General features: G+C 36.5%; 4 protein-coding genes and 2 pseudogenes across 7 annotated transcripts; 5 read left to right on the top strand and 1 right to left on the bottom strand.

Moving 5' to 3' along the window:
* Window positions 1–19,206: 19,206 nt before the first annotated feature.
* Window positions 19,207–38,435, top strand: SPTY2D1 (SPT2 chromatin protein domain containing 1). Of its 3 annotated transcripts, XM_016164949.2 has the most exons (7): window positions 19,591–19,836; window positions 28,407–28,521; window positions 29,282–30,349; window positions 30,380–30,808; window positions 32,364–32,532; window positions 33,735–33,812; window positions 34,901–38,435. In XM_016164949.2, the coding sequence occupies exons 1-7, from the start codon at window positions 19,777–19,779 to the stop codon at window positions 34,992–34,994; spliced, it is 2,013 nt and encodes a 670-aa protein (XP_016020435.2). In that variant the 5' UTR covers window positions 19,591–19,776; the 3' UTR covers window positions 34,995–38,435. The 3 variants fall into 3 exon arrangements, with proteins under 3 accessions (XP_016020436.2, XP_016020435.2, XP_016020433.2); XM_016164950.2 differs by lacking the exon at window positions 19,591–19,836 and adding an exon at window positions 19,207–19,321 and having other exon boundaries at window positions 29,282–30,808; XM_016164947.2 differs by having other exon boundaries at window positions 29,282–30,808.
* A 38-nt stretch (window positions 38,436–38,473) lies between these two features.
* On the bottom strand, window positions 38,474–45,395 carry SPTY2D1OS (SPTY2D1 opposite strand). The gene is given in 3 exon segments (XM_036221671.1): window positions 38,474–40,172; window positions 42,665–42,753; window positions 43,184–45,395. Coding segments are annotated over 3 exon segments (255 nt in total). The 5' UTR covers window positions 43,253–45,395; the 3' UTR covers window positions 38,474–40,075.
* Window positions 45,396–45,497: 102 nt separating this feature from the next.
* UEVLD (UEV and lactate/malate dehyrogenase domains) lies at window positions 45,498–86,099 on the top strand. 2 transcript variants are annotated; one of them, XM_016134331.2, is made up of 12 exons: window positions 45,498–45,641; window positions 51,949–52,033; window positions 54,656–54,721; window positions 59,703–59,866; window positions 63,176–63,311; window positions 64,033–64,151; window positions 67,118–67,220; window positions 74,678–74,848; window positions 75,826–75,999; window positions 81,434–81,497; window positions 82,992–83,115; window positions 83,932–84,168. In XM_016134331.2, the coding sequence occupies exons 1-12, from the start codon at window positions 45,600–45,602 to the stop codon at window positions 84,097–84,099; spliced, it is 1,416 nt and encodes a 471-aa protein (XP_015989817.2). In that variant the 5' UTR covers window positions 45,498–45,599; the 3' UTR covers window positions 84,100–84,168. The 2 variants fall into 2 exon arrangements, with proteins under 2 accessions (XP_015989817.2, XP_015989818.2); XM_016134332.2 differs by having other exon boundaries at window positions 45,641–45,772; window positions 83,932–86,099.
* On the top strand, window positions 70,627–70,745 carry LOC118603350 (annotated as a pseudogene).
* Window positions 81,034–81,152, top strand: LOC118603578 (annotated as a pseudogene).
* A 1,147-nt stretch (window positions 86,100–87,246) lies between the features above and the next one.
* On the top strand, window positions 87,247–119,344 carry TSG101 (tumor susceptibility 101). Its single transcript, XM_016134336.2, has 10 exons — window positions 87,247–87,425; window positions 93,118–93,202; window positions 95,108–95,173; window positions 97,316–97,479; window positions 101,455–101,581; window positions 104,878–104,944; window positions 108,270–108,361; window positions 116,027–116,229; window positions 117,541–117,780; window positions 119,010–119,344. Exons 1-10 carry the CDS (start codon window positions 87,384–87,386, stop codon window positions 119,097–119,099), a joined length of 1,176 nt encoding a protein of 391 aa, XP_015989822.1. The 5' UTR covers window positions 87,247–87,383; the 3' UTR covers window positions 119,100–119,344.
* Window positions 119,345–129,697: the final 10,353 nt, after the last annotated feature.

The raw sequence follows: 129,697 nt of genomic DNA, 5'->3' as shown, positions 1-129,697 counted from the left end.
GATAGTATTGTTAATTTATAAAAGAGCTCTATTTCATTGGCTTAAACAAACAAGCACTTATGTAAGAATTCTCAAAAAATACAACAAACTAATCCAAATGCTTTTCAGAATCGGGTGACCTGGGAAAATATTTGCTATTAAAGCTGGTTTGAGTTTGGTTTGGTTAAATAGGCATTTCTTTAGAGTTATTAACATTAAGTATAATACTTTTACTTACTCTACCTAGATTTATTAGTCAAATCAGTTCATGTTATCTCTGTTGCAAAATTTGTTAACAAGAAAAATAACTTGATGTGATGAAATTTTCAAAAGTAATCTAAACATAATGATTAAGAACAAATAAATTAAATAAATGTAAAATAAAAAATTATTTTTGGGTGAACTCTTTAGCAATAATTATATTGTAAATGTACTTAAAAGTGGTTTCCTAAAACTTTTTTGATAACTTGAAATCTTAGAACTTTGCTAAGTTAAATGACAAGTCAAGTTAAATTCATTGAACGTCTAAATTATCTCCAAATAAGATAAAATAATTAAATACTAATTACTTAATATAGATTTATCTACTTCGTGCTCTTATTGTAGAGAAACGATAAAGATATTTGGGTCTATTAGTAAACATGTTTTGTGCCACATTAAAAAATTGTACTCTGAGGAAATATATATTTCTAGAAATTATGAAATGTGTTTATAAATATATCGATCTAAAAGAATACTAGTGTAGCAGACAGTTCACAATTGCTTACTTCTCAGTTTCACTAGAAATTGAGGTTTTTAAAGGTTAAGAGTTCTAATATATGTAATTAAAGCTACAAAGAAATAATTCTGTCTATCAGAAAAATAGGTTATGTTTGGCTTTAATTGATTAACTATATTTGTAAATTTTTTAGCCATCAAGTCCATGGCCATTTTTCTTAGTTTTTTTTTTTTTTAATTAAGACTTGATCATTTTTTTTATTCACACCTCTATGTTATCTTCTTTAATAAAGGCAATTATTTGTAAAAAGAAAATAAAACAAAAACAAAAAAACAGTATGAAGTATGGAGATGTATTTTCATTAAGGGAAATGGAGTATTTTGCACTCATTATTTCTAAATGGTTAAGAGAACAAGAGACAAACTAAAAGGGACCCAGAAAGTTGTAGAAAGCTTATGAAAAGGAATCTTAAGAGAGGAGATTTTACGTGTGATCAAGGTAGATAAGATCGAATGAATGGATTAGAAATTTTTTCCAAATTAAGCTTTAATGCCAATAGTGTACTAAAACTTCTGGAATGTGAAACTTCTCAGAAAGTTTTAGAAAAGAGAAGTGTGGGGATTCAAAACAGGCCTCCTGAAAATGTGCCACTTAGCATGTGGATTATTTTGAGCTGAAGGCAATCAAGACCTTGCAGGCTCATGAGAAACTTTTACCTCTCCCTTGAAGAATTTATATTAGAAGCCTTGTACATACTAAGAGTTATTACCAGAAATAACCTTTTATGACCTATCTATAGGGCAGGGCAGACTATTAATTTCTAAACATCTGCTCTCTTTATCATCCTGCAAAGATCCTTGAAGCCCCCAAGGTACCTCACCTCATCCTTAGCTCAGAATGCCATATATACTTCATTTTAACTTTCTGTCCCTGAACCTCCCATGTATGTGGGGTTCCCATGTATATGAATATATTAAATTTGGTTATTTTCTCTTGTTTATCTGTGTCACATCTATTGGATTATTAAACGAGCCAAAAGAACCTGAGGGTAGAAGAACGTTTCTTCCTCCTCCACAATGGAAAAGGGGAAGGGCTGCTGGTTTCAGGAAATTTCAGTCTAGGAGGCTTTCTGGAGATGGAGATTTCAAATACATCTAAAAGATAGGCCAGTGGTCTTTGATTTGGAGGGAAGTAGCTGTGTGTCAGGCTTTGGGAACTGGGGATGGGGTTGAGGGTAACCAGCCCTAATTAGCCCTAATTAACAGCTCTCAAAGAATTTTAAACACTCTGGGATGGTGACACTGCAGCCCTAGTTCTGGACCTCCGCCTTGTGCTAGCTGAGGAGAAACCCTCAGGCTGAGGTCTCCTACAAGCCCCTCCTACAACAGGCCTCTAACTTTTTCTTTTGGGCCCTGCCCACCTTTCCTTAAAGCCTATGCTGACATCTTCTTCTAGTGATGGCATTGACAACCAGAGATTTAGAGCCAGAGCAATAGGAATGAGTCAAGGCTTGAGATTGAGGGTCACCTACAAAATTCCCCTGTCCCTCTAGCCCCCTCCTGCATAGAGTTCCAGTGGCCAATGAACTCTGCTTGCTCTGTTTTCTTTCCAGTCTGACTGGAAAGAAAATTGAGTTGACAGTTAGAAATACTGTCTTTAGTACTAGTCCCCCCTTTTCTGTGACTTACTAGATGACTGTATGACTTATATAACTAACTGGGCACATCACTCTCCATCTTTAGTGTCTCAGTTTCCTCATCAGTAAACTTGAGGAATTGGGCAAATAATACATACAAATGTGTTAGTTTTCCAGCTAAACCCTTTAATGACACCTAAGGAATAGTTCTCAAACAGAGAGTGGCCAAACAGGGCATTTTTCATTTCTCTGGACCATAGTTTCCCTATCTATAAAAATGAGAGGGTTTTTCAAAAAGCAGAGAATATCAAAATTACTTGGGAAGCTTTTTAAAAACATAAGGACCCTTGTCCCACCCAGAACCACTAATTAAGCAGCACAGATTTTAATAAGCTTGGACACACAAATACCTAAATATATAAAACATAAGACATAAAACTGTCATTCACAGGGCTTGATTTAATGTTCAATTACCCAATAGGCAATAATCATATACATAGGCCACTTGCACAGTAGAGGCATCTGCCCTCCATGCTGGTTATTCTCTGTTTGCCTTCCCACCACCCAGATTCATTCTTGGCCCTTCTCCACCCTGCCCTTGGAGTCTGACCTCTATGACCTGTATCACCAGGGCTCGCTTGCCCTCTGCTTCTGATCGGGTTCAGCTAATGAGAGTCTGAGGCAGAGCTGAAGGTTGGAGGAGAGCATGGTTGTGATTCCCCTACCACCACCCTGATGAACCAGGCTGAGGTTCTGACAGTGGCTGTGCTCCTGTGGCTCCAGGCTCCCAACCAGACCTCAGGCTTAGGTGTGGCAACAGCTTCCCGATGTTGCTAGTCTTTAGGTGCCTCTTCAGCCCCAACTGGTTTCCTCACTCTTACCCATGTCTCTGCCAATGGTTATTACATTCTCTTCAGTTGTATTCTTGAGTGGGCCAGCACCCTGACTTATATAGTCACCAATAAAGCAGCGACACTGCCTCTTCCCAAAAAGAAAAAGTTTACCTAATTTCATTCCTATGGATAAAATTTCTTGTATGTCTCAAAAATAAGATTTTATGCTTTGGTTTTTTTAGGTTGAATTGCATCTTACGGGGCAGAAAGTGGTGTAGAGCTCCCTGAAATTAGTCAATTTCTTCTTCTCTCAACTCAAAACAACTTGTCAGCATGGCTTTTTTTCACACGGCTTTGTAATTTTCTCTTTACTTATTTATCTCCCCTATAAGAATATGAGACAATACAATCATTTATTCATTCATCAAACAAATGTTTACTGTGCACCAAGTATGTGCTAGCCACTATGTTAGGTGCTGGGGTTTAAAACATTCAGTAAGATATATATAGGCTCTATACTCATGGAGTACACAGTTCACTTTAGGCAGGCAGATAAACCATTATGATGATGATGATGATTGATGGTGATATAATGTGGCAATTGAAATAATTGAGGTAAGAAGGTGTGTCTCGGATGACATCAGAATTACTCACTCTACCTGAAGGCGTTAAGAAATCTAGGACTCATCTATAAGGATGAGTTGATCTCCACTGAGTAGACACCAAGGAAATGATGTTCTAGGCAGAGGGAATTATGTGTGTACATAGATACACAAGAGACACACTGAATTCAGAGAAATGCTTATACTGAGATGAACTGAGGGGTAAAGAAGGTGAACCTAGGAGTAAGCATGTAGCAGATCATGTATTTGAAAGCCATAACCATGCTGAAAGCTCTGTGGATATGATTAAACAGTGAGGGGTACTAAGGGAGTAGAGAAGAGTAAACAGGTCAGACCCTGGGGTACATGACATTTAAGGGAAAAAAAGAAGTGGGGAGACCAGGAAGCTAAGCAAATAGGCTGAGAGTGTATCTGGCACATCCAGTACACTGACAGGGAAACAGGTAGAGCCAAAGAGGTATATGCTCACACAGATGACCTGTGGTCTTTGTGGTTTGGTTCACTCCTTCTAGAACAGGTGACAAATGGTGGTTCTGCTTCACTATTGAGGTAAGTCAGAAGATTTGAAGACAGAGGACAATGACACATCTTCATTCCTACCTGTGTGCATCATCAGCTCATGGTCTGTGTGAGGTTTTATTTCCCCAACCCCAACCCAGGGTATTTATTCTTCTCTGCTTATAGGAGTCGACCTCAGGATATAGAATCCCAGGATCACCCATTCTCTTAAGACATTCACTTCAGAATGTCTCTGTCATGCTGGAGCCACTTGGACTAGGTGTTTGAGCCCTGAAGTGGCCAGTGTAGCCCATGATACAGGTTCTGCTTCTGGGGGCCTTTAAGAAAAGGACAAAGATTTTAGCAGAATTCATCTTTCTAAACCCTCAGTTAGGGCTAAATTTTAATGCCGTCTTAAGAGAATATGTGGGTCAGTGTCCTTAAGGACATTCCAAAGTCTTTGGTTGGTTTCTGGACTTGGAACCAGACACACCTGGATTTTTACTCCTCTGTTGATGAAGATTTCATTAGATCTTGAAGCATAAGTGGATTTCTCTAACTATAAAGCTGCCAAACCAAGGGTCCCCTACTGGGATTTGATACCAGGGATGCCCCATGAGGGATCCCTGATTTGGGCAGGTTATGTGAGATTAGATGACCTCTAATACCCAAGCTTCTAGAGCCCTGGGCTCTGTGAAGTCCAAATGTTTAAGCGTGTGTGTGCATTGGGGTCATCCAAGTTCAGTCACCTCATGAACCCTAGTCACCCTTCAACTCCTGTCTCCATCTAGACCCTAAGATCTGAGTTGTGCTTTTGGGTTGCTCCTTCCTCAGTATTGGGAACTTAGTATGAGGAAGTAGAAATAAGAAAGGAGAAGTATCTAGAGGTTGAGCAGGAGGATGGCTTTTGAGGGCAAAAAATACCAAGAAGATCCCACTCATCGTGCACCAGGACCCTGAAGAAGTAATTTTGTCCTCAACATCAGCACCTGAGGACCAGTCTTGGGATAATAGGCCAGAGCAGACTCTCCTATCTCTTCCTTTCAGAGACTTCATCTTCCCAGACAGATGATCTCTCCTGCCCAGATCCTTCCTCTTAGTTACTTCACTTAGTACAATCATTCATCCGCAAACTGATATTTATTATCCACTTACAATGAGCGAGGCTGTATCTAGGACACCAATATGAATAAAGCAGTCCTTCTCTGTTCTTATGGAGCTTGTGATCCAGTGCAAGAGGCCAAGGCAATAACCTGGGCCTCAGCTCTCCACCTCCACCTCATCCCCCTCTCCTCACATTTCCCATGACCAGAAAATTGACTAGGACAGAGAGGGCTGGCTGGGCCTGGCCAAGCCTGGCTGGAATTTCCAGGAGAGTCCCTCCAAGTGGACAGGAAGTGGAGTAAAGCCAATGAGGCTGAGGCACGCTGTCCAGGGGTCAGGAGAGTTATTTGTATTAACCTCAGCTCTCTCCAAACCCTTCCTTATTCCAGCCTGGCTTCTTGCCTCCCATCCTAAGAAGTGTAGGCTTCAGGAGAGCATAACACTCATGTATTACAATAGGGTTTAAATTGCCAAAGAAAAAGAGCTGGGATTGTGATCGTGCTCCTCTCCCTGCACCCAGCCCTGATGGCTTCTACCCTGGCTGGGCTTGGAAGAGGAGAAAAGGAAGGCAAAAAAGTCAAGTGGGGATGCTGAGCAGTACCCCTATCCTTGAAAAATTGGCCCATTCTTCTCCATTACACACACCCTCAGACACACACACACACACACACACACACACACACATACTCTACAAGTGTGTGAACCTTCACTGTACAGGGCAGTGTTAGAAGTGATCTCTACTTGCCACTGAGAGAGCCAAGGAAACAGGCTCACACTGTAAAAGGGGAAATTGCGTTTAAATCAGTAGTAACCACATTTCAGAATTTCCAGAACTAATCTAATTTTTAAAAATTGGACCCTAAACTAGGGTTATCTATATTTTTATTTTGCCAAGACATTTAAAAAAGGAAAAACAATCAACTGCCATCATCATCATTTTGTAAAAGACATTTTAATCCTAAAAATAAAATAATCTCAGAATTGAGGCCAATCCTTTAAATAGACTTAAGCTTAGTGAAAAGAGTGGTATTACTTTTATTTTTCCTGTTTCTTCTAGGCCTGGTGAAACCATCAACAGGGACTAGCACCAGTTTTCTGGTGGACATTTAGGAACTGTGAAAAATAAGGCACACAGAGAGAGGCACTGGCTGTGGCAGGGTTGGGGAGGTGGCCTAGTGTCATGGAAACAGCTTGAGGCCAGCAGTTTCTGGTTAGAGTCCCAACACCACCTATTTCTCCTGAGTGAATGAATCTTCCTGAGCCTCAGTTTTCTTTGAAGTGGGGAAACCACTAGTTCCCTGGCAGAGTTTTTGTGCAAATTCAATGAGAAAAGCATAAAAAGGCACCTAAATATAAGTTACCTGATGATTAATAAATGAACAATAAATAGTGTCTTATTTTCCTTTGAGGAAACAAATTCAGAGTGGGCACTTATCTGCCTGAAATGACTTAGGCACAGTCTTTTCTGAAGATAAATGGGACTTTTCAACAATCACAAACTTCAGAATGCGTCAGAATCACTTGGGAAGCTTATTAAACACACAGGTGACTGAACTTCACTTGGGAGGTTCTGCTTCCGTCAGTACCTTTAGGGTAGTGTCCCAGCACCTGTATTTTTACAAGCTCCCCAAGTGATGCATTTGCATGCAGATGTTTGAGGATCTCTGTACCCTAGTACACATTCAGCCATTCATTCAATAAGCATGCGGCACAAGCTGGGCAGAGGCAAAGGAGAAAACAACATATTTTTTGGAAGGTCAATGCCTAGCCCAGGACCTGGCACATGGAGAGCACATATTAGTTACAAGATGATAGCTTTCAAGGAGGTGCATTCTCTTGAGTGTATAGGTGTATAAACCACTAAAAAGCCACAAGGACTTGTGATGAAGTAGGCAGATGTCAGAACAGGCTTCCTAGGAGAAGGGGCATCTGACAGCTTAAAGGACTGTTGGATTTACCAGCCAGAGTAGTGGATATGTACAAAGACATAAAGGTGTGACAGCATGACTATGTATGTCGGGAGCATAGGGTACCAGGGAAAGGAGTAGAAAGCGAAGCAGCAAGAGGTGTGTATTTGGATACTAGATTGTCATGGACCTCCTCTGTTAGGGACTTTCAAATTTATGAGTCATGGAGATTTGTAAATATAGGATAAACAAACAGATTTTCATTAGAGAAAGCTAATTTTAGCAGCAACCTGTGTGGAGAATGGGATGGCACAATCGATACTGGAGGCAAGGAGAACAATAAGGCAGCTGTTGCAATTGTCCATGAGAAGGTTAAAAAAAATCCACAGAGAGGATCTCTTTGTAGTTCCTTCTGATATGGGGATTCTATCATATGAGTGGTCTTTTACCAAGCTTAGGGGAAAAAAATTGTTTATAAGGCTATCAAAAAGAACCTTTTTCAACTGTGAAAATAACACATTCATTATGAAAATTTTGGAAAACAATAGAAAAGCATAAATACTGTAATAGGAATCCCTATAATGCCATAGTCCAGAGATAATCACAGTGAAATGTTTTGATATTTTTCCTTCCAATTGTTTTACAGGCATATTGCAAATTTTAGAATATAAATTCACCATGATTTATTTAATTTGCCCAGATCGTTGAATATATAAATTATTTCCCTATAATAATGCTGTAATGAACATACTCTACATAAATTTTTGCCCACATCTTTGATTATTTGCTTGGGAAAAAATTCTTAAATGTAGGGTAATTAAACCAAAAGGAATTATATTTATGATTTACAAATTGCTCTCTAGATAAATTGCCACATTACCCTCCAAAAAGAATCTCTGCTTTGGTAATAGCTATGAAGAACAGTTATTCTGGTAAATAAACATGTAAACTCTTCACTTAAGCATGATGTTAAGATAATGTTTCTGTTTTGGTTAATTTTCTAGAGGTTCTACTTCCTATATTAATAAAAATGCATGTTTTCTTGTGTTCGCTATATGCTGGATATTGTGCTGGGTGCTCTACCTATATTTTCTTTTTTAATTCTCACAATACCTTTGTGATACAGGTACTATTATTGTCTTCATTTTACAGATGAGGAACTTGAGGCTCAGCAAGGCTAAGGAATTTGTCCTAGGTCATGTATGAGAATTATAATCCCCCAAAATTATTTAATATGTCTTGACTAGAAATTATATCTGAAGCCAGAAGCCACAAGCTCGAGTTCCCCCATTTAATGAGAAATCTTGAAAATAATTAGATGGCTGTTGACACAGGTGCTTGGAGATAAATTGTTCAGCTGACCCTACATCTCCTCTAGATAATGAAAAGAATAGAGAATATTTACATGATAGTTACCATCAAATTTATGTTAAATCTATATTTATTTATACCCTGTCATTATAAAGTTGAGTTTCTAAGTGCGTTTACTAAGAATGACAAAGGACTTGCCTGTAATATGACAGGTTGGTTTTTATGGCTCCAAGGATTGCTGACTAACCTTGAGGCTATAAATGTTTTTTTTTTTATAGGAAACTGCTTTTGTTGAAATATTTGTTATAAGAAACTGGGTTGTTTACTCAAGGTTATATACTATGTTTATCATGAGAGATTGAATGCAACTTGTGATAATCAGCTTTCTATGACTTTCCTGACTTGATTAAGTGACTTTACTCATAAAGGCGACTAGCACGTGTCTGTTGGACAGCACCACAACCATTGCCTTCGATGTTTGCCCTCACGGTGCCTGTATCAATTTGTTCTTTCATAGATGTCATCTCAATTTATAATTATGATCACAATTAATTAGATTATTTGATTTTTTTTCTCCACCTATAGATCAAAAGCCCCCTAAGAGATGAGACCATGCCCATTTCTGGTCATCGTTATATCACCAGTGTTTAACACAGAGTTCGGCACATAGTAGATGCTCAATAAATATTTATTGAAAAGTGAGTGGATGTCTGGCCATACATGCCATACAACCTATAGGGGTCCCACTGAGGAAGGAGAGCTAGAAATGGAGAAGAGGGAGAAATGGAAGGACTAGGTGTTGAAGCCATAAATTCAGGGGTTGACAAAAATGAAGGTGATTGTATGGGATAGCAATTGTTCTCAAACTGTATTCCTGCAGGCCTTCAATGATTCCTTAGTGCTCTGTGAGCTGGCCTGAAAGTAGATTTGTACCACTAAAATAATCCTAGACCTGTTCTCAGTTTTAATTTTCTCAATCTTAAATTTTTATTTCATGCATTTTCCTTAACTCTTTAACACCTGCTGTCCATTATTTATACAAAGAACTAGCATATGGTGGTATATTATGTAACATATAGTCAGTTAAAAATTAATAGATTAGGTGAGGAGAGGACAAAGAGACAAAATGGGGTCAAATACAAGGAGACTAGGCTTTGGGTGGTGAGCACACAATAGAGTATTCAGACATCGTATTATAAGGCTGTATACCTGAAATTTATATAAAGTTATTAATCGTTACCCCAATATATTTAATTTTAAAAAGAAGGGGAACGAAACCTCCCCCCAAATTAATATATGGGCACTTCATAAAGTCTACAAATAACAGCATGATGACCTGTTTGAAAATACCTGGGAAAAAAGGTTGCAGATGGCAGGATTTATTTTGAGGTGGCAGGGGCTGAGAGACCCCACACTAAAGCTTCCTAAGACACTTTTGAACTGTGTTGGGGTGGGCAGTTCCCAAATATAATGTTGTCCCAATAATATCTGCAACTGACTGGAGGAGAAGAGTCCGCTCTTTTGGTGACTACATTGTCCTGCCAGCTTGGGCTGAGCTTGTACTTAATTAAATACAAAATATTTTCTTCTATCCTTGACTTTGCAGCTTTTTGGATCTAAATTGAGGACTTGGCATTTTTCCTAATCTCTGTTGGACTCCTGCCTGTGAAAGCTTTATGGATCCAAATTCTAGCAATAAATTCCATAGATCATGTCCATCCCCTCTGCTATGGACTGAATTGTATCCCTCTCCAAATTCACAGATTAGAGCCCTAACCCCTCAAGATGATGGAGCCTTTGGGACGTAATTAGGGTTAGATGAGGTCATGAGAGTGAGGCTCTCATGATGGGATTAGCGGGATTAGTGCTGTTAAGAGAAGATACACTAGAGAGGGATCTTTCTCCTTCCCTGTCTCACCCTCTCTCCACCATGCTGAGGACACAGCTAGAAGACAGTAGTCTACAAACCAGGAAGAAAGTTCCTCTAGCTTCCAGAACTGTGAAAAAATGAATGTCTATTACTTAAGCTACCTGGTCTACCGTATTTTGTTACAGATGCCTGATTAAGACACTTTCAATCTCATTATCTCATGAGTCCATTATTCTCAACTCTTCCTTTCTTTGCCATCTAATTACATCGCCAGATTACATAATTACTCACCTTCAGATACCCTTGCATTTGCTCTACAAGCTGCCCTAGGTCCCACCTGGTTTCTTTCTCCCAACCTCCAGCAAAATTGAACATATCCTCCTCTGGGGTGCTTCATCTTCCATAAATCAAGATAGAAGAAGCAGAGAGAGCCACTAACATTTAACAAGTAAATTAAAAACACAGGCTCTGTAGTCAGCAAGTTAGGGTTCAAGTCCCAATTCTACCATGTGTTAATTATTCAATCTTAAGCAAGTAATTCAATCTACCTATATCTCAATTAGCTCATCTATAAAACAAGGTGATTACATAAGTTAATATATCTATAGGACTTGGAACAATGTCTAGCACATAACAAAGACTCAATAATTGTTACCAGGCACAGTGCTAAGTGCTTTATATGCCATATTTTATGTAATCTGTATATCAACCCTGTGAAATAGGGATTACCCTCTCCTTTTACAAATAAGCAGCACCTCCAGTCACTCTATCATTTTGCCCTATTTTATTGTCTTTATAGTCCCTTTTACCATGCCCATATGACAGTATTTATTAGTCTTTCTGTTTATTGTCTGTCTCCTCAACAACCCTCCACACCTGCAAGAATGAAACCTCCTGGAGATAAGGGACTTTGTCTTGCTCACCATGGAATTCCAATGCCTAATAAGTTCTCAATAAATATTTTTAAATAAATATATGATTCAATGAATGAATGGATGAATGAATGAATGAAAATAAGGAGCTCGGATACGGAGAGGCAGAGTTTTTAGGCCAAAGTCACACAGCAAGTAAGTGACAGAGCCCAGATTTGACATCCAGTTTAGATGATTCTAAAATTCTGTACTTTCTCTACTACTGCCTTCCAAAGCAGCAGAGATGAGTACAGTTTGGAAAAATGGGTTTAGGAGCAGGGTGTTAGATAACATGCAGCTCCCTAAACCAAACTTCCCCTCTCTCCTCCCACTGGTCAAGTCACATACACATCCCAGCTGGTTAAGTCGACACTGGTATTCAAGATACCTTCAAAACTTGCCACCCTGCTCCACCTCGCATCTATGGGTGAAATGTATGGGAACTGCGCATGATTTCACAAAGTAAAAAAAAAGGCATCCTGGGAATCAAAGGTTTTTCCATGTGTTCTGGACAGACCTTACCCAGCTTGCAGCTGCTGGATGACTCACTCCATTGCTCAGGGGCTGAACCCGTTTCCACTTTGCCCATCTTGTATTTGGACACATTTCTTTCTACCTCTTAGTCTGATTCTGACATTCTTTACTTTTTCAGACTTCTTTTTTATTTTAAATTTCTAAAGGTAATACTTGCATGTGGCTAAAAAAAAATGAACAAATAAAACCTTTACAGTTCACAGTAAGTTTCTCTTCACCCTGTACCCCATGCCGCCTCCCCCAAGGAGAACCACTGTGGTTGGTTTCTTGGGTATCCTTTCAGAAATGTTCTATGAATTTATAAATGTGTCTCATCCCCTCTGTTACACACAACTTAGACAAAACCCTTTACACTGGGCTGCACTTTGCTTTGCTCACTTGGCACAATATCCTAGAATTCTTTCCTCATCGATGTATATAAATCCGCAGCACTCTTTAAATTGCTGCATAGTGTTCCGTTATCTGGATATGTTATCATTTATTTAATCAGTTCCCTTTGGGTGGATGTTTAACTGTGTATTGATTTTTTGGCTGGTTCAGCAATGAACATCTTCATGTTTCCACATATGTGTGAGAGTAAATCTGTTTGACAAATCCTTGAGAGTTAAGTCATTGGTTAAAGGTCACATGCATTTCTAATTTTGACATTAATCCAAAATCAATGTGCCAGTCTCCACTCACATAGCATTTCCTCACTTTTATAACCCTGAGTATCACTAACCTTTCTGATATTTTTATTTTTGCCAGTTTGAGAGGTGGAACATATTTAAATTTAAGTTTATTCATTTAATTATGAATGAAATTGAGCTTCTTTCTATGTTTATTAGTCATGTATAAACTGTGTTTTTTCTGTGAGCTGCCTGTTCCTTCTTTTGTGATTTGATTTGAAATTCTCCATGCCAAAACCCCTTCCCTGGCCTGCTCTCCTCTACCTACCCTCAGCCCCATCCCATGTCCCGCTCAGTCTTCTACTGCCGCCTAGTGACAGGGGTTGGATTTATCACAGGCCCTCACTGCCGCTCTAACTGCCTGCTCCTCCCTGGAGTTAAACTCCCTGCTAGAATCATGCTATTCGTTCTAGGTACCTGGTTTAGCAAATAAAAATGCAGGACCTCCAGTAAAATATGAATTTCAGATATACAACAAATAACTTTTTAGTTGGTACATGGTTGTACTAAAAAAAATCAGTCATGGTTTACTGAAAACCAAATGTAAATGGATGTTGTATAATTTATCTGGCAACCCTATTCCAAGGCTACCTACTAAGGCAGGTCTCCACCCTCACCATGCCTCACCTTCTCTATTCTAGGCAAGTTCTACTGTACCACTTTCCACCCCAGCAGTTTTCAAAATGGTGGCCACAGGTGATAATGAATCATTGTGGTTATGATTTTGCCACTGCTTTTGAATCCTGGTTCCAACCATTTACAAAGCATGAAATCTTGTGAAAGTAACATCTTCTCTGGCCCATGTGTTTCTTCATCGGGAGAATAAGATTAATATAGTATTTTCCTCATTGGGTTTTTTTCATGATTTCTAACATAAAACTACCATTTATTGAGCACTAAGCACTTTACATGTGTCAGTTCCTGTTATAATTATTAGAGTAAAAAGGACAGTACATATAAAAATATTATTTAGACATATGAAACTTAAACACTGGGGAGACATCAACAAGAGTTGAGTGTTACCATTGGGATGGCACCCTGGGGTGTATGAAGAGGAGTGGTATGAAAGACTCTCTTTTTAAAAAATAAGTTTACTATTTAACTTTTACAACTGAATACATGCATGCATTACTTGGTTAAATTTTTGTTTCTTAAGATTTTTCAGCACAGAAGCATGATGGCTCAGAGTTCTGATTGAATCTTTCTCTGATCTTTATTCCGTTCTCTTCAGTGTGTCAGATTGTCTTGTAATAAAAATGTAGCTGCAGCCATTCCAGGCCTCATACTCACATCTATCCATCTAGAGCAGTCTTCTTTCTCTACTATTATTCTAAAGGCCTGGACCAAGAGAATGACAGGGCCTGATTGCAAGCCCACATTATGACTTTTATGGGCCATAGACAGTTTTGCGCCTTTCTCCACAAAAAAATAATAATAATAATTAAAAATTACATTTTATGACTGTACCAGTGGTAAAGATGAATATACTAATACTACATATTGTATTAGTCTGTTGAGGTAGCCATAACAAAATACCACAGACTGTGTGGCTTAAACAATAGAAATTTATTTTCTCACAGTTCTGCAGGCTAGAAGTCAAACATCAAGATGATGGCAAGGTTGACACCTGGTGAGGCCTCCCTTCCTGGCTTGAAGATGGCCTCCTCCTAGCTGTGTCCTCGTGTGGCCTTTCTTCTGTGTGGATATGGAGAGAGAGAGCTCTTTGGTGTATCTTCCTCTCCTTGTAAGGACACTGTGAGACAAAAATTTTAACTTACACTGCTAAAATTTTTTTTTTTAAAGAAAGGGTTTATTAGGCCATTGGTACAAGAAAAAAAAAAAAAAAGACCAGGTCCTGAGACATGAAGTCTAAACCACCAGCAGCAGCACCAATTGGAAAAGGTAAGTATGTTCATCATCCTGGAGTTGAGGAGAGTTTTTATGTATCGAGTTGTGGGGAGAAAGATATAAATCATTCTGAAAGAATGTACATTAGCTGTAGACAAAGGGGGTGGGAGAAGATGAAAGTGGGTTAGTTCTAGGATAGCCACAGAGTCCTAATGAAAAGGAAGAAATGTCTGCTTCTGTGGAATAGCTGTGGGCAACGAATTGGAAAGTTCGGGGGTTAATGCAAAAATGGAGGTTCCTGGGGTCCGATGGTGCCTGGCTCTCCTCTCTTGGATAATCTCAGAAATTGCCATTCCATTCTTGTATGTCTGTTAGAATTTATCCAAAATTCTAACAGACATACAAGAATGGAAGCAGTCTTTTGTCAGCTGGCTCTGCAGTTATTAACTTCCTTCTCTTCCTTCCACCCTTTGGACTGCTGTAATTTAATTTAGGGCATCTCAGAATGTTTTCCTTGTAAACACCCGTCATATGGGATTAGGGCTCCACTCTTGAGACTTCTTTTAACCTTAATTACCTCCCCAACGGCCCTACCTTCAAATGCAGTTACATTGGAGATTAGGGTTTTGACATGGGAATTTGGAGGACGGGCACAATTCAATCCATAATATGTATTAAAGCATCTTCTTTAACCTTAAACTTCTTTTTTTAAATTTTGATTTTAGAAGAAATTAAGGCATTTTCATATGCCCTTAAAAAGATTGTGGGTCCTGGGCACTGTGGCTACTGTGCCTGAGGAATACTCATTCCTGCTTGATTGTTTTACAATCAGATCCATGGGGAAAGGGGAGGTAGTTTTAATCATTTGGAAAACCTGTGTGAGGTTATATTGATTAGATCATGGAGCTCACTAGATCTGGGAGTAGGGTCTATCCCACCCAGATGGAATTTCTGCTATACAATGAGAGGGAGAGTGGGATGGATATCAGTGAAATAATCAAAATATCCATTGCAGATGTGAACAATTTACAGCAGAAAAAATAGAACAAGGAATTATAATTAGCATATGAAATGTGGCTAGTAATTGATGCTGGGGAGTAATAGGATAGGAAAAATAAGACAATAAGATATTTTTCACCCATGAAATTGGCAAAAATTTAAGTTTGATAATACCCAGAGCTGACGTAATGAGAAAAGGGTGGTTTCATATATTGCTGGTGGGAATCTAAATTGGTATACCCTTTTGGGAGGACAATTAAGTAGCGACTATCACATTTTTAATTGTGAATACCCTTTATTCCAGCAATCCAATTTCTAGGTATCTAAATATCTAACATAAGAAAACATGAGGATTGTTTGAACAAAAAAGCATGTACAAGGATATTCATTGCAGCATTGTTCATAAGAGTAAAAATTTGTAAGAAGCCTTATAGTTCATTAACAGTAGAGTGGTCAAATAAACTATGCTACAAACATACATGAATATTATGCAGCAGCTATAAAAATAAAGTAGATCAATATGTACTGACATGAAAAGAGCTCCAAGACATATTTTAAGCTGAAAAAAAAATCTATATACACATACACATACATAGAATAGCTCATTTCTGTAAACAAACCAATTTAGGTTTCCATATATATTCTAAATTTGTATTGTACAAGTATTGTATGGTATTCTATGTAGATATATATATTATACTTTTATATGTGTATATTACACATAAATCATACATTAGATGTAACTGTATGTATAAAAAAGCTCAGAAGAGCTTACAGCAATCTGACATGGTAGTTTTCCTTTAGTTAGTAAAGTTAAGTGGGGCCGATGGGAGCTTTTGTGTTATTTCTATTGCTTGCAATCTTTTAACATCAAGCATGTATTCAAATACTGTACAATACATACATTAAAAAATAACCAAAAAAGTAACTTGCCTAAGAACAAATAACCCTTCCATGGCAGAACTAAGATTAAAGCCTAGACCTGGGGTTACCAAAGACCTAGTTCATTCCATTACCCCTGTTCACACAACCTCTCCGAGTTTGCCTTTCTCCCAATAGCCCCTACCCTACAACTCCTTGCTGCATGTCTCTCATCTTCTCTCCATCATCAAATGTCTTCAAACACCATAGTGACCCATCTTTCCTCCCACTTGATTAACCCCAAGTCACTATGTTCTCTCAGCATTATGTTGCTGAAACTCAGAAAAGGCCTGCCAGCAGGTTGGGGTTGCTTAATTGCTGGAGGAACTCTGAGTGCTGAGACAGCTAAACACTCAGGCCTGCTCTGCCCAGGCCTCTGCCTCTCACTAATGATAACAAAAGCTCCACTGCGACAGCTCTGACACTCCGGAGAGTCCATTCCAGACAGAGATCTCTGATAGAGTATTTCATGTCTGTACAATGACTTCCCAGAGAGGAGTAAATAAGACTTTCCTTGAAACTATTTAAAGATCAAAGAAATTCATGCATGTGAGTGCACATTATAAGAAGAGAGTGCCACCAAACCATTGGCTGGCATCATCTCTTCTAAAACCTGAAAAAAAAAATTGATTTCTTTTGGAAAGCCAGTACGTGCACAATGAAAAACAGTCAAATAGCACCAGAGAATGCAGTGAAAAATAACCCCATCCTTTCAGAGATAATCTTTGTATATATAAGCATATATGTGTATATATACATCTATATTCACTTTTTTTTTATCCCAGTAGTAGCACACATTATTCTACAACTTGCTTTTTTCACTTAACAATATATCTCAGAGATCATTCCACATGTGTATATAGAGCCCTACCTCATTCTTTGTAATGGCTGCATAATTTTCCACTCTAAGGCTGTTCCAAAGTGTGTTTAATTAGTCTCCTACTAATGGACATTCTGATTGTTTTCACACCATACCACAATGAATAACTTTGCTCAATTGTCTTTTCACACATGTGTGAATATTCTGGTAGAACATATTCCTGGGAAGGGAATTTCTGTCAGAATAGTTGGTTTTTAGACTTTTGACTGATAAGGCCAGTACATTGTAGTAGAGCATACCCTGGAGCCAAGTGCTGACTCAGTCACTTATTAGTTGGGTGAACTTGGATAAATCCCTTAACCACTCTGTGCCACAATTTCCCCATCTCTGATAGTACCTCCCTCATAGGGTTGTTGGAAAAATTCAATGAGAAGATATACAAAAACTTCTTAGAGTCTGGCATGCAGTAAACAGAGCATAAGGCTTTATTATATAGATTTATTATCTTGTCAAATTGCCTTCAAAGAGGTTAAAGTAATTTATAGTCCTACTATAATATCTCATTTCCTTGACTCTCACCAACACTGCATATTTCCAACTTTATGAACTTTGTCAATCTGATGGGTGAAAGGGGTATTTTACAGTGATTTTAATTTTTCATATAATAAATTCAATTGATGAATTCAGTGACATTCTCAGTCCTATTCCTACTGAACCTCCTTGCAGCATTTGCCATTTGAAGCCTAGATTAGGGTGTCCCCTTGTCCTTGGAAAGTCTCTTTTGCCTCCTTGACTACTGCAGTGTACTTCTTTGGTCCTCCTAATTCTCTGACTCGTCTTTTACTGGTTCTTCTCCCTCCTCCCATCCTTCCTTGGCTCTCAAGACCTTCTCAACATGGCTTCACCTACTTTTCTGACACTATTTTTATCCTTATTTCTGACCTTATTTTCTTCTAAATACATCCTCTATTTGTTCTCTGAACTCTTTTATATGCTTTCTTGCCTCTGTTTTCACTGAAATTCCATCACTTCTAGGGTTAACAGATAAAATACAGGATAGCTATTAAATATAAATTTTAGAAAAACAATTGTTTTTAGTGTTTTTATTATATGAAAACCAAAATTTAGCTGGGCATCTTATTTTATTTGCTAAGTCTGGCAACCCTACCCCTAGTACTTAGTACCCCTAATGCAGTTAATAATTTCTGTCTTATATTATTGTTACTTGTGTTCATACAAGAATGAAAGCCTTGACCAGGCAAGGGCTGGGCGTTTCCCTACTTTGTAAAGGAGGTACCGCAAAAGTGATCTGTATGGTATGCTGGGTTCCCCCAAAGGAAATAGGAAAGTTGAGAAATCCACTTCTGCCATCGAACAAACTTAATATTGGTCTGTTGTTTTGGCAGCATTAAATGTAGAAATGTAGTCAGGATCATAACTCAGCATTAAACTTCAGTTGAAAGAATAAAATTGAGTAGCTTTGCCTAATATTTTCAGAACGGCTTTATTGATAACTTACATACCGTAAAACTCACCTCTTTTAAGTGTACAATGCTTTTTAGTAAATTTACAGCATAACTGTCACCACAATCCAGTTTTGGAGCTTTTACATCACACTGAAGAGATTCCTACAGTCTGTTTGCAATCAGTCCCAGCCTGTTACCACTCCTAGCTCCCAATCCACCTAATGAGTGTATTTTAGATCCCAGTTGTCTTAAAAGGAACCCAGGACTGCACTCCCAATGAATACAAATACGAGGCACGTGTGCAGGTTTTATCAGTGTGCCAACTATGTCCAGCCTAGGTCCGTTTGTGAGGAATTCATTCATCCACTGAGCAAAACACCGTTAGCTGCCCTATGTGTTTATTATCTAAATGGGGCAAAAGCAGTAAGCAGCTGCTTCTACACGTGGTATGCGTGCATCTGCGTTAGAAGTGAGCACAACCATGTGCCAGGGCGTGATGACTAATGTGTATCCAAGACAGAGGACCAGTTGGTGTCGTGTGCGGCTGCGCAGCTTCGCCAGCGCCTAGAAACCAGTAACTGAAACTCCCTGCTCGAGACCTGTCAGTTCTGCTGTTGAGGCGCCGCCGTCTCGGACCTTAGCGTCCACCTGTGACACCCAGCGAACCCAGGCCTGGTAGGTTAATTCCAAACCCCTAGTTTCCCCCACCCCATAGCTCATAAGGAGTACCAACATCGCCAGGCCACGCTCCAGAACCTGCAGGGGAGGGGCCCTCTCCCCTAGTCACACCCCGCGGTTCGTTAGGCTGCTGCTCCTTGGTCGGTGAAGGGCTTAGTCCCGTCCCTTCGAGGCAACGTCAGCAGCCACGTACCACGTTTCTACGTGTCTCGAGCCTAAAAGCGGAAGTTACGCCAGGGACTCGCGAGCCGAGCGATGGACCTGAAAGAATATAGGCCGCTTGAGGAAAGGGGGTGGGAAGACGGCATTGGAAGGCGCCGGAAGTGGTCTTTCTGAGGCGGGGTGGGAAAGGGGTTGGCCAGCCAGTTCACTTGGCTACAGCTGGCCCTCCGGTTAGGGCGCACTTTTGCTCCTCTCCGAGAGCCTGGCCCAGCCTCTCCGCTTCGATCAATATGGATTTCAGGGAAATTCTCATGATAGCTTCCAAAGGACAAGGAGTCAACAACGTACCGGTAAGCAGCTGCTGGGGCATCTCTATAGGAGATCCTAATCTGCAAGTTCAGAATGTGTATCGGGTGGAACTTCCACGCATCCGCCTCTCGGCTCGGAGAGAGGAAAGACCTGAACACCTTTATTTCCTTTTCGTGGGCATGTACTTCTGGGAACTCGGCTCGAAGAGAGAGGCTTGAGATGCGAGGCGGGAGCCTTCCTGCGGGTGGGTTTTGCCAGCTCAGTTACCCCTGCAACAAGGACTTTGCGGTTTGCGTGTTTTAGAGTTGTGTGAGAGCTGGGAAGTGGAGTCGTGCCTGGCACACAGTGGAATCTAGCGCTAGTAGTTTCTGGCTTCGACAGAAACTTCTGCCCAAAGCTTGGGGGGAAAGCATGTATGTTCCGAGTTCAGGGCTTTTAGAAACTTGATAGCCTTTTGGCTGATTTCCCTGGGATTTTCGGGTCAAACATATAATGATTTCCCCAACAAGTTCTCTTGATATATGACCCCACTCACTTAGGGAACGAGGTGATTAAATCATCGTCTCCCAAGGATCATCTTTTGTATTGGGGTGAGAAATTGAGCGGATTCCACGAAATCTTTGACGAACAGCATGGGTGAGCTAGCTTCAGCTTTCGCTGACTTGTGGCCTTCTAGATTTGTCTTTGTTTGAAATCTAGGTCCCGTTTGCTTAGTAATGTATGCCAATTCGCTGATATTCGCTGATATTCGCGGAGCGGTGTAAGACTTAAAATTCTGAAGTGGTGGAGAGCGCCTGGTTTGTGAGGCTCTACCTGTTTTGCATAAACTAATCATTTCTGGATCCTCAGATGGTACCCACAGCACAGCTGTAAACCGATAAATTGCGTTGTGATACCTGCGGTTTGAGCACTGAGATGTAGAACTCAGCTCTCTGTTAAAGTCATTCAACTGGAATTCAGTGAGCTCTCACTGTGCTCTGCATTTCTTACAATTTTGTATATTGCAGTTATTTTTTTCTCTTTCGGTTTTTTCTGTCTTCTGATACTGACCCCTTTTATCCTTTTGAAAACATTGACCTAAAGATAGTAAAATAACTGGTAAATAAAACTGATATCTATTAGCTTATTATCTATCTATCCATTTCCATCTGAAGTTCTTTTAATAGTCATCCTGTAAGCCATGAGTCATGGGCTCTGCAGGTTGGAGTTCTGGGCTTAAATCTTTTGAAACCTGGAACAACAGAATTACTTCCTGCGTCTTTAAATTTCCTAAACAAGTCAATATTGGATTTGGTAATATTAGATCTTCGTATTAGGCCCATATTTCATTCTAGATCTTCCTGAGTTTTAGTGGAGGTCAAAATAGATGTTAACACTAGCTTTAATGCCCAGGAATATTCTGCAAAAGAATCAGAACCAAGTTAGTCATTTCTATTCTAAAAACCAATAAATAGCTGCTGGGACAGAAGCAGATATTCCTAGATCAGAAGCAGATTTCAAAATAGTGTGTATTTTAGAATATATACATAATCTATTGATTTATCCGTGATTGGAAAAACAAAGATTGAAAGCAGAAAGGAAAACAGGTAATATGGTGAGGTCATTTAAAATATAATAGGTGAATACAGACATATATGTTATGAAAGCATGCTTTTCCCTACCCACTCCCCACCCCCCAAAAGCTAATAAGCCTAGAGGTTTGATTTTGTTACCAGCATTATAATCTTTATCTTTTTACATCAGGTGAAAGTACGTCACCAAAGAAACTGTCAAGGAATACAGCAAGACCGTAGTTAAATTTAATTCATGATCTTGCTTTAACTTGATTCATCAAATAGTTCTAAGTTATATTCTTTATCAGCTCAAAGTAAAGCCTTTTAGAGTACACTGTCAGTGCAAACAATCTATACAAAGCACAGGAAAAATGTTTTCTTTCTGCAGGATTCCTCTGCCCTTTAGGTGGACTGGGGAAAGAGACACATTCTTAAAAATATATATATTTTAAAAAATTTTCGTACACTTGCAAAACATAGAATGTTAACACGTATCTATATATTCACACCCCATATTTAACATATATTAATTTACTATATTCATATTTTTTAAAAGAAATAAAATCAAGAAATCAAGCCTAAATGATAAGGCTGAAGACTTTCCCAGCCCTCATTTCTTTTTTTTTTTAATTATGAAGTATAACATCTGGAACAATGTAATACAGATTATTATAAAACAAGTATCCTTGTGTAAACCACCATTCCAAGTCAAGAAACAACATTTCAAACTACATAAACACACCCTGCTTTACACAAATTTTATTGATTGATTGATGGTTTGAGAACCACAGAGGCTTTGCAGTAATTAACAGTTATAGTTTCATCCTCTCTAATGCATGGTTCATTTTTCTCTGTTAGCCATCTTCTCCCCAATCTTCCATTTGGATCCTATCAGAGCTGATGTTCATATTTCAATATTAAGAATTTCAAGTCAGACCTTTGTTACAGAAAGGAAATACCACTAGCGTTGATTAGACTAAAATCCAAGGGAAGCTAAAATCTAAAACACTCTTTGCAGGGCTTTATTTTAAGAGATGTCTATTGTACCTGGCTTGAGAAGCAATGAACATTTCCCCACTGGGGACATCTTTCTTTTATGTTGTTTCTTTTTAAGATAATTATTTTTTATAATGTTTTAGTTAAAACAAAGAAAGGATTGCATCATGCCTAGAAATATTAGGCACAGCTATCATTTCCCAGTGGAAAACTTAATACAGAATAACAGCTGATCAAGGTGATGCAACCCCAGTCATTGTCATTAGCTCTGTATATATTTAAAGGAGAAAGTTATTTTTGGTAACCTTGCACTTAAGATTTTTCTCCCTGCCTTCCTCTAGCAAAAATGAAGTGGTTATCTTGTTTTGATAGAAGAGTAGAGCTCAGAATATGGATTTTTCTAGGTTTCAAATAGTTATCATTGATGGCTTGTAGTGTATGAGATAAATTACATGGTTTTTCTCATAGGCTGTGAAAATCATTCCCGATAAGATACTGTAGCTCTGGTGTGACGCTCAAAAAAGTAAAAGAAGCCTTCTTGTGGTATCAGATATATAAGGACTTAGGGGCCTTTAGTCCCTTAAGAAGAATATAGGTACTGAAAATGGAGCCCAGGGACTTTAACTGAGATGGCAATTTCAGATGTCTTCAGGGACCGGATAAATAATGTAAATTCTTGAAGTAGAATTTAAAATATATAATAAGCCACCCTGAACAAACCCGATGTCTGATCTCGGAAGCTAAGCAGGGTCGGGCCTGGTTAGTACTTGGATGGGAGACCACCTAGGAAGACTAGGTGCTGTGGACGTAAAAAATAAAAAATAAAGGATTGTAAGCTGACAAGGTCCTTGCAGTCTTTGAGGTCAACCAAAGGTTACCTCGCCTAAAAGCATTTAAAAAATAAAAATAAAATAAATTAAATATATAATAAAATGAAGTAGATATAAAATGATAGGTGCCAAACTCCGTATATTCAAAAGAAGCCTACTGTTTGTTACAGTACTTATATCTCCTTTTAAAAAACAGTATGGGTCAATAAAAAATTTCTGCAGGTAGTCACTTTGTAACCTTTGATCATTAATCAATTATAACTGGATTGCTTCCCAGTGTTGGAGCTGACTTTTCCAGTGCCTGGTGCAGCTTTAGATTTCTAGCCTAGAGCAGCACTTCTCAATCAGTGTTTTAGGGAAAGGGTCTTTTGATCACTACTGCCCCCACAGAAATTCGGTTATTTCTCTTCCCCATGGTTACCTAATCTCTTTCTGGATAATGATAGCAACAGCAGTTAACATCTATAGTGCTTACTCAGTGCCAGGCACTGTTCTAAGCATTTTATATAAATTAATCCCAATAATGACCATATAAGAAAAGTTGTTTTACAAATGAGGAAAGTGAGGCCTAGAGTGAAGAAACTTGACCAGAGTCACACAGCTAATAAATGGCAGAGCAGAGAAAGTCATACAGACAGACTGGCTCCAGAGTACTTGCTCTTAATCATGACACTTTGTTGAATGAGGAAAATGTATTGGATATGGGATGTTGAGGAAGGTTGTCATCTGTACAGCCTGAACCACTGAACCCATCCAGCTCCCTATCTCTAACTCTAGCATAATATAGACTTAAGCAGTAACCCTATTGTTTTTTTGATGACACTTCTCAGAGTACGATAAAGTCTGTTGGGAGAGAACTTTAAAGGCCAAACCAACAGCATTTGAAACTAGTGGAGAGAGAGAGATTTTTGGCCTGTTAGGGAGAGTGCCAGCATGGTAAATAGAAGTAGAGTCTGAAGCTAGATAAGATAGAAAGTTCAGTGGTGGACCTGTTTGAGGTAATGGCACTGTCCAGAAGGCAGGTGGAAATTAGGGAATGGCATTTAACATTGAGGTTAGAACTGGAGATGAAAATGTTGGAATTAAATTAGAAATGAGGCATGTAGTAGGAACATTTTTGGACCTCAGTCAGACCTAGATTATAATTCAGCCTCTGCTACAAACTGAGTGACAGCCAGTAAATACACAGTTGTCCTTTGGGGACCATTTCTAACACAGAGGTTGGCCTAGAGGCTCTGAATAACTGTCTGATATTACATTTTATAATCAGGTATATTTTTATAAACACAATACTAGTAAATTTTACATTTAACCCAATAGAAATACTGAATAGCAAGCTTTTTGGCGGTTTTATTTTCACCCTCTTGGCTAACTAGCTAATAAGCAAGCCTAATGTAAAGCATTGGTTTTCCAGGCCTGCATTCATTGCCTGATTATGATGTTTTGAGAAGATTTTAAAAATTGTGTGATTATTAAATTTAAGACTATATTCTTTGACTATTCCTAACTCCTAATTCTAACCAATAATATGTCTGTAATGTATATAAAACTGTCAAGAAATTTATATTTTCTACAATTTCAACCATGTGTTATCTCCTGAGTAAAGAACAGCTTTCAAGAAGAAATTGTTGATTCCAACATATTTGGTGGCCAGATATTTTCAAATTGAAAGCTCCTTATTAATCTGACCATGACAGTATAGTCTCAATGCAAGGAACAGACGTGTTTTAAAATGACTTAGCATCTTGTAGGTCTGTTGGCTTCAGAATTGCAAATCTGGGCAAAATCTCTGATACTATATTTAAATGGCATAAGATTCACTGTTGTGGATCATTCATCGGGATCCAGCAGAATGACTGAGTTGGCTTGCACTATTATAAAATGGATACACTTAGGATGAAAGAAACTCTTGTCCAGCTGCTTTTCATGAAGCTGAAACAATGAAGCAGCCCGGTGCCTTGAATCTGATTCAGAATTGGTGGGTGTATCTTGATGTGCTGCTGCTAGAGCTAAATGTGGCCATCTGACGCAGGGGGAAGTGCCAAATAGTTCTTCTGTCTTATTAAATAGAATATAATGTAATCCCAGCATGAAGCTTTCTTCAACATTTTTATTGAGATATAATTCACATACCATAAAACCCACCCATTTAATATGTACAACTCATTGTTCGTTAGTATTTTCTCAGAATCGTGCAACCATCGTTAGTACTTTTTCATCATCCTCAAAAATAATCCTTTACCTTTTAGCAGTCATTCCCCCATTTTCTTCTGCTCTCAGCCCCTGGCAACTACTAAATCTACTTTCCGTCTCTATGGATTTGCCAATTCTAGACATTTCATATAAGTAAAATTATATACCCACTGTAGATTACATAGTATTAAGTATCATAAAATAAATGTATAGACTGCAGATAAATGATTATAAAGGTAAATGATTATATAAAAATATGACTTTTATTTTGAAAATCTTCATTGTTAATTTTTACTTGACTCTGATATTAAATTTGAAAATAGATACCTTGAAAGGCCAAGAGAATATCTTTTGGAAAATGCTCTATATAAGTAGGTTCCTAACATCCTTGACCTGAGAAATTATTTGGCTTAACTAAGAGATATTAGTTTCTATGACCATTAAATGTTTTGGCAAGGGTGTCATTTTAATTCTTTTTGGAGTAAAAACAGTATACCTAGAACTTTAAAAATGACAATTATGTAAGTAAAGTGAAATGGAAGTAATGTGATTTTTATTTTGTTGTCAGTGTTGACTTTTCTAATAACTTATATAAAGTACATTGTATGTTTTTCTCAAGTGAAAACTTTTAAAGAAAAAAAACAAAATCATACAATATGTGGCTGCGATGGTCAGTTCTAGCTAGCTTTTGGAATTCTTTTCTGAGTGAATTTGAATTCCTGAACACCCCCCTCCCTTCTTTCTTCCTTGTGGTCTGCCTTTCTTGTGTTTATATGCTTGAGTCAGTGTTTCCTAAAGTGCAGTACATGTAGCTCTGGCTCAACCCTGATTTTAGGTGATACACACATACTTTTATTCTAATAGTTGTATTTGTTAAAATTGTTACATATTTGATATGATTTGAAAAAATGTTACTAGCCTTTCAAGCCAGTCCTTTCCTCAATATTATTTCTTGAGGTAAAGCTGTAATAGTAACTCATAGTGTTAGGTCTATGTATTTTCTTAAAATTAATAAATAATAATACAGGTGGTTTGCTAAAAGAGGAAAAGTCATGAAGTGGTATGTGATGGCTGAAGCTTAGTAAACACTGTGTTAACTGTGCCCATTGACATTGTTTTTCCTTTGGATGCCTTATTCAGTCGAGACTAGCTTTTCTATTCGTTGTAATTCCATTACCTATCCCTTGAAGTCCCAGATTAGGAAGAAAGCTGTTTATCTTGAAATCAAGTTAAGAAGTACTCACTGCTGTAATATTTTAAATTGTTAACATTAACATTAACGTATATATTGGCATTTTTCTGTGGGAAACACTGTGTAAGCTTTCTTTCGGCAGGTGACTATGGACTATAAAGTTGGCAGGGCCAAGAAAATCTTAAATCTTAGCAAGAAAAATCCACCCCTTCTCTTCTTACAAATCTACGTGATGGAGTGGAGTGAGTGTGTGTCTCTGTTTATGAATCTATGTATGTCTTATGTAACTTGAATCATACTCATGATGGCCCTTCCATTATGAAAAAGTGAGCTTCTTGCAGTTAAGGTCTATGTTTGTGATTCTTGTAAACCAGGACAATTTTGTATATCTAGTTAGGTAAGCAACATGCTTTCTACTTAGTCTCCCGTTACCCCTCCTTTTCTCCTTTAATTATTGGGCCCCAATCCACTGTGAAAAAGGGTCTACAACTAAATTTACAAAGATATGGATTTTTTAAAGGATCTCATTGTGACTCAGCCAAGGTGGACTGGGAAAGGACTCTGGATGCTCTCTTGGGATTTCTCTGTCAGGAATGTGTCAGTTCTCAGCATTGCTATCATGCAGGATTTTCAGGTTGGATTAAGGCCTGCTTCATTGGTAGACTAACTTGGCTGGAACTCCCAGCCTTTTTCAGGATGCCTTGTGTTTGGCAGATGTATGGTAAGAAATGGATTCTTCGACTTTCCTCTAGGAATTTTATACACATTTTGAGAATCACTTTTTGGTTCCTAAAGTAGTTGAGTTTGTTTTCAGAGGTTGTCTGTTTGTTTTTAACTAGCACTGCAACAGTGAGGGAATAACACTGTCATTTCCCTAATAAGACAAAAGAGGAAGGACACGTTAAAAAATCTTACTTCCTACCTCATAAATTTAATATGGGATGACCCTAGAGATGAATCATCCCAGTCTGAGTTATTCGCTCTATAAATCATACTTCTTTAATGATACTTATAAAATGGAAATGTTTTTCCTCTTATAGTTCAAATTAACAATATTCTAGTTTTAGTCATTCCCCTATGCAGTTACATAAAAAGTAAAGCCCAGAGAAATACCACCTGTGCTAAGATACTATTAGCACTTTTTAGCTTATATGTAAACCTATCTGAAAGAGTTTATGTGACGAATTAATATTTAATGAACATAAGAGCTGCAGTTAGAGGTTACAGAGAATTGGGCCCTTCTTGCTGCTTAGAGTTCTTTAAAATGCTTTTTAGCTATAGTTTGCCACCAGCCTTTTCCTATGGGCAGAGTAAAATCTCAATAAGCAAAATGACCTATGTAGTCATGAGCCCCTATGAGAAATTCATCTGCAGTGGGGTACTCAGGAAAGAACACAGAACACAGTTGTGAGAAGTAGTTTTTTCTGTTTGTTTGAGAAGTTGGACTTTGAAATGCTTAGTTCTATAGAAGGCTGGTTTTATTTTTTTTCAGAATTTTAAAACCATCTATTCTAAGGGTGATGTCTTTTTTTTAGCCCCACATCCAGGTATTTTTTGAGGGAGGAATAACTTGAAAATTGTTTCTCTGAATTTTTTATTTATGCATTATTTGATATTTTACAGAAAAACTCTGCACATAAAAATAGTTATTTATAACCATATTTAACCTGAAATTTTATAGCTGAGCTTTAATGTGGGTTATGTGATCTCTTAATTATTCAGAGTAGATTTTTTAGTCAGCATTTAAAACTCTCTCTTGCTTGGCACAATGCCTTACATGTAATAGACAATATATTTTTAAAATGGAATTGCTTATAACTTTTACTTTTTTTTTTTTTTTTTTAAAGAAAAGGTATAGTTTGGCAGTTGGGCCTCCCAAAAAAGACCCCAAAGTTAAGGGTGTCCAATCAGCGGCCGTACAAGCTTTTCTAAGAAGAAAAGAAGAGGAGCTCAGACAAAAAAGTGTGTATCTATAGCCTTTTTCTCAATTTCAAAGTCTTCCATCTTCACAGCTAGCTTGTACTTAACCAGTAGATGTTTGTAATAACACAATGGGCTAATGGATTTGTTGCATATGTATCTGAGTCAACTGTATTTATAATAGTACTTATGTTCTTATGTTGATCATTTGTATGTTGTTATCTTTTATTCCCTTTAAAAGCTTTTTGGGAATAGTGACCATATCTTCTAATTGGCCATAGTAAGGTCCCCAATAAGAACTCCATTCTTTGACCTTTGATTTGAATCTGCTTCTAACCTATTTTGTGTTTTGATTTTTTTATTGAGTTCTATCTAAATAGTTAAAAAAGAGGCAATTTTTGAAAATCAGTAAACTCAAGAAGTAGTTTTACTTCATGTAAATGATGAGGAAACTGATTCAATAAGTTTAAGTATTCATTGATTGATAATAACATCTGCGAGGTGGGGATTACTGTTCCCTTAATTTGACATATGTATTTGGTTATGAATTATTTTCTATATTTAAAGCTAAAAGCCAAGTCTCTCACTTGCTTAGTCATATAGAAAGACTCATATGTGACCTACTCATTATGTTAAGGTGACTCAATTGATACTTGTTCAGATGACTTCATTTGATTCCTAGATATCTTCAAACTATACTGTTTCAAACTAAATGTTGCTTGTGTTTTAGTGACCTACTGATTTCAGATGAATATACGGTTACCTTGATATCTTGAAATATGTTCTTGTTTTGTCTCTTTAGCCTTGGAGGAGAAAAGGAGAAAAGAAGAACTAGTGAAAAAGCGCATTGAACTAAAACATGACAAGAAAGCAAGAGCTATGGCCAAAAGGACAAAGGATAATTTCCACGGTTACAATGGGATTCCTGTTGAGGAAAAGTCAAAGAAGAGACAGGCAATGGAAAGCCACACTAGTCAGGGAACAGACCAAGAGTATGAGATGGAAGAAGAGGATGAATTCTTTGAATACAATCAAGCAGCATCAGAGCAGGAATATGAGGAAGAACAAGAACCTCCCAAAGTTGAAAGCAAACCAAAGGTCCCCCTTAAAAGTGCCCCACCGCTCATGAACTTCACTGATCTACTCAGGCTGGCTGAGAAAAAGCAGTACGAACCAGTGGAAATCAAGGTAGTGAAGAAAACAGAAGAGCGACCTATGACTGCTGAAGAACTTAGGGAGCGAGAATTTCTTGAACGAAAGCATAGGAAAAAGAAACCTGAGACAGATGCAAGACTACCTCCAACCAAAAAAGTACCCTGTCAGAAAGAAAGTATGGGCACAAAACTTAGCAAAGTTTCTGGGGACAAGCATCTTTCGAAGGGTACTCCCCTTCCTCATCCTGAGAAGAAATTCAGACCCAGCACAGCTAATGAGAAACACTTAGGTTTGTTTTCATCCAAATCCGTGCCAGGAGAGAGGACCAAAGTAGGATCTGGCAGTTGTTCCCAACCCTCGCTACGTGAGGGCCATGACAGACCTGTTTTCAATGGGGCTGGAAAGACCCACTCAAGTACCTATTCACCAAGTGTCCCAAAGACTTCTGCTAAAGGAACTCAGAAATCTGCTACTGAGCACAAAGCTAAAAAATCTCCTTCCCACCCTACCCATTCCAGGCCTGGGTCCATGATCACCTCACACAATAAGGCTAAGAGTCCAGGTATCAGGCAACCAGGCAGCAGCTCCAGCTCAGCCCCTGGGCGGCCCAGCACAGGGACCACTCAGCCTGCAGTTAGGTCTGGTCCTATACCCAGGCGTCAAAATGGCAGCTCCAGCTCAGGGCCTGAGCGATTAGTCAGTGGGAATAAGAGGCCAGCCAGTGACTTAAATCCTTCTGGACGGACAGTCAGCAGTACCCACGGCCCTGGACGACCTGCAAGTAGCTCAAGTGGCCCTGGGCGACCCATCAGTGGCTCAGGTGGTTCTGGGAGATTAATAGGCAGCTCTGGTGGCCCCGGGCGGCCTATGAACAGTCCACATGATGTTCGACGACCAGTGAGTGGCTCAGGCCCCCTTGGGCGGTCAGTCAGTGGCCCTGGGCAATCAGTAAGTGGCTCAGTTTCAGCTGGACGGACTGTTAGTAGTTCAGGCCCTGGAAGACCAGTGAGCAGCTTGGGACCTGGGCGAACAGTTAGTAGCTCAGGTCCTCCGCTGAAGCCCAAGTGCACTGTTGTCTCAGAAACAATTTCTTCCAAGAATATCATTAGCCGGTCCAGCAGTGGACAAATGAATGGAATGAAGCCTCCCTTATCTGGCTACAGGTCTTCCCAAGGTAAAATTGCCCCTTACCCTGAGTATTTATTTGTCACTAGAAGCTGGTAAATGTACTTTGTTTTATATGACCAGAGATCCTGTAACCCTCTTTGTGCTATTTAATGTGTTCTTATGTTGATTGAATGTTGATGTTTTGTCCTGTGCCTGAGAGTTTTAGTGATCATGCTTGGAAAAATCTTCAGAAAAAGACTTATCTAGGGCCCCTGTGTTTATCCCTGAAATATCTCCAAGTTTAATCAACTTAGCTATGTGATTTGGAAGACAGGGTGAATGTATATACCATATAAGGTTCAATGAATGAATTCACCTTTTCATGAAGACATGAGAGACCTGTCTTCAAGGATTGGAGTGTATTTGTAAGCAAGAAGTCTTCTGTTGCACTATTTATTCATCAAATATTTGTTAAGTACCCACTATGTGCCAGGAACTGTTTTAGACTGCCCTTGTGTTTTTCTGCTTCTTATAGTAGGCAATAACAAGGTCCTATCTTGCTAGTAGTCCTTAGGAAACTATATTCCAAGGTATGGGATCATTGGTAGCATGTACTAGCTGCCAGGTTATAGTTTCTTCACAGTAATAAGCATTTGGTAAAGCACTTGTTAGCTGCTATGGAGACTTAAAAAAAAAAAAAAAAAAAAAAAAAAGATGAGATTCCATGCTTTTAACTTCTAATTCAGCTAGAACATTGGTTCTCAACCAACAATGATTATGTTCCCCAGTGAACATTTGGCAATATCTAGATAAATTTTTAGTTGACGCACCTGGGGACAGGGGATGCTACTAGCATCTAGTAGATAGAGGCCAGGAATGCTGCTGTTATCTTACTATGCACAGGACAGCCTTCTCACAGCAAAAATTTTCTAGGCCAAAATGTCAGTATTGCCGAAGTTGAGAAAAAAGCTCTGAGCTGATGAGACAAACCAGGTATATTAAAAACTTTAGAAGAACAAAAGGAGTGTCTTTGAAGACCAGAAAGCAGTTGTTCGCAGACACTGGCCTATTGATCAGTGCCTATCTTTTGTAAAAATTTTAATCAATCTTTTGGTAAAATGATAATTGAGTTTTTTCTAAAGTCAGACTTTACTCAGTTTGAACAATTACCCATAATTACGAGAATCTTTCTTGTTTCATTGGACTTCAAAAAATTTAATGAAATTATGGTGATAATAGATGATCAATTGTTACCTTTGCTGTCTTTGCGCAATTAAGTTAGTGACCCTATAGCTATTTGTAATTGTTTTTTTGTTTTTTGTGTTTTTTAAAGAGATTTTGCCAGTCACTTAAATCTAGAAGAATGGAAACTACTAAGCTAGAAGATGTAAGAGACACATCTAGTAAGCCCTAGGATATACAGGAATTTTGATCTGTTACTCGTAGATACCGGGAAGCAGCAGGGCCGATGTAGTAATGACTCCATGCTGTGTGCCAGCTTGCTGGCTCTCACTTTCGAAAGTGCCATCTCAATGAGTTCTCAGAATCTCAGTTTACGTAGAATTTTGTTGGGACCGTTTTAAGTTTTAATCTGTTATAGACGATGGCTTTTCTGTTCCTAGGTCCTCAAAGGCTTCCCTTCCCTAGTGGTTACAAAAGGCAGCGAGAATATGAAGAGGAGGAAGATGATGAATATGACTCTGAAATGGAAGATTTTATTGAAGATGAAGGAGAACCTCAGGAAGAAATATCCAAGCACATTCGAGAAATCTTTGGCTATGACCGAAAAAAGTAAGGCTAAAGAAGTTTTAGATATACTTTTTGTTTTGAAAAATTTATGCTAAAGGAAAAAATAAACAATAATAGAGGCATTGAATACAATTCTTAATTAGGAATCCTTGCAGATTGTTTAGATTTAATCCTTTGGCACATAATATTTAAGTATTATTTGTGTAGTTCCTTGCATTAGGGCCAAAAAAAACATTCCTTTTTAAACTGTTGTCTTTATTAAGATGTATATTTAACGAGAGTGAAGCAGCTTGGTGTAGTAGAAATAGCTTCGAAATCAGAAAGCCATCCACAGAGCTTATGTTGAAAGCTGGTCTGATCTGACATCTGCTTTTCTTTAAAAAGCTTTGCTACTCAAAAATATGGTCCTTGGAGAGCAGTATGGGACCAACGACATTGGCGTCACCTGGGAGCTTGTTAGAAATGCAGGCTCTCAGGCTCCATCTTAGATCTACTGAATTTATGTGCACTTATGTGATTTATGTGCACTTTACAGTTTGAAGCACTGGTATAGAGGAAATATCAGGGTTTAAATGGAAGTTCCACCACTTACTAGCTGGGTAAACTTGAGTAAATTATTTTTAAAATGACATTTGGAAGGATTAAATTAGGTAGTATATATAGGACAGAAAGGCTTTATTACAGTGCCTGTCAATCAACAATTGCTATCTCCCTTGAAGCCATAGATACGAGAAAAGGTCTTTTTAAAGAAAGACTAGACTAAGAACTGGATTAATCAAATTAATCATTAGCTAGCGATATGTTCTTGGTCAAGCTATTAACCTGTCTGCTTCAGTCTCCTGTTCTAAAGTCCTTCCCTACCTCATGATGGTCATGATGTTCAAATAAAATTTATACAAAATAATGTTTATATATTGAGCTTTCAGGATTTTAATATAAACATCGTGTAAATGGAGGTGAGTGAGTTGAGTGAGCATTGTGGGTTGGCACCTTCATTAGCATTATATTCAGGAATAGTTGCCTTCTGGGAGTAATAAAGGCTCATTTGGTTTCACTTCAAAAATCCACTTCTACCTATTCTCTCCTTCAACCCCATCCCAACCCCCTGCCAAGTAAGAAGGAGTAATACTAAATGTGTGATTTAGTTGTAGAGACGTTGATTTTAAAAGAAGGAAGATGTAATTCCTTTAGAAAATTGAAAATTTGTTGTTTTTTTCTTAACAACTTTGATTTCCTCTTTTCAGATACAAAGATGAAAGTGATTATGCCTTACGTTACATGGAGAGTAGTTGGAAAGAGCAGCAGAAGGAAGAAGCAAAAAGGTAAGCACAAAACAATACATTGGTGTTGACATGTCCTAAAAATTCTGTTGCTGTTTTGGTTGCACCATTGGGAACAGGGGCTTTGGCCTAAACAGTTGTTAATTCTAATCCTGCTTACTTGCTGCAAAGCTTTAGACAAATTCCTTAGCCTTTTTGTCTTGTTTTCTTATTTATAAAGTGAAAATATTCTGTTTTTACTGACTGAGAGGTATTGTGAGGATTAAGATAATGTGAACAGCTTGTCTAGTACAGTGCTTCACCCATGCAGGCCCACACGAAATGCTAGAAGCCTCCTCTAATCCAATTGTAGCATATTGTCTTGCTTTTCTTTCTCCATCCTTAATTCCCTATCCACATGAGACACATCTCAGTCTTGCTAACCTGTGCCCCTGCTGGCCTAGGGACCTAATGAGGAATGTTAAATTCTCTCTGATTCCTGTTTGGCTACCTGATAGCAAAATAATGATAATTTCTTGGGTAGAGATTGTTTTGTTTATAGCATTAACTTGGTGAAATAATTCACCTTAATCTCAAACCAAATCTTAAAACTTTTTCTCCCTTTTGCGCTCTCTTCTTGTAACTAGATAAAACATCAAACCAAGGTATTGGAAGCTAAGCAGGGTTGCGCCTGGTTAGTACTTGGATGAGAGACCACCTAGGAAGACCAGGCACTGTAGGCTTAAAAATTAAAATAATAAGGGATTGTAAATCAACAAGGTCCTTGCGATCTGTGAGGTCAACCAAAGGTTGCCTCGCCTAAAAAAATAAAGCATTGGGAAGGGACAAGCATAGAATGTTATTTTTGAATACATTTCTTATTTTTAAAAGCCATTGAAATCTTTTGATTTTATTACTTTAATGGAAATATTAAGCCATTTTGTGTTGAGGTTGTATATGAGGTCTTTTTCCACTATAATTTGAGTCAGCAGCAGTGGTTCCTGGTAAAAAATATTCCTGCTAGTCTGTTTTCAGTGGTAAAGCCTTGAGACATTTTGAGTACATCAACACATTCCACCTGAGCTCTCAGAATTTCTTGTTTTTTAAAGTGGTAATTTCATGTGTATTGACAAATACCTTATTTTTGACAGTTTAAGACTAGGTATGCAAGAGGACTTAGAAGAAATGAGACGTGAAGAAGAAGAAATGAAACGTCGAAAGGCCAAGAAGCCTAAGAGGCGTTAGCTGATGTTTTCATTTATTTTTGTGAAATTCTGGAAACACTCTGCTGCCAGGAAGTCCTGGCTTCAGACGGAAAAAGCCCCCCATTTTAGATTTATACTTGGGTCCTCAAGGAGAAGGAATGCATACTGTGTATTTTGAGCATAAAGTATTTTTAAATACTTTCCAGGGTAGAATTTATGATGCAGATGATGCAATGCCCAGTGGGTGCTCTTATGAAGCTAACTGTTCACAGGTGCCAGTCTTCATCCTGATGAGCTATGCACTCTAATATGGGGCTGTTCACCAGTCAGCCAGTCTTTTGTTGTTCCTTTGCTATTTGAAAAAAGGAAAAAAATTGCCTCTTGACTTCCATGCTTCCACTGATGCGTGAGTAGGGCAATAGCCAGCCCCCAATCAAACCAATTTTGTCTTTTTTATGAGGAACCTGGCCCTTCCATGAATGTTGCCAGCAATAAAGTGACCTGTCCTAATCTATATGTTTGTATGGAGAACTTGAAAATGTAGAGTAGGCTTTATAATTATTATATGGATGTCATCTCTGTGACTTTGAAAAAGTAGAATAAATTATATTGTATTCTACATTATTCATGGATTGGATGCTGAGCACTTATTCACTAATGTAGATGACAAGGCAATTAACAAAAAGTTTTCCAAGTTAAAATATAAGTTATGCCCCTTAGTGTAAGAATATTCTTTTCCAAGTTTTCCTTTCAGATTTACTGTAAAATAGACAACGTCACTGTGCTGATTTTTATCTAAAAATTCATTTTTATATTGAAGAAAAAAATATTTTATTCAAACATTAGAGTCGAAAGAGTAGTAGTTTAAAAAGCAAGCAGGTGACATGTGAAGTTCTCCCTCCTCCCATCCCCCTCCCCCATTATAAAGATATTTTGGAATCCAAGGTGCCCTTGTACCTCTTGATGTTAATGACTTTGCATTTTTTATCTTAAAATTCCTTAGCAATTAATGGCAAAAACCAAAAACTAAATTCATGTGTATCAAGAGCACCACTTTCTCTTTTTGCCCATATTGCACTTTTCTTTCAAACTATGCACTGTGAAGACATTTTTTTCACCAGGTGGAAAAGGATGTTCCCTGTTACTGGTGTTTTACTGAGCTGTGGAACTTCTTTCATTCTCGCCTTTCTTCAAGTCATATCTATAGATTTGCTATCTCTTAAGCCTCAAATCCAAGCAATTCTAATCAGGCTGAGCTAGGTTCTGGCTGGAAAGAAGCCAAGTTTCGAGGAAAGTCAGCAACAGAAAATGAGTTATGATGGTAGAGAGCATTTGTCTTTGATTCTAAATGTAGAGAGTAGGGGACAGTGGGACATAAATTGTAGAACAGTTCTACAGTAAACATTGTGCTTACCTTAAGCCAGCGGTCCCCAACCTTTTTGGCACCAGGGACTAGTGCTCCTATGAGAATCTAATGTCTGATCTGAGGTGGAGCTGAGGTGGTGATTCTAGGGCTGGGGAGCAGCTGCAAATACAGATGAAGTTTCACTTGCTGGCCCACTGCTCACGTCCTACTGTGCGACCCGGTTCCTAATAGGCCACGGACCAGTACCAGTCTGTGGCCCGGGGTTGGGGACCCCTGCCTTAAGCCATTGGATGGTAGGGATTAGGAAGTAGGAAAGGTTGTCCTACAAAGAATCCTTGCTTTTCAACAGGTCTAAAACTTGCTTTGGGGCATTCCTTTTTATCCATAAAGCTTTATTCTTCAAGTTTGGGTAAAGCTTTATTCAAGTTTGGGTATTACAGATTACCATTATTAGCCTCTCTTAATGAGATGACTATATGACCCAGTCCCTTAAGACTAACTCATATTGAATTGAGTTTTGAAACTTTGAAAATGCAAGGATTTAATTTTGAATTTGAATCCTATGGTATCTTCATCACTAGAGGTAACACTCATGCGCCACGTAGAACTGTTATACTGATGGCAGAAAATCCTATTAACTGCCTCTCAAATACCTTCAATGAAATTGACTTAAGGGTAATGTGATGTTCCACGTAATAAAACAAGTTTAGAACATTATTTCCTTTGCTATCACTTATGTGCTCTGCCCCCCCGCCCCCCACCTTTCAGGTTTTTTCCCCTTGGATATAGTGTTTTCAATACAGACTCTGTGAGATCTATAATTACAATCAAGTGCCACAACTGAAATATTGTCACAACTGAAATATTTTTGGTGGCTTAAGTTTACTAGCACTTTAATCAATAATATTGTGCAGTTATTTGTACAGAAAAGCACCATTGTGCTAGATGAAAGTTCCAGAACTTGGTAAGAGTCATATTGTGTCCTGATGTGTCATTCCCTTCTGAGTGCATTTCTTGTATAATATAGATGTTGATTTTAGTATTCTTCATTATAAAAGGGCACAACTGTCGCTCATTAAAGTTCTGAGTAAGTCTATCTTGGCCTTGTTTCCCCATCCTCTCTTCCATGTTGTTTCTGCAATTCCTGACCACTCTTTAAAAACAGCTCACAAACTTCTAAGAAATTGGAATAGGCTGTTATTTTATCAAGGTTTACAAATTAAGTGCTTGATTTTTCATGTATCCTCTACCGTTTTGATTTTCAGATTTTATTGATTCAATATTTGAAGATGTGCCTTTTATTAGGTAATGTTAATTCACGAATGTAGTAATGTTATTTCACAAATGTAATGTTACATGATCATGGGTGTGGCATTCTCTAACAGATGATGTGAAAGGAAAGTAGTTTTCATAAAACTCATGGCTCCGATTGCACAGTCTCACTTGCTTTTGATGTTGCTATGTCAACGCAAGGGGCACTTTCTCTTAAGGCTACTTTCAGAACTTGTCTTTGTATTTTCTCTAAACTATAAATGCAATTATGTCCACTTGGAGGCCAGGGTACCACATGTCACAGGCAGCCTTACATGTGTGCCGTGAGAAGGTTCAAAGACTGTTAACAAAGAAAGTCTATGGGAACTCAAAATTTCATTTTTTTAATGTAATCCCCAAGATTTTCTCTAAGAAATAAATCACTGTTTTGTATTTTGTAACTTAAAAGCAGCTATTAGTACATTTCTGAGATATAGCAGGAGACCAAAACATGTTTGGAAAGATAATAAATATATAAAGAGAGACTGTTTGGTTTATTTTCAATGTACTGAATATATTAATATTAGACTACTATTTATTTTGTGAGTGGACGTAATGAAATAAATATTAAGGTGTTTAGTGTATGATTAAGAGTGGGATATAGATTTCTTTGGAGTTATTAAATCCATCATGTCTTTTACATACTGGACAAATCAAGTTTAAAAAAAAACATTTACATAGGTTAGCTTGTAAATCTGGTGCTGTTGACCTGCAAGAGAATCTACTTTTGCATATACAGGTGAAAGTTTTGCAATTTATGTATAAAAAATTGTAGGCATTAAAAATATTTTATTGATATTTTCACTGTTTTGAATTTATTTGCCAAAACTCATATTCCTCAATTCATCACCCTGAACATTTTTCCAGCTAGAAACCCCAGTAGACTTCATCAGACTTTAGAGATGGGGTTTGCCTCCTTACACACAGGCCTCCATTATCTCTCATACATCCAAGTTTCCTCAGCTCTTATCACTAATAACTCATCTTTCCCCACCCCCACCAGCTTAGAGAAGACTTCCAAGTTGGGAGAACTGTTTGGACATACTCAGAACTGGAGGACAAACTGGATTTATACTTCCTCTTATCAAGAAAAGTAGGATCTAATCCCCCATAATAAAAGGCACCTGAGACAGCTGAGATGCATCCTTTATATATATGTAATCCCTTATATATAGTAAGTGGGCACAGCCCTCAGCCAGAGAACATAGGCACTTTATAGAATGTGTTGAGTCTAGGTCATAAGTATCATAAAAGATGCTAGTATCCTAGATTGAGAAATTACTTTAAAAAGTTTGCTTATAGATTTTAATTTACTTTTCTTTCCATAAAAAATAAAAAGGGTAATCCACTTCAGTGTATAGAGCCACTTACAAATAGTTTAGCAAACAAGTACCAAATAGCCATCAACGAAATGTCTTCATAACTAAAAGATCTGCTGGTAAGGGTGCACTTCTGAACATTGGAACTAAATCAGTCACCCCAACAGCCACAGAATGGGAACAGTTCCATATAGTTTATTGTCCCTCCCTCTCCCTGTTTAGGGTCAGGAAGCTCCAAACCACTAGAGGGCTTATTACAAATAATCTAGGGCTCAGACACCTAGATTAATTGCATGAATCTTATATTCCGTCCTTGGTGTCATAAACCCAAACTGCATCATATTGAGGACTGACTGGCAGTTATCTTTTGTTTCTATACATGCTCCCTGTATCAGCAGCAGTCACTGCTAAAAGAAGCAGGCAATTTCTTGGTTACTTAGATAAAGGAGACATTTGGGCCAAGAAGCAGCCAAAATCTTAGATATCCCAGTCTCTTGTTTGACCCTTTTTCTTGCCACATAAAAGCATGCCAAGGAGGCAGCCTGGATCTAATCTTGACTGCAACCCAGGGTTTTGTGGCTTAGTAAGGTACTCAAACCTCTCAACTTCACTTTTGCCATTTTGTAAAACAAGGCCGGCATCCAACTTCAGAAGGTTATTGTGAGGATTAAAAAATAATGTGTAATTTAGTATCTGGCACCCAATGTAAAAATGAGGTCCTTTCCCTACACAGTATATAACCTTTGGATTCTTAATAATAGTTATGAAAAGGCCACAGAGAAATACCTCCAAAGAATAATAGGCTTAAAGTTGCTCCAGCCCTTTTAACATTTTTTCAACCCTGGACCCAGGAAAAACATGATTTTGGAAATAGGTCTAAAGAGCTCTTGAGAATTTCTATCCTTAAGGATACAGAATAAAGGACAAATTGAACTGGATATCTTAGTCTTAATAGCAGTCTTAGGGACTATGAAATGGGGGGCAGGGGAGGACCCAAACACTCCCATCCACCCTGACTACCTAGCTCCTTCCATCTATGTTTCAAGCTAACAGAATGCCGAGTCTTCATCTTAAAAAGTGCAGTAAATTTTTACATAAAATGTGACGAAATAATGTGCAATTACTTTATGCGAAACCATCAACAGGAACTGTACAACTGGTCAGGTGAGCTTCAGAGCTGCATTACTTCACCAGGATCATCTTTGCTTATTTCCAGCGGGGTCTGAAGGGGAAAAAGTACATCAGGTGGGTCTTGTTTAGTGTTTGCTAGGTGTGAGGCTAAGGTAATTGCCCTCCTTGCCAAGGCAGGCAGGGATAGCTGTGTCTAATTCTGTCACTTAATGCCTCCAATCCCAGTTGCCAGAGGGGCTTAGCAGGTTGGGAGATGACAAGAGGCAGAGAAAGGACAAATCCAAGGTCCAACACAAGAGAGGAAAGAGACATCTGCCACTAGAACTATTTTACAGGCCAGTATTTACTTGATGAGGGAGAGTTAAGTGTGGGTTGCTGGTGTGCTTTGCTTTAAGAAATGGTATTGAAGGCTGAGCATACAAAATGTCCCATGAACACAAGACGAGGTAACCCATGTCACACAGCTTTGAGCAATCTTTACCTCTACACCTTCAGTTTATTTGAAAGAAACTGAAGAACTTAAAAAGAATAGACTCTTAGGAAAATAGATATAAAAATCACATGAAAGAGGAAACTCTCCCAACTCTAAGTAGACAGTATATAATAACAGAAGTAAGAAAGCAATAAAACATTTTTAATAAAGAAACGTATTTGTTTCTAAAGTTACTAGAGTTAGATTTTGATGCTTAGTTCATTTATCTGGAGGAAAACATTTCAAAGTAGGAACAGAGAACAAAGCTGAAGGCACACTTACCCCTCCTGCGGGATACTTATATCCCTTCCACATTGTTCCTGCAATGAGAACCATCCATAAGACGACAATCATTGCGGGTTTCTTGCTCAGCTGGTGATGCGTTCAGGTGGAAATGGGTGGTCTGGAAGGTGTTTTCTATTCTATGAGTCCTGGGAACTGGGCCGTCTTCATTCAAGACCAGATGGTGGATGGCCCAGCATGACAGCTCCTGGCTGAGGAGCTTTGTGGTCTAGTCTGACCTGAAATGGCTCATCATGGCCATTTGGAGGGGCAGAACTCAGATATCAATTGTGACATCAGCTCTTGTGACCTTGGGGACCAGTCAGAGTGAGTAGCTATGAAATGGTTGGCTAGGATGGCAGGTGTGCTGGGCCTAAAGAAGGGCCCTGATCTGTGGTGACTACATGGTTGGGGTTTAATTGGCATCATTCTTTATTAATACATCACCTGTCAAAATTTTGACTATTGGCTGTATGCAATCAGATGCAAAACACATTCCCAGGTAAAACACAAAACAAAACAAAACATATCCTAGATTAATTGGGAGGATTAACTGGCTAGGTATGCTATGAGCAATCACTATATAAACTACTGTTAGGTTATTCAAAGAAAAATCCTGCATTTTGCAAAAGAGCACAGTTACACCTTCATCATGGAAGGTAAGCCGCCTCATAACTTCCCTGAGAAAATAAGGAAGATGGACTGTTATGCTCATTCCATAGCTGGAGAAACGGAGGCACAGAATAGTTTCAGTGGATTGGTCAGAATCACAGTGCAGCAATGGCTCAGCTAAACATGTGCCCAGTGCCTCCATCCACAACCTCACCCCTCCACTGGTCTGTGTTGTACCAACATTCAGAAATTCTAGGGTAGATGGAGAAGAAAAAGAGCAACCATCATGCTTTGCTCTCAGTGTACCTGGGGCTGGGATTTGATTCCCCTGCCTTCCAGAGTAGCTTCCCAGAAAAACCTGCTCCTGTAATTGGTATATGACTAAGACTCTTAGAGTTAAGTTTCTTTAACTATGGGAACATACGTCTTTGAAAAAACAGGTTTGAATGAAATGGGATGGGATGTGAGAAACCCAGCAGATGGTTTGCTAAAAAGATACTGCTATTAATGGTTGCTGTAGGCAGAGTGGTCTAGTGGAATAAGCGTAAGAGGCTATTAAGTACAGAGATCTATGGTTGCATCCCAGCTTCACAAACAAGTTGGCCTGTGTGGCCTTGGCTAAACAGTTGAGGTCATTACCACCAGTAAATCTTTGACTGGTTCATTATTTTGTTTAGTTGTTAAGTTAGTGTTTACAAAATGCTAATTGTCGAGCTTTGCATTAAATTCTTTACATGAATTCCCAAATGGAATCCTCACAAAAACAGTAAAATACTGAGATATCTCCATTGTTATACAGATGAAGAAACTGAACTTCAGAGAGATTAAACTTTTCCCAGGTCACATAGCTAAGTTGCAAAGTTAGAATTTAAACTCAAATTCACATTAACTTCAGTTTCAGGATCTGCCAAAAATGGTGTTAGAGATGTTGGTCCAATTTACTGTAGAGTTTGTGAGGAGAAAATAAGTTAATGGGAATGAATAGTCTTTGAAAAGAATACCTATGAAGTGTGGCTATTAAATCTTTGAACCTTGGCCTGCTGCCCTTGGCAGTTTTCCCCAAATTCTCTTTCCCTACCACCTACCTCCAATCATTTCTCCTTCTATAGTTTGTTATATTTTCCAGAGGAAAATAAACTCTTCACTGAGATTTCGGGGTGCTATCAAATTCTCTGGAAAGGGAGGAATCCAGCCCAATAAACTTGACCACCACTCACAGCTGCAGATCTTCATCCAAAGCCAGGCTTCTCCGTCGTGCCTTGCTTTCCTGAACAAACCACCTCTCCTTCCACCTCAGAGTTGCAGGCTGAGTCAGAAAGAAATTTAAAGGCAGACATAGCTCTACTCGTTGGTCCAGTAGGTAACTGCCTCTGTATGTGACTGGAAGGGCTGCTGAAATGTCCTACCCAAAGCCCACTTTCCCTTTCCTACTAGCAACCACTAGTTTACTTGGCCTAAAATTCAGAAGTCAGGTATTATCTCCAGCAGACCCCTTATAAATTCCATGCTTTGAAATAAGTGACATTATGTACCTGAGAGTGGGAGGTACTTAAAGATGTCCCAATGGGGTGAGAAGTAGCCTAGGAAACTACCTTTGTTCCCATCACACCCTGACCTCTAATTAGTGGTGAGACCTCAACTATCTTTCCCATTTAGTCAGAAACCCCAGCTGGGAGGATCAGCCAGAGCCAAGACTGACTGATTACCAGGGATTTACAGGCAAGGTCATTACTTACCATGAACTCTGGAAATGTGCCCATGTAACATGCAAGTCCAACAAAAAGCATCCAGCCAAGCACAATCATGATAAAACAATTTCTAAGACACAATTACACAGTGACTCTTCACCAAGATCTTGGCAAAGAATTATGCTCATGAACCCCTCAGTCGGTAGAGATCTCACATGTCGGTTCCAGTCCTTAGCTCCAAGGGATCCACAACTTCCTAGCAGAGAAGTTGGAGTCTAGGAAGGCATTGTGACATCATTGGTTGCATGGCCCATACAACATGTCGGATCATGTCACTCTGTTCAAAACCCTCCAGTGACTTCCTCTTTCAGGAAAAAAAAAAAAAAATGCCTAATGAAGAAAAAAGCAGCCCCTTGACATTGGAACTGGTCTGACCCTGTTAGGTCTCAGTATTATTAGCTGACCTGGCACTCACAGTGAGGCTATGTTATCTATTGGATATAATAATCCAACAGAACACCAAAATCAGACTTGGTCACTCAGACCATGACAGAATGAGACAAAACAAGCCCATTTCACAATTCTGTGGAAGGAGATAAAAACAAGGTCACTGTACAAACCACAAAATATCAAACATCCTCTTCTCTCTACTGAGTGACTGCTGCTTCTTTACCAATTACAGCTTTATCCCTGCTCTAGTCTGCCCATCTTATATTTATTGAGATACCAAATTGTACAATTGTCCCTGCTTTCTGACAGCACCCATCCAAAGTGAAGCTCTGCTTCCTTAAATCCTCCCCCAAATCACCCAAAGCCCAATCCTAAATAGGTTCTTTCCAACACTCTTACTGAGATGTCTCAGTGGTTCTCTACAGTATCTGCTCCTTCACAGCAAAGAGCAATCAACCCAATTTGTTTAAATGTGGGGGTATTCCTGCTGGTCTCTGGCCTCTGGCTAGAGGGCACTGACAAATCAGAGTCATAATTGTCTACAAAGCCCCGACAGTGGTCCTCAGACTTTATCACCCAAGCTTCTTAAAACAGATTGCTCCACCCCAACCCGAGAGTTTGATTCTGTAAGTCTGAGGTGGGGGTTTTAGAATCTGTATTTCTAACAAGTTCCAGGTGATGCTGAGGCTGCACGTCTGGGGACCACACTGCCTTAAAACACCTGTGGCTCCCTTTTATTTCAAATTTACCCTATTTCTGCATCCTCATTTCTTTATTCTACTCCAGCTACACTGGTCTCCTTGCTGTCTTGACCCTCCCCTTACTCATGTCTGTATTAGGATTTTGCTTTGAATGCCCTCTCCAAAAAAAATTGCTTACTCTCTCACTTCTCAAGACCTACCCTAATTTCCTCACCCTGCCTTTTAAAAATGTATTCCCATATCATTTAATCACCTTCTAACATGCAGTCTAATTTACTTGTTATTATATTTATTGTTTTGCTCTCCTACTAATAAAAGAATGACGGCCTTAGGACAGCTTACATTTTTGTTTATTTTGTTCACTTCTGTATTCTCAGATCTCGAAAAATGTCAAACAAATAGTCAATGCTCAACAAAAGTTTGCTGAATGAAATGCTCCTTCCAGCCTTTCACTTTCTTCTCCAGTCACAGTATTCCCGCCTTTGGCTCTTCCTATTAATGCAATCGCCCTCCTGCTAGCCTAGACTCTTGACGGTTAAATTATCCAGCTCCTGCGAGTTTTTAGGACCAACAGGCTTAGGCCAGGAATACAAAGCAGGTAAGTAATTCACAAGTCAAGTAGGCCAAACAAAGCCAGCACATGCATTTATCTCTTAGCTTTCCTTCTCCAGATTACCTCCACCAACCTACCTCCTCTCGTTTTCAAACTTTTTCTCACCTGACTTTTTCCTCTCTCCACCACTAAGGTTATGGTAACCCCTCTCCCGATGCTGCACCACCCTCGCGAGACAGTCCCATGACTCAGTTCTATGGCATTGCTCCTCTTGACTCTGTTTTCCCTTTCTAGCTCCCTGAAATTTTGCTTTCGAAATTTCATTACCTCTTTCTTCCTAAATTCAACTACAATATTCGGTCTTGATCTTTTTTGCTACGCTGTTGAATTTAACACAACCTTCTAGAAACTCTCTTCCAGAACAGCGCGAGCTGCTTCCACTTCCTTTACTGCATCTCCTCGGGTCTTTCCTATGTCTCTCTTCACAGGTGTCCCCAGTTTCAAGCTGAGTTGTGGTTCCCTCGGCGATAACGCGCTTCTGATGGCGCTCAGGGTTCAAGCTGGAGAGGTGATTTGGCTCTCTGCGAAGCCGCAGCTGAGCCCGGGGCGTGGAATGCAGGTTGACTTTAGAGTCCGCGAAAGGGCGGGGCCTTAGACAGTCCGGGAAGTTTGGTCCTCGGCGGCCGCCGTCCAAGACCGGGTGCCACAGAAGGTGTAAGCGGCTAGGGTCGTAGACCCTGGCTTGGGGACCTGGTTGGAGATGGAGTTCGACTGCGAGGGTCTGAGACGGCTACTTGGCAAGGTGCGGGCAACCCGCTGGGCCGGGTATGGGGCTCCGGGGACTCGGGAGCGTTTCTAGCCCAAGCCGGGCTGCCTCCTTGCCGTGGTCCACGGTTGCTCATGGTGCTGGGAACCGAGGCAGGCTGGCCCGAGGTAGGTGTGGCCCTGGGCAGACCGCCCGCGGGCCTCTCCAGCTCGCGAGGCCGGGGCTCTGGCTCCGCCCGGAACTCCGAGGTCCCCCCTAATCTCCACTCGGTCTGAGACCTTTTCTTGGTCTCAAATAGCTCCCAACACTCGCCTGTCCCATTAACTCACGCCCTTTTCTCTTGGCTGAAATGTCCTGTCCTATTTTTTTTCTGGCCTTGCAATGCTCAGGCTTTGTAAGGGTCAATTCAGACGGCGCTCCCTGGTAGATAGACTCACTCCTTTCTCTCTACTTGCTTTCAGCAATATCGATTATCACATCGTGGAGTATTTATTTACAAACATTATTCATGCCTTTGAACTCCGACTCCCAAGTGAATGAAAGACCTGAGTAGATTTAGGAATGAAGCAGGGTTTGAAGGCCCAGAGGAGATTCTCTTAATTTGAAAGGTTGAGTGGAGAGTTGACCCAAAAGTCTGACCTACATTTCTGGGGTTTGACTAGCGCCAGTTTCCGGGTTAGTCCAGTTTCTCTGATTCCTCACCAGTATATTGTCTGAGGCAACCCACCTTTTCAACAGTTTTTAGTTAAGTGATTCTTAATGTTTCTTAAGACTTCCCCATGTGGAAAGCATACTTTTATGCCATTTTATTGGATTTGCCTGAGTCTCCCTGTTGGGGCAGTTTGCACACCTGTGTGGGATTTTGAAGCCTTATGATTGAAATTGTTTATATATAATCGATTCGAATGATTTTATCTACTGCGGCAGGTGTAGATCTTCTAGAAGGAAGTATCAGGCTTAGGATAACACTGTTTCTATCTCTTCAGACAACATGAAATTAAAAGAAGCTCTATCAAGTATTTTAACGAGGGGAGCACGATTTATTATTGTCCAGTAGGAAGAATTGTTAAAGTTGGTGGTAGAAAAAAACTTAATAATTTTGGTGGAACTGGGGTGATGGAAAAAGAGAAAAGAGATGTAGTGATTTTCTCAAGGGTGGGAGTGACGAGTGGAGGAATTTTTTTTCTCATTGATACATAACATAGAGTCTGGCACATAGGTGCTCAATATTTATTGGATATGTAAATTTGGGAAACCAGTTAGAAAACAAGTCAGCCCTGCTAATATTTATGAATTTTTATGGCCCTCACACTAGGCAAATGATATAATAATTTAATATCTAGAAATAATTTTAATGCTGAACATTCTGTAAAGTGAACAATACATTAACATCAAACAATAGTATGGAGAAAGTGAATTTTTTATTCAACACATGACAAATATTCCAACGTAAATGAGTATTCCGACTTCATGGATATGAAGAAGCCAGCTCTCCAAATTGATCTATAGTGTCAGTGCAATTCCAATGAAAATTCTAATAGGTTATTTTGAGAACTTTTCAAACTGATTCTAAAATCCATTAGGAAGGGCTGAAGGCCAGGAATAATCTTGACATTCTTACAGAAGAAAAGTAGATGTGGAGACTTGCACTACCAGATGTCAAGGCTAGTAATTAAGATTTAGTGTGATATTGGTATAGGATAGATAAATTAACCAGTGGAACAGACTAAAAAGCTTAAAATCATACACATTTGGAAATGCAGTATGAAACGAGATGAAACCTGTATAATTTTATTAACCAATGTCACCCCAATAATTTTATTTTTTTTTAAAAAAAAGACACTACAGCTAAGCACGGCAAGGAAACTACAGGGACAAAGATTATCCATATGGGAAAAGAATGAAAGTGGATTCCTGCTTCTTATCAAACTTAAATATTCTTTGTGGATTAAAGAGCTAAATGTAAAAGACAAAGTTTAAAATGTAAAGAGATGAATGGGGGTGAATCCTATTGGATTCAGAGTATGCAAACATTTTTTAAAATACGTAAAATAGAGACTGATAATTTTGATTGCATTCAAATTAAGAACTTCTGGATATCGAAGGACAGCACAAAGAGGGTGAAGAGTCAAAATGCAATCTTTTAAAAGCATTTTGTAACATGTAACTGACAAAGTATTGACATCTAGAATATGTAAATCAACATACCTACAAATCAGTATTAAAACCAACAGAAAATGGACAAAAGACATGAACAGTCAATATTTTTTTTAAAAAAAGAAGAAACAGGGAAATGAATGTTCAATCCATTAGTAACCATGGAAAAGCAAATTAAGGCCATGATAAAACACCATTTTCCCTCACTAGACTGACAAGATAATTTCAAATGATTTGGAGGATGTGAATGAACTGGAATTTTAAACACTGCTAACAGTTAAATGGTTATTTAACCATTTTTGGAAACAATTTGGCCTTATTTTATCGATTTGATTATATGTGTTTTATGTCCCTTCTACATCTTGGTAGATAGATATCAGAATTCAGAATATATAAAGCAAGAGACATTTGCAGAATTGTTTATGATTAAGAATTGGAAACAACCTAAATATGAACTGACAAAGCTAGGATAATTTATTGTATATTTACACACAAAACACTATGTAATAGTGAAAATGAATGAGCTACAATATGCAACAATACAAGTGAATTTTAGAACAAACACTATATTGAGTGAAAAAAAAATCACGTTATATAAGAAATTATATTTTGATAAAACCAAGAAACAAAACTAAGCAAAAATTAAACAATAAACAATGTATTGTTTAGGGATACACATGTATCTGATAAAACTTTGGCGGGCAAAAGCAAAGGAATGTGAGTACACAATTCAAGGGAGGCAGTTGAATGAGCAAAAGAAGGGGTACTCAGATGTAATGGTATCGGGAGCCATTAGCCATATGTGGCTATTAATCAAGATTAGATAAAATTAAAAATCGAGTTTCTTAGTCACAGCACCCACATTTCAAGTGTCAGTAGTCACCTGTGGTTTGTGGCCGTTGTGTTGGACAGCACACATATAGACCCTTTTCCATCATGATAGAAAGTTTCGTTAGATAGCATCGTTCTAGGTTACATGTGGGTAGTTTGGTGCATGAGTGTTTATTCTTCAAAATGTGTGTATATGTAAACGTGTATACTATTTAGTTTGTATTAAATATTAAGTTTAGAGAAATTCTCTGTGGTTTCCTAATGTTTCCCACTCACTTGACCTTGGACAGGTAAATTAACATAGATTTGCTCACTCATAAAATATAAGATTGAACCTGACCTGGGAGATTCCTTCCTGCTAAAAATTTATTTATGAAATGATGCCACAAAATATTCCTCAATGCCCTACATTTGAGCAGTGTTGTACAAGAATATCTTGATGTTGAGAAATATCAGTCTACTAACATACTGTAGTATACCAGATAAAGTTAAAATTTTAGTAACATCAATTTTTCAGTCTTACTGATTTTTATGACAGTATAATTGCTTTAGTTTTAGAATTTCATGTTCTCTTTAGTGCTGTGCCTTCACTCTTTAAGCACATTGCATTATCTGAGGCACATTTCCTTAGAGAATGTTATGCAGAGTTCTCCTAGGTGGTATAAGAGCAGTAATGGAATATGTGTCTTAATATTACACTGAGAAGATATTCTGTTTCATGTATAGTAAAAATGATGTAAATTTTTTGAGGGGACAGATAAAATACGTCTCTCTCTTTCTTTAGGTGTCAAAAAGGCAAATCATATTTTGACTGGTTGTGGTGACTTGGGTTTTCAATCCCTAAGGAAGAGTGCTTTTCCCCTCTTAGGACAAACTTTTGTAGCAATTTGCAATTAAATTAATTCTGATATATATCTCAGTAGCCATTAATAATCACGTTCTCACAGGATGTTAAGAATGTAGAATACAGCTTATACTATTAAGTAGAAAACAAAGCAAAAATTGTTTTTGTTCACAATAAATATATATTGCAGGTGACAACAATGCAGCCTTTTGTACATTTGTGTAGTGTTTGGAGTTGGGATGACTTTATTCACTTTTGTTTACCTAGAATCAGGGACAGTGAATCTGAGGCTAATTTCACCCTGCTGTAGTTAATACTGATCAGTTCTTAGTTTTGATGCTTAGTCCTATGGATCACAGTTGCTTTCTACATCTGCTCATATAAATCTGCCTCTCTGCTAACTCACCTCCAATCAGCTTGCATTTATTGAATGCATACCCTGTGCTAACTGCTGTAGGGAGAAAACAGAGGTGACTAAGAGATAATTCCTGCCCTTGAGTTGTTCATAATCATAGGCCGTTTCTTCTGCCATATTCTTTCCCATCTTAAAGTGACCTTATAGGAAGAGAAGTATCTTCCCTCTATTTTTTGTAGCATTCTAGACTTTGAATTGTAGACAGCTCTTTCTCAAGGCCTTTCTGTAACTTAGATATACTTTATATTGATTCATTGTTCCCTATCTGTAGTTCGTATACATATTTAATATCTTACTTTTATGTATGTTAATCATGAGATCCTTATACACCCCTATTGAAGTTGATAGGCAGTAGAGCTATCTCCCTCTCACAGATAAAAAAAAAACCTTAAGGCTCAGAGAGAGGAAACAGGTTCTATTAGCAGTCATTCCCCATTTTCTCCCAATTTTCTCCCCCAGCCCTAGGCACCCAACTAATCTACTTTCTGTTTCTGTGGATTTGCCTTTTCTGGGTATTTCATAGACAAATCATACAATATGTGTCTGGTTCCTTTCACCTTAGCATAATGTTTTCAAGTTTCAGCCATTCATGTTGTATGTATCTGTTTATTTTTATGACTGAATATACCATTTTATCGATATATCACATTTTATCCATTCATCGGTTGATAGACATTTGCATTGTTTTCACTTTTTTGGCTGTTATGAATAATGCTGCTATTAACAGTTGTGCACAAGATTTTGTGTGGGCATGTGTTTTCATATTTCTTGGGTATGTACCTAAGAGTGGAATGGCTGCGTTGAATGGAAACTCTGTTTAATCTTTTCAATAACTAGCAGACTATTTTTTCCAAAACAGCTGCACCATTTTACTATCAGCAGTGGCGTACGTATATGAGGGTTCTGATTTTTCCACATCTTATTCATATATATATATATATAGAGAGAGAGAGAGAGAGAGAGAGCGCGCGCGCCTGTCTTTTGATTATAGTATGAATCCTCCAACTTTGTTCTTTTCAAGATTGTTTTGGCTGTTCTGGGTCCCTTGAATTTTCATATAAATTTAAGATCAGTTTGTAAATTTTTACAAACAAACAAGAAAAGCTAGCTTTAATTTTGATAAGGATCACCAATTATCAAATCTGTAGGGGAGTATTGCCATCTTAACAATAGTAAGTCTTCTGATCTAGCAACAAGGAATGTCTTTCTATTTATTTACATCTACTTTAATTTCTTGCAGCATGTTCTGTAGTTTTTATCCACTACAGTCCTCTGCTGTACCAGCTGAGCTGTTAAAGGCCCCACTTGTTTTGTAGTTTTTAGAGTCAAAGTTTTGAATCTTGTTATATTTATTCCTAAGTACTATATTCTTTTCGATGCTATCGTAAATGCAATTCTTTTCTCAAGTTCATTTTCAGAATGGTAATAGTCTCTTAACATACTTTTCCTTTTATTTAATCCTCGGCACAAGTCTAGAAGGTGGGTATTATTTCTCTCTGCAAATGAGAAAATAAGTTCAAAGAAATTAAATGATTTACCTACACGGTAACCAAGGTAATATTTCTGGGAGCACATCCGGATGAATGAGGAGACAGTTCACTCAACCTGGCTGCAAACACTGGCATGTTTTCTGTTCTCCCTTTGAAACTCAAGATGCATTACCAGGAGGATTGGGAGGGAAATTCACGGTGTCTCAAGTCAATGGATGAGGTGTTCAGGAATAAGAGTTGGATCTTGAACAGTTTTTAAGTGGTGATATATCCTGCCCTACTTCTTAAGCTTTGAGGAGGTATTTGGAGGCAATTTGATAAAGATGCAGGTCCTTATCTGGCTTCCCTACTTAACTTGCTGTCTAACTTGGCAAGTTATTTTGATTCTCTAGCTTTCCTTTTCATCTTCTGTAAAATAGAGCTGTTATAAGCCCTACCTACTTCACAAGGTTGTTATTAAAATGCTTAAATCAAATACTATTCATGTTTGTAAAACTCAGAGCCCAGGGCCTTAGGCACATACTAAATGTTCAATTAAACATTCATTGTAGTTGTTCTGTTGCCTATAGATTTATTCTTATTACATACTCATTTTTCTCTTTGCAGTACAAGTTCAGGGATCTAACTGTGGAAGAACTAAAGAATGTAAATATGTTTTTCCCACATTTCAGATATTCCATGGACACCTATGGTAAGAATCATATTCTCTAGTTTTTGCTACATTATGTAAATTATTGTTTATTCCTAGACAGCTACAAAGTTATAATTTCTCTTCTCTCCTTTACCCCCTAATTTTGCACTGCACTTTGTGACCTGTGGTTTCTGAGGAAATTTAAGTTAAAACAATTTATATTCTGTTATTTTTTTATTGCTGCCATAACAAATTAGCACAAACTTAGTGGCTTAAAACAACATGAATTTGCAGTGTTACAGTTCTGTAGGCCAGAAGTTCAACACAGGTTAGAAGTTTTGGCTAAAACCAAGGTGTTGGCAGATCTTAGTTCCTTTCTGGAGGCTCTGGGAGATAATCTGTTTCCTAGTCTTTTTCAGTTTCTAAGGTCACCCACATTCTTTGGCCTGAGGTCTCCTTCCTCTGTCTTCAAAGCTAGCATTGTTGCATCTCTCATACCATCCTTATGTAGTCATATCTCCCTCTGACCACAGCTAGAGAAGGTTTTCTGCTTTTAAGGACCAACGTGATTAAATTAGGCCCACTCCAGTAATGCAGGATAATTTCTCGATCTCAGGGTCCTTATTTGTATCTCAAAAGTCTCTTTAAGTACAAGTTCCAAGGATTAGGAGATTGGATATCTTTGGAGGCCATTATTCTGCCAATCACATGTATGGTTGATTCTAAATTATTAATAGCAAAGTTTTAGTTATCCTGTTCACTTAATAGAGGGTTTGCCTACTTAAGAAAGACTTTACTATTTTTCGAAAAATTCTGACTATAACCCACACTTGGAACTATATTTTTTATTATGATCCCATATACACATAACTAAAATACTGTGGATCCTCTGGCATGTTCTCTTCTTTCTCATTCCATTTAAAACAAATGCTGGTTGAGACTAATTTCACGCATTAGTCAAAACACAGATTTGAAAAATTTCTTTATTCTACATGGTTATGTTTTGTATTTGAATTAGTTCGAGTTAAGAAAATATATCTAATTTGGATTTACATCTTAGAAATTTTAAGGAGTTACTGAAGTATTTCTTAAGAATAACTAATTTTATATGTGGAAGAAATGAGTAGTTCTGGACTGCGACTGGATTCTTTTGATTGGCACATAGCTGTTGGGTGCTGCATAAATGTGTGAGATGGGAGTTATAACATCTACTATTTATCGAATGCTAGATATGCTTCCAACTTACCTAAGTTCTATGACATTTTTTTTTTTTTACAACCAAAGCTGTGAGGTATTATCATCTTAATTTTTCAGATAAGGAAACCAAGGTTCAGAGACTTTAAATAAATTGCTCAAGATTACACACCTAGTTAGGGATGGAATTAGAGTTTGTACCCATGTCTGCTTTGCGCTGTGCTTGAATACTGCTTTTACAAGGTCTTCATCGTTCTGATTCATTATATCAGTTCATTCTTATTCTCATTCCCCCTATCTAGAGAAAGTGAGCTATGGTGCCATTAGACCATCAAGCTTAGGATTTGTATTGTCAATATATATTTTTGTATTAAAGACAATGATAGTCATGCAATATAATCACTTCTATTTTGACTTTTTAAATAATTTGATCGGACAATAAATATTTATACCTATAGTTTCTCTACCACATTTCTAAGGTATTCCGTGTCCATGAATAACAGTCTCTATTCCACATTTCTTTCCATTTTAATTTTTTCCTTGGAGTGATCCCCTCACCCCTTGTTACCTTTCACTCATATAGTTCAAGGGAAACATTTGTACTTATACACACTCTTAGCCTTGAGTTTTATGTCAGCCTGGTTTCCTCTTTCCCCTTTCTATTAGGTCGTGAAGTCTATGTGGAGTTTTTTCTTCCTGCCTAAATAATATAGCTACTGAGGTACTAAAAGGATGACATTCCAAGGCAGTATGTTAGTTCGAAGCCAGAGGTAGTGCTTTTTGTATTCAGTTCCGAGATTAGGGCATTAGTTCTCCACCAGTGTGTCCCAGTTCTTGATGGGTAAGTTGACATTTCAAGGATATGAGGGTTGAAAAAAGTTGAGAATAATGGAGTTAGAGAAACCAAGGAAGATAATTATCGATATTTCTAAAAGGTCACTTTAAAAAGCAAAGCTAACATTTTTTTCTGATTACAAAAGTTATAATCTAATTTCTGAATGTGGTTATAACTGATCTGCTACATGTGACGATTATTTAAAAATGTCCTCACATTTCATACTCCTAACTTCTCATTAAGGGTTTTCATATTATCTCATTCGATCCTTATGACAACTTTATAATGCAGTCTTATTATCTTTAATTTATAAAAGATGAACCTGAAGGTCAAAAAGATTAAAGTAACCAAAAGTCACATGCCTCTTAAGTGGGGAAAGTGGGCCTGGAACTTGGGGTTTCAGTATCAAAGTCGTTTGTTCTTTCAACTATCTTCTCTGCTTTCTAAGAAAACAACATCTAGTAATTTTCCATTTTCAACATTTTTACTGATTCCTAGATGATGGTATTTAGAAATCGTGTGTGTGTCTGTATGTGCATGTGTGTGTGTGGTGGCCGTTGAGTCGTCTCTGATTCCTGGCGACCTGACTTTAATACAGTTCTTCCTACTTCTGATTGTACATTTGGGGCTTTTTTTTTTTTTTTCTCTTCCAGTTTTCAAAGATAGTTCCCAGAAAGACCTACTGAATTTCACTGGTACAATTCCTGTGATGTATCAGGGTAAGTGCGGAAGCTGAAAAATTGTGGGAATTTTCTAAAATAACAGTTTAATAAGAACTTATATTTGTTTAATGCCATAACATTCTCAAAATGTCTCGACATGTATATGATCTATACAGAGCCTTATCGAATCTAGTAGATCGCTGTCCCAGTCAAGGAAGGCCTAGATTAATATCGACAAATGTCAATTCAGTAAATATTTATTAAGTATCAACTATGTGCGCACTTCTCTGCTAGGCGCTAGGGCACAGAGGAGAGCGAGACAGACATAGAGCAGCTATCTCTGCATTCCATGGAGAGTTATCTCTGCATTCCAGAGCAGGCTGCATTACATCCGTGTTTTGTTCCTCTCCCTTTCCCTCTACGTGATGTAGCATTAATCTCATTCTATAGGTAAAACTGAGTCTAAGCTTGGCGATTTACCTAAGACCACACATCCAGTTTCAGGCTAGACCTTCAAGCTCCCAATAAGAAAATTTTAAAACACAGGGGTCATTAAAGCTCAAAGAAAGCAACACATTTTCAGTGACCTGACAGGTCACCGAAATAGGTAAGTGTTTGCCCAAAAAGAAAAAAAAAAATCACTGACTTTCCTATACATAACTCTTCCTATTTGTCTAGACCTACTTCCTCCAGTGTTCAACAGGACTAACCTTGCAAATAGGTATCAGGGGAGATTGCTTACAGAGCAATTTGTAAGCGTTGGTTACACTATATTTCTCTGAAGTGGTGCCTGAAATTCCACCATTAAAATTTCATTACTCTTCTAAAATGCAAATAATCTCAGGAGGGATAACATCCAAAATCACTAATATACATTGCTGTGCTTACAGAAAAGGCTCAGTAAATATTTGTTAAACGATTGCATTAGTTTGATTACTGACGGAAGGGCTTAGGAAAAATGAACTTACTGGGCATTTCAAAGAGGAGGTGCACTGAAAAAGTGCTGAAGTAGATCTGGAAACCAAATGGGGAGAGAACAGTGGAGTTCACTGTCTCTTACAAACAAACGGTTGGGCACTATGTGATGAGAATACATTGCCCAAAAGACATCAAGAAGATATATTTTGGGGACTTTTTTCAAAGTAGGTACTTCATTATAGTAGTTTCCAAACTGTTACAAACCCTCCTTAATTTCTTCCCTCTGCCATGATGACTTTATTCTGCCTCTGTTTATATCCCACCATGACACCTCCTTTGACACAGGAAATGCATAGGAATTTAGTTTGGTTTTTGCACATAGGGTTGTGGTTGGAGGTAAAAGTAGGTAGCTGTGGACTCTGCAGAAATTGCAGTGAGGTAGACAGAACAGACATGGAGTTGATTTTTTATTTTCCTTTTGTGCTCCTCCTCTGCCACGCTCTCACATTGTTTTCTGCCTGCCTGGAGAACTTTAACCCAATTTGTTCCCCGTTACTTGTGTTCTGCATTTATTATGGTCAGATGTTAGAAAAAGAATTCTTACCTACCCCAAGTACTGACTGATTTCATAAGTCTTACCCACCCCAATAATTTCAAGGGTACTTGCATATTAACAGAGGAACTTATAAATTTAAATCAGGGGCCCCAACCCCGGGGCCACAGAAGGGTATGGGCCACACAGCAGGAGGTGAGCAAGCTGGTGAGCGAGTGAAGCTTCATCTGTATTTGCAGCTGATCCCCAGCGCTGGCATCACCTCATCAGCCCCACCTCAGATCATCAGGCAGTAGAATCTCATAGGAGCACCGGTTCCTCAGGCCAAAAAGATTGGGGACCGCTGATGTAAATGAATCATTGCTTAATAGCAATTCAATTTCTAGGACAGAGTGGGGAGGTAACAGGAGGGCATAAAAGTTACATTAATGCCATTGGTAAGATGCCCCTCATGGGCACTCCGCTTCTCCTAGGGCCATGGAGTTATGTCGTTGATTTTTATGCTGGTTCTTTCAAGGTACTAATGGTGTCTGCAATACCTTTTTATTGAGAGTACACTTTTTTCCTTTGCTTTGACTAGAATTATATCAACTCAGTGTGATGCACACTAGTTATTTTCCTGCTGATCAGATCAGAATGCGTTATCTTTCTCATCTATAAAATGGGCCAATAATAAAGTCTAACTCTAGAATTGTGAGAATTAAGTGGATTACTATAAGTAAAGCTCTTGGCATAGTTCTTAGCACATTGTAAGTGCTGAATAAATGTTGGTTGTTATTATTTGTCTGTCTATATTATTTTCTTTTAGCTACTAGTTTTGTTAGTATAATAGTAATACATGCTCATGCTAAAAAAAATTTAAACAATTGAGAAAGGATGAAGTTAAGCTTATATATAACCTCGTACCCAGTCCTATTCCCCAGATGACTCTTCTGTTGATACTTCCTTGTGTATACCTGCAGAAAATTTCTAGATCGTTTCTTATCATCCCTCCAAGATTGTATCAAGGTCTTGATGACACTTTTTCTTCATCCACCCATTCTTCAGAGATGTGTACATCTTAATAAGATGATATCTACCTAAACTTTATTTACAGCTAACTTACAGTTGCTTTACAGTTACTTATAGTTACTTTAAATCTGAGGACTCTACCAGGAGTTTTGATTCTTTGGTAACGAATTATTGAAAGCTGAATGGGCAGGGTGGGAGGCAAGGCAGTTGCTGACAGAAAAGAATTGGAAAGAAGGAAGGAAGAAGAGACTAGAGAACAGTAGTGAAATCTTACCATTTAGACATGGGAACCAGACTCACCAGGTACTTTGCTGGGCATGGGCTATTAAAATACATGAGCACTGCTAGGGGGGCATTGACGGAGGTAGCAGATCGCTGATCAACCAGGAATATACCTTTAATAGATACTTCTTTCCTTTTCTTTAATGTATAATAATTGACAAAGGAGCGTAATCAGGATTTTGACTGCCATTCCAGCTATATTATTTAACAAAAAAATTTGCATGGCCTAGAATAGTGGCTTTCAAATGTTTTGACAGTCAAAACATTTGAAAGCCACTATTATTATTTGTCAGTAAGAAATACTTTTATATACATAGCTAATATATGTATACACACATGTATATAACTGAAATACCATACTACCTGTCATGTGCTATTTTCGATTCAATTCTATTTTAAAATATTTTGTTTGCAACCCCCCTAAATTAATTTTGTGACCCATTTAGTGTAACCAACTTTTGAAAAAACCTGGCCTAGAGTATATAACATTAGACAGAGTACCTTCTGGAAGAATGTGATAGCGTGTCTCAGTACTTTTCGATCACTTTGTGGGGCTATGATCGCATAACTTTATAGTTCTAGAGTTTCTACAGATCAACAGCTATGCCTATACCCAATATTTTAATACTTAGACATTTTTAATGGTGACTGATGTTAACTGGACTTATTTGGTGACATACCTCAATAAAAATAAAATTTTTAATAGACAAAAGCAGAAGAGGAGTGTGGTTCCTAGAACTGCTGATATAAAATAGTACCCTCCCCGCCCCCCGACCAGGTGTTAGAACATTTCTATAATGTACTGATGATTTTCAGTCCTAGCTACACGTTAGAATAACATGGGAAGCTTTTAAAAAAGGATGTCCAGATTCCATCCCATTAAATCAGAAACTTTGAAGGGCTGCCCTGGATACTGGTATGTTTTGAAGATCTTTAAGTGTTTCTAATTTGCAGACAAGGCTAAGTATCATTGTGCTTAGTGGCAAAGTAAGCAAGATAAAAAGGATAGCTTTCAGTGAAGGGATTTCTTTAGTAAGAAAAGGGTTGCAGTGGAAAAGAAAACTATTTTTATTTATACCTAGTCTATTTCCAAAATGGATTTGAAGTACTTACCATATCATATACTGTTTTAAGCATTTTACATACATTAACTAATTTCACCCTCACAACAACCCTGTGGGGTAGGAGCTATTATTTTTCCCACTTTATAGAGGAAAGAACTGAGACAAGGAAGTTAAGTAAGTTGCCTAAAATCATATAACTAGTGATGTGTGGAACTAAGATTTGAACCTAGGCATTCTTGCTTCTGAGCATCTAGTGAAAGACATATGCAATATGACTATGAAAGCAGAAATAAATATCAGGAGATACAATAAAACAGCTAAGGTAATTGATCAGATTTCTAGTTTAAGGTTAGTTTGTATACTTATATTAGGTTTAGCTTTGGGCTTCCTAGCAACCGAGGGAGTCAGATTTTGGCTCTTGGTCGATATGACCATGGTTACAATTGGAAGAGCATACACTTAAGTTCTTATCTCAGTACACTAAAATTTAAGAGCCACTGAACAAAGTGACTGTTGAGGTTATTTTCATCTCTGTGTATTACATCTTCTATGTTTTAAACCTAGCTTGTATGCTTTAGTACCTGTAATTAGTGAGCAACTTGAGGGCCAGTATCAGATTCATCTTTGCTCATTCATTGATTTTTTCATTTGTTTATTTACTCAGTCCTTATTTATATGAGAAACTTTTACTGAGCAGCCAGTATGTTATGCATTATACTTGGTACAGGGGATATAGAAATGAATAATCTGTAATCCTCTCTTAGGAAGACATTTACAGTGTAAAAGGAAAAACAGACCTGTAAGCAAATAATTTCAATGCAGAAGTATAAAAATAGAAGCGTCCACTACCATTTAATAAAAGTACAATTTAATAAAAAGGTACAGTAGCTCTGCTTGGGTTGCAAAGAAGGTTGTACAGTGAAGATGTATCTCGGACTCCTGACACAGAAGATCCTGTAAATATTTATTAAGTCGAATTGGATGAGCTGGCTATTGCCTTAATTAAATTTCCTCAAATGTTATACTGGTGCTTTAATGGGAACATATTTCCAGTGTGAACGTAGATGAAATAGGGAAAATAGGCCTTGATTTACATAAATCCTTTATATATAAACTTGACTATATGTCTTAAAAATGCCATCTAGCTATACCATAATTAAATGTGTATTCTTTATAATTGTTTGAAGTGTGTTTGTTTTGTCTCAAATAGGTAATACATACAACATACCAATTCGTTTGTGGATTTTGGATTCTCACCCTTTTGCTCCCCCCATTTGCTTCTTAAAGCCAACCGCAAATATGGGAATCTCAGTTGGAAAACATGTGGATGCTCAAGGCAGAATATACTTGCCCTACCTCCAAAACTGGACTCATGTAAGATCAATTTGGATTTTCTTTGAAAAGGTCTTGTTTTTCTGAATATTTATTTTCGATCCTAGTGGATCAAAGTAACAAATAAGTTACTGATTTTTTTCCAATGGTATTCTTCATGTGGTCTTTAAAAGTTCGGAGCTCAATTTGAAATTGAAGTCCAAGAGTCTCCCAGGTCCCAAAACCCTTATGACAGCAGCCTGACTGAAGCTGTTCTCTCTGGGCCTAGGAGCCACCTGTTGTTTGCTACCTTTTTATAGTTGTTTGCTGCTTGATGAAAGCACATGAAAAGCTACTAGCAAGATATTGGGCATTATTTCCTAGTCTCTCCCTATTAAAAATTCTTATGTAATATATGTATGTATGTATAGTTTTACCTGTTTTTGACCTTTATGTAAATCGAATCATAGTATATGTAAACTTTTGTTATATGTTTTAACTGAGCATTATGTTTTAAGAATTCACCCACAGTGATGTAATTTACTTATAACTTTACTTGTTTTACAAATCGTCACATGCAATTTTGTATTCTGCATTTTTCATCTACCATTATATTGAGCATTGATAAATCTCTAGGAATGGAATTATTGGATCAAAGGTTATAAATGTTTTGAAGGCTATTCTAATATATTGCCAAATTGGCCTCCGAAAGTAGATAAAATGTTGCATGCTTACCGTGAGTAGAAAGCAGTGTAGGTAAGTACCTGTTTACAGCACCGTTGTTCTAACAAGAAGGTATTATCATTAAAACAAAACAAACCTGTGCTTATCTCTTTACAGTTGCTTAGAGGTTTCAGAATATGCTCTCATTTTTGTAAGTAATTAGAACTTTTATGAAAGGATAATTTATAATATATGCACCCCAAAAGTTGTAGAACAGGAGGACAGTGTCAAGTGAGGTTGGAGTAAAGGATGGTGTTAGGATTATCAGTTCCTATTTTATATACACCCCATAAAAAGATGTATAATCGTGGACACATTTTACTCTGTTTTTATAGTTTTCTATATTTTTCATATATATAAAACCTTAAAAAAAAAAAAGAGATAGTAAAAGAAAGGATTCACACCAGACTGTCAGTAGTGTTTAGGTTGGGAAACGCTGACTTTTTATTTTATTAACTTGTACATTATTTGTATTACTTGCTAATTTAAATAAGATTGTCAGTGAAGTGTTATGAATGGGACATGATAAAATTTGTCCATCAGAAGGATAAAAACAATGTCTTAATGTTTAGTTCTTTGGTTAGTTGAGAAATTGGAGTCTTTTTTATATATTTATCAATTGCGTATTTTTCTTTTTCGAATTGTCTGCTTATCTCCATCCATTTTACTCTTCTTTTTTTCTTTCTTTTCTCTTTTTTTAAACTATCCTCAAACGGTATTTTGACATCTGTGCCCTGTTGCGAGAATTCATATTTACTGTTTACTCTTTCTGGTTTTCTTTGGCCCCTCTTCATAGTTTCTTTTTGTTTGTTTAATAAATACAGAGATAGTCCAGTAATCTAGGTAGTGCTTGATTTCAGTTCAGACTGTATGGATTTCATTTACTATACTGAGCCTCTTTATTATGAGCTAAAACTAGTCCTAAAAAGATATTACATTATTTAAATTGTCCTATTTAAAAGTGTTACAGTAACTTTAAGTTCCACATGCAGTTTGAATTATAATTATATAGTAAAATTATATAGAATTTTGGAGCTAGAAAGAACCTAGAGGTTGTCTAGGCCAAAGATTGTAGACATTTTCCCCCCAAGAGATTCAGTGTACTGTATTCAGCCTACAGAATTTTGTTTGAACAGTGCAGTGGTTTTGTTTTACTTTGTTTTGTTCTTAATATGAATTTGAATGCCTCTATGAGCATTCTTTCCAATTTGCCACACTAACCACCTCCCCAAATTTTCTTACAGTGGAGAACTTCACACATTATATAATCTGCTTGGTCTTTAACGGTGTTTAAAATGGCTTCATCTTCTTAATTTATAGTGAAAGCCAGACTCTGAGAAAGTAAGCACTTTTTTAAAATGAGCAAACTACTAAATATACCACTACTAACAATAAACATCTATTTCACACTAAAAGTATATAGTTTACATGTATTAGGTCACTTGTTTCTCATAATAGTCACTTGGGATTTATTATTCACGTTATATTGCTGATAACCCTGAAGCTCAGAGAAGTTAAGTAAATTTCATTAAGATTGCGTAACTAGTTACATTAAAAGAAATCATACCAGATTAGATAATATTTTATCATTATTAATTTTCTTATTTGTATAGGAGATTGTTTTATTTTTGTCGTTTAGGAAATATGCACTATAGTATTACTGAAAGAACTCAAAAAGAGTCTGGAGACTTTGGCCAGAAATAAATGATTAAGAAGGGTGTTAGCGGGGTTGCAAAAACTAGAAACACAATTAGGCAACATCCAGAGTGTTCCAAAGAAGAAAAAAAAAGCTAAGATTCTTATAATAAAAAGTCCGTTCTTGAAAAGAATCAGTCCTGCATTCTTAGTCCCTGGATTGGTCTGAGATGATAATCTATGACCGGGGTCTGGAACTGTCAGGTAGTCTTTATAGTGGATGTCAAATGGTCTAGATACATGGACATTCTTTCTTTAGCCCTTCAGGGGGATAACTAGAGAGTTATCTAGAGAGAGATATGTATATCTAGGTATTGACACCGGAGTTCGAAAGTTTTTTTCAGGCTAGTCAAAACAAGAATAAGGATTGTTTCCTCATTCCTCAACCTACTTGATTTTAGTAATTCAGCAGCTTGACTATAGTGACTCCGTTTTATTTATTCACTCTATTCTTCAGTATTTTAGGGCTGAGGAGGTATAACTGCAAATTACTCTCAATTGGTTCAGAAAAATATATAGAGGGAAAAAGACTAAGCAAGAAAATGTGATAAAATGTTAACATTTTAGTGATTTGAGTTAAGAGTATATGGAAATTCTTTGTACTATTTTTGCAACTTTTCTATAAGTCTGCAATTATTTCAAAATAAAAAGTTAAAAAAAGACAGACAGACTATGCCCAAACATAGGTACTCTTCTAATAAGCACATTTGTGCTATTTGCTTACTTTTTGTAGATTTAGCATTTCTCTGTTTTTCAGTTAAAATAATTATTCTTTTTTTCAGTTAAAAATATTAAAACAGTTGAAGGTATCACATAATTTCAATGGTATTTTTCAAAAAATGAGAGCATAATGTAATACTTTGTTTTGGCTAACTGTAACAATGTATAGTTTAACAACATAGTATTTGTTAGCAAAATTTTTGCATAACTCTTCCTTTTGTATGTATTCTGTAGCCTAAATCTGTCATCGTTGGATTAATTAAAGAAATGACTGCCAAGTTTCAAGAGGAACTTCCTCTATATTCTCTATCATCATCTGATGAGGCACGGCAGGTGGACTTGCTAGCCTATATTGCAAAAATCACTGAAGGTGTGTATTTTTCTTAATCAGTATGTATGTGCAATTTCTGGCTAATAGTCTTTACTCTCTGCTACTTGATTTTTATAAATAAATACATGCATACACACACATATCCATGTTGAATCAGAAATTCCAGTACATCTATCAAATATTACCTACCATACCGTTCCAACAAATATGGTTTCTTAAAATGTAAAAGATTACTCTTATACTGACAGATAAAATAATTTGTGTTTTCAAAGCCACTTGATATATATTAATAGTCCCAAACCTTTTTCATTATATGTTTGTGGTTTTTTTACTTCATTTCAATATATTAGACCAGAAAATCTTTGATTCTTAGTGTTTCATATTGACTATAAAGCAAAATATCCATGCTTGCAAAATTTAGTAAGGTGGTAAATATTTTTTTGCATTTTAGACCAGAGCAATAAGGATCCAAATGTTTTTCAGAATTAGGGAAATCCTATATTTTTTTTAGTCTTATATTTTTTAAATGCTTAAAAGATCTTCTTTTTAAAAGAGTAGCCTCAATTTAGCAGACTGTTTAATATGGGATTCCTGTCTTTCTTGCATTTCATTTGTTCAACAAGTGTTTTTGAGTGCCTATTATGGACCAGCACCATTTTTTTCTGTCCAAGTCATTGAAGCTTGGTATATATTTTTTTAAAAGATGCTAAAAAGATTTTGATATTTTAAAATTCTCATGATCATTCATTTTTCTTTCTAGGTGTCTCAGACATAAATTCAAAGAACTGGGCAAATCATGAGAATAAAACAGTTAATAAAATTACTGTTGTTGGAGGTGGAGAACTGGGAGTTGCCTGCACATTAGCAATTTCGGCAAAGGTATGTAAGCATAGTGATATAAATACACCTATTATATTGCTACATTTTTAGGTAGTTTATATTTAACCCATGAGAAGTAATGATTTAATATTGTCCTATGGAGAAAAACTCATCTTGCCTTAAACTATAGTTAATTGACAAAAAATATAGTTGAAAGCGGTCATCAGTGTTGTTGCCTCTTACTTAGTAGCCAGTCAGGAAAGGTTTTGGAAGAGTGATTTGAACAATGGGCACATCATCCTAATCCAAGGAAAGTCTCAACGTGACATTCATTTGACTTAGTCACTAATTCTTTTATTTACTGAGTCATGCTACTTTAATTAAACTCTTATTTAATAATTTTAGCTTTCTAAAATTAGCATTCTTTTAAAGATTGCCTTTTGTTAATTACTTTTCAGATCATAGCTCATGTGTTGCTATTTTACACTAGTTTGAGATCTGTTTACATTTCATCAGTCCTTTTTACTAGATCTTTTCTGTATAAATTATTTTCAGAAAGGTGTCGAAGTCTCCTTCCAGAGTGGTTCAGGAGACCCTCTGGGGCCCAGTACCACAGTAACAGCATGTTGATGTCTTTTGAGGGATGTAGTCCAGAATAGAATAGCTGTCCCTCTATATGTTTATTTGATAGTTGGCATTTGGTTAAGACTAGTATATGTCTTAGAGGTAAAGTCTACTTCAGCAGATAATTAAACCATATCCAGGGAGCTAGAAAATTTTAAAAACTGGCTGCTCAGATCAATATATATTAACTTTTGATGTACTATAGTTTCATTTACTCTACCCTCCATCTGAATATACTGTTCCCTCTTAATTGGAATTTGAATTGTTTTCAGTTCTTTTGTTACTAAATAGAGTGCTTCCGTAAACATTGCTTTACAAGTTGCTTATTTTCTCGTCTGAATTTTCTTTTAGGTATACATAGTCTCAGAAATAGTACTAGTGAGTCAGAGGGCATGGATGGTTTTTATGGCACTTACTACATATTGCTAGATGACTCTTCCAAAAGACAGAACTAATCTATGCCACTAATAAAAACAGTGCACATCAACCTGATTTTTGACATCTCTAACAGTACTGAGTTTTACCCATTTTCTTTTTTCTTTTGGTTAAGTACAAGAAAGCCTCTTATTAAGAAGTCATGTTTCTTTAACTGTTAGAAGAGTCTCACTGACAGTATTTGTGACTGTCCAGATGGAAATTTTTTCCATTTTTCTTTTAAAACATTAGTATTTCATACAAAGTACAATATTCAAATAGTGCAACAATATTCAAATAGTACAGTAGTAGTCATAATAGTGACAGTAGTTTGTAGTAGTGGTGGTACCAGCAGTAATGTTTACTGAATACTGACTAGGTGCCAGGCACTCATCTAAACACTTGACTCATTTTCACAGCAAACCTGTGGCTTAGAGTCCATCAAGACTGCCATTTTACAAATGAAGAAACCAGGGCATAGGGAAGTTACCCACCTTGCCCAAAGTCACACTACCAGTAAATGGAGCCACAATTTGAAGCTAGGCAATCTATTTATAGGACTTGTATTCTAGATGTTTACTATTAAATGTGTGGCTTTCAGACCAGCAGCACTGACATTGTTGAGATTTTATTGTGTAATCTCAAGCCCCACTCCAGACCTGTGGAAACAAATCTGCATTTTAATAAAGTCCCTGGTAATCTACCTACTGCACAGATCTTAGAGCCCAAGAAGCTCTGCTCCAAATCACTATGTTATACTGCCTCATTATTGATCTTGTTGTTATTGATGGACATTAGGTTGTTTCTAGTCTTTTGATGATCTTTATACATATTGTATCATTAAACACATATACTAATAAACTTGTAGAATAATTTCTATAAATGAGATTTGTGGGTTAAAGGAATTACCTTGTTTTAAAATTTTGATAGAAACTGCCAAATTATCCCCCATGTTACCAGTTTATTTTCATACCCACAGTGTATGAAAACACCTGTTTTTTTGCTGTTGTTAAACATTTGGACCTTTGCATGTCCAATAAATGAAAAATGGTAATTAATAGTTTTCTTTGCATTTCTCTTACAAGTATAGTTAACAATAATAAAATTAATAGGTACAATTTAGAACTGCTCTCTGCCAGCCCTGTGTCACATAATTAAGCCTCACAACCCATAAAGTAAGGCCAAGTTTATTGACTTGCCCAATATTACAGAGCTAACAAGTCATATAATAAGTATTCTCCCTAATAAGTAGTATAGCTAGGTTGTTTTTTAAACTTTTTTTAACTTCTACACTTTCTGCCTTATAGTATAGAATATCTCTGGGTACTCTTGCCCCTGTACTCTAATATAGGAGGCATCCTCAGATTCCTTATTACTTCGGAAAAATAACTTTCACAAAGGTAAAGTGACTTTTAGGTGTTTCCATGCTGTCATTCACAGTCAGAGCACCATGGCACCCAGGGAGCCATATTTTCCCATGTGCTCTTTGGGGAGAGTACCACATGATAACAGGATTTTATTTTAGCTGTATGGCTATTATCCTTCTTTTTTTAAAAGAGAAACTAAGCATTAGGTTGACTTTCATGCTAGAAATGAGATGCTAAAATAGACCCCAAAAATCACTCTAAATTCTTTCAAAATGTAAATTATGACATCAAAATGAAAACATAAACTCAGGGACAATAGCAAACATACTGAGTTTACGAAGTCATCTTTATTACTCATCGCATCAAAAGAAACATGCTGTCTACACTTCTGGTGATAGCCCTGTTAGATCCCAGTTTCCAGGCAAGCCTAAAGGATCACATTATTCAAATTCATAATAATGTCTTGCTTGCATGTACCTTTTATTGCTCTTATGTTACTTTTGTTTCATAAGACAGCACAGGAGACCTGTGTATTCTCCGTTAGCCCTCACTCTGAATGAATTTAAATTGAGTAACCAGCCATGTCCAGGGTAATGCTGTTCTTTTTCTTATACTATACAGGGCATTGCAGACAGACTTGTCCTCTTGGACCTCTCTGAAGGGACTAAAGAAGGGATGATGGATCTTGATATCTTCAACCTGCCTAATGTGGAGATCAGCAAAGGTCTGGTTATTCTGTTTAAAAGATGTATGCCTTGTTTGTTCTTATATTGAAGTCCTAGAATTTTTTGAATAGAATTTATTTTTTAGAGCAGTTTTAGGTTTGGAGCAATATTGAGCAGAAGGTACAGAGATTTCCCATATACCCTCTGCTCCCACACATGCATAGACTCCCCCATTGTCAACATCCCCTACCTGAGTGGTGCAATTGATGAACCTACCTGGGCACATCCAGAGTCCATAGATTACATTAGGATTCACTCTTGGTGTTACATTCTATGAGAGTGGACAAACCTATAATGACATGCATCCACCGTTATCATATCACAAAGAATTGTTTCATGCCCTAAAAGTCCTCTATTCTCTGCCTAGAGTCTTAAAATTGTAATGCTAAAGCACCTTAAAAATCATTTAGTCTATATTCCCTAAGATTCAAATAAGTTAAGTGACTAACTCAGAGGCATACAGAGACTGCAATTGATTATATTAATAAGAGTCAAATAAGCAAATAATATACAGATTAGTCAGAAGGATTTATTCTCTGTCTCTGGCTGATACTTTAGTATATATTTGTCTTCTCTGATTGCTTCTTTTTTCATAATATATTGATTACGAACACTGGTTTTAGAGTTAGACAGTTGGGGGTTTGCATCCTAGCTCTGCCACATTATAGCTCTGACATTTGTCAGATTCTGTAATCTCTTTAAGTTCACTTTTATCATCTGTAAAGTGGGAAAAATGCCTACCTGTTGGTATATAGCAAAGTGCTAAACCAATTTTTTTAAAAAAAATTCAATTCACATCGCTTTCACTAAAAATATATTGGGGTTTTATGGGGCATTTAAAAAATAATTTAAAATATTTTTCAATTACAGTTGACATACAATATTAGTTTCAGGTATACAACATAGTAATTAGACATTTATATAACTTATGATATGATCACTCCAATAAATCTACCCATATGACACCATACATAGTTATTACAGTATTATTGACTATATTCCCTATACTATACATCCCGTGACTATTTTGTAACTACCAATTCGTACTTTATAATCCCTTCCACTTTTCCACCCATCCCCCCTCGCCCTCCCATCTGGCAGCCATTGAAATGTTCTCTGTATCTATGAGTCTGTTTCTGTTTTGTTTGTTCATTTATTTTGTTTTTTTAGATTCCACATATAAGTGGAATCATATGGTATTTCTCTTTCTTTGCCTGACTTATTTTACTTAGCATAATACCCTCTAGGTTCATCTATGCTATTGCAGATGGCAAGATTGCATTTTTTTTTTAATGGCTGAGTAACATTCCATTTTATATATGTACCATTTCTTTATCCATTCATCTGTCGGTGGACACTTCGATTGTTTCCATGTCTTGGCTATTGTAAATAATGCTGCAATGAACATATGGATGCATATGTCTTTTTGAATCAGTGTTTTGGGTTTCCTCAGATAAATACCTAGAAGTAGAATTACTGGGTCCTTCTTTGTCTCTTGTACTGCTACCCAGCTTTTTGTTTGTTTGTTTCCATTTTCATGAAATATCTTTTCCATCCCTTTACTCTCAGTCCGTGTGTCTTTCAATCTGAAGTGAGTAAGCAACATATGTAAGCAACATTGTTTTCTTATCCATTCAGCTACCCTACATCTTTTGATTGGAGAACATAATCCATTTACACTTAAAGTAATTTATTGATAGATATAGAGTTATTGCCATTTTATTTGTTTTTTTTTCTTCTTAAAGAAGTCCCTTTAATATTTCTTGTAATACTAGTTTGGTAGTGGTGAACTTCTTTAGCTTTCTCCTATCTGGGAAAAAATAGATCGTTAAAATAAGTTTTAATAAGAACAAAAAGGGTTTTTGTATCATTAATAAATAAAATTCTAAATATTAAAAAAGAAATTTTTATCTCACCCTTTTAATTAAAAAATTTTGCATATATTTTATAATGTAGGTAAGTATTGGGTAAATAAATACTGTATTTGGGGATGTGGACTTAAAAGTATTTTATTACCAGGGGTGCACGATCAAAAAATATTGAAGAACATTAAACTAGAAAGTGTTTACTCTAAACACTACAAAGTGTTTAACCTTCCAAAACCAGGTTATAGCAAAAATGAGGTTGTAATGTGTTGTAGTTGTTTGGCTTTCCTTTTTTTTACTCAGGTCCCCTGTAGTCCATCTTTTCCAAATAAAATGTTGAGACATAATGGTTTCACAAGCCTAAAAATATTAAGAGTAACAGTGGGTCAGAAAAATTGAAATTATACCTCCAGGTCATAAAAATTGGGTATAATAGTTCTAGCAAGCCTCTGGATCTCTGTAGGATACAAAGAGTTCATTTTCTGACTCTGGAAAGAGTACAGTCGCTTTAATGATCCTTTTGTAGGCTTTGTATAGAGGATCCCTGGGGGAGTTGGATATTCTCTTGTGCATGTCATTTCCAGGCACTGAAGTTCTTAAGGGACCTCTTAACTCTTCCAGATCACTTTTCGGGACTGTTTAGTACACGGGCCTTAGAGGCTGTGAGGCCATTTAGGACCTGCAGAAATCATTTCTTCCTAGTGTCTCATTAACCGTCAATAACTATTATTTCAGATAATCGAAAGAATAGAATCCTTGGAGTAGATATATAGGGGATGGTGCTTGTCATCTCAGAGGGAATATTGAATGAGTGCACGCTATCTTGGGGCAAGTTTCATGTTCCCCTTGTTAATTTTGGCTGTGCATTCCTGATAACACTTAATTTAATTACTGTTACATGAAGTAATTTTAAATATAATGTTAACTAACACCTCATAAATATACTCTAGGATATAGAGAAGTGCATTCATAATTTTGGGAAATCAAACTCATTTGGAAATTTTAGTAAGGCCCCATCATGACAGGCATTGATTACTGTACTTAACTGATCAGGTTGTACTTTGTTCTATTTGGGTATTTTTTTGATAGATACTAAAACATTTGGGGGAGAGATATACATATGTACATATGAGCTTGCATGATACATACATACACAAACAGTTAAGCTTCTGTATGCATAGACTAAGTCTGGGATAATGCTAATCAATTGTTTAAAAATAGTTTCAAGAGTCAGTCTGGGGAAACTGATTCTGTACTTGTTTTTTGCACTAAATATTTTTCTCCCTTGAAAAATTTTTTTTAATTCATATAAAATTTACCCTTGGTGACTTTTTTTTTTTGCTCTGGAATGCATTTTATAAAAAAAGATACACACTGAAGACTAATACATACTGAAAGTAGTCCATTTGGATAAATAAGTGATTTCAGTAGCTTTGAAGCTCCATATCAGAAATTTAGCAACAATAAAACTTGCTTGTGAATTCCAAGAGAAGAGATGCCAAGGTCTTTGAAGCATTCCATCTTGAGAAATCTTTCACATGTCTGTAGCCGTGCCACCCTGAACAAGCCCGATCCTCTCTGATCTCGGAAGCTAAGCAGGGTTGGACCTGGATAGTACTCGGATGGGAGACCACCTAGGAAGACCAGGCACTGTAGGCATAAAAAATAAGGGATTGTAAGCTGACAAGGTCCTTGCAGATCTGTGAGGTCAACCAAGGGTTGCCTCACCTAAAAATAAATAAATAAATAAAACATTAAGAAAAAGAGAGAAAGGGCGGGATTCGTCATTCCAGTAATCATTAGTAACTGAAAAATCATGCCAACATGGAGCTATTCCCCCACGAGTCCTCCACGTCGCAGATCTCCTGCCGCCCTTTCCCTTCTCTTCTTGTTATCCAGAAGGTTTCAGGGCATAGTTGGTCACTTTCAATGACACTCTCCCGCTGTGTAGATAAATGGCACCAAGGCAAAATTCTGTTTATATCTCTTATTCCCATGAAATTTGAAAGTTCTCTGTTTCCATTAAAGTCCATGCCAAGAGGTGTGGCTTTTTCTTTCTTTTTTGTCCTTTGTTTTCACTCTGGAAAAGCAGAAACATGCAGGCTACCCTTAGAGATCACTGAGTCTGACTGCTGCCCAGGATGGCCTTATTTGAGGCTCACGGTGAATGAAGACACTGAGGGCACATCTTTTTAAAGAGACTAACGAGAGAGAGAGAGAGAGAGAGAGATTAAGAGAGAGTGTACATGAGAGAGAGCACGTGCACGTGCACGTGCATGCATTCCTGGGGTCCTCAAGGCAGGATGTCTAGAAGTTGAGAAAAACAAGGCCTACATCCTATTTTTTGAGGCCCCTGGGTCGTTCCTGCCTGCCATAAACTTATCCGACTCTTTTCAGTCTTTTGAGGCTCATCTCAAGTCACCATTAGTGACATTTAGCACAAAGACAATGTTGTAGAACTGTCACCACTGCCTAGTTCCAGAATACTTTAATCAACCCAAAAGAAAATCTTGTACATATTAAGCTGAATCTCCATTTTTGCCTCTCCCCAGGCCCTGGCAACCACTAATCTGCTCTATGGATTTGCCTCTTCTGGATATTTTATGTGAAAGGAATCATACAATATGTGGCGATTTGTGTCTGACTTCTTTCTCTTAACATACTGTTGTCAAGGTTCATTCATATTGTAGCATGTATAAGTACATCAGCCTTTTTTATGGCTGAATAATATTCTGTGGTACAGACATACCACATCTTATTCATCTATTTATCATTTGATAGATATTTGGTTTGCATCTTTTTTGCTATTGTGAATAGTGATACTGTGAACATTCATGCACAAGTTGTTTGAATACCTGTTTTCAGTTCTTTTAGTTATATACCCAGAAGTAAAATTGCTGGGTCATGTCCATTCTGTGTTTAAGTTATTGATCAATTATAGTATCTTTTTGAAAATCATTATTAATAGCATATATAGATCTAATAATAGTCTATTTCTTTGAACAGCTTCATAATACTCTATCATATGGATGTCTGCCCCCTATTGGTGGACATTTTGGTCATTTTGTATTTTTGTGATTACAAATAATGCTGCAGAGAACATTGTAATGCGAAAATCTTTGTACTTCTCTAGTGAGACTAAATAGAATTACTGGGTCAAAAGGTATGTGTTTCTAAAATTTACATTATTAAATTGTACCAATTTATACTGTCATCAAAAGTATATGAGGGTTCCTATTTCCTTTTGATTACTTTATTCCTATATTAGACAAAGCTAATGGGATAATTCTCCTCCGATACTGTTTGTATCACATCATTTCCTTGCTGAAGACATTATTATGTTTGTCTCTTATTCCTTCATAATAATAATAGCTGCCATTATTTTAGTTAATCAGTAATATATGATAGATATTTCACATATATTCACAGTCTTTACTTCTCTTATTTTATAGATGGCTCGGGGAGATTGTTTATTAGGTCACACAGCTATTAAGTGGCTGAGCTGGGGTTTCAAACATGTGTTTGTTACCAGTTTCTTGTGATTTACTCCAGAAATAGTCTGTGTATATACAAGCATAAATGTTTATGTGTACAGGTATATATACATGTGTGCGCATGAAGAAAAAGATATTCAATTGTTGTAAATTAAAAATAAATTGTTATCGACATATAGAGCAAAGCAAAATTTGCTTAGTAGCCAGTGGTTCCTAAAACATGATTTATGCATCAATCACTTGTGTCAGAATCACCTGAGGTGCTTTTTAAAATTACAGATGCCTGGCGTCTATTCCAGGCCTGTGGAGAAATTAGAGAACTTGGGAGCTTGGTAGGAAATCTCATGGAGTAGGAAGCCCCTCTTGCACTTTTGAAACCATATTAGGCAGTTACTACTCTGTTTACTCATAAGTCAACCTTGAGGGTGAGGGCACTTCTGTTGTTTAAAGTAGAGGAAGCTAAAGGGGGAAAAGAAAAGAAAAGAAATTATCCCGGCAAGATAGGTCAGGGCCAATTTGTAGGGTCATAAGTTGAACCATTCACTGATATTTAATAATATGGACAAGCCTAATCTTTCCAGGTATCAATTTTACCATCTTTATGAGGGTATAGAACTAATTTTCCAAATATAGCACAGTGCTTAACAACACTGAAGCCAGACTGCCTGGGCTTGAAATTCTGGCTCTGCTACTTCCTAGTTCTATGTCATTGAGCAAGTTATTTAACTTCACCGTGCCTCAGATTCCCCATCCGTGAAATGGGAATGATGATAATCCCATAGTGTGTGGTGGATTAGAGTAAATAAGTAAATATATGGAAAGCTCTTAGAATAGTACTTGGCAAGTAGAAGTAATAGGGAAGTGTTAACTACATCCCTTGCGGTTCTGATGTCTTCCAATTCTTTAGGTTTTGTCTCATTACCAGATATCTACTCAGAATACTAGAACACAGGAATTACTTAAGAGGACTCATGAAAAACCACAATTAAAATCCAGAAGTCAGTTTTTCGATCTACCATTTTAATTACATAGATTATGAACTAAAATTTAATAGAATAATTCACTTCTCAGTGGACACATTGCACAAGTGTTTCCTTCTGAAACTTGTTTTAAAAGATGGTCTTAAAAGATTAAGACTGTCAACCCTAGCATCTACTCATGGTTTCCCTGGAATGCTAATATTCATTTACAAAGATTGACTGTACTGATGCCATTCTAATTGGTTTGTTGTTTTCGATACCTATAAGGTCTGGCCACTATTTTAGCATGTACTTACTGTACAACATACTATGTAACAGAGTAAAGTAGTTGTAAAATGGTATATGTGTGTTTGAGGATTAGAGCAGTGAACACTCAGAGAACAGCTTTTCCTAAATTATTAACAGTTACTTATGTGTAAGTCCCATTGAAAGAAGAACCTAAAACCATGGACACTGTGCTTCGTTATAAGAAAAACAAAAAACAAAAAACAACAACAACAACAAAAAAAACAAACAGTAAAAAATCAGCCAAGGCATTTTATCTTGATTTAAAGATTTTCAAGCTATTTTTTTTCCTCTTTGGAATAAAATCCTTAATAAACAAAACATATACAAGCAAAACTACTCTGCTTGGAAAAGTCAAAGTAAACAGCCTGGAGCCATGCCTGCCAACCTTCTTTCCACTTATTCCCGGTAACCCAGATGGCCTCTGAGTCATGTTGAAGAAACTCTAGGACTCCTAAGGTCAAAGTTTAAAAATCAGTGATATAATTGATTATAGGTACATTTTTGCCTGTAGTATATTATTTATTTCCCCTAAGAAAATTGTGATTTATATAAAAATGCAGTTCCTTGTTTGTGGGTTCTGGATTCTCTCATTCATTTGGTTTATCTTTATTGCTCTCTTCCCTCCCACCCCCTTGTTATATATTCTTGCTCTTAATCCTCTGGTGGCAAACTTCAGCACTTTGTATACTTCTATGGGGATAGGATTGATCTAGGTGGGGCAAGTGTGCCTAAAAGCTCTCTATTTGTAGAAAAGAAACCTTATTATCATGAACACGAACTTGATTAAAACCTATATCTTGGGCTCAGACTGTTTCTTTTTATTCATTAGATTTGTCTGCCTCTGCTCATTCCAAGGTGGTCATCTTCACAGTTAACTCTTTGGGTACTTCTCAGTCCTACCTTGATGTGGTACAGAGAAATGTGGATATGTTCAGAGCCTTTGTCCCAGCTCTGGGACATTATAGTCAACACAGTGTCCTGCTTGTTGCATCTCAACCAGGTAAAAGGTTTTATTTTAAATGAATTTGATGGTCTGGTGTATTGGTAGAATTGCCATTACTGATAAAACTAGATTATAAAGGGATTTATAGAGAACAGTTAAATTCCTCTTATAATAAATGGTACAGTTTTTCCATATCCTGTCAACCAGTTACTTCTTATGACTGGCATTTACTAGAAGGTTGCAAATTACAATTTTTTAATGTAATAATACTATTATTATATTCCAGGTCGTTAGCCATGCTTTCCTCAGTGAGAAAATGGTTAAACACCCAAGAGAAAAGTGCACTGGCTTATGTGAAAGAGCTTTTGTTAATTCTGAAGTGTCATAAAATGTTAATGGGCATGCCAGGGTAGCAGTTTTAACATTTTGTATTTTAAATTGTTTTGAAACTGTTTTACTTAAAAAAAAAAAAATGTTTTCAAAGAGTTGAGTATGGTATTGGTCTCAAATTGGTGAACAGATTTTTTAGATGTTCCCAATATAGGAGTATAGTATGCATTTCAACTTGTTCTCCTATAGAAATTGGTTGAGGGACACTGGTCTCTTTGATTCCTGACACCATTTTGGCATGTAAGAAAAAAACAGTTGTGTTTTTTGTTCATAATGCTGTACTGCATAGTGATCCAAATGAATCATTATTTTAATTTAAAGATACAAATTCAGTCTAAAATAGATTATAAAAACAGAACTTGTTCAGTGGAAAAAATTGTCTTCTGTGCCCAGGTTAGTTCTTGCTTAACTATTCTAGGAAATTATCTGTTTTCCGCTCTTAACAATTTATACTTAACAACAGAATTATCTTAAATCATGGTTTTTAATATACATTAAAAATATATTATGCCTCATATTGCACTTAGGACCTAAAAACAGTATATACAAGTTCTAATATACATATTAAAATTATAAATATTTATTTATGAGTAGAAGTATATATTTTTTAACCTTTACACTTGCACCTTGTATGCAATTTTTAGTGGAAATCATGACCTACGTAACATGGAAACTGAGTGCATTTCCTGCAAATCGAGTGATTGGAATTGGATGCAATCTGGATTCACAGAGATTACAGTACATTATTACAAATGTTTTGAAGGCAGAGACTTCAGGAAAAGAAGTATGGGTTATTGGCGAGCAGGGAGAAGACAAAGGTAAGAAATAAATTTTTAGTAGTTACATTGATAACCTAAATCACCGGTGGCCATGATATTCACATATATCTGGGGACTCAAGAATTGTGAAGCTTAGTTGGTTTTTGTTCCACATTTGAGTGCCTTCGGTGTAACATGCCTTGTGAATAGACTCCTCAAACATGTTATTCTAATTATATTTACTTTTCTGTAAGTTTACGATTAGGCAAGACTCTATAGTCAGTTTTTGTATGTTTTCAAAACTATTTTCTTAGAATTTGCAGTTTCCTATATGCTTCGATGCCAAATATTAACAGTTGTTACATCTGGGTTAGAAATAACTTTTAAAAATTTGTACTTTTCTGTGTTTTCTAATTTTGTCATTATAGATACGTAGTATTTGTATAATTTTTGAAAAAATATTTTAATAAAATACAGAGCATTTTAAAACTGTATAAATCTATACTGGCTACCTAGAAAATTTAATGCTAGAAAGAGCCAGGCTATAGAATAAACTTTTGCAAAACCTGACAGTGTGATTCAAGTAGAAATACTTTTCAGGCTCACAATGACCCTGACACTAAACACTAATCAGTAGGACCCTAGAATAAGGTAACAAACAAGAACTTGGAGCAGATGTATTAGAGTAACAAATGTCTAGGGTTTCGAACAAACCCAAGACCCTGAATTTGACTTACTACTCTATTGAGTTCTGGTCTGTGTTGATCTTTTGCTTATCTGATTAGTGCAAATCTCCCAATTAATTTGCTCTTTCTACCTCTAGTCTACCCTGTAAACGATACCTAATTAATAATGGTATTAGCCAAAAGTTACATAGTGTTTACAATATCCTTTCATATATTAATTCAGTCTTCATAAATTATATTCCTCTTTCCAAAAACCTTCACTTGTTTCCTCTGACCAAAAACTTTCACTGGCTTCCTCTGACCAAACCATTAAATTCTTTTGCTTGGCATTCAAGGAGTCATGAAGTGTAGCCCTAATCTTCCATCCCAATTATAGTTATGGAGGGACCCAAGGGATCATTGATTATGTTTCATTTTAGGGAGCCAGAAATCAATGCAGGGATGGTAAGAGTGACCTGCCCAAGAGCCTATACTTTCCAGGTCAAAGAAGGACTAAAACCCAGGTCTTGTGCCTTCCAGCCCCACCCCTATAGCTCTGCTTCATTTCAGCCACAGAGACCTTTGCATTTACCTTCCTTATAATCCCTTCTCCCTCTCTCAGCGTATTCAAATTTCATCCTTCAAGGTCTTGGTCCAGCCCCCATTATTTACATTATGAAGTTCTTCTGATCATATCACTACATGGTGATTTCTTCATTCCCTTGAGCTAAAAGCTGTTGCTAGCTAAGTGATAATTAACCATATATGTCTCATGACATTTATTCTTTTCTAAACTGCTGTTTATTCTGATCCAATTTAATTGTGTGTGCACTTTCTCCTTATCTAAAGTATAAATTATTAAGCTGTTCTTTTAGTTGAAAAACTGATATATTCACATTGCAAAAAAAAATTAATAGTACAAAAAGATATGCAGTGAAAAATAAGTCTCCCTTCTATGCCAGACACCCAGTACCTCTCTAGGAGTAATCACAGTTACCACTTTCTTGTGTAACCTTCCAGAAATGTTCTGTGCATAGACAAGCACATGTATGAAATCATACATCATTCTCCATATTGCCCTTTTACTTATTGATATGACTCAGAAGTTATTGTATAATAACATATAGATCTCATTCATTCTTTTTAACTACCGAATATACTAAAATTTATTTAACTGATCTCCCTAATAAGTTACAATTTTTGATTAAGGATATTTCACAATATGGTTGCATTAATATCACAAATTATAAAGAGAAAATAAAGATGATATAACAATAAATAAATCTAAGGCACTATGCTGACTGCTACAAGAGCTAATAGATATACAAGAACCTGACCCTGTCTTTAGGAAATTTAAGAGTCCAATACAGGAAATGACTATAATAAAAGACAGTATTGATTTGTTATGAGAGAGGACCAAGGGAAGAAGGGTAATAGCACAGGAAGGGATATGGAAATTCTGTCTCGAGCTCTCAATTGGGAACTAGACATAGAAGGATATGGATTTGGAGCACTTAAGTATAATGTTATGTAATCTTTGACACACATAAAGAATACATATAGTGTATATGTATGTTTTAAAACATAATAATAGAATAAGCATTTGCGAATCCACATTCAGTTAAGAACATTAATGATACCACTGAAGCTACCTATGTACTCCCTAACCCATCTCCTTGTCTCTCATCTGGATACCACTATCAGATCACTTTTAGCCTGCCTTCTCCTTTGTTTCAGAGACAGTTATATCCATGGATAGGAATACTTACTTACCTTGGCCCTGAAGCCAGAACTATATTAGAGGCTCCCTCTGCTGGTTTCATGAGTAGATACCAACAGATTATATTTTTGTATAAGTGACACCTCCACAGGAATAGCAATTATAATTATTTTATATTGAACAGCTACTATGTGTGCATATTAAATGCTTTGCATATCTCATTTAAAATTTATAAACACCCTGAGAAAAGGTAGTGGTTTTCCAAATTAATAGATGAAGAAGCTTAAGACACAGTGAGGTTAACTAATTTGTCTGAGATTATACATCTAGTAAGGACAAAACTGAGATTTGAACCCTAATAAACTCCAAAGATGTGTTTTTTCTTGCTATGACTTAATTAGATAGTTTATCTAAAGCATTTAGTACAGTGTCAGGCACAGAGTAAACTCAGTAAGTCGTAGTTGTTATTACAGTAATCAGCAAATGGTGACGAATAGAAAGTTGGCAAAAGGACATGTAAAATTATGCTTTGAAGTAAAGCAACATTAAGATTTGGAAACAGTTATAAGAATAGCAGGTGTGTAAGTAAAATTATTCTCTTCAAGTATTTCAGAGACAAATGATGGCTACAGCCTGGGGGAGGACTCACATGACATACAAGACCCTTTAGAATCTGTTTCCTACTTCCCTACCCACCTTCATCTCTGACATTCTGCCAGGCATTCTGTGCTAGTCAGATGGCCAACTTGCAGTTTCCTGAATGGTTCATGCACTCTCATGCCTCCTTACCTTTGCACCTGATGCTTCCTTGCCCTGAACATTCATTCACTTGGCTAACTCCTGCTTACTCTTCAAGACCGGGCTTGAGTGCTACCTGTCCCAGGAAGCCTTCCCTAATTCTCCAGGTTAAGTAAGTTAATGCCTTTATTATAAACATTATCACACTGTATTATAATTGCATTTTTACTGTCTGTTCACCCCACCAGACCGCAAGCTCCTTGAGCTTGCAATGTGTTTTGAAATGAGTGAATGATCCTGACACCATCTTGTGACCAAATGTCATTCGTTTATGCCCCACCAAATTAGATATTCAGCAACACATGTGCTTTGGAGCTGTGTTTTCAGCTGCGATATTGAAATTATATGTAAACTGCAGATAACTCCTTCAAATGATATTTTAGAAATTCAAGGGCTAGACCTCAGATCAGAGTGTTAACTCATCTGCTTTGGCCATCAGTCTCACCGAAGGGGTAGTTGTTATATGTAATGGAAAAGAGCTTATCTCATGGTCATTTTTCATTAAAATTTGGGGGCCAGAGGATTATTGTTCTTGAATGAAACCAGAAAGATTAAGATATTAGAAATAGTATTTGAAAGGGCTCCATAAACTAGGATGGATATATAATTAGGAAGTTTGAAGGGCTGGGCAGTAAATGAACAAAAAAATGAAATAATTAAGTCTATCTAATCTTAATTGAACATTCTAATAACTATGTCACAAGCAAATTCGAACATAGTGAAGTGTTCTCCCTTTCTCCATTCTTTTCTCATGTTTCTTATAAATCAGTATTCAGAAAAGAAAGATAAAGAATGTGATCATGCATATAATACATAATGGCAGTAATACTCACAGTTAATTTCCAGATTTTTTGGGTGTCCTTTCTTTTTTTATAACACTTTGCCCATTTTATTCATCTTTCAAGGTCTGTAAATTCCTTATTTCATTTAGAAGACATTTCCCTGCAATATTCTATTTATTGTGAATATACTAATAAAATACCAAAATTGTTTTAGAAGATAATTAATGTATAATCCTAGCCAAGTTAAACATTTTTTTAAATCCCTTTATCTGTCCACATGTATTTAAATTTTCCATATAATTTTTGAATTTGCTGTTATTTTACTTAACATAAAAACTGTTTTTCAACTTGTTACAAGTATGCATTCTTCTGTTATGAGGTATAATTATGGATTGTGTGTGAGTTCAATTCTGAATTATCTCCTGTGAATTCTTTACCATGGTAAAGTATGTGTGAGAAGACATAGGACACATGGTCCCTGCCCTCTGGAAGCTTATTATCAGTGTGAAGAAGGGAAGCATCTGGATACAGATGGTGTCCTTTGTTGCTGACACATCACTAAATGGCCTAATTTTGAATGCAGTATGTTAGGCATAAGAGAGTCATATACTTGAATGTATTTTTGTTTTGCTTATCCAAATAAAGATTTGTATCAAAGAATGTCTTAACACAGATGAGAGACAGATGACTATTAGGTTTCAAAATCACTTTCAATTCAGTATTAAGGCATGGTATAAATATCCAGTCCACGTGCATAGTTTTGAATTTTGAATTGTTTTTATAAATGGTGTAGTGAGAGGAAATGGGTTATTCCAAAGATGCTCTTAGAAAATAAAACCCTGCCTCTCTAACGGCTGTGGAAATCTATCCCAGAATAGGTGACCAAATTATTCATCACCTGGTTAAAGAAATTAGTCTGTGTGGTTCCCAACAGAACGGATGCCGTGTATTTGCAGCACTTGAGAGCCTGTTATTCACAGCTTGCTACGGAAAGAAAGCTTTCTATTTGCACAGTAAAATGGCCCTGGTAGAACTGTTGTTGGACATGGTTCCATAGTGTAGTGGTTAGCATGTCTGCTTTACACGCAGAAGGTCCTGGGTTCACACTCCAGTGGAGCTATGGTCCATGGTCTACGGCCATGCCACCCTGAACAAGCCCGATCCCATCTGATTTCAGAAGCTAAGGAAGGTCGGGCCTGGTTAGTACATGGATGGGAGACCACCTAGGAAGACCAGATGCTGTAGGCATAAATTAAAACAAACAAACAAAAAACTTGTTGATGAGAGAGAACAAGTAAGGAGACTGCAAATAGACTTTGGGACTTGCAGCTCACTGTTTTTCTTGCCCCAGGCAATTGGTATAGCACGTTTCGTGTCATCAGTGGAAAAATGTCACTATTGCTAGTTGTAGGGAAAATGTTTATTTAATGTTTAGTACAGGTACCCTTGACTGCAAACAATCATTTATCACATCTTAATCGTAAGAAAGTTATTGGCAAAATAGAATTAATTTCTCATTTACTTTTCAGTGACCAAATGGGGTGGCCAAGAAGAAGTAATGAGCCATAACTCTCAGGTGCACCTGTCCAACAGGTAATACTGAGTGTAAATTCGCATTTATGTAACTGAAAATCATGTCCTTCATAGCTAACCTAACAGCTATTTACACAGCATGTATTTATCAGGCTTCTGCAGGCAAAACTAGTATGGACAAATCCAAAAGTACAAGGGAGCAATGTTTTCTGTTCTTTGATTTCTTATCTGAAAGTAGATCTGAGAGTGCTTTTCAAATTTTATTTCAGATACACAGTTGACACTTAAAAGGTAGAAGAGGTTTCTGATTTGTAGATAGTGATTTACTGCTCCTATATCTAAACATCTGAGGATATTGAGAATTTTTTTAAATGTAGAATAAAATTAATGTGTATTTATTAATTACACGTAAATATGTTTGGAAATTAGTCTAATGTAAATGGATAAGCCATATTATAAGTTCAGGCAAAAGCAAAGTATGATGCACAGATCCTGGTATACTTTGTGTTTATTCAGAGGCCTTCCAGGGATCTGGACCCTATAGGTTGGACTCTATTTGTATGCCATTCCTTGTTTCACCATCACATAATAACATGCCTTCCTACAGTCTGATGGTAGAGATTTTTAGCTTTTTAAACCCACAGCTTATGGTTTTTAGAATATAACAACTGGAAATGATATTCTCTTATTGAGAAGAGTAGTATGTCGTATAATCTATTCTAACCTGATTCTATAAATAATCCTATATTTATAGCTTTTAAAATGTTTGTTTATATCATTTTTTATTAGTTACAAAAAATATATGCTATTATTAAACTTAAAATACTGCAGATATCTATACAGTAGATATTGAAAAGCTAGGGTAATTCTATTCTCCAGAAATAACCACTGTTAACAGTTTAATGTCCATTATGTCCAAAATGTGTTCAATCCTTCTGCAAACATCACTTTTTAAATTATTTTTATAATAGATTTATAAAATCTATTTATCTTGCAGCTTGCATTGTTTTCTTAATAATCTTGGACATTTTTCCATATTGTACATATAAATCTCTCAAGCAAGGCAAACATACTTATATGTATATCTTTGCACACTTGAGCATATTGCTGTAGGACAAATTCCTAGAAGAGGAATTTCTTAATCAGATGTTGCCAAATCTCTTAAAAGATCACATCACTTTACACTCTCAACAGCAGTTACAGGAATGCCTGTTTCTCTGTAGCTTTTCCCAAAGTAGTTATAAATCTTTTTAATATTTGCCAATTTTGATAAGGCAAACTGGTGTATTTATTTTTTTAACTCATATTTAGGTTAAAGATTAATGGTGGCCATCTTTTTGTGGCCATTTATATTGTGTATGTGAACTGCCTATCTGACATTCCAAGAAAAGCTTACTTATTAATCTGCAGGCTTCCCTAACAATTGCTGTATAAATCTTGTGTGTCATAAAAATATGTAATTAATACCTTAAACAGAGGTAAAACTAAATGCATATTTTGTGCATCTTCTGAGGGTGTTTTGTTGTTGTTTATTTTGTTTTGTTTGCAACCTAGAGCCATGGAACTATTAAGGGTAAAAGGTCAAAGATCCTGGTCTGTCGGACTATCAGTAGCTGACCTGGTTGACAGCCTTGTAAACAATAAAAAGAAAGTGCATTCCGTATCAATTTTAGCAAAGGTAATTGCTGTTCTCATTCTCTCATTGTGTTTTTAAACTTTTATCTTATAAATATTAAGCCAGAAAAAGTGCTCTTCACACTATAACCCAGGTGTATTCAATATCACTAGCTTTTACAGTAACACGGGGGAGGAGACAGTTTGGTCTAAGTTCTATCCTGCTTGGTTATGGGACGTCTGGACTTCTCTCAGGTGACCCCCTCACCTCCATGTAATTTTGGGCAACTCCCAGGAAGCATTTATATATTCCATAAACTTCTGGTTGTCATTTATCACCTCAGCCAGCCAGGTCACCCCAGACTGGCGTGCCAACTGGCCTTAGTTGGTCATCAGTCTGCTTTTCCAGTTCAGGTTGTCCTTTGCCACTTTATCCCAAACATAAACTCTTTAAAGCACAGCTAAGACAAGGCACAAATGCTTAACCAAATTTCCCTGAAAACTTAGGAATACCAGGAGAAATAAAACATGGAAAGGAAAACTTAAAACAGGTTACTGTATTCGACTGCACCCAGAGTCCATTTTGTGCCCCTACCCTGGGAATCTACGCTGACAGTCATTTTTCTTCACCCTCAAGCTGCTACCCATATTACAGGGTGCTAGCTTACCTTCCCATAAAGGGGGTATCTTTTGACCAAGTTCCTCCCATCTCAAGAAAATTTTCTGAAACAGTAACTTACAAAATACATGAACAAAATTTTCTTAAAAGTTCAACTTGTATCACTTTGTACTAGGGCTAGAAAAGCAAGAAAGTATTATAAGATACTTTTTTTTTTCCAGTGGTTCAGCTCTATTATAATCCAAATTTTATTCATTTCAGGGATATTATGATATAAAAAGTGAAGTGTTTTTAAGTTTGCCTTGCATCCTGGGAACCAGTGGGGTATCTGAAGTCATCAAAAGCACAGTGAAAGAAGATAGAGTGACTGAGAAACTCCAAAGCAGCGCATCATCGATCTATGATCTCCAACAACAGTTAAAACTTTGATTCTAAAGTTCAGTTACCTGAAAGGAAAGGTCATTTAATTTTGCCAACATATATAGGGTTGAGAACTTCTCAATCTTATTACTTATCCTTACAAACTGCTTGGTTAAGGTAGATGGTTTCTTAGTTTTGTAATTTGAATTCTTAAAGAATTAGATAAGGAGGAAAAAAATCTAAATGTCTTTGTCGTTCTTGAGATATGTGTACTGTTCTTTAAACATACAGCAGAGATAAACATCTGCAATATGCATCATATAAAATTATGTATCCTTAACTAAAGTACATTCAGCACTTTGGGAATATTTTGAAAGTAATATTTTTAAAAGAAAATTAGTTTCTGACTTATAGTAAACATGATAAGCTGAAGGCCCAGTTTGGATTTATGAAATCTATGCTAGGTATTCATTCAAAGGACCCGCAGTTTGGGGTATTAATGTTCCCTCTTTAAAATACTGTTGGTAGTAATAGTAATAAAGCATTTTGTTTTCCCTCTTCAATTAATTAGCTACCAAAAATGGAAAAGATTTTACATGTGCTTTTAAAAATAGTAAAAAGGAAAGTGAAATTTTTTAAAAGTGTAGTTTAACTTCCAGTTGGACTGTCCTTTTTGAAATTTTCTATACCTCTTCCTGGGCTATATCAGATCTCTGATCTCTGATATCTCATAAACTCACTGTAATATTAGAACCATAGAGAAATATGTATTTTCAGTGAAAATTGATTATGAATTAAAGCCAGGCAGTTTACTTTAAAGCTAATATATGAGGCTTTCATAAAAGCCTTTGGTTTTAAAGGGGAGAGGCTGGACAGCCTGACTGTTCTGAGCAAATTCTTTAACTGAAGAAATGATTGTGTATATATGCTTTGGTGATGGGTCAACATCTTCATATGTGAAAGACAGCATATTATTAAGATGGCGTGCAACTAATAGTAACAAATAACGACAACATTTCTTATATTTCAGGCAGTCTGAAGAGCACTTTATTATTTTATTGAATCCTCACAGTAACCCATTGAGGTAGGGACTATTATCATCATTTTACAGAAGGGAAATTGAGTTTTAGTCCCCAAGATTTCATGGCTAAGGGGCACTTATCTATACAAACTCTACTTTTTCTAACACTAGAAGGAGGAAAAGGCCTAATAGCCAAAATGGTTACCACAAGACTCTAAAGCAGGGGTTCTGTGCTCTTCCATTCTCAAGTGGAAGCTGACGTTTTTTTTCCCACCCCAAAGAGTTTTTAGAAAGATTGATTCCCTGCCTTCCTGGATTTACTTTCAGCAAATAGCAGAGGGGCTGTTGCACCGAGGTAGGTGTTTATTTATTTAGTCATTCAGGTAGTATTGACTGGGAGCCTAAAAGACACCCAATGCTGCATATGTTAGGTACTGCAGATACCGTGGTGAGCAAATCTGGACTAGGTACAAGCCTTCATGGTCTTTATAATCTAGTATGGGAGACATAGTAATCAAATCTCACAAATAAAGGTACAATCATATTTTGAAAGCATAGCCAACTTTAGTAAACAGCCAAACTAATGCTGATTTAGTGTAATAATGGATGTTTATAATGATGAACTTAAATCTTTAAGAAAAGGTGAAATTATATTCAGTGTTCTATGTTTAGTAAGAAAGTAGAAAAGTATTCAACATGCTTGGAAAGATTCCTACCAGAATTACCTACTATAAAGACCTTGGATATTTGAAGAGAGGAGAGAAGCATTAGTTCCGTGTAGTGTCACTAGATAGGTAGATTATTTTGGTGTTACTCTAACAATGTATCCACATTGTCCTTTTGTATGAGATAGGAAAGTCAAACTGTTTTTTAAACTAACTAATATTAACTAATTAATATTAGTATTAGATACCTAATCAGAAATTAGATAATTTCTACTAATATCTAAGGTGCTCTTAAACAATAACCTAACTACAAGATACTGTATAATAGATGAGTTGCCAAGTATTCACTATATTAATTATAAAATAAACGTCAATACAACAAATACCTACTGGGCAACTACTGTTATTGCAAGTACTGCATTAGAATCTGAGTAAAAACGAGTAACAGCCCTGCCTTACAGAAGCCCACAATATAGAATTCTATAAGATAGTTCCTTGAGTGTTGAATATTATCAACCATGTTGCAAGTTCCATATATAAGTCAAGAAACAGTACCACCACCACCTCACTATGATTTGGTGATCATTTGACATTCATGATGCTATTAACTCTTTCATTTTTCCAAAATCATGCAAGGTCTCATGATTTTTGATGGGGCTTATGTTAAAATGTTTCTTTGATATTTTAGCAGAGAAAAATATTTTATTTTCCAACTTACATTGTAGTATTCCTTAAATATTAAATAATTAATAAAATAAACTTTGACTTTAAAATCATCAGGAAATGACTAATTTATTGAATGGTAGATTTATTCAATTTGAGGAGAAAGTTTATTTCATATAATTCATATGGTCCCCAGGATATTTAGTTATTTTAAGCGGCCTAAGTACAAAGCGAAGAGACAGATTTTGTTGTTTTCAAACTTTAAAAAATTATTTTAACAAAAAAACTTTTTAAACAATAAGTTTAGTAAAGGTAGTACACAAATGTAGTGCAATGCAAGGTGGAATGCAGCCTGTATTACCATCTATGCCCGGGCACAGAGTTAGAATTGGTTCCTGGAGAAGAAATTACTTCCAGGCTTCCTGCGAAACGAGGGCTCTGCACTTTGCCCTTGTTAATGCAGTGTGAAGAACTTTAAAGCTTAAAACTAAGCCTGATGATCAAGGCATCATCTAAGGCAAGCCTCTCATCTTAAGAGTTGGAAAAACTTCAGCCGGAGCTATTAGAGCACTTGCCCGCTATTATCACAAGGACGTCAGTAACCAGGTTTCTGACTCCTACCTAGTCCAGTGCCCACCCTCTTGATGAATCAGTCATTAAAGCTCACTGGCAAGACTTTCCCTCCCTGCAACTGCTCCCCTAAAGGCAACTGTGAAACACCTGTCGATCTCTGAACAGGTTTACCCTCATCTCTGGTAACCGACCTGGCCTGCGGAACCTCACCTGAGCAGCGGGTTGATGGGAGCCCCACGCCCAACCTAAGTGCTTACTTCGGAAGTGACGTGAAGGAAGCGGAAGGGCCGTCGTGGCGGCCGACTTCCTGTTGTTAGAGACGGGGGGGTGGGGGGCTGGCTGCTCGGTTTGCGATTGTGTGGGGCGGCCTGGGGCGGCCCCGGAGCGGCTGACCCTCTGCCTACGGGGACGGGAGCCGCGAGGTGGCCGCCATGGCGGTGTCGGAGAGCCAGCTCAAGAAAATGGTGTCCAAGGTGAGGCCGCGACGCGCTCGCCACCCGGCGCGCACCCACCGCACCCTTCTGCGCCCGGCTGGGCCTGGCGGGACGCATCTCAGCGAGCCTCCCGCGCGGGCCGGAAGCCCCAGTCCCATCCTCCAGAGTCTTTGCGGCCCCCCAGCCCAAAGACGCCTGTCGCCTTGTGCCGGTATCCCGATACAGTGCCAGGGAAGGTGGGGGGCGGTGACAGTCAACAAAGGCGCGGAGCGGAGGCCGCCTGCCACCTGCCGCCCGCCCTCTCTTCGTGTTGAGTTTGGAGCAGTCCGAGAGGCAGTATAGTTTTCATTTTAGTTTTTATAAACACACGGAGGGAGGTTGTACTTAATTCTCGTTGTGGAGCCGTCCTCCCCTACGCTTTGTCCTACTCTACGGATCCGTCGGTCTTCGCCCTTCCCTGCCGGCCCCCAGAGATTGTATCCTTTTCAGTTTTGTATTCCTCACATAGCTCAGTACCCTACCCCGCGGGAGATGAGTAACTTGGTTGAATAGGCTCGTTTATGAGTAAAAACGTCCAGAGAAGTCAAAATACCAATACCTCACTACCTCAAGTGAAATAAATAGAATTCCATTACCATTTCAGGGACTTTGATTTGCTAAGAGTAAATATCTTTAATTGTATGCTTCTTATAACTCGAATTTATTTGCATTGAACTTCAAACTTTATAATCTTCACAATTCGAGACCGGTGTATTTTATTCATTTTTTAAAAAGCAGAAAAATATTTTAAGTCTGAATTTTGATATTTACTTCAAATGTGGCACCTGATACCTGAGGAAACTTGATTTTTTGGTTTTGGAGTTTTTTTCAATTTACCAAACATAATTGCAATAAGATACATGTGAAGTGGTTGAATTTTATTCAGCGGATTAGCTTTGGATGTGTTTGTCAAAGCAGGAATTGTAGAAATCGAAGTAGTTTTAAACCATTTCAGTTTTACAAAAACACTTATGTATAAGCTTATTTCTTTGGAAAAAAAAATTGCTTTTTCCTAGTAAAAATCATCCCCATAGTATTTGGTTGAAGAGCAAATAACCTCTAAAGAGATAGTGCCTGTTTTCAAAATCAAGCTTCTTTCCTGGTCGTCTACTGTCTTGTAGACTTTCTTGATGTTTTGTTGTTGTTGTTGTTGTTGTTGTTGTTTTTAATGAAGTAGTTATACTTAATTGTAGAGGAAGTTTTGGGGAGCCCTAGAAGATTGTTGGCTCACATCTATGTTGTAACAGTTATATGTCACTTCTTTAATACTACATTATTTTACAAACTATAAAACTAAATATTTGTTCCATGCCATTTTTGATATTTAAATTAATAGCATAGTTTTAAGGTTTATTCCTTAGTATGTAAATACTCATATATAAAGGCAAGAATATTCAAATATTTGTTTTTAATTTTAAAAACTGTAATTACTAAGCTTCCTCCAACCTCTTTTTACCCTAAGAACCAAAAAAAAAAAAAAAAAAAAAAGAACAGGTATAGGGAAGAGGTAGGAGAGGGCGTTCTACCTATTGTTTGATTCTTGGCCCAATATCTGAAAAACTGAGTCTCCTAAAAGTAATAATGTCAATTCTGAGTATCAGTATCTTTTTCTGTACAGGTTATAAATAGAAGGGTGGGACTAGTAAGTAGGATAGTAGAAGCAATTTGTGGAATTCCTCCTGCTTGCTTCAGGTGTTATCCTTTCAGTTCAATGTGGGAATTGTTAGCCAGGCCCCTGGACACATTGCTCGAGTGATGGTCTTTACTCTTTATTCGATTGTGGGACCTCCACACCCATCATGGTACTTTGGGCCCCTGCCTTGACTTATGTCTTTTTATTGTATTTTATGTTGAGGTATAATTTTCATACAACATTTTTATATATTATTACAGATTATTTTTTCCTTCGAGCATTATCTTAACTCCCAACTTAAATATAACTTTTAGTTAACACTCTTCTCTGCCATGATTTTAGCAATTTACAGAGGTATATTTATACCATTAGTCCATCCTGCTTTTACACAAATAGCTTTCTACTTTAGGTTTTTCATATAGGCAACTACCTGTATCTTACATAGTGTATTTACAGCTTCTTGAGAGGTTGAGTCATTACTGAATAGCTAGAAGAGAGTTGACAACATTAAAGATTGCTATGCACCTCACACTGTTCTAGGTTCTAGGAATACAACAGTCAACAGACAAAAAACTCTACATGTCTGGAACTTAAATTCTCATAGAAGGCAATAAATAACCCAATAAATACATTAAATAATATTTTGGAAGGTGATGCATGTTTTGGGGAAAACGGAAGCAGGAAAGGGAAATAGAAGAGTGCTTGTGGGTGAAGACGAGATGGGTTGCAATTTTATAAAATAGTAAAGGAAGTCCTATATGAGAAGATTTATATGAGCAGAGATATGAAAGAGATGAGGAAACGAACTAAAACAATCCAGAGTAAAAACATTCCAGGAAGAAGGAAAAACAAGTCAAAAGGGCTTTGAAACAGAAAGTGGTCATGCATGAAAGAGGAACAACCAAGGAGGCTAAGGTGGCTGGACTGGAGTGAGGAAGAAGGAAAGTAGTGGTAAAAAAAAAAATGTCGGGGAGACTTTAGAGGGTCTTGCAGGCCTTTGTAAGGACTTTGGCATTTACTTGGAGTATGATGGGGAGACTAGGCTGTAGGAGGTTACAAGGGAAGCCAGAGACACCTATAAACAGGCTGTCGGAATAACCCAGGTAAGAGGTAATAGTAGTATAGACCAGGATTGTAGATATGGTGGTAGTAAGAAGTGATCAGAGTCTTGAATTTTGAAAGTAGAGCTAACGGGATTGTCACTGTGGATGTGAAATAGAGGCATCAAGGATAATTTCAAGGTTTTGGTTGTGAGCAGCTGGAAGGATATAGAAATGAAAGACTGTAGGAGTAGTGGATTCGGGGGGAAGATAAGGAGTTCAATTTTGATCATATTAAATTTGATAGTCATTAGATATCCCAGCGGAGATATCAAATTGACAATTGGATAGATATATTTGGAGTTCAGGAAATGGGTTCGTATTAAATTTTTAAATTTCGGAGTTATGAGCATGTAAATGATATTTAAAGCCTTGAGGGAGATCACCAAAGGACTGAGTTTAGGTAGAGAAGAAGACCAAGGACAGCCCTGGAGCTCAATAACATTAAGAGGTTAGGCATATAGAAAGAACCAGCAAAGAGATAGAAGCAGCTACCGTAGAGAGGTGTTTGTGTGGGGAGGTGGGGGGTGGGCAGGGAAGGAGAGGGAGGAAGAAAATAAAAGTGAAATTTAGGAAAAAGTCATGAAAAAGATCATAATTTCTAGATCCAACTTCTAATTCGTAGGAAATACAGAGGACATAAGAGCATGTATATTAAACTACATCAAGGCAGTATAGTTAGCAAGATCCAAACCATGAGATCCTCTATAGGACAACTGATTTCATCAGCAAATTCCAAGGAGTAAAAATAGAAATGGGCCATCAACTGATGAGTAGATATATAAAATGTGATGTATTTAATAATAATGGCATATTATTTAGCCATAAAAGAAATAAAGTACTAATACATGACAGAACATGGATGTACCTTGAAAACATGCTAAGTGAAAGAAGCTAGTCATAAATGACCACATAGTATATTATTCCATTTGTATGAAATGTCCAAAATAGGCAAATCGATAGAAACAGTGTTGACTGGTAGTTGTCTAGAGTGAATGGCGCAGGTGGAATGGGGGTAATTGCTAAAGGGTACCAGTTACTTTCGGGAGTGATGAAAATGTTCTAAAATTGACTGGTGGTAGTTGCACAACTCTGAAAACCATTGAACTTTATATAATTCACTTTAAATTTGTGAATTATACCTCAATAAAGCTGTTACCAAAAAAGAGGGATAAAAAAGAGGAACTATAGATTAAAAGAGACCTAAAAGACATTTTAACAAATTGCAATGTGAGGACTTTATTTGAATCTCGATTCAAACAAACTTTAAAAAAAGTGCATTTTTGATGCCATTAAGGAAATGGTGATTATTCTAGTGTGATAATAGGATTTTCGGGGTTTTTTTAAGTTCTTTTAAAGATACATACTAAAATATTTATGAGTGATAGGATATAATGTTATGATTTGTTCCTGAATAATACAGGAGGAAAGAAAGATTAATGCAATTATAGATTAAATGAGATTGGCTGTGAGTTAATTATTGTTGAAGCTGGGTGTAGAAGTCAGGGGCTCATTATATTATTCTGTCTACTTTTGGGGGTGTTTCAAATGTTCCATACTAAAAAGGTTTAAAAAGAGAATGGAAACAGAGCGAAGACAGCAAAGGTAGGCAGCTCCTTGCAGGAGATTTTTGCTCTGGAGAGGAACTGAAAGAAATATGGTTGTAGCTAGAGGGGGAAAGAAGGTTAGGAACGTGTGTGTGATTAAGATAGGAGAAATAATATGTTTGTGTACTAATAGTTCTGGTATGGGAAAATTGGTACTTCAAGACAAAAGAGGGCGAGAAATTCTGAAGAGATGCCTTTGGGTAAACCTGGATTTATTCCCTAATTTTTCTTGTATTTTCTTTCTTATTGTCTATCACTCTTTACACTAGAGTCTGCGATTTCTTTGACTTTATATTCAAATCCTTCTAATGAATGTTTTGTTTCTACTCACATTTTTTATGTCCAAGAGTCCTTTCTTCATTACATATTCTTGTTTCTTGGATACAATGTTATTTCTTCTTTCTTTGAAGTTATTAATACTAATTCTTCTTGAAATTTTCTTCTAGCATTATTTCTGTTACTTCTTAGTTTCTTTTCTGTTTGTTTTGGTCTCTGACATGCTTCTTGGAGTCTTTGTTTTTGGAATAGCTGACTGCTTTTTAAGAAAGAAGTACTAAAAGCTGATAGAAAGCTTTGTGTGCATGGACGAAGCTTGTCAACTAGTGAGCTTCAAGTTCTGTGATCAAATGGGGGGCCGCATCTCCTGATCTCCTAATCTAACAAGAGTATGTAAGCCAGGTTCCTAGTTTTCTAGAGTGGAGTGGTACAAGGTGGAAATGTGAAAATACAATACAGCAAAATAGTTGGTTTTAACAATAAATGCTGGAGTTTGAAGGAAAAGAAGAGATCACTATAGGCTAAAGCAGCAGTCCTCAACCTTTTTGGCACCAGGAACCACTGCTCCTATGAGAATCTAATGGCTAATGATCTGAAGTGGAGCTGAGGTGGTGATGCTGGTGTTGGGATTGGTTGCAAATACAGATGAAGCTTTGCTCACTCTCCTGTTGCTCACCTCCTGCTGTGGGGCCTGGTTCCTAACAGGCCAGGGACCAGTATTGGGCCGCAGCCTAGGGGTTGGGGACCCCTGGGCTAAAGGGAATTCTGGGAAAGGATTCATTAAGAGGGAGAGAGATGTAAGCTAGGTTTTTGAGAATAATTAAGATTTCATTTGGCGGAGAGCCCTTTAAGATGGAAGAAGAGCTAAAATAGAGCGGGAGTAAAGGGTTTGAATAGGTGGCAAGGGAGAAAGCTATTGAGGTTCTTTTAGGCTTTAATTAATGTGAACGATTAGTGAGAACTGTTAAACTTTTAAGAAGAATTATTAAGAAAATAAGATTTTAAAGAAAATTAACCTAGGAGTAAAATATGTGCATTGTCTTTAAACTAAATTCATGTATGATTTTGTTTTTCAGTACAAATACAGAGACCTAACTGTACGTGAAACTGTCAATGTTATTACATTATACAAAGATCTCAAACCTGTATTGGATTCATATGGTGAGTTTACATAATATCAATTACTGTACTTTTTGTACAATCATTTTGTTAATGATTGTAAGTTTCCCATTTTCTCTTAAGTTTGTTGATTTTTCCATTGTAGGATTAAACCTCCACCTAATAAGAGTGTTGGACGAATAGAAAATTATTAGGATCTAAGAATAACATCATATATTTGTTTAGTTATTTTAAGTTTAAAAAAAAAAAACACTCAATATAGTGCTCTGCACTTTTAGACCTAAAGGAGATGTTAAAGATAGTTCAGTCCCTCATTTCACAAAGTATTATCCAGAATTGTGAAGAATGTTGCAAAGTGGGGGCGAGAATGGGGCGAATAGTGGGGATTCTGTGGTGGTCTGAGCAGTTATAGAATAAACAAAATTAAATGGGTTTGTTGGCAGCCATGTTTCTCAGAGCCTTTAACATGCTAATGTGCTAAACCTCACCAAGAGGGCAGAGAATATATTGTACAGGGTATCCTACTGAAACCCTTCTGTGCCTCACCCCCACCTCCACCCAGAGCATCTCTTTATAGTCTTAGGAAGACATTTAGCAAAACTATATTCCGGACTATTCCTTTCATAGATGAAGAAAACATTTTTTAAATATGATCCTTAATTCTGTAGAATATGTAGGTGACAGTTTCATTATTGAGACAAACTAAAGTTGAGATTTAAGTAAGAAGTGACAGTACCTAAAGTTTTTTTTTTTAATAGTCTTTTTGTCCCCATACCTATGTGCCAAGGATAAAGGCTCCTGTCCATTATGAGGCCCTTGACACTGAGGGCAGGGAGTGGAATTTTGAAGCTGAGACTCTCACTCTAAACTCCACTCACCCCTAGGACTTTGAAAACATTAGAGCCTGGCCAGCCTAGTGACAAGAGGTGGGAGGCAGCAGAAGGACAGTCTAAGATTCCTAAACAACAAAGACATGAACCTGAAGTTCTTTTTCAAACCTAGGGCACAATTCTCCCTCATGTCTCAAAAACCTCAGATTACCAAAATTAGAGTTAATTTAAAAATGGGGGGGGGGAGTGAATTTTACAGTAAGTATATAGTTTTTTACTTCATGCTAAAAGAATAAGTATGTTGATCAAAACTGACAGATTCCAAAATCATTGAACATATCTTAAATAGCTTTATATGGCCAGACCATGTCTAAACCATTGTTATCAACATGTTTTTATAGTAAATAAAGCCATAAATTTAAATAAGGTATTTTTTTAAAAAGCCACAAAATCAAAATAAATTACAGCACAGCTTATAATTGTCAGTAGTAAGTAAAAGAACTGAGATCAGCAGTATTATGTGCTTGTACTGCATATTACAGCTTTTTCCTCAGGTATTACGGTGTTAATTCCAAATCATTACAAATAATAGCAGTCCTCGTAATACAGATTATGTGCCCTAATTAATCAATCAATTATAGATAGAAAAGCTTCTGTGATATGAGAAATACTCATATTAATAGATGTCTGTATTTGTGATAACTTTTTTTCTTTTTATTACTACATTGGGATCATGGATGATGGGATAAACATGGGGAATCTAAAATTTTATGATACCAGATTAACATTTAGTATGGTATTAGTTGATAGTGATTTTTAAGTAATTTTATTATGTTATTTGGAGATACAGAGCTCATATTTACTGAGTTTGTAGCACTCACATCTATTTTTCCAAGTAATTCAAAGCATTTTTACTCATTCTACTCATTTTACTCATTCTAAAGCTAATCCTATTAAGCGAATCAACAAAGGATCCTTGTTATTTGACAAAATGGATGATACATTAACAAGTTAGCTACTTTCAAGGGTAATAACCAGCACTTCTGAAAAAAATTTCTCATATGGGGAGCATCTATGAAAATGATCATGATTACATCACTGTTTTTTTTCCTTTCAGTTTTTAATGATGGCAGTTCTAAGGAACTAATGAACCTCACTGGAACAATTCCTGTGCCTTATAGAGGTGAGTGTCTTACATAACTTATGCTTCCAGTATAGATGCATTTTGATTTACATAATAATGTTGCCAAAGAGTTATAAGTAAATTAAACCAATTTTCTCATGATTTTCACGATGTAGAGATTTTAACTTCTGTTGTAATTGAACTTCATTTGGCAACAGCGCCTAATATTTTCAGGGTTTTTTTCCCCTTTTTTACCAAGATACATCTGTAAGTGCCTCATCATGCTGGAAGAGTTTGATGTTTCACAGAATCAGAGCATCTTAGAACTAGAAAGCAATCTTAGATGCTGCTTAGTTCAGTCTCCTACCCCATGTAGAGTTTTCTGACAATGGAAAGCTGTGTAGTATTGTGACTAAGGTAGAAGCTTTAAAGTTAGGCCACAGTAAGGTTTGTGACAATGGACATGTAGAACATTTAAATAATAGGACCTGACTCAAAAAAGAATTCATTATGATAATCTGTATAAAGGACTTAGCACAGAATTTGTTGTATAATAAATATCAAAAGTAGCTATTATTTATGGTTGTAATGTTGGTAATAATGCTGATGATGGATAATTAAATTCCTCTTAGCCAGTCAGCCACCCTCTGCTGTAATACTTACAGCTATAAAAGAACATTCAATTTTATAAATGACTGTTCTGTGTTTGGGCAGCTCTACTTGTGAATTGTTCCTTGTAACTCACTAGACCTGTGTCTCTGTAACTTACCCATTAATTTTATATAGTACCTGCGATGTGTGAGGTATAAGGGATAAGGGTTACAGATACAAAGGTAAATAAAGGATGTACCTTTTCTGGAAGAACTTACACAAAGACGGGAAACAGAATAAATAGACATTTACAATATTCCATAACTGCTATAAAATAATAAAATATGAAGGTGCTGCGAAATTAGAGAAAAAGACCATGTGGAAAGATAATGGAGGAAACAATGTTTGAACTTGGCATTAAAGGATGAGTCAGCCATAACAATGAACATTCCAGGTAGAGAGAAAAAACACTTGAGCATCAACATTCTATAATGCAAGTATGATAAAATTAGGAAAGGTGGAATAAAATTTAGGATTACCAACTTTGCCTTTGCCTTCAGGAAATAAACTCTGGTGAGGGAATAGGTATATGAGGGAAAAAGAGAGGCAGGAAACTATGGTAAAAATAAAGACATTTAGCTCGTATGCTATATGATGTATATATAAATTTTATCTGAATCCTTCTGTGTTCCCTAACCATTTTTTATATGGCATAGTTCTTAAGCCTAAGTAATTCTGGAGAATTCTTTATTTTCACAAAGCAAAGAATTCTGGGTGGAGGAAAAAGACTTACATTTTATGTATTAGGATATATTCTCTTGGAGTTCTTTTTTCGCTATAGAAGTACTTTGGAGTGAAAAATAAATCCAAAGTCCCACAACCGTTTAATTTCTCTAAGTGAAATTTATGTGTGTATATTTATATGAAGTGAAACTGTTTCTTAGAGGAAAACTATCTGAATTATTTTAGGTGATTCATATGGTTACTTGGACATTGGCTTTGAGCTCAGTAAGACAAGGCTATGATTTATGTTCAATATATTAGCTCTATTGGATGCTTTGAAACATTGTTCAACTCAACTATATATGGTCAAATTTCTCAACTGAGAGAGATTCTATTACATAAAGCAGAGCGAAGAAGATGACATCATTGATTGAATAACTACCAGTGAAAATGTCGTATGCATTGGTCAAGCTGTATCCACCAGTCAGCATGTTTGACAGATAGCTTTGGCAAGGAAATTATATCACTTTATGATAGCATACCATAATCCATGGTCTTCTTTCTGTACCCCTTCCCAGTGAACCTATTAACTGAAATGACAAGGGTCAAGTAGCAAAGAATGGATTGAGTTGAAAGATATATTTGTAAAGAATGCTTTTCCAGCACAAAGCACATGCTGGCAGAGAAGTAATCAATTAGCTCCTTAATTAGTTCATATTTTACAGACTGAAAATTTGAGAAACTGATCTTAAACAGAACTTTGAAACATTAAAATATTTGTTTTGACTTTTTAAAGTGTTGCTTAGTTGTTGCTCTCTTGCTTACCTACCAAGCCATTATTGAAAAATAATAAAAATAGAGTAACTAAAGTTTATCTTTCTCTCTCAGGTAATATCTATAATATTCCAATATGCCTGTGGCTGCTGGACACATATCCATATAATCCCCCTATCTGTTTTGTTAAGCCTACTAGTTCAATGACTATTAAAACAGGAAAGCATGTTGATGCAAATGGGAAGATATATCTTCCTTATCTACATGAATGGAAACACGTAAGTATTAACAGCGTTCTGTATATTTGTTGTATTTTATATATTTTCCTCACTGGCACCTACTTCCTGTTAACACTCAAAGAGGATTCCAAGGAAGAGATAAGTTCATATGAGATCACTAATTACTGAGCTGGGTAATCAGAAAAGACTCTCCAAAACAAATACAGTTGTGCACCATGTGACAACATTTTGGCCAACGACAGACTACATATACGATGGTGGTACCGTAAGATTATAATGGAGCTGAAAAATTCCTGTCACCTAGTGATGTCTTAGCCATCTAATATTGTAGTGCACGCATTACATGGTGATACTGGTATAAACAAACCTGTGCTGCTAGTCGCATAAAAGTGTAACAGTTATAATAAGCTATACCATCAAGGTTTGTGTAAGTGTATTCTATGATGTTTACACAGTGATGAAATCACCTAACACATTTCTCAGTGGATCCCCATTGTTAAGTGGCATGTGACTGTATACCTTATATTTGTATAGAGGTTGGTAATTTACAGAATACTCATAGTCACTTTTATTTGCTTGAGTTGAACCTTGAATAGATTGAATTCATGTAGTGGGAAGTTCATTTAAAAAATATACTGGTGCTATATATTTGTAAAACTGTTTGAATCTCATTACCCAATGTTCCTATCAAGAAACAGTAGTAGTAGAAAGTTTGTGTTTCTGCCTCTGATGGTTAAAGCTCTGGAAGAACATTGTTCCTATTAAAATAACTAGAAAAGCCAAAGTACAAATGACATCTGGGGAAGGCTTTGGGGAGCTATTGAGGCAATCAGGACTTGAGGGTCCAATGTCCTCTAGCAAAGGGAACTGCAAGAGATGAGCAGACATTCTGCGAGTTTTCCCTAAGAGTATTTACTGATTCTTGGTACAGGGTAAGAAGCTGAAAACCTGAGCAGAGGGCTTTAGCTAAGAGGCAAAGATACCTGCAGAGTTTCTAGCAGATTCACAGGGCTGAAAAAACAACAGTTGCTGTTCTGTCTGCCAATGCATCCAGAACTTCAGGAGCCAAGATTTGGGAGAAAAGGAAGCTACAAAGAAGTAAACCAGATAATCTGAGTTTTCTCCTCAGGAGATATGCTGAATTCCTAAACTTCAAAGACAGGATCCTAAAAAGCTGAACAGAAAACCTCTGAAAAACACAGCCAAGTTCTCAGCAGCCTCCGTCTCAAAGAAGAGGGGCATAAGTAAACACCCTAGGCTCTTAGTTGAAGCCACTAGAGGAACACACCTCAAAAGTGGGAAGTCGGGTGTGATAAGCCTTACAAAACTCAGCCTTGAATGAACTCAGTCCCTTTTTATATTATAGTCGCTTTCAAAGTATTTGCCTGCAATAGAATAGGGCGAACCCCTGCTGGAAGAAGGTAATGTATAGAGCTTCTATATTAAAAATTAACCAAGTGGAAATTTTAGAACTGAAAAAATAGAATAATAGAAATTCAGAACTCTGTGGATGGGTTTACTAGCAGATTGGACTCATTCAGAATAGAGAATTAATGAACTGGTAAATGAATGGTTTACATTTTTTTAGTGCTGTTGACCTAGGAATAAGCGTTAAAAAAGATGTAAAAGTCCATTCTGGAAAAAAAAATTAAATTTAATTAAAGGACATTAAAGAAGACTTAAGTCAAAGGAGCTCTCTCTCCTTATTCATATTATAAAAATGTTGATTCTGTTCAAATCTATATCCTAACAGGAACTTTTGTTTCTTTCTGTATGTTAATTTTACGAACTTGATAAGCTAGATGTGGAAATGCAAAAGATCGGGGATAGTCAAGACATTCTTCAAGAAGAATAAGGTGGAAGGAACTTACCCTACAGATATCAAAATGTATTATGAAACTAGTAATTAAGATAGTATGGAATTCTCATAGGAATATTCAAACAGATAAGTGGAACATAATAAAGAACCCAGAAAAAGATCTAGTTAAGAGTCATTTTAGATTTTTAGATAAGGGTAGGGTATATATCAATTTAAAATGCATGAGATTATGATTTAATTTGAAGGGTTTATTGGAGTAAATAATCAACAAGATAAAAATGTGTAGTCTCAATAACTACGCCCCCATACTGGCCATGATCTCCAGCCCATACTGGCCATGATCTCCAGCCCACACTTCTTGGTGCTACACAGATATCGAACATGCTTACCCACAGTCTCAGCATGTAAATTCACTAACTAAAAAAAGTTTTAGGATAGTGAGACTTCGCAAGTTTTTACAGAAGCTTTCTGAAATGTTATTAAGTTGGGACAAATTGAACGAATAAGAAGAGTTTGGTGCTTTGGAAACTTGAAAACTGCTAGTGAACTCTTCTACCAGGAGAAGAGAAGTTATGATAATTATCTGATCGAGATAACTGAGTAATCCTTCAGAACCTGATAAACTCATAAATGAAGTATATGAGATGAGAAATACACAAACTATATTAAGGTGTGAAAATGGAACCATCAAGTAAGCCAGTTTGAATAGCTTTGCCAAGCATAGTTTGTCTTAAATTTGTGGTCTATTGATTATTTGAGAATTAAGCAACCTTTATGGAAAAGCAGTCACTCTCTTTGTACCTATGGTACTGGAAGGAAAGGTCCTTTAACAATTTGTGTATTCTGTACAACAACCTAATGATTTCTAAGATAGAGTCTACCCGCAATTTCAGAGTTTATAAATACTGTCTTTAATAAGGTAACATTGTTATCTTTAAAGCCCTTAAGTGTATTTGTGACTACTGCTTACTTCCATCCCTGAAAATATTTAATTTGTTTATTGGAAATAGAAGTTTTAGTAGCTGAATGACATCAAATAAAGAACAATACCATCTAAATTTTGCAATATAATGCTTTGGCTAGTGCAGTTTTTATATACAGTAGCTCCCCTTATCCACGGGGAATATGTTCCAAGACCCCCAATGGATGCCTGAAACCTAGAATATTACCAAACCCTATCTCTATTTTTTTCTATACATACATACTTATAATCAAGTTTAGTTTATAAATTAGGCACAGTAAGAGATTAGTAATAAAATACAAAAGTTATAACAATATATTGTAATAAAAATCATGTGAATATGTTCATTCGTTTTGGGGGATCCCTTGCTAAAGTCTTCATATAAGCTCAATGCATTCTGATGCAATAAGTTGCTATCAGTTGGAACACAGTTTCTGTTCATGTGTTCTACTCATAAATGTAATGCCTTTTCCATCTTCACTAAGGCACTTATTACCCACTGTGGCAGTAGCTTTTTCAGTTCAAGGTACAACAAGCAAGACCAGCATGAATTTCTTTTTTCTTTTTCACAGTTTCATGGATAGAAGACTTTCTTAACTATAGATCTTAGCAACCTCAGAATATGATTTTTTTTCTTTCCTTATTAAGTTGAGAACTTTAACCTTTTCACTTAAAGAGAGTGTTTTAGACCTTCTCTTTGGCATATCCAAATTGCCAGTATCACTGCTCTTGCACTTTGGGATCATCACTAAGTAAAATAAGGATGGCTTGACTACAAACACTGCCTTCCCACGAACAGTCAATCTGGTCATTGAAATGGCTGCTACGTGATTAACGAGGTGGGTAGCATATACAGCATAGATACACAGAGCAAAGGTTCACATCCCGGGCAAGACAACATGGAGAGTTCATTACACTATTCAGAATAATATGCCATTTAAAACTTATGGGTTGTTTATTTCTAGAGTTTTCCATTTAATATTTTTGGACTATGTGGTAACTGAAACTGCAGAAAATAAAACCTCGAATAAGCAGAGAGTGCTGTACATGAAGCAATAGCCTAGTTACACATAAATAAGTAAAAATCACCTAGCTTTATTAAATCAGTTAAATGGAGTTTTTGTGTCCTATAAAGAAAATTATCAAGCTGAGTTCAAAACTGATAAATGCTAAACTTTTCCTTTTTGCCAAAAATTAAATCTGTAGCTGACTTAAATTTATTTTTTGTTTTTAGCCACAGTCAGACTTGTTGGGGCTTATTCAGGTCATGATTGTGGTGTTTGGAGATGAACCTCCAGTTTTCTCTCGACCTACTGTTTCAGCATCTTATCCACCATACCAGGCAACAGGGCCACCAAATAGTAAGTAGAATTAAGATTTGATTTTTAAACTCGTAAAAGCAAAATAAAACAGAAAACCTTGTTTAAAAAAATGTTTTTAATGATTTCGCTTTGCTTTTTAGCTTATCAAGTTAGTGGATTTTTTGGAGGTATTCTGAGGCCTCACATCTGCATGTACAGATTCCCACCCAAGACTGGCATTTGGGCTTTCGTTTGTGGGTAGAAATCTAACTCTGAGTGTGCTGGATTCCAAAATGGAAGAGAAAGAATGCTGGGATAGAGCTAGAATTTTTTTTTTTTTTAATTATGCATACCATAGAATAGCCTATTTGATCAGTTTGGAAGCAGATATAGCTTGGAAGGTAGTCTGACCCCTACTTGTTTTTGCAACTCCCAGATCAGTGTTGTAGATAAGAACCAATTACAGTCAACTAAATCATTCATGTTCCGCTATTCTGGGTATACACAATTGGACATCTAGCTCTCAGCTTTCTTCTCTTTTGTACAGCCAATTCATGATTTTACCTTTTGTGGAGAGGGCGGGAGCATGGTTTACCAGTTCTCCCCTAATTGGTATACATTATCTCTATCATTTCTGTGTTTTTAAAAACAATTTTTACTGATACTTTAAAATCGCCCTGGATAATTGAGAGTTGGTTGTACTTGCTTGTTTTGACTTTGTTAAATCTGTATTGACTTCATTTTTTTGAGCTGTGATTTTTTTACAAAGTTTAAGATTATAATTAACCAGATTTAATCTTATAAGTCAGATTATATGAGCTTTAATTTTTCTCCTGCTGAAAATTATCTTTTTTTTTTAATCTAGTCTGTTTTGAGGGGCATCTTGACTCATAAGCTGGATGGGAATCTGACAGGAAGAACCTTCTGAACCCTTTTTTTCTCTTCCTTCTCAGATAAGCTTGGTTTTAGGTTTAACAGCTCTTTCAGTAAAGATTCTAATGATTCTTCTGGACCAGACATTTTTCATCTTAATAAATTCTGTTTAGTACTCAAGATCAGATAACCTTTCTCATTTAAGTTTGAAATATCAGATATTTCCTAGTTCATAATTCATATTTATTTACTCAAATAACACGTAACCACTTAAAAGTAACCTTGTCAGAAATTTATTTAGGCAGTCTCCTGAGCAAAATTTTCTCCCTAAATTTCTAACAGTTTTGACGTTGGAACTATAACATTCTAGAAAGATACCACACTAGAGATCACTGTTGCACTCAATTTTGTACTCACTCACTGTAAATCACATTAAATAATCTAGAGCTAATTTAAGCACATTCTTAAAAGACCAATTTATTGTCTGTTTATTCCAATTTTAATACTTTTTATACATTTAAACAGTATTCGTTATTATTAGGAATGACTGTCAAGAAATGGTCTATTAATAAATTCCATTCCCCCACACACCAAGGAATAGCCCAGAAATTTGTATACATTCTTAAATATCTTCTAGTTCAAAAATTACATACTTTTATAATTATCATTACTCAGAACACTTTAAATCTCCTGTTTTAGGGTGACTTGAACTAACTTTGAGTCACATTAGAAAACTGTTATGTTCTAACCTCATTTTTTGACAACAGTAACAGTGAACATTGAGTGGTAACCAAGAGACACAGCTAAGCACTTTCTATTTGTCCTTATTTAATCTTGTAATAACTCCATATGTTGTGTGTATTTGTATCCCATTTTATTCTGGCTCTAAAATTACTTTGCCTCATTATCTGCTTTCTTGCAAGTCTTGGATCCAAGTAACTTTTGCCTTTTCCCAAAATCAAAATTTGAAAGCTTTGGTGGAATTATTAGCTTTTCGGAACCTCAGAAAAGGAGGAAATTGCTTGTAACAATGAGGTAGTTTACATGTGTGAGAGAGAAACTGGCATGAGGGATAGTAATTATGTATGTTGCTGACACTTAATAGTGGCCTCATCTTTTGATATTCATGAAGATCTACTGTGCTTTGCCCCCTGGGAAACAAAAATGTTTTATGGAATCTAGCAGTTGTGACGTTTTGGGAGGTTTTTTCCTTCCTGAAATAGCATTGAACATTATCCTAGTTTCATTATGCTTAAGAAGAAATTCACTTGTGACATTGATAGATTCATCCAACAAGACTATGAACACTGGTATTTGGAGATGTATGTTCAGCAAGTCTAATAAAGACTTGTAGGGCCCTTGATCAGAGTCTAGCATACTTCTCCCACCTACTTCATTCTGTGCTCTAAAAGTTTGTTGCTTGAAGGCGCCATCAGGGCTTCATATACCATTCCTCTAGATCACTTTTATTTATCCTCACCTTCTAGCTTTAGATTATTTGCCTCCTGTATGACCCTATATATATAGCACTCAGTACTTCCCCTATCATAACACATAACACTTATCTCTCTGTATTATTATTCTTTGCTTGCTTACCTCTCCAACTAGACTATAAGTAACTTGAGGCCAGGAGTGTTTTTTTTTTTCCTATCAAATTCCCAGTGCCTGTCACATAGAAGGCAATAAAATATTTATTGATTGAATTAAGGGCTAATTTATCACTGTGTTCAATGAGAAAAATTTCACTGAGGATAAGTTGATTCTCAGACAAGTCATTTCCAGTTAAGGCCAAAATTAACTTCTCTTTGTCTTATTCTGTTTATTAGCCTCTTGGCACCACTGACTAGTTGTGTCATTGGTGTCCTCTTTAAAAAATAAATAAAGCATTTTTTAAACTTGCTAGATTTGAGCATTTTTCCCTAGTATTTCCAAGCTTTTGTTTTTAACCTATTTAGCTGAATATAAGTTTTGTATAGAACTTACCATAATAATTTGAAGTCTTTTAAAGTCCTCAGTCAAGCCAACAAAACCAGCTGTGCTAATCGGTCAACATAGTCTTAAAAGGAATATCAAAAGATTTTTTAGATATATATAGAGGTCACTTTCTAAGAACCTGACCTTGGACCAGTGGAGGGCAGAATTACCTTCTTCTAAATTCCAGTTTGAACCAGCTCTTGTCTCAGGTTAGAGGCTCCTTGAGAACTTGTAGAACTGACCATGTTGACCTGTTTACCAGTTACCCTTGTTGGTAACCCATGTATGTTGTCATAACTCAAGTTTAATGATTTGAGAATTATGTGATTTGCAGAGAACTGTGCTTCAAGTAAAGAACTAATATGGGTGGAGTGTTTTGTTTTGGTGCTGAGATTTGGATTCTTATTTTATGAAATTTTGTTGTGGTTTGACAGTGATATGTATCTTACTTGATAAACTATGTATCTAGGACTATGCATATTATTTAAAATGTTAAAACTTATTTTTAGCTTCCTACATGCCAGGCATGCCCAGTGGAATCTCTTCATACCCATCTGGATACCCTCCCAATCCCAGGTAAAGAATAATTGCATTAGAAATTCTATTAGATCTGGAATCAAAATAATGGATGCTAACTAAGGCATTAAAGTAAATTTAATTACAGTTTAATGGAAGGTAAAACTCAGTTTATCAGTGGAATTTTATGGTATTTGCTAGTCCTCATAATTTCTTCCATTATAGAGAAATGCAGCTCCGTCCCATTTACAGAGAGGAAAGGGATGAGGTAATGACAATGATTTTGACTGGTTTTGGACCTTCGCCCTTCTAAGAACTTTGTATATCCAGTGTAGATAGCTGAAAGGTTAATCGAAAACAAATTATAATGAATTCAGCTAAGGAGAAGAATATTTTAATGCTCTTTTAAAAAAGCAACTTTTCTGTAAATTACAAGGAACAAATTAACAGTTCCATAAGATGGGGTCAGTTTTGTCCCCATGTTATTTATTCATTTCATACTACCAACCTTTTACCATTTGATAACAACATTAATGCAGGTAAGTTAATAGTGCCATCAGTCTATGAATAATACACTTTAGAAAAATCAGTGAGAAATAATTTTAACCCATGTTTTAAACGTGTACTTGTTCGAGTGGTAATCTAGGAATACTTTCAAGAGGTGGTCTTTGGGCTAATTTAAAATGCAAGACTGGCATTTACTGGTGCCTAGATGAGATTTCTAGCTACTCCGACAATTAACAAGAAAATTTTTAACTCTTCTTGGCTTGAGATAACCATCACAGATATGTGTAGCCAGATTTCCTGAACACCTGCCATAGCTAAATATATGGATTTACATATATGATATGCAGGATCTTATAAGTTAAATTTAGCAACTAATTTATTTCTGGGCCTTTCTTAATTTCAGGGATAAGCTTTCTAAGGTAGTAAGCATTCTGTCACATTAGAAAGGTAAGCAGAGACTAGATGAACATCTGTCAAGGAAAAGAAAGATTCATAATATATAAATAGGCTCTCAGTTTTAGATTTCTTGGGGCCTTAATTTTCTGATTAAGTTCCAGAAATGGAATCCTATCTGAAGCCTTGAAATTACAAGCCTTTATAATTAACAGTTGCTAGTAAAAAGGAACTTTGGACATGTAGGGGATGGTCGTTGGGAGTACAGTGAGGAAGTGGACTTCTGAACAATCAAGTTATTTCAAAGAAACTTATAAATAAAAATGAAGACTGAAGAGACTGACAAACGTAAATTTTATTCACTTAGGTGACCATAAAAGTGTCTTTTGTGAGGTTATTTGTAAGAAGTTCCGTGTTGAGGCAGCTATTCAAAGATTTTATGTTTCTTTATGTGAAACAACTTTTAATCTCAAAATGTAACATGCTATTGAATTGTTAAGGATAACTTCAAATTGCTATCTGTATCTCTATATATAAATGGTCTTGGCAGAAAAGCCTCAGACCTGCTTTCTCTTCCCCTTTCATCCTAAAGAATTAATAATCAGTGACTGAAGGAGAATCTTAAAACAGTGAATATGAGACTCTTCTTGCTATAGGAAGATGGACTAGATGATCTCTAAGTTCTCTTCCAGATCATAAGATCTTTTCAAAGTTTTATTTAACACCTGCAGTTATATATACAAGGAAACTAAAAGGTATGTCAAGAATGGTTGTTATAGTTTTGGTATGTGTACTAGCAAGCATGTATTAAGATTATTAGGAAACAGTTCCTGATATCAGAAAAGGGAAAATGAAAATGGTTAAGTGCTGTAATAAATAGAACTTTGAAGGAGAGGTCACAGCTGGTGTGGAGGTGGGAACTTAGAAGTAGCTTCATAAATGCAAGAACTGATTTATAAGGATGACCTTAAAGAAGAAAATTAGGTGTTTAGAGGTGGAGGGAGCAGCAAAAAGTAATAACATTTTATTACTGAGAGGAAACTTAACGATTATCAAGTCCAGCCCACTCATTTTATGTGTGAGCAAAGTTATGAAAGCCAAAAAAAACCAAAACAAAACAAAAAAAAACACGGAAGGATAAGGGAACACTTTAGCTAAAGAATATAGGGTGATGAGTAGGGGAATTGAAGAAAATAAAGGTGTCGCTTTCATAGGTATTTGGATCTCTCCAAACTTTTTCTGATCTTCTCTAGCTGGTATTGATTTTCCACTTTATATCACCTAAACTTTTACTTAGCATTTGTTATTTCCTTTATCTAATAAGGATTATTTACAGGGATCTTTCTTTATTTTGATTATTAGTATCTCGAGGAAGAGATGGATTCATATATTAGCTTCTACCTCAAGCACTTAGACACAGTGCCTTAAATATAATAAATAGTAAATTTTTGAAGAGGTATATAAAGAAAAAGAAACATAAGAGTGTTGGAAAATTCTTCATAAATAAACTTACTTCAAAAAGCATTCTTTAAAATTTCGAAAAGGATTTGCTACATGAGACAAATTGCTTCATAACATACAAAGATAGAAAATAATATAGCAGCTCCTTGCCCCATCGGCGATTTCAGTTACTCCCAGTTAACTGCAATCCAAAAATATTTAATGGAAAATTCCAGATATTAACAATACATAATTTTTCAATCATGAGCCATTCTTGGTTCCATGATTAAATCTTGTGCCGTGTCACTCTGCCTCACCTGGGACATGAATCACCCTTTGTGCAGTGTATCCATACTGTATATGCTACCCGCCCATTAGTGTCTTATTAGCTCTCTTGGTTATCAGATCAACTGTCATGTTATCACATTGCTTATGCAACCCTTTTTTTACTTAATAATGGCTCCAAGGCTCAAGAGTAGTGAAGCCAACCATTTGTCAGGGATATTATAAATGATATTTATGAATCAATGTTGAATAGGAGATAGGAAATACTTCCTCTGATATGAATACATGAATGACATAGGTTTCTATAAAGAATAAAAATTTTAAACTTTATTTAAAGAGTAATTTCAGATCAGATATTTGCAAAGGTTATCAATATATCACAGTAAAAATTAAATAGTATCATTTCCCTATATGCTAGGAAATCAGAATGGAAAAGTTCTCTCACAAAATTCTTGTTTCCAGTTCTGATACTGTTGAACCAACCGCCCTTAAAACTCTCTACTTGCTTTCGGCTGCTGTGAGTGTGACTCTCAAATAACAGGGCCAAGCAAGATATTTTAACCATTCACTTTGAGAGTAAATCCAGTGTCATTAACGAAACTTCTATAGAACTGTGCTTGAATAGACAGACACTTGTAGCTCTAAAACTCTAAAGTCATTTAACTGGTAAAGCAATGACGTCAGCTTAACTTCTCAAATGGGTTCTTAAAGATACTAAAGTGTTGGGTCATCATAACATTTAATGTTTTCTGTTCTTTAGTGGTTACCCAGGCTGTCCTTACCCACCTGGTGGTCAGTATCCTGCCACGACAAGTTCGCAGTACCCTTCCCAGCCTCCTGTGACCACTGTTGGTGAGTAACCTTCAAAATTATATTTCTCCACATAAGGAAAGTCAGAATCTTCTATTGTGAAAGTGAATTTCACTTTTTTTAATTGAATAAATTTTACATGTAACATTTCATATGTTTAAGGTGTACAGCTAATTACTGTGATATATTTGTATATTGTAATGATTGCCATTGCAGCAATATTACATTGCATAATTATAATACTATTATAATATTATTGTCTGTATTCATTATACTGATCATTAGATCTCTGTGGCTTATTTACTACTCATTACACGTTTGTACCTTTAAACACCATCAATCTTACCCCCCACCCCCCAGTGTTTCACTTTTACGTTGAAATGTTAGAACACACTTCCTTCTTAGAGGAAAAACTCTTAGTGGTCAGTGTCCTAGAATCTAAAACTTGAAGTAATTTATCATATCAGTGAGGCTTCTGCCAGGGCATAAAAATAATTGACTGACTCTTATCACTCTTTCCTGTATATAATATATTTTTATTTGTGAACCTTATATGTGTTGGAAGTATCAACAGATACTTAGCTTTTCCTAGGTTATATGTTAAGCCTCTTTAGGAGAGGAACTGCCATTGGGTAATATGAGTGGGTCAAGTAAGACAAATTATTGTGGATCAGTAGTTCTTGCTTTTATGTGTTGCTTATTAGAGTTGCCTAAAATATAAAAATATCTTAAGTAGCCTTAATTATTGGTTATCAGGTATGACACACCCAAGAGGAGACAAACTGGCCTCCATTCTTTACTAGAAAATTGACTGATAACCCCTCAAGTTAAAGCCAATACTTCATATGGAATTTCTTTTGGAAAATCTTCCTAAGTACTGTATAGCTGAACTTCAATTTCATGTCATTTTAAAGTTTTTTTTTTTTCTAAATTCAATCATAAACAAGGATCAGATCAGAAACAGTAAGTTTGAAAGGGTATTAACAAACATTTGAGAAACTGATTTTAACTTTATTAAAGTCTTGTTTTAAGATTTCAGGGTGTAAAACCTTGTAAAGTGCTCCACCTGAATTTCTTTTATTTCTCTATTTTTATTTGTTGGTCTATATTTAATAATTAGATAAAGGGGAAACTGAAGAAAAATAAGGAACCTTCCTATTGTGTAACATTTTTTTGAGGATAGAAACTAGGAATCAGGTTTCCTTGCCTGTCATGTCCAAATGCTATTCCTTCTCTGGCCATCTTGGACTACTGAGGTTGGGTTACAGATACTGCCCTTCCAGGATATGGCACCCTGGGCACCTGACTCATGTGGGTAGACTAGTACACACTTGCTTGTTTGTGGGTTTGGGAACCTCATCTCCACAATTTTTCACACACTTCCTTTGGGAATACCTGTCTCATCTTTGGGGTAAGTGGCATTTTCTTCCAGTCCTGGGCAGTCAGTAAGTCATGAGTACAGAAATGCTGAAGGCTTGCCATGCTAAATGTTAAAACTTTATCTGCCAAAATAATCCAAAAGCAATAATGATAATTTTGAAAGCCCCAAAAAAGACTTTATGTAACTAAACAATGTATTTTTAATTTTTTTAAATTAGTAAATGAAGGAGAGGCTGATTCATTTGGCTTCTTGTGACTATTCCAATATAATACCTCTAACAGTGTAGTTCTTAAACTGTTCTCTTTCACAAAATAATTTTAAGGCATAACTTTGATTTTCCATTTTTTTAAGGATGGAATTTTACTGAACTTCAGATTAATTGGCCTTTGTGTTCACACCTGCCAGTAGCATCTTTCATCTTTTATGATTATGATAGTTGATTTTTTAGCACCATTACTTTTTTGAAGTAGTTACTACTTTTGTTTCCTATTTTAATAAGGTCTGTATGTATTTAATTACACTTTTGAAAACTTGATTTTTTTATGTAAACTAAATCTTTGTGGTGTGTGCTTATTTTCAAGAATTGTAAACCTCCTGATGGCTTTCTTTAAACTTTTTTTGTGGTTATAGAAACTTTCTAGAACTTAAATAGTATTACTCTGATAGTTTTTAAAAAAATAGAGATCCCCTGATTTCTTTGGAAGAAAGCTCTATAACCTGCACCAAGCCAGGCAGTACTGCTAGAAGCTTACATATTCATAGACTATAAATAAAAGCCTTTCGTAAGCAGCTTAATGAATTGGCCTGGTTCTCACTTAATAGCACAAATCAGAATGCCTTTGCTCCTATAGTTGTTTGAAATTTTCCTCTTACTTCAGAGATTGACCTATTTTGTTTGTTTGTTTGATTATAAAAGAAGATAATATGGGCATGATCCAGTGATCCACATGGGCTTGATCCAGTTTCTGAGTAGATGTGCAGTATAAGCTAATGCTTGGGATTGCTTAGGCTCCTAAGTTTGCACTGTAGAATAAATGCCAGGCCAAAGACTATTGTGTGGGTCTGAGCAAGTACCATCCAAAAGTAAAAATGCTGGGCAAGTGATTCACTTTTGCTGGTTAGAGTGAGATTTAGTTACTGTTTAATTTGTATTTTACTTTGGAGTTACCAGGGGTTCTCTAATATAAATGAGCTCCTTTTTGAGTTATAGGAAGTAGTGATTATCAGTACTGGTACAAGATAAAATTGATTGTCTTAAGTGTTTGAAGATGGTTTAAAATCAGGCATTGTATACTTGTGCACTTTAAAGATACTGGCCTAAATTATTCTTTGAATTATCAAATCCATTGCTTTCCTAATGGAAAAATTATCTTATTTCCTAGGGATTAAGTTTAGTGATTGGATCCTGACTTTAAATGAGTTTTTACTTAGGATCTTTTCTCAAAATCTGTGTTACCTTTTCAGTTGCTACTAATCTGGAATTGTAGAAGGGCAGCTGTGAAATCTAACTGCATGAGTAAAGGTCAGTGTGTGGGGGACTTGAGGTGTGCCAGTTTGCCACAAACTCTCCATAATCCAAGGCTCATTTTAGCAGGAATAAAGGATATTGAAATTTGTCTTAAGATGTTTGAGAATTTTTGTTTGAGAAGTGATTCAGAAGATGAGAATTTTCCATGAAATCCTTTTTTAAATTTGTTTATATAAACAATCTCTTAAAGTATCATGATTCATTGAATTTTGAACTTTAATCTCAGTTTTCTTTTTTTGCCTTTCATATTTCAGATCTTAATTACCATTCTTGTTTAGAAAGTGGATGGATTTAAAGTGTTCACATGTGCTGTATAACGTCTGTGTGTGATAGAACTAGGTCTAATCTCGGTATTGCGAGCCTCCTCAGGTGAACTGCGACCTTTATAGAAAGCCAGGCTACTGCTGCCTCATCTCTGTTCCTGTTTTGAGTGTTAATTGCTTTAGCTGGAGACTTATTTGGAAGGACTTATTTGGTGCTGTGAGGTGGCATTTACCTTAACGTATTTTTTTAATTTATTTATTTTTGTTTCAAGTATACAGTACATTGGTTAGACATTTATATAGTTTATAAAAACAATCCCCCTAATTGCTGTTTCTCTCCTCTGCTTTTCCACCTAGCCAATACGTTAATACTAACTGCATTCCCTATGCTGTGCTCCCCATCGCCGTGACCACTGATCAACTACAAATTTGTACTTCTTTAACCCTTCACCCCATTCTTCCAGCTCCCCAAACCCTCTCCCCTCTGTCCATCACCAAATTGTCCACTTTATTTGTGAGTCTGTTTTTGATCAGTTCTTTGTGTTCCTTAGATTCCACATATAAGTGATATCATGTGGTATTTATCTTTGTCTGACTTATTTCACTCAGCATAATAACCTCTGGGTACATCCATGTCATTGCAAATGGTAGGATTTCATTTTTTTTTAATGGCTGAGTAATATTCCATTGTATATATAAGCCATAATTTCTTTAATCATAAGTCTTTAATCCATTTTGAGTCTATTCTTCTATATGCTGTAAGAAGATGGTCCAGCTTCTTTTTTTTGCATGTATCTAATTTTCCCAACACCATTTATTGAAGAGACTGTCTTTACTCCATTGTATATTCTTTACCTCCTTTGTCTCTATTAAGTGAGCGTACAGGCGTGGATTTATTCCTGGGCTCTCTGCCTTAATGTATTTTATAAGAGAAACAGAACATAAATTCCAGGATTTAAATATGTGTTTTTAAAAATGGCGATTTGGAAATATAAGAATAACTTGATCCACTTTAACATAACAAAGTTTGTTGATATGTTTGTGTGTACAAAATCCTAGCTACTTATAAAAAGACCCTTAAGTTTTATTAGTTAAGATAACTTCTACACAGATAAATGGAACACTTTAATTGCTGCATGATTGACCACACATTTGAATGCCTAACCACATTCATATCATTTGGATCCCCAATCCCTGGGAGAAGGATTGTCCTATCTCATAGGAACCATAATAAAATTTCATGTAGGATATAAGACAAATTCTTTTAGAAACGAATTTTAAAAATTCATTAATGCATCCTTATAAAATAGGGACTTAATGAGATACCATCTTCACTAGTCATTATTTTGTAAATTAGTCCTTTTGCTCTCTTTTAAGGACTTAATAAATTAGTACAATATAAGAAACTAGATATTTTTATTCGGCTTAAATTCTGTCCAAATGAACAGCTATCTTTGTCATATTGAGTCTGTGAAAGTTTCTCATGAAATAAGAGTTACCTCTCTGGTATGTTCTATTATGTAAGGAAAGATGATACCTTTTCACATATCCTCATTTGAGGCAGGCTGACTTATTCCACAAAGAATTTGACTCCTGTAGGGCTTAGCACTAAATTGTAGTAGCTACTCAGGCAGAATTTGTAAATAGAAACAGTAATAGAATTGAAATCCGTGATGTTAAATGTCACTCTATTCACTTTTCAAAACCCTTTCCAATACACGCCCATTCAAGACAGTAGAGCTTATTCTGATTTTCAGGTTGTAGAAGTATTGATTAGCTCTTTCATTTCATTTACTACTACTTTATCATTCACTTTGTAGCTCATATATATTTGTAATCAATTTCAGTAATTACCTTCTGCATCCCAGCAAAATGTAAAAGAAACGAAGGTTCCAAAAGAGCACACCTGAAGGACCTCTAACCATTTAGGGCCTTGAGGTTGCTTTGCTGCAGGCCCCCTCCCAGAAGAGAACACATTTTGTTGGTTTCAGGAAATCATTCAGCAACAATTTGCCTTGTGTGTTTAGTATCGAGGCAGCATAATAAGGATTATACAGTCCTTCTCTTTGGAAAAGTATGTTTTTAAACTGATACATACAGTAAGAACTGTTAAGAAAGCGGATTCTATTTGTTTTGCTGGTGTATGGGGAATTCATTATGGTCAGTAGAGGAAACATCATTTATGGAGATTAGCCTTAACCATATTTAATGATAGAAATGGAATCTGATATTCGAAAGCATTAACCTTGTTTTAAATGACTAGAGTTTGTTAATAGAAGAGGTAGAGCTGGTTATGGAAACAGGCAGAACCATCTAGCAGGTAGTTAGAGCACCCAGTTCATTTGCAGGCCTTTCAGAAAGTTTGCCTTTCAGAGGTTGTGATTAGCATAACAAGTCTTGTAGCAAATATGGACCATAATTTTAGGAACAACATGGGAAGTGATGATAGGGCCAGCAAGTAGAAGTTTACAGTAGCAACAACAAACAAATGACAGATGGAAGACAGCAGAATTTCATAACCTTTTAAGTCTTTTTAGACATTTTTTTCTTAATCGTTCCCCTTCTCCATGAACTGTTAATACCATAGATTATACTGTATATGTTTATGTACTGTATGTACATCTCTACTTTTATACATAAAAAGAGAAAGATTGTTTTTTTATCTCCTAAGAGTCCACTCGTGATAGGAGCAATATCATACTCATTGAGGATGTGCATGGGTTAGAGTGACGTTGGATAAGACTGGACTAAGAACTAGCGAGAATAGTGTTTCAAAGATTACCCAATGTTTGGGGCTAGGAAAGGAGATAAATAAATAGACCTTTCCTTAGCCAAGAACAGAGCTTAAACAGAGAACCAAAACAAAAGCAAAGTAGAAAAGGCAGTTGGTGTGCTTAGACTAATTCAAATTAGAAAGAGGGATAAATCAAAGCTTAAAAGCATCTGGTCCTTCAAAGGGATCTGGAAGAAAGCAAGCTATCTTGCTGAGAAAGAAAGATTAATATTTTTAAAGAGTGAGGAGTCAGGCACATAATGATAGGGATTTGGATTCTTGTTCCAAGGAAGAGAAAGATGTTCTAAGGATTTTGTGCCTTTGTGGAAAGATGGTAAAAGAGGGCTTGGGTCTTTAAGAAAGAATCAAAAAGATTGAGGCTTTGGTTAGGTTATGACAGGCGAGGCCCTTGGAATTAGAAGTTCTGGTGTTCCGACAGAATGAGAGAGGGGCCACGTCGATGGGCAGCTTGTGTACAGGGCTATAAGAGACAGGCAAGGAGTCAGGGCTGAGGGGAGATGCTCACTGGGAATAGGAGTAGTAGAAAGGTTGAAGGTGCAAGAAGGAATGAGTGGAGATATGAATCAGTGCATTCGAGAAGGTTGCTAGTCATCCTGGTGTTCGTAGGAGGGGATGTGAATCAAAAATGGTGAGAGAGGAAGATGTTAAGACAACTGAAAGGAGACAACTTTACCAGTCCTGAGTGACCAGACCAGCTTATGGAATGACAAGAGTTGTGATCAGATAGGACACTGAAGAGCACACGTGTGGAGCTGGTTGAGCTATATAGTTCAGATAGCACAGTTGTCTTGGTAACTTGGACAAGGAAGCGGCTTGTGACGAATGGGAACATGAGTGGTGAAAGTATGAGTCCATTATTACAGACAGACTTTTTTTCCCCCTGATGAGTAGAACTCAGTGTCAAGGTGATCAAAATTTTAAGCTCAGAGTGGAAGTATTCTTTTAGTCTGTAATCATTCTTTATTCGTCGTTGTAGGCAATAAAGGTTAAATATACTTGCAGTAATTCCCCACATGGTATAATTGATAAACCAAAATACCATTTACATATTTGCTGATTTAGGACCCTAACTGAAGAACATTGATAGTCATAAAAAGTATCCATATTTATGTTAAAGAGAAGACCTTTTGGAGACAATATAAGACACCGGTTGTTAGGAAAGGGCGTTTGGAAGAGAATAGTAAAGAATCCTGAGAATAAACAGAAGTTTATCAGCTGTTGAATTTTTTGGATGTCATTCTCTTTTGCTCATCTCTTCTGGTAAAGGAGTAAAACCTCGCAAAAGGGAAGCTTTGTTGACCTGTACATTATTTTAGGGAAACTGCCCATTCTCAGTCCTCTTACTGACACCTCTACAGTGGGTTCCTATCTCCTTCAGCTTAGCAGTGAAGCTTGAGAATGGACTTGACCTAAATCACGTGTTTCTCCTTGGTATGAATTTGTTGTTCTGTTTGTTGGAGATTATAAATAATTGTAATATGTAGGGACACAGCTTTATTGAGAAAATAGCTAATAGTTTGGGATTACAGTAGAGAAAGCAGGTAAATATGAATTAATAGTAATCTCTTAAAGGGAGAGTATTTCTGAGTCAACTCAGATTTTAATGTTTTTGGTGAAATTGTGACATTTAATATATAATTTTTCTTCCACTTTGAAAGTCTGTCCTGTTTTCTGAAGATTCCTGTGAAAGAAATAGCAAGAACTTGGGAAATAAGTGATTTTTTTGCCTTTTCTCCTGCAGGTCCCACTAGGGATGGCACAATCAGTGAGGACACCATCCGAGCTTCTCTCATCTCAGCGGTCAGTGACAAACTGAGATGGCGGATGAAGGAGGAAATGGATCGTGCCCAGGCAGAGCTTAATGCCTTGAAACGAACAGAGGAAGACCTGAAAAAAGGTCACCAGAAACTGGAAGAGATGGTTACCCGTTTAGATCAAGAAGTAGTAAGTAACTCATTGAATAGTTTGCACTTTTTAGATTGAATCGTAGGCATGTTGTGTGTGTACCTGGGTTACACTGGACATTGTGGATATAGTCAGAATTCAGAAAATCACATGTTTTTAAGCATTTGAATATAGTTTCTCTGTAGCTTTGTTTAAAATGGGGACTGTATGGAATTGTCTTTGATTGGAAGGTGGATGGTATTTTGCTTGCATTTTCACCCTAGGGGGTGATGTTTTGACCCAAAGCGGGACTGTTTTTTGAATACTTGATGTTGCCAGATAGTTACCAGGAAATAAAAATTTTAGAGAGCTCTAAGCCATAGTAAAGATCTGCAGACCTTGGGTACACACTTCAGGGTCGGTTCTTTTTACTTTTTCCAAATGTTGTTAAAGCTATATTTAAAGTATCTTCATTGAGCCCTTTTAATTTAATCCAGAGATATATGGATGACTTAAGAGCTGCATGTAAATGTGTTGTTTACAGTCTTTAGCTCTTAAGCTTTCTTACATTTGTATCAGGCTGCTGTGCCCTAAAGAGTCAGTGTAGTCGGCCTTGTAACTTTAACGATGAAGTAGGGGCACTAGTATAATCTGAGTGCCAGCTTCACTTTCCATTTTCATTCCCGTGAAGGAGAATTTATTCCAATAAATGCATTTTTGATGAAAGGATAAAGAGTTATTGAATATTTGACGGCTCTGGGGAAAGTGATTTGTTACGTACATATTACTAGTCTTAAAAAATGGTTCTAGTATGTAAAGTGAGCTTCCCAGTCGTTGGCTGTTTTCAAAAGTTCACGAAAGTGACACCAGTACAATTCAGTGCCTGCAACCCACCACCTGTGATATCTTGTGACTAGTGTTCAAGTGTTTAGGGTTCTAGGTATTGAATCCTCCGTATAGACTGGGGAAAATTATTTCTTTGTGGCGGATGTCCACTTGTTTGGAAGAAAGACCTCTTTTATGACTTTCTTGTAAGGAACCTCCAGCTGGAAAGTATCGTGTGTGGTGGCTTAATATGTGATACCATTTATCAGTGATGGTGTATCATGGCAGACTTACCACTGCCATTGCAAGTGTTCAACTCAGGGTATGTCCAACATTATCCTCTTTTCCCTCAGCATACTAGATCACACCTTTTCCTCTACCTTTGACCAATGTGTTACTTAAAACAATCTCATCCATGAGTTGTTTAAACATTGTTTTTTTATTAGCAAGTTTGTTTCTGTGAAGTTAAATTGCTGATGTCTAACAAGCAAATAATTATGTACAATTAGTATTAAAGTCATCATACTTGGCCTGTTCTGTTTTCAGGCTGAGGTTGATAAAAACATAGAACTTTTGAGAAAGAAGGATGAAGAACTCAGTTCTGCTCTGGAGAAAATGGAAAATCAATCAGAAAACAATGATATTGATGAAGTTATCATTCCCACAGCCCCACTATACAAACAGATCCTAAATCTGTACGCAGAGGAAAATGCTATTGAAGACACTATCTTTTACCTAGGAGAAGCCTTGAGGCGGGGAGTAATAGACCTAGATGTCTTCCTAAAGGTATGTCTTCCTCATTCTGCTTTCCAGGATTTTGGAACTTGTGTTTTAGAGGCACTGACCTTGAAAACCACAAACCAAGAGGATTTCTCTGTAAGGTGGGGTTAAAATGCCTCCTCTTCCCAAAAGAGCGAGTAAGATATATGACTGTGAGCAGTGTCTCACCTACCAAGTGCTGCAGGATCTGTCTGAGCAGGGGGAAAAAAGTGGGCTAGTGGGTGCAGTTCCCTACCTCCTAGGCAGCATCAAACTGAGTTTAATTCTTCTATCTTACTATTGCGCCCTAGTGGGTGAGGAAGTACAGTCAGATTTCCATTGCTTTTTTCAGGTCATACAATCTAAATTGAGATTGGCCCATCCCCATTGGTTTTCTGTTAATTGTCTTAGAGTTACGTAATTTTAGACCTGTTTTCTCGGATCAGACAGCCCTGCAAAGTATTAGGCTCTCCTGCTGGTACTAGAGCCCTTCTGAAAGAAGACTGTTTCAGGCTTAATGCTGTTGTACACACATGTAGAAAAGGTCCAGTAAGCCGAGTTTGTCTGTTGTTTCTTGTTGGGTCATAAAGAGCATGGTGTTAGGAATAATAGCAGCTACCCTTTGGTATAGTCAATCCAGCTGCTGCTTCAATGTACATGTGAGGCTAATGGGGTCACTTGCTTATCTTGCCTGTATCTCTGTGAGTGAGGGGCCGAACCACCCTTGGACTTTGCACAAGGACATGAATAGTTAGGTACAAACCAGAGACCCCAGAGAGGACTCCCTTTCTGTATACACTGTCCCCTGCATGGGTGGCATAGCCTAGGAAAAGACATGTAGAGAGGCAAGAGGTATGCTGTCTGCTGGCCTTGTGCTGCTCATCCCTGCCTGCCCTTCCTAGTCAAGTGAGAATAAACAGTCATAGTTATCAAAGGTTTTTGTAACCTTTGTTGGGATCACAGTACAAGTTCTCTGGCATCTCAAGATGTAGCTCAAACTCCTGAGCCAGATCCTGTAATTTGCTGTTCTTATGAAGTAAGCTTTTATACGGTCTCAGAAGACTACCTTCTTTAACACAACCTGCCAGCATCAATCTGTTGAAGTTTAAAAAGCCATATGTAATGAAGTACTGATTCCAAAGGAAGGATGATGTGAGTTTAGGATTCTTAGATCCCTTTTAGGTTACAAACTGTCTGATATTTCATGCCTAGGTCAAAGCCATTCTAAACTGTTGAAACTTTTTCCCCCCTCCCAGCATGTACGTCTTCTGTCCCGTAAACAGTTCCAGCTGAGGGCACTAATGCAAAAAGCAAGAAAGACTGCCGGTCTCAGTGACCTCTACTGACTTCTCTGATATCAGCTGGAGATGGAACTCTTCCTAAAGCATTCTTTCCTTCCTTTCTCTGATCAGTAGGTGCCCAGAATAAGTTATTGCAGTTTATCATTCAAGTGTAAAATATTTTGAATCAATAATATATTTTCTGTTTTCTTTTGGTAAAGACTGGCTTTTATTAATGCACTTTCTATCCTCTGTAAACTTTTTGTGCTGAATGTTGGGACTGACTATGCTAAATAAAATTTGTTGCATAATTTTCTTCTTCTTTATTGAACATCTTTAGGAAAAATCTGTGTAACCTGGCTTTTAATTTAGCAAACAAAGCATATCGTAAGTTTAAATTTAGCTTATTCTATAGCATATAAAGTGAGTTCTATTTAATATGGGATTTACAAATAGAAATCTAAATTTTGAAATAATGGAAATTGAGGGACTTGACTTTTAGTGCAAAGTCCTCCTACCAGTCCCTACTTAGATTTGTTTCCTTTCTAGGCCTGATTGAACCATAACTGTTCCCATCCAGAAGGAGCAAAATGGCCAAGCTATATTCCTGAGAATTCAACTAGGCAAGATGGTCTGGCCACAATTAAAGAGGAAGGTACAGTGCACTGTTCTTGCCCTCCCACTTTTACTGTCATTCAAAGTCAGTCTTCCTGGCAAATTTAGCAAAGTTCATGACCACCAAAGAAGCTATATTATCCTTTAGAGCTCATCTAGTAGAACAGAATTTTCTGTCATAATGAGAGCAAAGAGGTTCACGAAGTTGCAAAGAAATTATTGTTTTAATTTCAGATATTTAGGGAGCCAGGCCATCTGCTCTGTAGTTCTCCCAAGAAAAGAATGACCAATTTAGTCTCAATCATCACTGAGGGGTTTAGACAGTTAAGATCTTTTCTTTAAAATCCACTTGTAAATAGAATAAAAACTAGCAAGTTCAAATCAAGGCCTAATTTACTGTTAGGGCTGGAACTGCCCTTTAATTATTTTTGTGACACATACTTTTTACATTGTAGAAAAGTTACATCTTTTAGGTATCAGCCAGCCAGAATGAAAGACATAGCATATACTTGGTGGAAAGAATCAATTTCTAGAATAAAATAAACACCCATCGTAGATTCTTTTGAACCAAATGGCAACTTAAATACATATACAAGACAAGTACTGGTATGTCAAAGGTACCAAAACACCTCTTTGGTGCACTTAGAAATTGTAAAAAATAAGTATCCAAAAATCTGGATGCTAAATAATGGAGCTAGAATGCTAAATAGAGAAGTCACTCTTGCCCTTTTCCTTTTTCCAAGTTTTAGGAATTTGAGTTTATTCTAAAGTGTGATATGTATCATCCTATAACTATCTTCTCTTTTTTAGTAACTTCAGAATGGTAGCTTTAAGCAACTTTAAAGCTTGAGCGCCTTCTGAATTTCCCAGTTTCTGCACTCTTTTTCAGACGGGCCTCCTCTGCAGGGGTCAGCTTTACCTTTATGAGATCTGTAATGCCATTCTCTCCCAGGATACAAGGAACACTAAGGAATACTTCATTTATTCCATAAAGGCCCTGAAAGTGAAGACTTAAAAATTATTCTTTTTTCTTTTTCACTTCTAACAAAGGTCTACAATATAAGAAATAATAGTTGTTGGGTGAATAAGTATTTAACAGATTTCTAGTATGAACTGTTGCAGAAAACAGACCACCAAGACAAAAATTTTAAGTTTGATGAGTAGACAGACATACTGTTCAAATTCATCAGCCACCTTTCCACACAGGCCCCAGCTTCTCGCCATGTTTGTTGGGACCCACCTTCCTTTTCCTATCTCCTTACCCTTAAACTACTTCCTGTCAGGGAACCACGTGCAAATTTCTCTTACTTTATTCTTGAAGATTTAATTCCATTTTGCTTTAACCTTTCCCACTCAGAGTAGACCAGTCTTACTCAGACTCCAGCTTCCGCCTCCCCAGGAGATTAACTGCTAATACTTGTGTGACCAGTACTTCTTTCTTATGTCTCTTATACTGGACATAATGTAGCAAGCCCTACCCACATAGTTCCCAATGTTACTATTTGTACAGTTAAAGACCTGAAGGCTTACCTTTATCTAATTGAACCGTAATAAATACCACACGTAGCCAAATTTACAAAGAGAGGTCTCTCCTTCCACCCCATCCCCTCCTCTCTCTCTTTAGCAGCAACAAAGAACAGACTTTAGGAAGAGAAGTACTTTCACAAGATCAACTTCAAAAATTAATTGGCCCTCAAAAAATGTTCTTTTACCCCTATTTTATGTTAACGTTAAATAATTTTTCAAACATCCTACTTTACTTATGGTGGAAACTAGATGCAGTCTCCTAAGCTTCTTCAAAATACTTTGTTATATCAGCTACAGATAGGGCAGCACCCCAAGAAGGATATTCTTTCTTTTTAATCATGTCATAGCCACTGTAGAGTTAGAAGAAATCATGAACATGAAAAGTTTAAAAGAAATACTTGTCACTGAATATCCATCGTGTGGCAACCTATCTGACCAAGCCGCAAAACTGAAATGTTTTCATCAATAATTTCTCCTAGATATTTCTTACAGGGGTTGGTTATTTAAGGTATACAGTCATGAGGGTAAGTACAAAGATCCAGAAATTAACATGAAATCAAATTTACCACTAACAGTAAAGATTATATAGCAACAGTTTAAAAGAATAAATTGTCAGCAGTGAATGCCTACTATGTGGTAGACACTGGGTTAGGCCTAGCAATGAGTGAGACAGACTCAGGCCCTCACTGCTTAAGAATTTATAATCTGGTGAATGTGATCACATAAAGTAGAAGTGCCAATGAAACAAAAGTAAGGATAACGTAACAATATATACTTCAGGTACCTGATCTCATCTCTCTGGCAGAAGTCAATAACTTCCAAGGAACTGAAAATACAAAAATAACTAACACATTACCTGGCAACTACTTCTGTGTGACTATTTCCCCCTGCTTGAGATCGTCATCAGTTCCTATGAGTTCTGATCTTTCAGAGGGACCCCAGCAATGTCACTCCACTCCACATAAGAACTATGAAAAATACCAAAAAATCTACATGGTCTTGTATAACAGGATTGTTTTAAACCATAGCAAAACTGTTATAATTGCCCTGACTGGTTTTCAACTTGGAATGTTCAACTTAGAACTATCAAATTCAGATATCTAAGTCCCACCTCAAATCTGCTAAATCAACATCTCCAGAGATGGGGCCTATAATTCTATCATCTTGGCCGAGTCTTCAAATAAGAAAAAGACAGTCTTAAACTTTCAACTACAGATAAATTATAACTTTTATCACTTCAAGTCTTTTTTCCAGAGCAGGAGTTTAGATAGATTTCAAGGATTCTTAGCCAGAAGAAACTAAGAATAAAAGGACTGCTATGACCATATTACGCATCTCCTCTTTCCTTTAGTTTTTTCCAATTCATATGAGGAATTCACGTTATTCGAATTACAATACTGGCTTTTCTGAACTAGCATGGCCCAAGTTAAATATTAAACTACATCATATTACTTGATGCTGTATTAAAAAGCTGTATAATCTTAACCATCCATATATAGGATTATAGTAACATACTCGCTTTTATCAAATTTGTATTTCTGTTAATTATAAAAATAATAAATGTGCTCAAAATTAAAATGCTACTAAAAGGGCCCAAAGTGAAATAAAAATCTCCCCACATAGGAGTTATTTTACTTTATGATTAAGTAGCTATATGATCAATACAGTCGAAACATATTTCAGAGAGTGTGCATGACTCAATGGTGGCTTTTATGCTTACCATGTGAGTCTCCATACTCTCCAAGGACCAACCCATGACAGCTTTCAGAGTGGATACTAAGCCTCTACCCAGTGTACAAACGGAAATGGGCAGTGTCCAGGTTACAGCCACACCCAATAACCCAGTATTTGGGAAAAGCACTCAACTTCCAGGCTACATGAGAGATCCAGTGAGAAGAAAAAGTTCATGTCAGAAAATGCTCTCATCTAAAATGATAAATTTTTTAGATTTATCTAAAAACTGGTTAAAAAAATAAAACTGGAAAATCTGATGCTTTGTTGGGGGAAAAAACATAGGTCTCTATCCAACTCCAGCTATACCACAATTCCAATAATATCTACACATAAAAATAATGTATTAAAAAGTTTTTTTGTTGCTACTTTGCATAACCAGTTGCACAGAAATATAGTAGGTTCACTCCATTAAAATTTTTGAAAAACATGAATAATACTCCATTATCAAATCTTTTACATAACTTTTCTCGAACAACTCATTTAGTGCAAAAATCTTAAGAGGGGAACAGAGTGATACAGGTATAGGTAAAATATAATTGTCAAGCAAAATATAACCAAGCCTTAGTACCAGCAGACGGAAAAAATTTTGGCATAATCTGATACTTTAGGTGTATGAACTATTTTAAACATTATTAGCTTTATCAGAATTCTTTTACTGAATTTAAAAAGTAACTATTAGCCATAAAAGACAGTGCAGCTAAAATACTAGCAAACAAAATAGAATTTTCAATAACAAAACGAGGGATAGAGATACCACATATGAAACAATCCAAAAATATAATTAAGAGCTAGATGCCACTAATAAAATAGCCTCAAAATACATGAAGAAAAATTGAGAATTGCAAAGTGGATTTGATTCATAATCATAATGGACAGGTATACCTTTATCAGAAATTGATATAGATCAGTTAATAAAAATTAGTAACAATGAAACAATAAAACTGAAAAGTGTATTTGAATAAAGATCATCATGCCTAGTAAAGTCCATTTTTTCCCCAAACGTAAGGAACGTTTATACTTTCTGTTGACTAGCTCAGAAAATAAACCTTAACAGATTTGAAAGAGCTTATGTTAAACAAGCCACATTTCTCTGATTCCAACTGATCTAAGTTATAATCAACCACAATAAAACATGTAAAAATGCTTCAAAGCAAAAAATATATATACTTTTAAATGACTCACCGAGTTAAAGAGAAAATGAAGAATTACAAAATATTTACAACTGAATGATAGTGTACCACAAAACCAAAAAAGTGTAGTTCTCACTGGTAAATTTACATTCTTTACTATATTTGTTTAAACAAAGATGAAAATGGCAAAGGGTTATTGATGATAAAGTAAAAGGAAGATAAGAACAGAAAGAAGTAAGATTTAAAAAACCAGTATCAATAAAATAGAAAGCTAATTCTTAGGGAAAAGGAAACATAAAATAGACTACTAATGGTAAAACTAGAGGATGCAGGGGAGGGAAAGGGCTGTGTCCCAAACAAATAATGTTAGGAAACAGAAGTAACCAGACACCTCTAGAGGTTTAAAACGTCATAAAATAGTAAATACATGCCAATACATGTAAAAACTTGGATAAAAAGGACAGTTCTAGAAAACTTCCTAAAATGACAAGAAATGGAAATTTGCATAAACAAATAAACATACATTCATGAGCTTCCAGCAAAAATCTATCCCCTCATCATTTCAAACTTTTACAGATGAGTTTTGTCAAAAGGTCAAGAAAGTTCATTTTCTCATAAGACCTATTTCATTATATTACAGGAAAAGATTCTGATGGGGATATAAAACCCTGATACCAAAACTGAGCAAAGACCACATGAAAAATAATAAACCCATGTCACTTATTTCACAAGTACTAAAGTACTAGCAAATATAGTTAAGAGCTTTGTTTTTTTTTAAATACCTCATGACCCAGAAATGCAAAGATCAGAAAATTAGTATCAGAAAATCCATTAACCCATTTCCCATTTGCCCCGAGAATACCTGCTGGTAGCACTTGTGGCTGCAGTGTTTACCTCAAGATTACATGAAGGTTACAGTCCTAATCTTATCTCCAAAGTTTGCCAAAAATATCTCTTCTTATTTTCTCATCGCTCTAGTATATCGATAGTCTGTGGGAACAAATGACATCATCCTATTTACAGCATCCTGTTTTTAGTAGTATTTCCATTTATAAAATATAGTAATTCACGATGACCAAAAATGTCAAATCCTAGAAAATGTAGCTTTCCTATGCATGATGTTAAATGAATGCTAGCAGTGAGTTGCACTTTTTTTTTTTCTAAATGAGAAAGGATTAATATATTACACCACGTGAAATTTAAAGAAAAAATATATATGGTCATTTGAATTTTACAAAAACCTGATGGAATTCCAAACCTATTCAGGATTTTAAGAAATAAACTCAACAATCTAGGAAAAGGCAACTTTCGTAACCTCAAAAAGGTATCTATCAAAATCCAAAACAAACAAATAATAAAGAAAAATTAGGATTTTCATTACAGTCAGGAAGACAGGGATACTCACTATTGCTGTTTTCATTTAACACTATACTGAAGAGATCCTCCTAGCTAATGCAGTAGGACATGAAAAAGATAAAGGTCTTAAGAGTAGACAAAAGTCTTTATTTGGAGATTAGGACTGTCTGGTAGAAAATGTACAAACTTGAAATTAATTTAAGAACAGAAAAAGAACAGATTTGTGGGACACCATTAAACACGAACACGTGCATTGTAGTACCAGGAGAGGAGGGGAAGCAGAAAAATTCAAAGAAATAGTGGCTCAGACTTCCCAAATGTGAAAAACATTAATCTACGCAGCCAAGAAGTTTAAGAACTCCAAACAGGATAATCTGAAAGACATTCTGACTTAAACACATCATAATCAAACTGTTAAAAGCCAAAGAAGATACTGGAAATAGCAAAACAGATATTGCATTCAAGGGAACCAAAATAAGGTAATAGCTGACTTCTAATCTGAACTAATAGAGGTCAGAAGAGTTTGAGAACATTCAAAGTGCTGGAAAAGAAACTTAACCAAGAACTGGATATCCAGCAAATCTATGTTACAAATATGAAAGCAAGATAAAGACATTCCCAAATAAACAAAGACAATTCACAGCTAACAGCAGACTTGCCTTGCAGCAAATATTCAAGGAAATTCTTCAGGCAGAAAGAAATGATACCAGGCAACAATTCAAAGCGACATGAAGAAATAAAGAGCACTGGTAAGAGTGATTAGATAGCAACTATAAAAGAAAGTATGAGTCAAGCCTATTTTTGTGTGTTTGCATCCAACTGATGAGCCTATGTATGTTAGTTGGTGGAGGCCCTTTATGCTGAATACGAAATCAACCTAATTAAGGCTGATGACAAGGAGAAACTAAGAGAGTGGGTAGGCCCCTGTAGAAGTGACAAGGGGGAAAACCCTGTAAAGTGGTTGGCTGCAGTTACGTGGTAGTTAAAAACTGATAAAGGATGTCATCAAGGAGTATTTTCAATGCAAGAAATAAACAATAAAAAACTTGGCCTTGTATCTCAAAAAATCAATTGTAAGAGAAATTTAAAAATATTTGGGACAAATGAAAACAAAAACAATATACCAAATTTTATGGGATGCAGCTTACATATACTGTGCTGAAAGGGAAATCAATACCTGTCAATGCTCACTAGAAAATAAGATCTCAACTCAAAAACCTAACTTTCTACCTTAAGAAACAAAAAAAAAGATGAATATACTAGACCCAAAGAAAATAATAAAAATTAGATTAGAATGGAAATAAAAATGAAAGAAAAAATAGAAAGTCAATAGAGAAAATTAATGACACCAAAAATGGTTTCTTTGAAAAGATCAACAAAATTGAAAAATCTAAGTTGACCAAGAAAAAGAGAGAAGTCAAATTAAAATCAGGAATGAAAGAGGGGATCATCATTCTTGACCTTAGAGAAATATACAGGATTGTATGGGAATGTTATGAACTATAAATCAACAAATTAGATAATTTACATAAATTTGGTAAATTCTTAGAAAGACAAAAACTACCGAAACTGTCTCAAATAGAAAATCTGAAGAGACATACAAGGAGGAGAGATTAAATTGGTAATTTAGAAATCTTGCCAAAAGCAAAGCCTAGCCCAGGTGATTTCACTGGGGAATTCCACTAAATATTTAAAGGATACCAGTCCTTTAGAAACGCTTCCAGAGAAAGGAGGAGGGAACACTTCACTACTCATTCTATGGCCCATTATTAGTCTGATACAAAAGAGAGTCAAAGACATCTCCAGAAAACTATAGACCATTTTTCCTCAAGAATATAGATGTGAACATCCTCAACAAAATGTTAGCAAACCAAAGCTAACATTAAAATGGATTATACATAATGACTAAGTGGAATTTTTCCCCAATTGGTTCAACATCCAAAAATCAATTGGCGTAATACATTAGTAGAATAAAGTACAAAACACTCGACTGTGTCAACAAATGCAGAAAAAGCATTTGACAAAATCCAACACCTGTTCATGATAAAAACTCTCAAACTAGGAATGAAAGAGAATGTCCTTAGTACGATAAAGAACATCTATGAAAAACCATAGCATACAGCTAACATTATACTTAATGGTGAAAGACTGAATACTTTCCTCCTAAAATTGGGAACAAGACAAGGAGGACCACTCTCACCACTTTCATGCTCCAGTCAAGGCAGTTAGGCAAGACAGAAATACAGGGCATTCAGATTAAAAATGAAGAAAAAAAACTACAGCAGTCCCCCCATTATCTGCAGTTTCAGTTACCTGTAGTCTATTGTGGTCCAAAAATATTAAATGGAAAATTCCAGAAATTAAAAACTTTTAAACTGCATGCCATTCTGAGTAGTGTGATAAGACCTCATGCCATCCCAGCCTGTCCCTGCTGGGACATGAATCTTCTCTTTGTCCAGCATATCCACACTGTGTATGCCCTCCACCCATTAGTCACTTGGTGACCATTCAGTTATCAGATCAGCTATCTTGGTATTGCAGTGCTTGTGTTCAAGTACCGTTATTTTACTTAATAACTGCCCCAAATCGCAAGAATAGCAATATTGGCGATTCAGATACACCAGAGAAGCCATATAGGGCTTCCTTTAAGTGAAAAGGAGAAAGGAGAGAAAGAGAACTGTAGATATGAAGGTGCTAAGATCTACAGTAAAAAGAAACATTATGTGAAATCATGAAGAAAGAAAAATTGTGAAGGATGAGTAAAGTACAATAAGATTTTGAGAGACCGCATAACTTTTTCACATAACTTTTATTACAGTAACTTATAATTGTTCTAATTTTTAGTTATTATAGTTAATCTCTTACTGTCCCTAATTTATAAATTAAACTTTATCATAGGTATGTATGTACAGTTGACCTTCTGTATCCTTGGGTTTAGCATTCATGGATTCAACCAACCGTGGGACTGGAAATGGTATTTTCGATCCATGATTGGAAAACCATAGATATGGAAGGCCAACTATATGCATTGTTCTACGCCATTTTATAATGGAACTGAACATCCTCAGATTTTGGTAATTGAGGGGGTTCCTGGAAACACTCTCCCATGGATACCAAGAGACGGCTCCATAGGAAAAAAACAGCATATAAAAGGTTTGGTACTATCTGTGGTTTCGAGTATCCACTGACAATCTTGGAATGTATCCCTCACAGATAAGGGGAGACTACTATACATTTACAGACAACATGATCTTGTATATAGAAAATTCTAAGAATCTACTAAAATATTAGAACTAATAAGTTCAGCAAAATGATAAGATACAAGATTAACATACCAAAGCCAACTACATCTCTATATACTTGCAATGTACAGGCCAAAAATAAAACAATTCCATTCACCATCACATTCAAAATAAAATATTTAGGAATAAGTTTACCAAGGAAAGGTTAAGATTTGTACACTAAAAACTATAAAACGTGGAGGGAAAAAAGACTATAAAACGTTGCTAAAAGAAATTAGGGAAGACCTAAATAAATTGGAAAGACATTCTATGGACATCAATGGGAAAACTTAAAATATTGTTAAGATGGAAATACTACCAAAAATTATTTGCACATTCAATGTACTCCCTATCAAAATCTGCAGGCTTTTTTGTGCAAATTGACAAGCTAATTCTAAAATTGATGTGGAAGTGCAAAGGACTCAGAAGAGCCAAAACAATCTTGAAAAAGAAAATTGGAGGATTAAACATCTCCTGATTTCAAAATTTACCAAAGCTATAGTAATTAACACTTCTCTGAATAACACTATGGAGTGATCTTTATAATATACTAAGTTGTTTTTTTTTAAGAAGAAAATGGAGAATAGTGTATATAGAAACAACAAACTATAAATGATAAAATAGAATTTTAAATGAGTTTTCGGTTACCCATACAGAGATGGAGGTGATAGGGCAAAGAGAACAAAAACAGAAGCTAGACTCTTCTTCTCTAGATCTGATGTAAGTCTAGAGCCATTTAAGTGTTTTATATAAGTATGAAACAAAATTTAAATAATTATAATGTCAAATTAAAGTGAATAAACTTAATCATGTGCTAAGTTTTGGCCTGCTCTCAAAACTATTCCAAATGACCTTAAAATATAGTAATTTGATTGAATATCCCAGGCTAGATTTCTGAGTTTCAGACTCAGTCGGCTACCTGTTTGATATTTCCTCTTCAATGTCTTTTCAGATTATCTAAAACTTAACATGTCCCAATTGGAAACCTTGATTTTCTCCCCTAAACCCAACACCCCTTCCC

Source organism: Rousettus aegyptiacus, unplaced genomic scaffold (genome assembly GCF_014176215.1).
Source record: "Rousettus aegyptiacus isolate mRouAeg1 unplaced genomic scaffold, mRouAeg1.p scaffold_m13_p_5, whole genome shotgun sequence".
Taxonomy (NCBI): Eukaryota; Metazoa; Chordata; class Mammalia; order Chiroptera; family Pteropodidae; genus Rousettus; species Rousettus aegyptiacus.
Note: the sequence above shows the minus strand (reverse complement) of the source record. Positions and strands in the feature narration are given on the sequence as shown.

What these genes read in the sequence shown, in the direction of transcription:
- SPTY2D1 (XM_016164947.2), top strand. Translation starts at nt 19,777, where the DNA reads ATGGATTTCAGGGAAATTCTCATGATAGCTTCCAAAGGACAAGGAGTC. An exon ending in AAGGAGTCAACAACGTACCG is followed by an intron (nt 19,837 to 28,406) that starts GTAAGCAGCTGC and finishes TTTTTTTTAAAG; the next exon opens with AAAAGGTATAGTTTGGCAGT. An exon ending in AGAGGAGCTCAGACAAAAAA is followed by an intron (nt 28,522 to 29,281) that starts GTGTGTATCTAT and finishes TTGTCTCTTTAG; the next exon opens with CCTTGGAGGAGAAAAGGAGA.
- UEVLD (XM_016134331.2), top strand. Translation starts at nt 45,600, where the DNA reads ATGGAGTTCGACTGCGAGGGTCTGAGACGGCTACTTGGCAAG. An exon ending in ACCTCCAAAACTGGACTCAT is followed by an intron (nt 59,867 to 63,175) that starts GTAAGATCAATT and finishes TGTATTCTGTAG; the next exon opens with CCTAAATCTGTCATCGTTGG. An exon ending in CATTAGCAATTTCGGCAAAG is followed by an intron (nt 64,152 to 67,117) that starts GTATGTAAGCAT and finishes TATACTATACAG; the next exon opens with GGCATTGCAGACAGACTTGT.
- TSG101 (XM_016134336.2), top strand. Translation starts at nt 87,384, where the DNA reads ATGGCGGTGTCGGAGAGCCAGCTCAAGAAAATGGTGTCCAAG. An exon ending in GCCTCCTGTGACCACTGTTG is followed by an intron (nt 108,362 to 116,026) that starts GTGAGTAACCTT and finishes TTTCTCCTGCAG; the next exon opens with GTCCCACTAGGGATGGCACA. An exon ending in ACCTAGATGTCTTCCTAAAG is followed by an intron (nt 117,781 to 119,009) that starts GTATGTCTTCCT and finishes CCCCCCTCCCAG; the next exon opens with CATGTACGTCTTCTGTCCCG.